Raw genomic sequence first — 144,179 nt, forward strand, 5'->3', positions numbered from 1 at the left:
AAAAATGCTGGGAGCTCCTGACACAGGAAGAAACAACAGTTTGCAAAGTAAAGCCAAGCAACTTTAAGTTAGTTAAAGATCCTGCACCTTGGACAGCGAGGGTGTAGCAGATCGGCTGCCCTTTGCCTCCAATTGTACATAACATGAATATAGAGCAAATGTGAAAACGTCCTAAGTCGCCTGTGCTCCCTCTTCTAAAGGAAACCAAACCCAGTCGCAGCATCTCTGGACCTTCTCACCCATTACAGAACTGGAGGAACACTTCGCCATGCATCGTGCTTTGCGATTTCACAGTCTCCTCCATTTATAACATGACTCGATTTGCAAAGCCCAGGTACTCACCCCAAAGTGCGCTGAAGGTCAAGAGCAAGCAGGAGAATGCAACCAAGTCTGGGGCCATTTCTCCAGCGGGCACCTGTTGCTTTCACCCGCAGAGGCAAAACTATGCAGAGTGAGACTGTCCTTTATCTTGTATGGGAGCTAAAGCAAACAGTTGTGGCAGAGCTCCGAAACACAATGCCTCCCCGGATATGAAAGAGTCACTGTGATGCTCTCTTTATACCCCAAGTATTGCTGGAGCTCAGAGCTTTTTCATACAACTTGAAATCTGTTGTGTGATCAAGGGCATGTTTACCTTGTGAGTATAGTATCAGTATGTGTGAGAACAACCCCCCAGAAATCCAGTGGTCAGGTCACACAAACTGGAGCTGTACACGCATACACATGTTAGGCAACATGGCCACTACATGTATCAAGGATCTGTGCCCTGTTAGTAGGACCCTACCAAGGGCCTTGGGCATCTTGTGCATGTCAAGTTTAAATCTCTGCATTTCTCTCTTGTTCTTTGTGCAAAGTTGGATCCTTGCTAAAGAGAAAGTATAACAGAGACATTTGCAATGTGAATTATCTACGTAAGGGTTTACATTCACGTTGCAAATGTATTTAAACAAAGAAGGAACAAAACTTTAGTGGGCAAAAGCGCTTGTATAGGATCTTGACTAAATGAAAACTGCTTGCACGATCATAGCTTTTCTAAAAAGCTGGTCTTCAGATCACAAGAACTTCAGAGCTTTGTTGGATCAGACTGATAGTCCATTTAGTCCAACGTCCAGGGACTAAATCTGGAAAGCCCGTGCCTTCCCTGTAACCATTCTTCAGTTGGGATCCAGGTTCAGAAATAGACTGCCTCTGAACTTGGTGGTTCTATTTTGAATACCGGTGCCCAGAGGCAGCATTAGGAGAAGGCCTTGGCCCTCTACACCCTGGTGTTGGCCCTGCATAGTAACTGGTTGGCCCCTGTGTGCAACAGGATGCTGAACTTGATCGACCATGGGTATAATCTAGCAGAGATCTTCTTATGTTCATCATAACTAATAGCCATTGCGGAACTTCTCCATGAATGTGTCTAATCACCATTTAAAGCTATCAAAGCTGCTGGCCATCATTACATCCTGCAGCTGTGAGTTCCACAAGTTAACTATGCATTATGTGAAGACTTACATTCTTTATGCTTTGCTTGTTCTGAACCTACAGCTCACTAACTACAGCAGATAACCCTCATTCTGAGAGAGGGAGGGGGGAAAGTTCTCACCCATTTTCCCCACCATGCACAGAGATGTGAGCTTCAAAGTAGTTAGGCACTAATATGCCTGTGATTTTTTTTTCCTTTTACAAAGAGATTTACAGGTCCTTTCCTTCACAAAGGAAATAAAAATCATACTGGTAATTAATTATTAACAGACCTGCCAAATGAATCCAGCAGCAACTACTCAATCCCCACCAGAACAAACAGCTTTCCCCAGATAAGTTGAGAACAGGACTGGGGACACCTTTGCTAAACAGTTTTTGCATACCCCATAGTATTTTTTGCAAACAGGTTACCTGTGCAGCCGATGGCCAGTTGTACAGCCGGCTGCAAGAAGAGCCCTGATAAATTTATGCCAAAGTAACATTGGTTATTAGCTTAGGATATTCATCCTCTGTACCTTAAAATACCAGAAGTGAACTTTTGCAGTTTGGTGTAGTGGTTAAGAGCGTGGGACTCTAATCTGGAGAACTGGGTTTGATTCCCCACTCCTCCACTTGAAGCCAGCTGGATGAGCTTGCGTCAGTCACAGCTTCTCGGAGCTCTCTCAGCCCCACCCACCTCACAGAGTGTTTGCTGTTGTGGGGATAATGATGACATACTTTGTAAACCACTCTGAGTGGGCATTAAGTTGTCCTGAAGGGTGGTATATAAATCGAATGTTGTTGTTGTTAGCACTCTAGTATGATCCTTAGTTAGAGAAGGCCAACGACTTAAATCTGAGATGCACCCCAGCCAAGCTTCTGAGGCCAGAGCTCTTGCAGTATCACCACCAGCCAGCTGTTAAGATCAGAGAATCTAGGCACCTGAGCTGTAGAATTTGCTGCAACTTGCCATTCTGCTCCCTGAGCATGTCCCACTCAGAAGAGCACCTGCCAGGGGAGAAGCAGCACCTTGCCTGGCCAGTGTGGTGTGGGGCAAGTGCTGAGGAAAACAGAGGCAGCATTTGTAGCCCAACACATGTAGTGCACCTCCTTTGTAGCCACTAGTAATGATGACTGCCTCTGCAAAATTATGTCATTTGTTATCTAAGCTTTCCTTTCTCCTGATTTTAAATCTGCCTTCCTATCCCTGAGATCTGATGTCAGTGATTAGAGTATGGGACTAGGAGACCGAGGTTGAAACATCTGCTGTGCCATGAAACTCATTGTCCTGTCTGTCTCTCACTGCCCAACCTACCTGCCAGAATTGTTTTTGAAAATAAAACAGAAAGGAAGGAAGGCAGAGGCAGGATGGGAATACATATAATTCACTTTGCTGTTGTTCATTGAGGTTTGTAACAATGCAGACAGGTGCATTTGTGCTGCTTCGAAAGCAAACCCTTGCACATATCTCCTCTGCAAACTAAAACTACTAAAACCAGGCCTGCTAGATCAAAGCAAAGCTTTGGTTGTTGTGGGTTTTCCGGGCTGTATTGCCATGGTCTTGGCATTGTAGTTCCTGATGTTTCGCCAGCAGCTGTGGCTGGCATCTTCAGAGGTGTAGCACCAAAAGACAGAGATCTCTCAGTGGACACTGAGAGATCTCTGTCTTTTGGTGCTACACCTCTGAAGATGCCAGCCACAGCTGCTGGCGAAACGTCAGGAACTACAATGCCAAGACCACGGCAATACAGCCCGGAAAACCCACAACAACCATCGTTCTCCGGCCGTGAAAGCCTTCGACAATACAAAGCAAAGCTTCTTAGGAGATAACCTTTGCTAAACCTCAGCTGCCTGATATATCACTTCTGTGGTTCTGCAACAAACTGTTTGCTCTTTTGCCAGCAAGCTAAGCTGGAGATGCTTAGGTTGGATTTATAAGGGTCGAAATGCTAGACTCGCACCTACAATAGCACAGCAATATAAAGTTCCTTTATTCCTTCTGCTTTTATCATATGTTCAGGGCTATTTTTAAAGTGAACATTATCTTTGTTTTCTTGGTTCTACTTTCAAAGATTGGCTGTTCAGTAGGAAGGAGGGTGGGAAACGTATAGATGAAATCGTTCCTACTGTTTTCTGTGGGATTTTTTTCATCAATAGGCAGATTTGCTGTTGGAGACAGGCTGGATGAAGCTGTGACTCTGCCAGGCAGTTCCATTGTGACGATAACCAAGAACTTACAGAAGGGAGGGAGCAGAACTTCTACCGAAAGGAATGATTGGCTGGAAGAAGTCATAGGGGAAAAAAGACTCTCATGACAGAGCCTGTAACTGCCAGGAAAACTTAGCCATGATTCTCTGTGTGCGCGGAAGGGAGTTCTCCAAGCTTTGGAAGTGTCAGTCCGGACTGTGGCAGTGTGGGTGATTCTCTGCTGCTCAAGTGGCCACTTTGAGAAATGCACTCCAGGATCCACTGTGGTGTCAGATTTGATCTCCTTCCATAGCCTGACCAAATTAAGTATGGCCTGACCAAATTAAGTATTTTACAATGTAATTTGTAAAGTAGAGAGGTAAAAAGATTATTGGTTCATATAGCTATCAGCCATGGTGGATACATAGAACCTCCATGTTCAATGAAAGTGTACCTCTGAATACTAGTGTGTAGAGGGGAACAGGGGAGAATTTTAACTTCCATGCTGTGCTTGAAGACTTACTTATTTGTCCAATGTTGGACTAAATCCAGCAGTCCCCCCCCCCCGTTCTTAAACACCAATATTTAGTTTCTTCATTCCCAATCCCAGAAACAACACACACATTTCCTCAATATCCGTTTCATATAAAAACAAATACTTTTAATGATAGTTTATGAAAAATACATTTGGAAACTGTACATAAAAATATTTCAGTGTCTTCCTACCTCCTCACGCAACAGAAAGGTCTTGTTGCCATTAAAAAAATTAGCCAGCATTAAAATGGTTAGTGGACTCTAGTCCAGCTTCACAGATTTGTTAATACCTTTAAGTATAAATTAGATACCATATATATATATGCATATAAAAAGAAGAAGAAAATTGAAGGTGTCCATCAAATAGACAAATGTTATAATTGCACAATATGTATTAAATTGCTGAAGGCGTCCTTAAGAATCTGTTAGGATATTTTGACAAAAGGTTTCTCGATAATGTTACATAGAGGATGCCTGCACAAGCTGAGCGCCATCTCATTATGAAAGATGTAAGTATACTGCAAATCCCCAAAGAAAAAGTCTGCGCAGGACTTTGGATGCAGTTCCAGTGGCCATCACCGGGGGGGCAGAAGACACACAACAAAAAAAGGTTGTGCCTTTCCAGGCACAACCTGGAAAGGCAGTGTGTAAGCACTCAACCCAAGTTGTAGCATGATATTCATTTTGAGAATTTGGGGGGCTGAGGCAGGCACAGAGGCCAAAAGGGATTTAATGTAGGGGCCAGTATATTCAGATGTTACTCAGAGCAAGTCAAGATGATGATGCTCGCTTAAAAGCAATTGCAAACAAATCCAGGTCGGCTTCCTGGGTAACAAGTAAGGGAACTGGAAAAAAATTAGGTCCAAATTTCTGCTCAGTCATGAAATTCATTGACACACATTCTTTGGGCATGTTTAACATCCGTCCCAGGTTAACATCTGCCCTAGATGGAACCCATTCAATAGGTGAATTGGAGATTGGAGCAAACAGAACAAGACACACATCATCCGATGGTCCATGAGAACAAAATCATGTTGACGCTGAACACTCCTTCTGTACTGTGAAGCAGCTGGACCAAAGGGGAAGTGTTGAGGAATCAAATTTGGTCTTGAAGAGTTGCAGCTTGATCGACGGAGATGGAGCATGAACAAAGACAGTAACCTTTACCTGCTGCCTAGCAACCCTTGGGTAGCATACCTAAACCACCCAGTTATGTGTGGTCTTCCATGCATGGCAGAAAGAATGGGGTACCCCAAACTTTCAGCATCGTAATAAGGCCTGTATTGTAACAATATGAACACTAAGCCACACAATCAGGCCACACAACCAGCTGCTTTCCAAATGGGCCCTACTGAAATACTGAAAGGTTTGTGATCCAGTGAAGACGGGCTTTCCTAGCAAATACCAATCAGCTTTACATAACCCAAAACATTCATATGTGGAATCCAGATTTGGAGTTCAAAAATGGAAGGAAAATATTTTGGCTCTCTGAAAATCGCGTTTTTACAGCAAAAGCCAATTGTCTCTATCAAAGTTCGCCTTGCAACCTCCCTTAGTGAAATTCAAGACATTCACCCATATTTGGTTTTGCAGGATTTCTTCATTCCTATCCGATGTCCCTGCCCATACACAAAGCATTCAGCATCAAACTACACAGATACATCACTAACAAGGCTAACAGCAAGTAAACAGCACCTAGAGTCGCAAAGACACAGCTTCCTCCCCACCCGTTCCAAATAGATCACATTTCATAACAGAAGATGAACTGCAAAAATCTATCTTGTCCATGGCTGTGTTTATTTTGTGCTAAGGGAATCTAAACTGATGAAGATCTGCAGGCATCATGCAAAAAGGAAGGAAATTTATTTCCCCCATTTGTATAATTGACTCTGCTAGTCAGGGGGAGAGGCAGTAAAGCTGACATTAAAGCCCCATCTCCTGCCCCTACTGACAAAATCCCTCTGATCTCCATATCAACTGGAGTTTATCAAATACTGATAATATACTTTAAAGTCAAAAGGACTAGAAACTTGCTTCCTTAATTTGCAGAATGTACTCAAGTGCTGCCCTTTGTCCCCTCCCTATGAACATCTGGAGCACTTCCATCCCTTGGCCTAGTTCAGGGAAAAGGCAGCTTGACCCACCTCCCAGCACTTCCTTCCTGAAATAGCCAATCCCAGCCCAGCTTTTTCTGCACCACAATAAAAAGGGAAAGAACGATACCGAAAGATCCTTCAGTTCAACAGAGTCTCTGCTTTGAAGAGTCCCCCAAGAGGCCTGGGACTCGTGTCGAGAGGGAGAGCGCATTTGGAAAAGTAACACGGAAAAGGGTTCGGAAGCTTCTTGCCAGAAGCTATCTCAGGAGTCCTTATTCAAGTCCCACTTATGGCAATCCCTTGCACACTTGCTCCTGTGCAGGAGATGTAAGCACAGGAGCCTGGAGGCAGGAAGGCAAGCAGGCACTGGCTGAGCATTTCCAGGGATAGGTAGAGCCGCTTGCCATGCGGGAGGGCCGCACGAGCCGTCGAGTCTTTACACCAAGGATCCTGCTTGGCTCTGGGCAGGCACCATGACAGGCACTGCCCCCATGCGGGTCAGGGTGGAGGACGTGAGCCCTGGAGGGAGGGTGGGCTCCTGGCGGGGGGCCTGGGGCTGAGCCCCGTTTGTCCTGTGCAGAGCGTTCCTATGGACTGGCACGTTGGCGTGGTGGCAGTGGGTCCCATTGACGGTCGGCGGGAAGTAGAGGGGCAAAGACTGGCTGGAGAGGCTGGGGGTGGGGGTGAGCGTTCCGCCACCAGGGTTGTTGTAGGGCGGCTTGTAGCCTACCGTGCTGCCGGTGGCAGTGGTGATGGAGGCTGTGTCCGAAGGAGGCTTGGAGGGATATAGTTTGTGGTCCTGAGTGGTATTCATCGAGGACAAGGTACCATTTTTGGAAACGATGTCCGAACCAGGACTTTTAGCCCAGGAAAGCGTCTTGGGAGCAACAGCATCTTCCCTGCAGAAGGAAGGGGAGAGAACAGTAAGAGAGAAGGCAAAAAAGGAGGGGGAATAGTGTCGAGAGGTTTTCTTTTTATATTTTATTCACAGTATAAAACAAATTGCAACAGCTATTATGAAGAAGAGCAACTGTAAAAATGGAAAGCAATGCCAGTTGTTCCATATCAAAAATCCCCAAAAAGTTGCCAATCTTTAAAGAAAAATGGTTCTGTCTGTCTTCCATCCCTTTAACATACAAATCCTATCAACCTTGGTCATTAAAGTGCCATGATTTAATTGTTATTGCATTAGAATTTTTCCAATTTTTAGCAAATAATTTCTCAGCTATATTCTTAATCCAGTTCCCCCTCCACAAACATAAGAATTTCTCTAAGGAGGAGGGGGTGGGATTCTCTCAGGGATAATGAGAACTAGTTTTATATACCAAAATAAGCACCAGCGTTATCCTATACCAACAGCTACACATACCATCTCACCCTGTCAACAGCACTGTCTCTATATCTGACTTAGCTACACAAAGGCTGCTTCCACACATGTTGGATAATGCACTTTAAATGCTCTTTAGTGATCATTTGGAATTGGGTTTTCGTGTGTGAAACAAAAAATCCACTTCCAAAGGATTTCTAAAGTGTATTGAAAGTGCATTATTCAACGTGTGTGGAAACGGCCAAAAAGACTGTGCATCTATCTAGATAAGGAAAGAAGAGAAGGCAAATGATTTTCAGTAGGACTGCTCATAGTCCATTTGCAGTCACTCTTTAGGCTAACAGTGTTCAGATTCCCTGAATCTCAAACCGTAATCAGGTTGTCAACTGTGAAATGCAAATGTTTGTTTTAAATTTTTTTAATGAAAAAAATGGTACCCAAAAAGTATGGGTACCCTGCCTTAAGAGTTCCATTTATCAAGCCAGATGTTCACAGTGAGTAAGGGTTCTCACTTGATCTCATTGGCCATTTCCTCTTGCCCATCTTTCTTCTTCCTTCTGTAGACGAACATCTGGAGAGCAAACAAGAGGATCAGGCCCAGTCCAATGAGGGCTCCCACGACTGCACCAGCCACCACCGCCGCATTGAAAGCTGCAGAGGAAAAGCGTTTTCATTTCTTTTAAAGAGAGGAAGGTGAACATTGCCAGGACCAGAGCAAATGAATAATCGGACCAGGTTCCAAAAGGCTGGACGTGCCGTTGCAACTTAAGTAGTTCATTCACACGTGCATGTCTATCACTCACTGAGTAACAACTGAACGTGTGAACCGATTCCATGACACAGCAAAGTGCATAACATTGATATTGGGTGATGCAAGGGCGGATCTCTGATAATTAATCACAGGCCCTATCTATGGTTCATTCATATTACAAGGCAATGCCTGATCATGCGACACAGCCAAGGAGTGGCGAATACGGATATATGAACCAGCTGTTAGAATCAGAGGGGATTTTCACAAATGAGGTTCAAAAGGCCTTTTTGCTTGAACCCAGGGATGTCTGATGGGTTAACGACACAGAAGAAAGTGGAGAAAAATGGATCCACCCTGGCCTTCTGTAGGGCTGATAACAGCAAAGTGCAGGGGAGATCAGGGAAATGACAGGGGGAGAGGAGGGGCGGAATAGATGCTCCCTGTCTAAGCAAAGTAGCAGTCCCACTTGGTTGCTCTAAAGTTAACCCTCTCCCAACACACACATAATAATTTCTAGTTGAACACTGAGCACTTATTTTATCATTCTAGTCTAAAATTTAAAAACACCAATTGCAGATCTTTCTTCTTTCACTTTCTGCAATTAGCAACCACCAACAATGTGTAGGAAATGTGTTGGGGGGCGGGGGGGCTCAGTGGCAGAACTCCTGCTTTGTGGACAGAAGGCCATGGGTTCATTCCCTGGGAATTGAAGGAGAAGGATCTAGGAAAAGCCCGTTTCTGCCCAAGATCCTGGAGAGCTAACACCCACTCCAAATACTGACCAACGGTCTTAACTTGATATGAAGCAGCTTCGTATTTATTTATTTGCTTTTTTATACCCTGCCTCTCTCCCTAGTGGAGACCCAAAGTGGTTTACATTGTTCACAACAACCCTGTGAGGTAAGTTTGGCTGAGAATGTGCGATGGGACCAAGATCACCCAGTCAGCTTTCCTGGCATAGTGGAGATTTGAACCTGGCTCTCCCAGTTTCTAGTCAGACACTCTAACCACTACACCACACTGACTCTAATCTGGACTGCGACATTACCAAGTATACTGGCATAAGATATATATTTTTCATTTTATTTTATTTACATTATTTATAGTCCGCCTTTCTCACTGAGGCTCAAGGTGGACTACATAGTATGAGTCGATACAATCCACATATTGTAGAACTATAATTATTTTTGGTTGTTGTGGGCTTTCCAGGCTGTATTGCCGTGGTCTTGGCATTGTAGTTCCTGACGTTTTGCCAGCAGCTGTGACTGGCATCTTCAGAGGTGAAACACCAAAAGACAGAGATCTCTCAGTGTCACAACATCTTCTCCACACTGTGACACTGAGAGATCTCTGTCTTTTGGTGCTACACCTCTGAAGATGCCAGCCACAGCTGCTGGCAAAACGTCAGGAACTACAATGCCAAGACCATGGCAATACAGCCCGGAAAACCCACAACAACCATCGTTCTCCGGCCGTGAAAGCCTTCGACAATATAATTATTTTTAATGGCTATTATAGAAAAAGGGTCTTCCTGGTCCAGGGAGCGTTTTTAGCTGGACCCTGGCCACAGTCCACCGCTCCAATCATTAAAGCAGCTTCCTTCATCCAAAGAACTAATATGATGTAGTGGTTAGGGTGTCTGACTAGGACCTGGGAGAACCAGGTTCAAATCCTGACTCTGCCATAAAGTTTGCTGAGTGACCTTCCTTCAAGGGTTCTCTCTTCTTCCATTTTATTCTAAGAACAAACCAGTGACTAGAGGGTCAAAGGGGGAAGCCACACATTCAAAATAATAAGCTTACACAGAGCCTGCTTTACTTTAGTAAAGAAAACAAGAGTGCTTTTATTTTAGGAACTCCAGTCAGGATAGGAAAGAGAAGAGACAGGGTCAAATCTGCTGTAGCATAGTGGTTAAGTGGCTGGGATGCGAATCAGCACTCTGCTGGTTTGACTCCCACCACTGCTGTGAGCTCAGCAGGTGGCCTTGGGCAAGCCACTCCTCTCAGCCCCAGCTCCCCAGCTGTATTGTGGGGATAACAACAACATTGACTTTGTACACTGCTCTGAGTGGGGCACTAATCTGCCTAGAAGAGCAGTATATAAGCACACTCGTTAGCTAGCTAGCTAAACTAGGATGCTGGTGAATGCAGGAAACATGCCTTGCCTCCATGGTGGCAAGATGCAGAAAAAGCAATGGAGGGGGAAGCAGGAAGGAAAGAAGTCCCTGAGAGTAGCAATCTACACATCAAAAGGATAGCTCCTGGACAGTAGAAAGGTGAGATGCACAGGCCTTGACCTCTCTAGCTCTCCGTCTCTACTGCAAGTCCCCGTCAGTAATCTGAGACAAGGGGCGGCATAAAGTCCTTCACTTCTTACACTCTTTTTACAGAGGGCTTCCCCTAGTCAGTGGGGTGAAGCTATGGAGCTCCAAGGGGGCACTGACCTGGATTCACCTCCAGGGTGATGGTGCAGTTGGAGTAGCCAGCCGAGTTGGAGGCGTTGCAGAGGTACGTTCCGGACATGTCCACGGTGAGATTTGTCAGTGTCAGAGTCCCCTTCCAGAGGTCTGCAAAAGTTGGCAAAAGCACTTGAAAGCTGCAGCTTCCTGGCCAACCAGCCTGCAGCCTTTGCATCAACAGCACCTTTGGGCATGCCCAGACTGCAGCCAAACTGGCTATCAATGAACCACCTTTTCTTCCATGCCAGTGTCCCAAGAAACTAGTTTCATTCACCAGTCCCTGAATTGACAGATCTGGGTGGTGTCTCTAGGCTAACAAACCCATTCTTCCAGCTTTCTACTAAATGGGAGTCTGGTGGCGCCTCGAAGACTAACGAGATTTTGTGAACCAGAGCTTGCTTAGCCAGATGTTGTTTCGGACGGACACTCGAATGCACCCGACGAAGTGAGCTCTGACTCAGTAAATCTTAAACCGAAATAAATTTTGCTCGTCTTTAAGGTGCCTCTAGACTCCTGTTTAATTTCACAATGATCTGGGACCCTGGAAACACCCATTTTTGCACTCGTATGTCCGCAAATATTCTCCCAGACCTACTCAGAAACAGGCCCCTCGAAAGGCAGGTGGCAGTGGTTCTTCTCACATGCTTTAAAAGGAAACTTATTCAAGTGTGAGAAGGTGCTTCCAGTTTTAATTGAGCATTAGTTTGGCTCAACTATCATGTTTTGGAAAGCACGCTCTAGCATTCCAGTTCCAATATCCTCTGATTCAAACTCCTTTCTTAATACATTTCAGCCCTCTTAGCTTAAATCCATGAATTCATCAGTGGACTTTGTATTTATATCAGGCAAGATTCCAGTCCAGTAGCACCTTAAGAGACCAAATAGATTCCCAGGGCATGAACTTTCAAAGCTCCCTCTGTAAGGTCACACACCCTGGAAATTTAGTTGGTCTCTTAGATACTACTGGGCCCAAATCTTGCTTTTTTACTACAGACCAGCATAGCTACCCACCTGAAACTATATCAGGCAGATTCATTTCCTACCTTGCACAGGTGCAAAGAACACCTGAAAAGTGGGGCCGGTGCGTCTCCAGTGGTACATTGGGCTGGGTTTGCCAGATGATGACTTGCAGCTCATGGTAATATTTCCTCCAACATGGGGGCTTCCCTGGATCTTACACTTTGGGGAGGATGGCGGGACTGCAAGACAAAGAAGAGGAGGTTATCGAAAGATTTATAGTTTCAGAATGAAACCGTGATAAATATTGGCAGCAGTGCCATCTAGTGGGCACATACACAACTACAGTTTGTTCCACAAATGAAAAATTGGTGATCATGTAAAATTGCATCCACTATACCAGCACCCTTCCGCTGAAATCATAATATTTTCCATTTGTAATGCCTCATTCCACATTGTATGTATTCTCTCTGAAGCTTTCCACATCTTAAATGTGCACAGTTTGAGAGCCAGTTTGGTGTAGTGGTCAAAAGCGTTAGGAGGAGTCTAATCTGGAGAACCGGGTTTGATTCGCCACTCCTCTGCTTGAAGCCAGCTGGGTGACCTTGGGCCAGTCACAGCTCTCTCAGAGCTCTCTCAGCCCCACCCACCTCACAGGGTGATTGTCAAGAGAATAATAACAACAAACCTTGTAAACCGCTCTGAGTGGGTGTTAAGTTGTCCTGCAGGGTGGTATATCTATTGTTGTTGTTGTTGTTACAGTACAGTCATACTGTTTCTTTGAGTAATTAATAGGCTATACTTTGGAAGTAATGATAGTTTTGTTTTGGAATAGAGGAACAAGTAGGCCACACAGAATGCAGTCAGAGGTGTATCTCTAGTCTCTGCCAAATTTTTCTGGGGTTTGTCTAATGACGATGTTATGGTATTTCAGCTATATCACAAGCAGCATTTGACCCACAAAATGTGGGATTACAGGGGCATGGTTAGAGGTTCAAGTACCTGGCTGGTATTGCCAGAAGCCGCAGGAGAAGTCAGAATTCAAGTGAGCAGATACATAAGTGGACAGGGCTGCTTCACTGTTAATAGCTGGGGATGGGGTTGGCTGACATAGCTTTTCTCACACCTGTGTGGCTAAGTATAAGAGCAACTTACTAGAATTAAATAGCCAAACTATGTCAATGTTCAGAGCGAGAGATTAACAAACCCAAATGTCTTGATTAATAATGCAAAAAAAAATATTCTATGGACCAAATACTGATTTGTTGAGAGCCCTTTATTAATAAGTGGCACAGATGAGATGTGAACCACTCACAATGATAATAAATATATGCAGAAACTCCCTGCACAACTGTTGTGGTGCACTGGCATAAATCTGTACGTGGTTTGCATTTGGATTCCTGGAAACTGTTCACCTCAATCTGGTTTGCTGCCAGATGGCCATAGGCATAGAGAGCTTTAAAGGGAGATTAGACAGATTCACGGAGGACAGATCGACCAGTGGCTACAAGCTACGGTGCTGTATGGGAACCTCCCCATTCAGAGGCAGTAAACCTCTGAATCCCAGCAGGAAGCAGCATTGGGGAAGGCCTTGGTCCTTATGCTCTGTTGTTGCCCCTCTGTAGTAACTGGCTGGCTACTGTGTGAGACAGGATGTTGGACTAGATGGACCACTGGTCTGATCCAGTAGGGCTCTTTTTAATATTATTCTACCATCCCATCAACCACCCCAATATAGCTTAAATATTTCATTTTCATTTTTAAAGAGCCATAGGTTGCAGGCACCTGGTCCTTCTGTTCCAGCATCCGATTTCACACAGTGGCCAACTTGATGCCTCCAGATGGCCTACAAGCAAGGCATTGCCTCTGAACATGGAAGTTCCATTTAGTTATGGTAGCTAATAGCTACTGATAATTTTCTTTTACGTGAACTTCTCTAAGCCCCTTTTAAAACCAACTAATCTAGCAGACTTTGCTACATTCTGTAGCAGTGATTTCCACTTTTGAGTGAAGAAGTACTTCCTCAGTCCACTGCCCATCGACTTCATTGGATGCCTGCAAGTTTGAGTAAAATAATAACTGTGCTTATATTGCGTCTTCTAGACAGATGAGTGGCGAACAAAGTCAGCGTTACCATTATCCCCACAATACAACTGGGGAGCTGGGGCTTACCCAAGGCCACCTACTGGGCTCATGGTGTTAGTGGGATTCAAACCAGCAGAGTGCTGATTCGCAACCTGACCACTTAAGCACTATGCTACAGCAGCTCCTGAAATCCCTTTTGCATAGCAGTTAAAGATATAGGAGCTTATCCTCTTCTGACTCTGGTTACTCTACCTATAACCCACTATGGTGGTGGTGGAGAGTGTCCTCAAGTCACAGTTGACTTATGGCAACCCTGCTAGGGCTTTCATGGCAAGAGACCAACAGAGGTGGTTTGCCATTGCCTGCCTCTGCAACCCTGGTCTTTGCTGGAGGTCTCCCATCCAATTACTAACCAAGGCCGACCCTGCTTAGCTTCTGAGATCTGATGAGATCAGGCTCACATGGGCTATCCCCCTGTAAAGCTGAACAAATACAACAAATGCATAGAACCAGGGTACCACACGGTAGGGTCCTCTGTCCTTCAGGAACAGCACTGATAGGGCATTTGGGAATGCAGTGGGAAGGGCGAGGTGAGAGATTCATGCTCCACAAGTGGAAATCATTCAGTCCACTGGAGCGCCACAGGAACAAGAAAGCTTCTTCATGTGGTGGGCAGATCATCTGCATTCAAACCTTGGCAACACTGCAGCAAACGCAGTGGTCTAGCTGAGCATCCCTGTGAAGTTGCAGGTGAAACTTTTCACCTTATTCCAGATCAAAATATGTTGGACTTCCCTGGTAAATTTCATGCTATACCTATTTAATAGGGAAAAGTCATCTCTGCTTGCTGAATGTTATCCTGTTGACCTATGAAGACTGACCAAAATTCAAAGTTCTCTTCCCAGCCCTTCTCCTTTTATATCAACTTTACACAAAAGTTAAATGCCAGAAATCAACTGATCGAGAGAAGCAGTTATCAGGGAAAAACCTAGATCCTCAAACCAGTGACAAACAAAGACTCAATTTACCCAAAACAGTAAGGTTGATGAGTCCGATGTTTCTCCCGTCTGCTGAGCTGTCATCTGCAACGTTGACTGTGCACATGTATTGCCCAGAGTCTTCTTCTTGGGTATTGTTAATTGCAATGGAGACGTTATATGACGGCATGGGATAGGCAAAGCCCACCCGATGCTTGAGGTACGTCTCCTCTGCTTTTGACTTTCCATCAATGTATGTCAGTACCTGAAAAACAGGTGTGGACTGAGTTGACCTCACCTCAACAACGAGAATTCACATTGGCCAAACGCAGAAAAAAACCTAAGCAAAGGTTCTGTGATGTGAAAAGGAGGGCAAGGTTGGAAGGTGGGCTAGTGACACAATTCCCTCATCACTGGAGATATCTGAGCACGTCTATACCACAGTGCCTGGAATGCCTAAGTGCTTTCCCCAGAGATCTGGAAGCTGCTGCAACTGGGAGCCTGAGTCCCATTAGCCTGGACATCAGTCTCTCTTTCTTCCCTTTTTGGGGAGCCGCATGAGGAGCACGTGTTGCTTAGCTCTTCCTCTACTTTGACAGCCCCAGCCTTTGACAGCACTTGATGCAGTGCTAAGTCTAGCACATCAGACGGATGATGCTAGGTTGCCATAGAAACGGCAATAAACACTTCAGATTTTCACACGCTGGGTGTGGGTGAGCTCCTTAGAAGCAAAGGTGCCTCTCAAGAAAGCAGGACAGGTGCGTGGTTGAGGTCACCACTTCAGCTGTTCATCCCAAGTCAAGGGAACCCAATCTGAAGTTGCAGCTGGGAGTTGGCTGGCCCTTGGCCCCCGGACAAAGTTTCCTTCCTTCCTTTCTAATTCCCCCTTTTGGCTGCTTTGAAGTAAAACACCCGGAGATCAGATCTCAACCCTGCTTCACATCCATTTGGTCCTACAGCAATGCAGCCTAGACACAGTCAACAGCCTCTGCAACCCATACGGCCAGACCACATGCAACTTGGGGGATCAACATTTAGATCATGCAACTTGTAATTGAGCTAAAAACGCAGCCACGAAGGGGCTTGGGTAGGATATAGAATGAAGCCATGGTATTGGGGAATGGAGGGGGTTGAGTTTCCTATGCCGTTTCTCACTGGAAGAACCCACATTGCGCCTCTCTCCTGGACCTTAAACCAGCTGGGGGTGGCATTTCTGATCTGAGAAATGCCACAAAGGAGGAGAGAGAGTCACCCCCCCCTTTCCCCAGCGCTATAGCCCTGATTTGTATCAGAGAATCCCACGGCTGCTGCTTTCTGCAGCTCATTTCCACGTCTGGAGATTCTTGTGTGGTTTGGTCCCGAGAACTAGGCCACTGAACTGGGGAGGGGGCATGGATAAGCATGCAGAAAGCACCACCGTCCTGCTCTCAGCTTGCAAGGCCTTTTCTCCGAACCCAGCACTCCTTTGGGGACACAGTTTCTGCCTCCAGGAACCTACCAGGAAATGGGATATGCTATTGTATCGTCCTAGCTAGATTTACACACCTAGGAGTGAAATTGCTCTCTAACAGAAGCTCCTTTGTATGTGTGGGAGAACTCCTTGGCACAGGGAAAGTAAGTGAAGCAGATGACAAAATTGCAACAGGCTTCCTTCTATTTTGGCTGCTCAACAACTTCAGCATAGGGTGCCTCAAAGTTCTTTCCTGTCTTCCTTACACAAATGCTTAAGCAGCCAATGTGATGCAGCGGTAAGAGTGTTTGATGAGGACCTGGGAGAGACAGATTCAAATCCCATTCAGCTATGAAGCTTACTGGGTGACGTGGACCGGTAGCTCTCTCTAGCAGCCGAACCTACCCCACAGGGTTGTTGTGAGGTTAAGTGGAGGAGGGGAGAACAATGCAAGCTATCTTGAGCTCCTTGGAAGCAAGGCAGAATAAAGAAAATGTACTAAATAAATATTTTACAGGGGCTACGCCTGTGCCCAGGCCAACATAAACTCATCAACGACTTGTGACCATCTAAGATGCAAAACTGACAAGATGAAGATCACAGATCTCCCTCAGTCTGGAAAAAGTAAATTGCACATGCGTGTAGGACCCATCCAGGCCAGGACCCATGCACAGGGAAGGGAACGGGAGAGGGGATTTAATCCTTCAACCACCCAGCAGGGTTAAATCCCTTCCCACATGGCCCTGATCTGAATTGTGGCTGTACGTCCAATTTACCTTTTACGTACTAATAAAATTCCATAATATTTGTTATGCCATTTTGGTCTGTGGCAAACTTCCTCCTCTGGACAGGAGCATGAACATCTCTCCCATCCTACAGTCACTCCATTGGCTACCTATCAGTTACCATGCTCAATTCAAGGTATTGGTTATTACATGCAAAGCTCTTCATGGCCCTGGCCCAGCATACCTACAGGAACACCTCCCTCCCTATGTCTCTCCACGGCTGCTTTGCTCATCTGAACAGGGTCTCCTGCAGGTGCCAGGCTGCACATGGGTGAAATCAACAGCACCCCATACATGGGCTTCCTCTGTGGTGGCCCCTACCCTGTGGAACAGCCTGCCTGAGGAGGTCAGAAGAGCCCCCATTCTCCAGGCTTTCTGCAAACAATGCAAAACCAAATGATTCAAAAAGGCGTTTTTCTCAGATAGGAGGGCAGTATTATAGGGTGGGGTCTCAGATGTTTTGTTAATGACTTAGGGACCATAGACTTCACCACTATGTTGCCTTGCATATTGTCTGTTGCTTTGAATATGTATTCCTATATACTACCTGTGCTTCATGTTATCTAATGTCAGTCTTAGAATTGATTATGTTCTGTTTCAGCAATTTTTCAACTCTGTATTGGGTCCTTGCTAATGCTATGTCTCTGTAAAATCCTATGACATTGTTTATGGAAATGTCCTTGACACTGTATAGAAATGTCCTTGATACTGATTATACTAATCTCACACTATGTAATCCGCCTTGAGTCTCAGTGAGAAAGGCGGACTATAAACAACACAAATAAATAAATACATACATACGTACGCACATACATACATACATACATAAAAATAGTAGAGGGTGCTTAATGCATCAGTTCCATTTTAGAAACAAGACCAGGGACTCTGAAACTCCAAAATTCATGGAGAGATTCAGAAGCAGCCCTAAAATATAAAGAGGCAATGGGGGTGAGAGGGAAATGTTGGGTAGAAAGATCTTTAGGCTTCATTTCTTGTGAAGATTCATAGAAATACAGAGCTGGATGGGAATCCCAAGAGTAATCTAATGCAGCCCCTTGCACAACACAGGAAATTCACAGCTATCCCCCCCACCTCCCTCAGTGCCCCCTGCTCTATGCCCAGAGGAAGGCAAAACACCTCCAGGATCCCTGGCCAATCTGGCCTGGAGGAAAATTCCTTCCTGACCCTGAAGTGGCAATCAGTATTACCCTGGGCACATAAGAAAGGGCCACGAGAGCCAAGCACAGGCTCATCCCTTCAAGTACTTTGTCTCTTGATTTGTGTACATTCATATCATTCATATCTAAAGAGATAACATCTTTTCCCATATCATGGAAATGTTATGGCTGGGGGGACAGGGTCATTCAGAGGAAATTTGGGACTTAGCTTTCCAAACGCCAGCAAAACTGTCGCTGCACCTTTACCTGGAAATGTTTTTTTGTAGGTCCATGTCTTTCAAGAAGCCATGAGACATAAGGCTTGTTGTTAGCAATGGATGTATACCAGACTGGCAGTATGGCCTGCTGCCCTTTGATGGAGACCACAGAGGTCCGTCCCACATGTACTTCCAATACTGCAGATGTAAGACCTGCAGAAACAGAGGGAGAGATCGATATAATAACTGCTGCACAAATCCACAACCTTTCCTGGAGGCATATAACAAGCTGGCTGCAACTCACACGATACCATAGAACATCATCACCACCACAAATAGAGCTGGATTAACCATTCAGTTTAGCATGTTATAGAATGTGCCCACAGGTGAAGAGTGAAGGCCTTCTCCAGACAAATACTTTTGAGTAACATACATACAGCTCTGTTACTTATTTACTACAGGTGATCCAGAAATTGTCCCTCAAAAAGGCATTTCTGTCTTGGTTACATCTTAAACAACAAAATACACAGACACCTATTGATATGTGCCCATGCCATCACCCATGACAATGACTCCATAGAACACATGACCAACTCACAAAACATGTCCAACCCATACTTATCTCAGTCAAATGTGGACCACTGATGGCACAACAGCAAAAAGAATCAGTCCTCTAAAATATGGAAGCTACTGCAGAAACCGCCTGTTGAGAGGTGGGGTATAATTTTTCTTAACTAACTGATTAAATCAATGAAGTATAATAGGAAGGAACAACCAAATGCACATGGTTTTTGATTGTTCAGATGAGTTAATTATATCCTGGAATCCTTACACCAGTTGTACTCACTCCACAGCTTGTAGAGAACCACATTTGCAATTACTTTCAACCAAAGAAGCCACGTTTACTTCCATCCCTATCAGTGACATCACTTACCTGATTCCGGTGGGAGGGTTCCCCCTTTCCTTGTCTCCTCCTACTGCTGGGAGAAAATGAGGAGGGAGAATGGGCCTCATACAATGTCACTTCCAGCCAAAAAAACCAGGTGATGTCACCGCATTGCAGTGACACAAATCTCAACAGTAAAGACATAGAGATTTCTTGGAATGCTAGAGCGCCACTGCAACCTAGTGACATCACTTTGAATTTTTTTGCTGGAAGTGATGTTGTGCACCACCATTTCTGCCACCCCCACCCCCCGCCCCCAGTATGGCTTCTGTCAGCGGCGAACCCATTATCAAGATAATCATGGCAATGATGCATGTTATCTAGCAGCTGTGTTGCCAAGGGCTCCGGCACCAATCTCCCCCACATTTAAATGTCTTTTTTACCTCTCTCAGCTCCCCACCCTCATAACCTAAAATTATAGCACTTCTATGAAAATCATTTTTTGGAAAATTACCAGCAAATCTTCACCGAAGAGAAATTTTATACATTTAGGATAGGAGAAAGAATGTAACTGCTGGAGCGGGAACATTTTGCATGCCTCCTGAACAGGTTGTGTGTACAGCCCTTCAAAACGGCAGAGAATGCCAGGTTTGAACCGTGAAATTATTCCATGCATGACTCTCATGTTCAGACACCCCGTGTTTGGAGAGAGAAGTGCTTCATTTAAAAAAAAATCAAATTCACTAAAGCTGCTGCCTTCTCTCATTAGTATTTCTATTTTGGGACTGAGAAAGCTGATTAATTCTAAAAAACATGCCAGAAGAGGGCAACGGTTCTCTGAACTCTGAGCACAAAACATTCTTGATGCCAAAGCGTTTTACATCAGTTATTTCCAAAGCAAAACCATTCCGATATCCCGTCGTCACAGACAGCAGCAAATATCGACCCAAGAAACATACTAACCTCGACAGCTAGGAGGGGGTCTGTACAAGCATCTCAAAATACACCACATGGTGCCCCTCTGCACTCTCGGTGCACCTTATGAGTAAAGGGCAATGTTTAAGAGGCCTCACTTCAGATCCAATGTGCATTTTAGGTCTTTGTCCTTGCCACCCCACCAAGGTTGATGGGGTCAAGATGGAATTCAAACACAAAAAGAAGAAAACTGTGCTCTGAACATGCGTACTAGACTTCGCCCCAGTCTCTCATACTGTTGAATCAAAACAGGGAGAGGGAGAAGAGAAAAATGCCTCTTTTTTGGTAAAACATTTTGACCCCTGTAAAAATAGACCTGTAAGAAGTGTTTATCTCATCTCTAGCACAATATGCAATGATTCCCTACCCTCACGCCAAGGAAAGGGAAGGACTGAGGGCCAAGCTACAAGTGACGAATGACACTTGAATGGCAAGTGAACAGACTCACGTGTATTCCTCCCTGTTCACTTGCGCTCCACTTGCGCTCCACTTGATCATGTAGTGATACGAGTGGAGCGCAAGTGAACAGGAAGGAATACACATGAGTCTGTTCACTTGCCGTTCAAGTGTCATTCGTCACTTGTAGCTTGGCCCTTTGTTCACCATATCACACTGAGGAAAACAAACAGCAGCCACTTCCCATACAAACATATGAAAGTGCCTAATACTGGGTCTGAAGTTTTGATTTGTCAAGTTTAGTGGCTTTCTGGGATCTCAGACTCTTTCTCATCCCCCGCTACCTGAGATTAGTTATGCTCACTCACTGGTTTGGCACGCATTTTGTTTACCAGGGAGCGGATTTTTCGGTAGCCTTGTTCACAGGTCACTTCAATTAACAGTCCAGAACAGTGCAATTGGTTTTTGCATATGACCCTTCTGACAAGCTCCTGCTAAAATGCCCATTGCTTTACCACGGCTTTGCTCAGGAGGCAACTGTTTAAATAAATAACTGAGTCACAAATCATATAAATCCATCATAAACAAACACTACTTTAAAAAATCCTCCAGTTTGGGCTTTGGCTAAGTCACCCTTAGATGTTAATGGCTGCTGTAAACATACTTTGTAAACCACTCTGTGTGGGCATTAAGTTGTCCTGAAGGGCGGTATATAAATCAAATTATTGTTGCTGCTGCTGCTGTTCTCTTTGGATCAGCAGAGTTTTTGTGTATGTGCAGTTTTCTGAGAAACCCAGGCGCAAGCCTGTTCAGCGAGGATTCGGGTTGTTCAGTGCCAAACCAAACACAAAAAAGTGATTTGCTCATGTCTGACCGACACAGTCGAACACAGCAAGTTCAGCTGTCTAGCACATTTGCTGTGAAATTTGCAGCATCTCAACCTGAGATTTATTAATTGTAGATGTCAGGGATAAAACCTGAGATCATTATCATTAAAAAAAAATCCTTTGCCACTGGGAGATGATCCCAGTGGCATACATGGAGTGCAATCTACCTCTTCTCTTTCTAAGTGGCAGCAAGGAGGATAGGATTAGGTTCTGACCTGCAGCAGACATTTTACAGGAAACAACTGCCTAAATGATATGGGAAACCCTCGCAAAGAAAGGGGGCAAATCACCTCCTTCAAAGCAGCTGCAACACCTTAGCAATATGTGGTCCTCAGCGGAAATCCCTCCTCTTCTCTTAAAGACTGTTTGCCAAAAGAAAGAGTGTGACAGACAGAGCCAAGTCCATCCCCTTTCACCTGCTCTGCCAGTCCTCCTTTTACCTTATTGGCAAGATAAAGAGAGAAACAGCTGATCAGGGCCTTTTGGAGGGAGGGAGAAAAGTGGAGGGAAAAAAAAGAGAGTTTAACTTTCTGTTGGGCAGACAGCGTGGAGACGTCCTTTAGGCAGTTTAGGGATTTAGCTCTATTTTGCAGTCCCTTCAGGTGCAAGTGCACTAGGTCGTGAGCGTGGGGACCTGGAATGGCACCCACTGGTATAAAGGTCACAGGCACAGACTTTCTGATATTAGGGGAAAGTATAGGGCAGGCTGAGATCTGTGGGTTTAAAAGTTCAAATGGAGTTTTAAGTAGCATAGGGAATGTGAGGGAAACAGGCAGACTTGTCATTCAGAAATCGCTCCGGCATTTCCAGGCTCACTCTCCACACTGAAATGTGTTTTGTGTGGAAACTATTTCCATATAGTACTCTCTCAGTAAGTTACGTTTGTGTATAGTTGATCACAAATACTCACAAATTCCCTCCTCATAAAAAATAAACATCTCTGTTTATCCCCTTTGTATTTAAGGCCAATAAGGTTATAACAACCAGGTCTCACCAAGGCAGGGGAGAGGGTGGCTCAGAAACACTATGATTGTTTTACCTCATGTGTGACAAACTTTAAAGAGTGGTAAGTATTTGCAACCCAATGCCAAAATATTTCTCTGGCATCTCTGTACACTGTGCTTGGTGTGTGTGTGTGTGTGAGCAAGTGTGGTGTAAGCAGAAGCAGTTGTCCTGTGAGGTGGGTGGGGCTGAGAGAGCTCTGAGAGAGCTGTGACTGACCCAAGGTCACTCAGCGGGCTTCAAGCAGAGGGGTGGGGAATCAAACCTGGTTCTCCAGATTAGAGTCCCGCGCTCTTAACCACTACACCAAACTGGCTCCAACTGGCCAGTTAATGGCTTCAACTGGCTTGAAAAGTGGAATCACACAAATTCATTGAGGACAGGTCTATCAATGATATTCATTTGGGAATGGCTGAAAGGGAAACTCCATGCTCAGGGAGCAGGGTACCTCTGAGTGCCAGCTGCTGAAGGGCAAAGCTACCGGCTTTTATGCCCTCTTTGTGGACTTTCCAGAAATATCTGGCTAGCTGCTGTAAGAAACAGGATGCCGGTCAAGGACAAAGTGGACTTTGTCAGCAATTACATTTTGTACTTTTTCTCAGAAGACCTGGGCAATACTCTTAGCAAAAGGGAGGGATGAGCTATTACCATCGTTGCAGGCAGGAAACAGCCAGAGATTCTCTGTAATGAACTCTTAATGATTTAATTGCAATGGCCCCAACCAGCATTTCAGATGAATGCTAACTGCTTTTGAAAGTGATGGGTTCGATTCTTACTGATCCGAATGGGAGGCGGAGGCTGCGGGGCGAAACATCAGCCAAGATTGGACACTCTGGGAGCATCCTACATCTTCCTGACATTGCGATACCATTGAATATGGCAGAGAGAAGAGAGAATTGCCCACAAGGTTAGGAGAATTACCATACACCCTTCAGACTTTGCCCACTGCCCATTCCTTGCCTAAATCCCATAAATAATATGACAGCAACCTTGGTTAGCATCAGAAATGTAGTCTATTAAATGTGAGGCTCTGTGTACAGGAACTAGCAACCAGAAACCAGTTGTCTAATGAATTTTATGCATCAGCTCCCTTGGATTCTCTGCAGAAATCTCAGTTTGGGTGGTGTACTGTTGTATCACTAATGAAGGAAGAGATAGGTAGGCTTTTGCTGACATTTGAGAGGGACTTTCCCATCTAATAGCTACATGTGCACAAGGGTACGTGCGTGCCTTTGATCCGCAAACTTGATTGGCAGCTGGATAAGGCCAAGTTCAGTGCCTGAGGTGACCCGAGGTAGTTAGTTCCTTTTTCAAGCAGCATTTGGGCTCAGAATGCAGCTGTGGGTTTTTCGTAAATTTATTTTTTATTTTTATTGTAGAAAAGTTAAAAGATAGAACAAGACAAAGTGGAATATAACAAGGAGACAACTACAAAGGGCGAAGAATGGCCTACAAATCAATCTACAAAGTAAAAACAGTAAGAAACATAATAGCAGGATTCATTTCGAGGGGGAACACGCAGGAATGCAGTTCTGGCAGTGCCTCAAAGAGGTCACATGTCAGGTGGCCCCGCCCACCTGACTCTCGGCCATTTGGGGCCCGTTTCAGCCTGGATTGGGGCTGAAATGGCCCGAATCGGGCCTCTGACGGGTGGTGGATCACTCTCAGAAGCAGCCCAATCCTGACCATTTTGGGTCCCTTTTCAGCCATTTTTAGCCCCTTTTTGCCATTTTGGGCCCAATTTCAGCCCTGAATGTCCAGGATAGGGTCCAAAACAACCAGGATAGGTGATGTCAGGGGGTGTGGCATATGCAAAACAGTTATGCTAATGACACACTTCTAGTGATGTCAAGGGGCATGGCATATGATAATGAGTTCCTCCAGTTCTTTTTCTACGAAATGACCCCTGCATAATAGGCATATTATTAATCCATTTTTTGGTGTGTGAGTGAATGAAAGCCAGACCCTTTTTTAGGATGAGGGGAATCATTCGAGGCATCACAGATGGAGGGGTCGGCATCCACATAGCACAATGTGAAAGTGTGTGAAACTATCAGATTCTTTTCCTTCCAAGGCAGTAACGGACATGCTCAGCGGAAAGGTAACTCCAGGACTGGGAAAGATTTCAGAACTTTTAGGTATGCCTCACACTCCACTTACAGGGTAACTAATTTGGGGCATGGACATCAGTAGAGGTCTGATCTCATTGTCCTGCAAGTTTAAACCACATATAGCTATTTCTTTCCTCACCATCTCTTCAACCGAACCTCCAGACAAACTAAGGCTGTTTCCATTTGGGGGTGTGAAAATATGCCTCCTGCCATGGATGCTGCAGCAAATGATGTGGGAACAGGCAGGAACGTTGTCCTCAAACCCTATCTGTCTATCTGTCTATCTGTCTATCTGTCTATCCATCCATCCATCCATCCATCCATCCACCCACCCACCCAATTTATGGTCCACCTTTCTCACTGAGACTCAAGAAGACGGATTACACAGTGTGAGAGTAGTACAGTCAGTATCAAGGACAATTTCATAGACAATGCCGTAGGGTAAATAAACACCAGTTTACAAAGACATAACATTAGCAAGAATCCAATACAGAGTTGAAGAAATGCTGAAACAGAACATAAGCAATTCTAGGGTTGACATAGAAGCACATATTTAAAGCAACAGAGAGTACGTAAGGCAACATAGTGGGGAAGTCTATGGTCCCTCTGTCATTAGCAGAGCATCTGAGACCCCTCCCTACAATGCAAAAGCCTTCTTGAATAATTCGGTAGCTCCACTTGTTGCTTTCCCTTCACCTATCCTGCTCCTTCCCTTCCGCCATCATGACAGCAGTCATGCCACACACACACACACACACACACACACACACACACACTGAGCTGTACAGTAATGCTACAGCTCAGCACGAAAAGGGGAGAAATCCCTACAAGGACTAGAAAAGCAGAGGGGAGGAGCAAGCCGCTCCCTTCCATTCTGAAAGTCAAGTTTAGCTCTGCCCCCTTCTGGTAGTGGTGAAGATGACCTGCAGCAATTCTACAGACTGCCACCACTTCCAAAAAACAGAGAAGAACAGAGTTATTTTTCTCTGGCTAAAGGGGAAAGCCCCTGGGGAAAGCATGGACATGATATCATGTGGAGTTTCCTGTTTTATCCACGTGCTTCCTGCTCCTTGTGTGGAAGGAGCTTAAGAGCTCAATGGGAGGAGGCAGTGGAGCCAGCCCCTGACCCCCCATGAGAGCAGCAAGGGAATAGCAGTTCAGCTAAAGAAAAGGAAAGGGGGGTCAACAGAAGACTCAACTACCTCCTCTGCAGCCTCTTAATGTTCAACCCCTTCCTCATAGTAAAATCCTATGTTGGATCAGACCCACGGTCAGTTAGTCCAGCATTATGCAGCTTTATGCAATAGCCAACCACAGTTGCCGTGAATGGCTAATAACCAGGACACAGGATTAGTCCAGCACATATCTTTAAGAAAAGAAGAGTCTGATAAAAATGTGTGGGTTACTATTTCCTTTAGTTATGTCCTTTTGCTAATAGCTGGAAATACTGCAGGGGGAGGCAGCCAGCAAAGTAGGGTCTGTGAACAAGCTAACTGGAATCAATGGCAGAGCTGGGTGCTGGAGAAGTATATAAAAGGGAATGGGTTGACCAGGGGTCATTTTGTAGAAAAAGAGCTGGAGGAACTCAGTAGCATAACTTATTAGCATATGCCACATGCCTTGCCATCGCCAGAAATGTGTCATTAGCATAACTGATTTGCATAAGCCACACCCCCTGACATCACGTATCCTGCCTGTTTTGGACCCAATCCTGGCCATTCAGGGCCAAAATTGGGCCCAAAATGCCAAAAAGGGGCTGAAAATGGCCAAAAAGGGGCCAAAAATGGACAGGATCGGGCCACTGCTCAGCGGTCCAGGCCGTTTCAGCCACAATCCAGGCCAAAATGGGCCGAAAATGGCTGAAAGCCAGGTGGGCAGGGCCACCTGTCATGTGACCTCTTTGCGGAACTGCTGGAACTGCATTCCTGCGCGTTCCCCCTCAAAATGAGCCCTTGGGTTGACTTTAAAGAAGGGGAGCAAATCATTCCCTATCTGTTGTTCCTGGTCTTTTGATCACTTTGTCCCCTCTGCTGGTGTCCATTTTCATCCAGAAACCAACTTTGCAAGTGCTAGTGTTTTAATCTTCTTTGGGCCTTTGAAGAACACAGTTTTAAGGGCACTGGATCAGGTTTTTAAGAACTCTTCTAAAGAGACATGGGATGTATTCTGGGACGACTCTTGTTTCTAGGGTTGCCAGCTCCAAGTTGGGAAATTCCTGGAGATCTGGGGGGTGAAACCTGGAGAAACCTGGAGAAAGTGGGGTTTGGGGAGGGAAAGGACCTTGGCATGGCATAATTCCATAGAGTCCACCCCCAAAAGTAGCCATTTTCTCCAGGTGAACTGATCTCTGTGGCCTGGAGACCAGTTGTAATTCCGGGAGATGTCCAGCTACTACCTGGAGGCTGGCAACCCTACTTGTTTCTTCTCCACCACCCCCCTGACTCGAGTACTGGAAAATTCAGGGAAGCCTTTGTGTTTTTGGAGAAGAGAACATTTGTTTCCATATATAACCCACTCCATCATAAGTCCATGTTCAATCCAAACATACTTTTCCTCTCTGGGGACGAGCCTCAAAATGGTTCTTCAAGTTGGCTGTAGGAACCAGCTGCACATAGCAGTGAATGGTTGTTCTTCCTGTCGTGTTACAAAAAAACTTCCTCCTCAGGCCCCCAACCTCCCCCCCCCAGTTCTGATAGCTAATGTACACCCAACTCCCCAAGAAAAGCTGGACACGCTCTCTACTCTTACACAAATAGCTTACTTTTTGGATCACGTAAGAAGGAAGGGAGGGTCTGTAGCTCAGTGGTAGCTTTGCATGCAGAAGGTCTGATTCTTGGCACTTCCCGTTAAAAAAGAATCAAGACATGGATGATGTACAAGACCTCTCTCTGAGGCCCTGACATCAATCTGAGTAGACACAGCGATCAAGTGAAAAGATCAGGTAATACGTGATATGAAAGACCTCATTTGAGGCCATGGCAGAATTGACAATAATAATCTCAACAGATCAAGGGTCTAACTCAGTACAAGGAACTTCACTTGTTTACGAGAATTAAAAACCCTCTACAGAGACACCATCCTCTGTGTGTTTATGTAAGTCACTGTACTAGGCACCTTTTTTCAGAGGGCAGGGAACACTAAAGGATCCGGTCACCCAGATGTAAAGACTTGTCCTGCTCCCCTAGTGGAAGCCGACTGGAAGGGGGCAAAACCAGAGCTGTGAGTCACGCTGCTTCCCACGCCAACAGGGACCTTGGGTCCATAGGAGCCTTTATTTCTTATGGCACGCTGGATTTGGCAACTAGTGATGCTGTTGTGGGTATTACCCTCCATTCTATTCAAGAGCTGGATGATCACACTGCTGAATTCCTGTATGCAAGCCCTCGAGCATATAAAGAAATATAGAGAAAGAAGCAATATGGATAAGGAACTGGCAGCCACCTCTGCAATCCCAACCACAGCAAGAACTGTAGCCCCGGCCACGGATGTGGTTTCTGACACGTACAAGCCTCACAGTACTGAAGACGGACCTTAAGCCTGGCCCAATACAGAGCAATTCCGCTCATATTCATAACTAAGAAGGCCCTAGAACAGAGATGAGCCACATTCTCTTGCACCTTTGGGCTTCTTAGACGTGCTAGAAGGATATGCCATCTGCCTTTGGACGGAAGTGATTTCCTGCCTCCCAGGGCCAAGCATTTAGAGAGGGGAAACAAGACAATGGCCTTAAGGTGGCCCCTCCTGCCTACAGGAACAACTCTCTGACATCAGGCCCAGCCATTTCCACCCAGCACTTTGGTCAAACAAAACCCTGGAAACGGCTGAGACAACAACAGGAAGCCGCACTTTTAACGTCTTGCTTGATAAGACGTCTCCATTTGTTTGAAGGGTCTTGCTCTTTCCTATCAGCTCCCTGCAGATTCAAACGGGGCCACAACTGCAGACCTTTCCAGTGTTCGCGCTGGCCTTTCCCACCCTCCAACGTGAGTCCCAATGACAGGGTTGCCAACTTCCAGGTGGGCCCTGGTGTTCTCCTAGAATTCCAACTGACCTCCAGACTACAGGGATCAGTTCCCCTGTAGGAAATGGCAGGTTTAGGGGGTGGAATGTATGGCATCGTGACTGTGGAGCTCCTTCCCTCCCCCAGCTCCTCCCCCAAATCTTCAGAAATTTCCCAACAGGGACTTGGCAATCATACCCAATGACTAAGCCGTAAAACATGGTCATTTTTAGTATAACTTCCAAGTAACATGCTTAGGACCTATTTATTTAAAAACACTTATACCCCACCTTCTCTCCCTAGACTCAAAGCATCTAACAGAGCAACAAGAAGTCAGAAGGACACACTCAGTCCATCAACGGATAAAGCAATACAGCCAGATCTGCCCAAACTATTTACATATCAACAAATGCCCTTGGAAATATATAAGTCTTCCTAAATGCAGCGTCTGAAGGTGCCCCTCCTGCATCCACTCTGGTATGCCGTTTTAAAGGACTGGAAATACCACAGAGAAAGCCTATAACGTTAATTGCTGCTGTGCTGTATGGACATTGCAGAGAGAGTTGAAATCTGATAGGAGAATGGAGCTGGCATGTGGGAGTACAGTTGGAAATGCAGTTTGATAAGTAGGCAAAGCCTAGTCTTTAAAAGTAATAACCAGCACACTGAAGTGGGCCCAAAAGCAAGGAGGTAACCAGCATAATTAATACAACACTGGAACTACATGTTCCAAGAGTGATCAATCCCACATGGGAATCGCTCTGCTGCGCCTTGTTCAAACTGAACCTTCTTCTAAAACATCTTCAAAGACAACCCTACACAGAATACAGAGATCAGATGGGACCATGGCTCAGTAGAAGAGCACCTGCTTTGCATGCAGAAGGTCCCCGGTTCAATCCTTACCATCTCCAGTTAAAATGACCAGCCAACAGGTGAAATGAAGGACGTCTACCTGAGATGCTGGAGAGCCGCTGCCAGTCTGAGTAGACAATACCGACCTTGATGGACCGTGGGTCTGATTCAGGATAGGGAGCTCCACGGAGCTGTTCCAAACCCCTTCAGCTTCTTACTACATCCAAAGAGTAAGAAATATACAGGCGGCCATGGTAATAGAAGGGCTGCTACATTCCTGAGGTCTGTTACCTTTTTGTTCCGAAATATAAACAGATATAGATAACAGAAGGGCTCCTCCGGAATCCAATAAGCTAGCAACAAATAGGGAAACCCACCGGAGATTTAACAAGAATATCTTTCAATTTGAAAAAAAAATTACATACACTATTTTAAAATTTTTATAATAATTTTTATAGTTTTTAAGGATTTTTAAGGAAGTGCAATGTGCTGGAAAGTCCACAAGATAATGAATACAATATAATAAATACAATAAATATGAATACAAATCTAAACTCTGTCCAAAATCCTTTCCATCAAAATATATATATATTCCATCAATATATATATATATATATTCCATCGATAGATAGATAGATAGATAGATAGATAGATAGATAGATAGATAGATAGATAGATAGATAGATAGATAGATAGATAGATAGATAGATAGATAGATAGATAGATCATATACAGTGATCAACACAACAGGCACAATGTCCACAAGTCCAACTGCCGAAGAGCTGTAACAAGCATCCGCAAGATAATAATTGCATTCTCATAATTTCTTTTTATATCTCTTTAGGTAGATCCTTTACTAAAAGAAGTTGATTCTTCAATATCAGTCTAGATGGTCACGTCAATGTTAGAATGCTGTTGGAAGGAGCATTTGTTTAGCAGCTTTGAGTGACAGAATGTTATTTCTTTATTTGCTTAGAGAATTGTTAACCGCAGTTCTTGAGGGAAAAGAAATGCTTGGATCCTACAACAGGTCCAGCACAAACACACAGACGCATAAACTTTTTAAATGAGGGAACAAAATTAAAGCCAGCAAGATAAAAATATGATACAACAATTTAGCGCAAAGTAGCTAAGAAACTCTAAGCATTCTAATAAAGATATCACATGAGGAAACAATGTCTGGAAAAATAATAAGGCTTTTATGGGTATCTAAAATTTATACAGGACTGCTTCGTGGGCCAAGGCAAAGAAACAGGCAAAGGTCATGCGGGGAATCCGTAGGTTCCAAACCTGAAGACGTGCAAGCAAAATTTTTTAAAAGCCCCATTCCCCTTCTTGTTCTCATTTAAAGTAATTTGCTGTTCTTTACAGGGCAATTTGCAAGAGGGCTCCCTGGTACACACTTCACTCCCATTTTAAATGATACTTTAACTCTGACGTGCAGATCTGCACTCGTTTCCTTGGAGATAGCCCAAAGCAAAAAGGCCACCTGTCACTGTAATGTTCATGGCAACAGCGAATGTGGGCACTGCCACCACCTCTCCCGGCAAATCTGAGGACACCAACCATAAGCAAGCCATCAGTAAATATTAACAGGTTCAAATACAGAGTGCCCGATTTGCCGGTTGTGAACTCCCAGCTGTGTCTTAGGGAGAATGCAGTTCTGCAGCAGGCAAGGGCAAGCTGGTTTAATTGCCGAAGTTACACAGCTAGAGAGATTATTTGGGGGCAGCATAAGAGAAGGATCAGTCGTGGAATTATCTAATGAAGATAGGTCAATGGGGCACAGTTGGAAGGGGAGAGGCAGAGAGCCCGTGACTGAGAGGTTATTGCCTCCACTTTCTTGAAGCACATGCGTGAATGAGAAAACCTGTCTCTCCATGGCAATGGCATTCCAAAAGGAAACACAAATTGAGAGAGACAGACAAAGAGACAGAGACAGATGGAGCCTGCTCACAAATGTCATTCTCAGCAAGTGCATGTCTGTCCAGCAAAGCAATGTGTGAGCCCATTAATTCTCTGTGATGTAGGTTACAACATAGAAGTGGCCTAGAACCAAAATCTCGCATGAAGCCACCTTATACAGGGTGATTATTGGTCTGTCCGGGTCAGTCTTGCACATTCTGACCGGCAGTAGTGCTTTGCAGTCCTAGGTGGAGGCAGACCCGGCGCATCCATGGAGGTGGTGCTGGCAGCTGCCTTGAGCGCTGAACTCTGAAGGAGGCACTGTGCTGGCCCCCGATGACCCCCCCGACCCGGAAGCGGGCTGCGTCCCTGCTCGCCTCTCCGTCCCTTCACTGCTGCCGCCTGCGATGCAGGTGCCCAGGTGATGCAGCAGCAAGCGGGGAAGCAAGCGGGGAAGCGGGCCGCCTCCCTGCCCCTTCACCGCTGCCGCCCGCCTCAGGTGAGGAGGACGCTCCTGCACGATGACGTCACAAGTGATGTCATCATGCAGGGCTGGAGCGCGTGCACACTTAATGCGCGCGCACGGGGCGAGAGTCACCACCTCCTGCCCTGGGAGCCGCATGACCACACTACACTGCTACCCCTCCCAAACACCAAGAATACTGAAAGCAGGCTGGAAAAGCTGGAAAAGGTATAATTTTGGAGATGTATTTAAAATTCATCATTTTTAAGCCTACAATATCAAGTTGGTTAGCGGGGGGGGGGGGGCGCAAGTAGGTATCTCACCTCAGGTGCCAGAAATCCTGGCGCCAGCCCTGGGTGGAGGTTTTTCACACCTGATCACTCTATGTGGATATGTTGGGAATTGCACCTGGAAAAGCAGAAGTTTTACCACTGAGCCACAAACTTCTTCCTAAATCAGGTTGGAGGATTTGAAAATCTCCTTTTCGCAACCCTCTCTAGTAATTATTATGATGGTCTTGTCCATTTCCCTTTACGCCACTGGCACTTTAAAAATCATGTGACTGCATGACAGTTATGGTGCGAGCACAGGAAGAAGAAAAAGGGATATCAGTAATGAGACAGTCAGGAGGAGAACTAGAGGATGGGGGTAGAAGGAAGCCCAGGAAGGAAATAGGGGGCAGATGCAAGATATTGCTATGCATGGGAGGTGCTTCAAAGGGAAGGGTCCTAAGCAGCATGCCTCCTCCCCCTTGAATGAAGGTCCTCCTTGCGCCCAATCTGCCTTACTGATAACTTTCACAGCCTTGAAGCTCCAAGGGGATCTCAGATGCTTCGCTATGAGTTAGGGACCATAGACATCACCACTATGTTGCCTTGCGTATTATTTGTTGCTTTGAATATGTACTCCTATATACTACCTGTGTTTCATATTATCTATGAGCAGAACCACAAGTGACAAAAGGCACAGATTGGACACTTATCTGCTTCCCTCAAGTTTTGATGGGAAATGTAGGCATCCTGGTCTCGCAGCTTGGCTCTCTGACTGCTGTCCAATGGACTTTTCAACTGTCACTTGTCCAACATTCCGCCAAGCTGCCTACATTTCCCATCAAAACTTGAGGGAAGCTGACAAGTGTCCAATCTGTGCCTTTTGTCACTTGTGGTTCTGCTCTATGTCAGTCCTAGAATTGATTATTTCTGTTGCAACAATTCTTCAACTTTGTATTGGCTCCTTGCTAATGCTATATCTTTGTAAAATCCTATGACATTGTTTATGGAAATGTCCTTATTACTGATTGTACTAATCTCACACTGTGTAATCCGCCTTGAGTCTCAGTGAGAAAGGTGAACTATAAATGTCATACATACATACATACATACATACATACATACATACATACATACATACATACATACATACATACATACATACATACGTTTCTATCTGATAATTTTCTAGAGATACCTTTGGGGAAATCTTTTGAGGGTTCCCTATATTTTAAGAGGCTGTCATGGAAAAAATGCAACTCCAGAAGCTCTTTTATTTAAAAAGTTAAACCAAGTAACTCTCCTTTTCCATTTTGTTGTTGTTGTTCATCCTGTATAACTATATGCCCAAGCAACAAAACATGTCCACCTGCAGGGATAAATCTGTAGCACTCGTGCCTGAATCAGTGGCACCCAGGGACCTTCACATGCTACAGGGGACATTTTTGGCTGCAGCTGACTACACTGCCGGTCCTTCGGTGGCTGCCCAAATGCCTAACACTGGAATGGGTGGCAAGGCTTTTTATCTTGCAAAAGAGAGAAGAGGGTTTGTGTACACCCTGCACACAGCGATGCACATTATGAACTTCCTGCAGGATCCCTGTCTATGAAGAACCAAACTACCTAATGCTAGGAGTGGAGGACAGAAGTAGCGATCATATCAGGGTGTTCAATGCAGAAGGTCCTAGTTCAAGCCCCTGGGATTTCCAATTGGGAATAAAACAGGCAGGTTGTAACCTGCAAGACATGTGTGCAGCCACCATCAGCCACAGCAGTTAATGGCAGACTAAATGGACCTATGTTCTGATTCAGCATCAAGGAAGTTGATGGGATGCATGGGGAGGCTGTGGCTCAGTGGTGGAGCATCTGCTCTGCATACAGAGGATTCAGTCCCTGGGGCCTCCAGATAAGGATTTCAGGTATTAGGAACTAGCCTGCCTCTGCCTGAGACCCTAGAGAACTGCTGCTAGACAGAGCGTACGACGCTGAGCCTCATAGGTCTGATTTGGCAAAAGGCAGTTTTATATGGTCACTCACAACACCTTGCACCCCCACTGTGTTGTGGTCTTCAAAGTGCAGTGAAGTATGGCAGCTTTGGAAACAACCATAGGGATAGAGGGTTCTTTTGCTTCGTGTCCTATCCACTGAGAATCCTGCCTGCATAGCTCTATCTCAGGTTCTGCGGTTTCTGCAACGGCATGCAGGGAAGCAGTTTTTATATCTATAGACTACACTATAGATTACCCAGGTTTACCCTGACAGTCCAGAGTATTTCACAATATCCCCCAGTGTAATTTATGCCCAGCTGAAAAAAAGTCAAAATTCTAGCCTTCTAAATGCAAGTATCGATTACCTGGCACCGATCCAAGATAACATTAATAGGGAATGCAGTGACAGCTCCATTATTTCATAGATCAAAGCACAAAGCATCAGAGCTGCCACTGACTATGTTACATCTGCACATTAACAAGAGTCCCCACCTCCACAATCATTATCTGCTCACGCCATCTCAGTGCCCTAAGGAGTTAAAGCAACCTGGTCTTTAGCTGCACGCATCAGCCTCCCTCCCACGAGACTGACAGCTTAAACTCTTAAGCATAAATCAAAGCAAAATGCCTCCCGGGCTCCATCCTGTAGAATTCTTTTCCTTCATACTAGAGGCAGGAGGTTGGGAAATTGACATGATGCACTTGAGGGCATCATGCACTTGATGCACTTGAGGGCATGATGTACTTGAGGGCAACGTCCAGCCAAATGGGACTTTCCAGGCAACCATAATATAGATTCAGTTACTCCTGCGGTCAGTCGCACTGGGACTGTTGTTACAAAACAAGCAAGTCTGCTAACCTTCAAAACCACTGAAACACACTACAAACCATGAGGAGTAGGTAAAACCGATGCTTTGCATGCAGAAGGTTGCAGGCTCAACCCCCAGCATCTCCAGTATAAGGCTCCAGGCACTGGAAAAGACCTTTTGCTATCTGAAACCCTGGAGAGCCAGACCCAGTGAGTGGACAACACTGACTTGACATATGATGCCATATATGGCAGTTTCATGCATGATCTGATGAAAACACTTCATCTTAAAGTGCAGGAGTGCCTTTACGACACACCAAAGAATCCCTTCAGTCTGGAATTCACTGGCAACGGAAAGATTTGCAAAAGGCATTTGTAGAACTATAATATCTACCTAATATCTATCACAGATCTTCAAGGTTCAGTGGGTTCCCAGGAAGTCATCTACTACTGGAGAGATCCAGAAGAAATAGTAGCTCTGGAAAAGTTACCAATAGCTCCCAGCAAATATCTATCACATCAAGGACCTCTATCTCATTGTCATCTCTTAGGCCCTGATTTCAGAAGTAAGGTGGGTGGCTATGATATATAACATCCTTTTCAGTGGTGGGATGCCCTACCCCTCTCCCTGCACCTGCCACCATCACTATTTTTAAAGACTGGCTCAGACTTCTTCATTCTAGCAAGTTTTTGACTGATGTCTCAAATCGTTCAAAGGTTGTTCTCATGAACTTGCATAAGTGGCCTTGAATGCCATATTGCGGCACAGACATTTTCAAAATATAAATACACATCCCAGGATAACACTGGTAATGGTAGGAAAGCTGTCTTTCAGGAAAGACTGACCAAGTTTTAAACCCGCACTCAAGTTGTGCATGTGGTACCATCAACATGTGTCAAAAGAGTCTGCACATACTAGTCCGCCCCACATAGGGCATCAGTTTCACACCAACATTGAGCCTGTGTGAAAACACTCTACATAGGCACACAATTAAGAATATGGCAAGTTCATGATAACATTGCAATACCCTACATGAAGGGGGCTGAACGCACATAGCAAGGGAATGGAACTAGATGAAGCAATCCCAGTTCTCCTTCTATTTGTGATGCTTATATATGCAGACACAAAAATGTGTACATGGCTGTTACCTTCTTTGATATATGTATTTGATGGAGTGTCCAAGATCTCCAGAAACAGCTTAAATGCAGTAACAGATCAATGCAACAACAACAAAAATCGACTTGCGCCTTTTAATAAACCATTGTGCAACAAGTATCCTGCAACAACCTGTATGTTACCATGCAAGATTTTTTTTTACACATTCTAAGAGAGCATTAACTTTTCAGAAAGGCTCAGATATTTTTAAACCTCTTATATGATATATGATTTGTTCTTTCTACCAACAGATGTTCGGTAACATTTCCTGACAGCTTCTTACAAACTTCTGGGCAGGAAGCTCTGCTCTTTGGTGATAACTACAGTTCTCAAGAAAGCACCCAGTTCCAAGAGCCCAGAGAGGCAGTTTGAACAATGCCAGCAGATCTCCTAAGCAGTGCACAGAATTAAAAGGTTGAACAATTCCAGTTTCCTGAAGCCCCTGCAAATTACAGGTCCTGGACAGGAAGCAATGGTAGGATTCACCCTTTTTCTGCTTGCAAACACAAGTGATTACCCTCACTGGACACTCACATGGATGACTCGTTGCCTAATAATAGCTAACTCCATTATAAGAACATAAGAACTTAAGAAGAAATCCATGCCAGAAGGGAAAGCTACTACACTAACAGTCCAGAGACTGTGAGGGGAATCGGGAAGGGAAGGAAAAGAACACCCAGCACCCATATCTGAGGGAAGTAGACACATATTTGAAGTTTTCCAAAAATCAATTATACTGGCAGAAATCATGGTTGGCTCTCCCCCACCCATAGCCCTTTCCTGAGAGCTAGTTTGGTGTAGTGGTTAAGAGTGCGGGACTCTAATCTGAAGAGCTGGGTTTGATTCCCCACTCCTCCACTTGAAGCCAGCTGGGTGACCTTGGGCTAGTCACAGCTCTCTGGAGCTCTCTCAGCCCCACCCACCTCCCAGGGTGTCTTGTTGTGGGCAGGGCTTTTTTTCAGGTGGAACGAAGGGCAATCTAAATTTCTCTCTGTCTGGAGATCAGGGGGTGGGGCCACCAGCCATGTGACCATTTTCGCCGAGGGCGATTTAAACTTTTAAAAACTCCCCCCCCATTGTTCCAGCTGACCCAAAGTGATATCATTAGCACTGGGAGCATGCGTGCACTTGTGTGCGCACATGTGGTATCAGGGGCACCACCTCCCACCAAGAGTTTCCCCCTGTGCTGGCAACCCACTGAGTTCCACCACCTCTTTTCCCAGAAAAAAAGCCCTGGTTGTGGGGATAATAATGACATACTTTGTAAACTGCTCTGAGTGGGCATTAAGTTGTCCTGAAGGGTGGTATATAAATCGATTGTTATTATTATAATTATTCCTTTTGCAAAGACTAAGCAAGGCAAAGATGAGCTACTTCAAACTTAGAGCCAAGCTACAAGTGATGCCTGACACAGGTTGGACACTTGTCAGCTTCCCTCAAGTTTTGATGGGAAATGTAGGCATCCTGGTCTTGCAGCTGTAATGGAGAGCCAAGCTGTAAAACCAGGACGCCTACACTTCCCATCAAAACTTGAGGTAAGCTGACAAGCGTCCAACCTGTGTAAGGCGTCACTTGTAGCTTGGCTCTCAGTGATAAAGGAACAGAGCTCAGGGCAGGGGGTTATACAGGGACTTGGATTCCTCTGACCGGGGACTTTATGTCTGTCTTTCTCCCAAAGGGTCTGGCCAAAGCTCAGTTCTCAGTAAGAGGTGCCAGTCTGCATCTAGGCAGTACTAATCCCAACAGCCGGTGAGGAACCATATAATGAAATGTGCCACTATTAAAATTCCCAGCACACAGAACATTTGGGAGAAAGACTCTGGCACAGCCGTCTCCCCAACATGCTAACTTTGTGTGCGTGAAAAACTGGAGTGTGAGGGGGTTCATCATGCGGCTCCACAACGGCCGTCTGAAGTAATATTCTCCACATACAGGTTTACTATCTCAGCAAGGGTCAAACTAAATGTTACATTTATTTATTTAATCAATTAATTGATTAATTAAAATGTGTATATCTTGCCTTTCCCCATGGTTCAAGGCAGATTACAATAATAAACATTTCCAACTGGAAACAACGCTGTAGCCTGGTAAGAGAGGCTTTTCCCATTATCATCTCCAGCTACTTCTTATAATAGACCTTAAATCATGGGTGGATATGGTCTCTCTGTGGGGATCCTGCCTGTGGAAGGGTGAACGTGTGAGTGAGTGAGTGAGTGAGTGAGTGAGTGAGAGAGAGAGAGAGAGAGAGAGAGAGAGAGAGAGAGAGAGCGAACTCTGAAGAGAAATCTTAAGAGAAAGCTCGTCATCGTCAATAATGCCACAAACTGGGCTCAGCCACTCTGTAGCCTGGGAAGAGAGGTTTTTCCCGTTATGGTTCCCAGCCTCTTTTTATTTATTTGTTCCTTCAGGAACCAAAGGAAAGCAGCTTCCCATTTACTGGCTAGGTTTCAAGTTAAATATTGAAACTCCCTAGCAGCTTGAGGCTGAAGTGACAGATCGCTACGCACAGGGAGACGGCAAAGCCCATCAGTTTCTGTAGCAGCTCCTTTGGGGAACAGGCACTGACCATGTGCTCCGGGGCCCACAGGGGGATCCTCGCCTACTTGACGTGGCCTCAACCTGCAGGCTTGAGGAAAGACTTGCCTGGGAAAAAGTTACTCACACGCACACACAAGACAGGGCCACATTTGCCAGCCTCTGACTTACAGGGAACAGGGCTTTTTTCTGGGAAAAGAGGTGGTAGAACTCAGTGGGTTGCCCTCAGAGAAAATGGTCACATGGCTGGTGGCCCCACCCCCTGATCTTCAGACAGAGGGGAGTTTAGATTGCCCTCCAAGCCGCTTGGCGGTGCAGAGGGCAATCTAAACTCCCCTCTGTCTGGAGATCAGGGGGCGGGGCCACTGGCCATGTGACCATTTTCAAGAGGTTCCGGAACGCCGTTCCACCGCGTACCAGCTGGAAAAAAGCCCTGACAGGGAACATTATGCATGGCCAACCTGGTTCACCACTAAGTGTGTGGTCGATGGGGAATGGCAGCCAAGCCTGGCTCCCTAGTGAGCACGTGCATTTATCATGCTGTGACTCAAACGGCATGCTAGAAGGAGTTAAGTGGGCTCTGTCAATCGGCATTTCCCTAATAATGTATTGCTAGAAAAATGCGTGCACGAAAAACAATGGATGCCATTGCATTGAAGTCCTCCTGCCACTTGCAGGGGGCAGGAAGCATTAATGCTACATCGCTTTTTCTTCTAACTACTTGTGGTATCTGCAGTCGTCGAGTGATGCAGATAAAGAAGCAATACAGGGAGGCACTATCACGACAAGTGGCAGCGACAAATCAGAGCAAGATAATGGGGAATCGCTAACATATGACTTAACTCCTCCAAAATGCATGCTACTTATGAGGCCACAAATTGGTAATTACCACATATGGTTGTGTAGGTATAGTTTACACCTTCACTGTTATTTTCCAGGAACTTATCTAGACCTATGAAGGGACTGGAGCTGGGATTTCAGGAACGTCAAGCAACACGTTGTACCATCACATGAGAGGGGTTAAGGACGGAATGGTTGGTGCTTTCACAAAAACCACCGTTCCCACAGTTCCTTGAGGGCAAGTTAATCATCTTAAAATATCATCTTAAGTTTGCAACAGTTGTGCACGTTTCCATGGAAATGGTTCTTTGGAAATTGTTCCAGGATAGCAAACATTGTGGACCTTCGTCAGTCAAATCAGGCTTAGCATTCTGCTCGCGTATCTGTTAAAATCGTTCAGTAGACCAAAAACAAAACATCAGAACAAAATTCTGGAACAAGTTGGAAAAACTTCTGTTGTGCCAGTGGAAGAATGCTCCTCTTCTGCATGAAGATCAGTGGAGAAGTGCATGCTTTGCAGACAGAGTCCCTGGTTCGATCCCCAGCATCTCTTGGGCAATAGGATTGGGAAAGTCCTCTTCCCAAGACGTGAGAAAGCAGCTGTTAATCAGGGTCAACAGCACACCGCTGTAAGTATGCCGTTGCTCCTCATCAGTTCTGGCCTATCTTATCCCTGCCCTGATACTAGGGATGCCATAAATTCTCTCTGTGGCTGTTTTAATTGTCTGCTCGAACATCTGCCTACTGAATGGAGCAGCAAGGATAAGGGGAGCAGAACTCAACTGGGCTATGTGAGAATGCACATGTGTAAAAAGCCAACTGCACTTGTACTGCGTTCTTAGGAAAGAATAGAGTGAAGCAACCTGCTGAACAGTCACAAAGGAGTCAGCAAAACAGGTCAAGAACTCAGTTCCCTGCTCCTCACTGACAAATGGAACGTGAGCCAAAGAAGCTGTGGGTGTTTGAACATTCCTAACTGATGTAGCCCCTTGCAACCCATCTACTTGAAAGAATGTTCTTGCTGATGTTCATTTGGGAGACCAGGACTCAATGAGTCCTCATTTATGAAGTTTCATTTCCTCTGTGCACTTAACCGCAACCATTCTTTTCTAATCCGCTTTGGTCCTAAATCAATCCTGAACATGTCCTAGAACTGCTCACAGTTCTTCAATCGTTATGAATAATCGACAAGGCATTGAAGGTCGGGAATGGATGGTCCAATGCATCTGCCATGCATTGACGGTCAGGAATGGATGGAGCTCTTTAGGTGCTCATCATGGATTCCTGAAGATCAGAAAACATCTACTGGTGGTCCCTGGCCCTAGGGAGGCTCGGCTGGCTTCTACCAGGGCCAGGGCCTTTTCAGTCCTGGCCCCAACCTAGTGGAAATCTCTGTCTGAGGACACTCGGGCCTGCCAGAATCTTGTATCATTTAGGTGGGCCTGTAAGACAGATGTTCTGCCAGTCATATGGTAGAGGCTAATTTTAGCCCATCATTGCCAAGCCTTCCACCGGTCTCCCTTTACAAGGGGTATGGAGAGTTTACTCCCTCTGGTTGCCCCGAAAGGGGCACAGTATTTTATCTGTTTTTATGATTGATTTTAAGTTGAATTTTAATCAATGTTGTGCCTCGCCCTGAGCCCACTTGTGGGGAGGGCGGGTTAAAAATAAATAAAAAATAAAAATAAACAGTGCCTCTCGTAGGACACCTTCCCACTATACTTGATCTTATCCTTCTGTTGTGCAGCCACAAAGGAGCATTGAGTGAGTTCTAGGACATATTCACAGCACACACAATGGGCAGGTATGGTGTGCATAGAGGAGGAGCAATGTCACTCCTGAGTCCCAACTATGACTGAGCAGGGCAACTCTGCCTCTCCCCACCTATATATATTTGCATCAGATAGGGACATTGCCTACACACATAAAATGAGTATGCACATAAGTTCCATCCTCATGATTGCAACTGTCTGAGATACAGCAATCCTGATCATGCTGATAGAGTCTGCACATGTAAGCGCTTGTCCCCATGTGAGTGAACATGTATGAATAAGGCCACTGTACTCAACTCCTGTTCCTCTTCTATGCACTTGGACATGCCACACTGTTCTGTCATGCATACAGGGCCAGTCTGTCCACTAGGTGGGCCTAAGCAATCACCAAGGGCACCAGAGGGCCACCAACCCTGTTGCTGCCCCACTTGCCTGGTTGGGGTCTACAAGCAACAGCCCTGGGAGGCATCCCTGTGCCCACTGGGCAGCCACGAGGAACCTGCTCCTTTCCTCCCTCTCCTGCCTCCCCTGCACATGGAACGGGACGAGGTGACCGTGCAGCGGCTTCCCCAGGGCACAAAGGAGAGTAGCTTTAGGGTGCCTAAAATCCTTGTGCTAGCCCAGCATGTGTACTATCATGCCAATGAGGACCAACAAGCTTGGCCACCACTGCTTGTGCATTCTCAAGGAGACTTAATATAAACAGAGCTCAAAGTAATATTGTCTGTTCAAGGGAACGGCCGTGGTTCTGTGGCAGATCATCTGCTTTGCCTGTAGAATGTCTGTCCCAGGTGCAACTCTGGGCAACTCCAGGGTTCAGGCAGCAACAGATGTGAAAGACCTCTACCAGAAACCCTGCAGAGCCACTGCCAGTCAGAATAGACAAGATTGACTTTGATAAACCGTGCATCTGACTCAGTAGTAGGCAGCTTATTGTGTTCAGTTGATGTGACAACTTGGCTTTGCAAATTTATTGACAGGTGTGAGTCAAAGGCTGGCTCAGTTGTCAGACACCTTCTTCCCAGATAATGCTTCAGGCAGATCGTTCACCTTTCATGGTTTTAAACACATTGCACAATGATCATTCATGTGTTTTTCTGTTGTTGCCTTATAAAACAGGAGCGTTTTTTAAAAAATGGAAGATTAGAGCAGCGTTTGAGGAGGTATTTTCTTGGAAGACCTCATCAGAAGAGGCCAGTCAGTCTGTACCATGCAGAGATTGCTCCCACAGAAAATCTGCGGAACTATTTTTTCCCCTGAGCTCACGCCTAGAGAGGGAGGAGTACATTTGGCTTTAACACAACGAGAGGACTTCCTGACTACTCTAAAAACAGGGTTACGTGTGGATTCTCCCCAACCTTCCAATCATCTTCTATAAAACAAGAGTTGTGCTACACCCAAGCAGAGGGGTTACAGGAGATATGTGAAAAACTAACATAAGATAAACACGATTCGAGTCTAGTAGTACCTTAAAGACCGACAGAGTATAAAGTTTTATGAGTCAGAGTGGAGCTTCGACTCTTGAAAGCTTGTACCCTAGAAATCTTGTTGGTCTTTAAGGCAATAGTGGGCTCAAACCTTGCTCTTCTACTGTAGACCGTCATTGCTCCCAACCTCATAAAATCATAGAGTTGGAAGGAGCCTTACAGACCATCTAATCCAATCCCCTGCCCAATACAGGAACAGCCTAAAGCATCCCTGACAAGTATTTGTCCAGTCACTCCTTGAAGACTGCCAATGAAACTATCTAACAGAAGGTAAGAAAGTGAACATGGAGTTGCCACTGAAAAGTGCAACCCTGTGTTTGAGTGTCCTTTCCTTAAACCAGTAATGCATAATTATGGAAATGTGCAATGGGATCATCATATAGTACATTACCCCATATTCTTGACAGCTGGAGTAGGTGCACATGATGTCATGTCCTACATATCCCTAAATTACACATTACAAGAGAAAGGAGGGGAACCTCAAACGCAAGCTTGCCATTTTCAGCAGCAACCCCGTGTTCATTCTCACATCTAGACCCAGCCATAAATTCTGTAAGTATGGGCTGTATTTTATGTTCAGTATAGCACCTGCTACCCTACTGGCAGAGAAAAAACGTTCCCTCCACCCAGCAACAAAAATACTATGTAGAGCTGCAAAATGGCAGTAATATAAGCGTCTGAGGAAGCTGAACTTTTTACTCAAAAAAAATTCTGTATTGGTGCCACATCATGGAATACACCAGTCCTATGGACTAGAAGTTTAACGTAACTGTGGTGTGCAATTTAAGAAAGGTGATCGTGAGACAGCAAAGAGTACGAGGAATGTTACCATTCCCAGAACACACTGTGCAATTTCCCCCCCCCCCCAGGCAAATGTTGTTTTGCAAGAAGCACAAACCCTACCTCCCTTCCTAAAGCCATAGATGGCAACAAGCATTTATGGGGGTTAGGGAGAGACTTCAAAACTCTTCATTCCATTCCCTTCTATTAGTGCAAGGAGACGGAATCTGATTTTTCTTACAACAAAACATCAGCCAAAAACAACTCTTCTTTAAAAAGCTGGCACCGAGGCTGTGGCAGGCTCTGACAGCCCAGCCTGGAAATATTCTTCGAACACAGATGCTGATATGCGTTGGCCTAGATAACGGCACTTTGCACATGATTTATTGATTTGCAACTCATCATGGGATGATAGGCCATCAGCTAGAGTTATTAAAAATGTCCTACTTGGTTGCCTCTCGATAGAAGGTAATGCAAAGGGAAGGACGGGTCCCAGGTGAGGCTGAGCAACCAGAATGTCATTCTCTCTCCCCTGCCCGCCTTGTCTCATCCAAAGCATCTACCAAACACTTGGAAAGGTCAGAACATTTCCACAGAGTGCAAAATTCTGGCTGGTGGAGTTTATTCAGGTCTGTGTTCATGCCATGCTTTAAAGGGAGCTGTGACAAAGTAAATTCTCAGATCCTTCTCGCACTATAGCTGTCTTGTGAACTAGATACATTTCTGACCACTGGCTCAAATGGTTTTAAAGGGGGATCACACACTTTCATGGAGTTCAGCTCTTACATGACATTATTGGCCATCATGGCTAAATGGGTTTAGAAGCAGCTTTGGAGAGGGGGGGACAGAGAGGACAGTTCTCTTTAAGGCCAAGCTAGAAGTGTAATTTGTCACTTCTAGCTTGGCCCTGAGATCTCTACTTGTGGGTTTCCTAGAGGCACCTGGCTATCCACTGAAAAGACTGGAAAGACTTTTGGTCTAATAAAAGAAGACTCTTTTGTGGTCTGCCAAGAAGAGCGGAATGCATATTTGAACATAGCCGCATTATTTATTCTGTTTCTGTTGGTCATAGAGGACAGAGAAGGGTAGCACATAGGGTCTGTCCCCTCAATCATTAGAATTTCTACAGAGACATGCTCTGCCTTCAGATACTTCCCAATATGTCCATACATTTTCAAGTGGCCATTTTGGGCCCTAACTGCATGTTCTCAGGAGGGTAAATAACATACTAATGCTAAGACCAAATGCCCCTCTTTCTGTACTTGACAAATTATTGACCAAACAGGACCTCGATAACGAGCCAGTAGGGACTGATGGAGAGTGCAACATGGACCCAGGTAAACAGTTTGAGAAGCAAGGCAGTTATAATGAAGGAAAACAATGAGGAATTTCAACCCCTTTAGCAGTTCGCTGATTTGGTTTAGTTATTTTTTTATTTTGTTTTATGCTGAATAGTTCAGGCGTGAATTGGGCTCACTAACATCCAGGGCCTAATTACAAATGCTGCTGGAATTCTATGACTTCAATTCCAGGTGTATAATTTGGCCCTACAAAAGCAGCCACAGGGGAATAGTAGGGATTCGGATTGCTGTTCCCCAGTGGGTGCAGGCAATCCCCCGGTCCCACCCTCTCCCACCCTCTGCCCTGTGCCACCACTCACCTGGCTGGTGGGGCAAGATAGTGGGTGAACAGGCCTCTCGGACATGATCCTGGACCTTGTGCAAGGATGTCACTTCTGGGAGTGACGTCATTGCACCACCTCGGGAGCGCTCCCAAGCTTCGCACAGGGCCAATTTGGGTTCCAAATAGGCTGAATCGGGCCTGTTTGTGGCCCAAATCAACCTGATGTGAAGCTCACACACACTCCTGGACTTGTGCAATGACATCACTTACTAGGAGTGATGTCCTCGCGCAGGTCCAGGAGCATGCATGCATTTGGCATGTGCCTGAAGGGAACAAAAAAGTTGAGTGTAGGGTCCCCCTTCTGCTGGGAGGGTAAGGGGAGCTGGCCATTTTATGCACAAAGAAAGCCCTACATAAAATCAGAAACCCACATCCAGGTGGAGTCTGGTTCTCCCAGAATTACAAATGATCTCCATACTACAGAAACCAGTTCCCCTTGAGAAAATGTCTGCTTTCAAGGGTGGAATCTATGGTCTTATACCTTGATGAGGTCCCTCCATTCCCTGCCCTCCCCAGCCTTCACCTCCAACTCTCCAGGAATTTCCCAACCCAGAGTTGACAACCCTAGAAATCCTGTTTCTTCAGGGTTTCTGCTAGTGCAGAGAAGGCCCTGCGCAGCAGTGCACACATATGCCTTGTTGTGTTATATTCTGACTTAAAAATGAATCCACAGAAGCTGGGAATGGGGGCAGCACACACAAACCTATTCTCTCCTACACACATTCACCAACACGCCAACAGCCTAACACAGTAAATCATATTCAGCCACTGATGATGAAGAAGGGGGGAAAGTTGGAATCTCTACCCCAGTGCAGTTAAAGATCCACAACCTCTCTTAATTCACCCACTCAGCCCAACGTGGAGCAGCGTAAGGGTAACTCCTGTTTAACTACTATGTTTTGAGATGCCTGTTGGTAGGTTTTGTGCAGAAGAACTGGGAACCCCACCTAAGTACGGAAGTGACTCGTTTACAGCATTGCAATGAGAGTGCTTTTCACTCTCTTTTAAATAAATAGGCTCTCTTCACAATAAGCAAAGGGAAAAAATCCTTACGAACAGGAAATGCCCGTTTCTGAAACACTCCCCCTATTCTTGGCAACATATAAGGCACAGTCAGAAATGCCAGGACTTGGTGACTATTGTAATAGCGAATGTGAACGTTGTAGGGCAAGATCCCCGCCCTTGATTCAGAGGAGTCTTGTTCAGTTACTAAGTATTTAAAGCCAGACACTTCCTGGTATCACCCACACATACATGAAGAATGCTAAGAAATCAACGTTTTAAAATGCATACAGGAAAAGAAATTTAAGATGAATGCCTTGCACCATTTTTCAAAGCTCTGGACAAGAAATGCCACAGACGAGAAGAGCCCCAAACAACAGAACCGAACACATAAAATGGGTTCTAGGGATAAATCAGCAGCCAAGCCACACTTTGAATTCACACAAATACATGAGCTACCTTCTACCAAGTTATACCTAGTCCGTCAAGGCCAACATTGGTTACTTTGATGGGTAGTGGCTCTTTGGGTTCTCAATAATAACATTTGATTTATATACCACCCTTCAGGACAACTTAATGTCACACTCAGAGTGGTTTACACAGTGCATTGTTGTTATCCTCACGACAATCACCCTGTGAGGTGGGTGGGGCTGAGAGAGCTCTGAGAGAGCTGTGACTGACCCAAGGTCACCCAGCTGGCTTCAAGCGGAGGAGTGGGGAATCAAACCCGGTCCTCCAGGTTAGAGTCCTGCCGCTCTAAACTACTACACCAAACTGGCTCTCAAACAAAAGTCTTTCACATCACTTATTACCTGAACTGGAGGTAGTGCCAAGGATTGAAGCTGGGACCTTCTGTATGCCAAGCAGATACCATTGAGCCATAGCCACTCCCTGGACAAAACAGTAAAAAAACTGGCAGCTTAAGGGTCATACTAGATGTGATGGCAAAGGATCCATGAACATGTCTACCAAACATATTTTTAAGTAGCTCTTGTGGTTTGGGTGTGCATGTAATATGTTTAACCCTCCTCTCCCAAGGACAGTTTCACTTGTCAGAACTGTTCCCCTCCTCACATGGTTATTAGCTTTGGATGGAGGGAGAGGTATAGGCACCTCCCCGTCTTGCCGCAGCAAGATCCTTACCTCAACTGACCACCCCTGCAGGACTGCCATGAGGGGGTTTACTAGGAGGAAAACCTTCTGGCTCCCTAATTCCCTGGGGGGCCATAATTGGCAAGGCACACGATTCATTTTTATACAAGGTTTGAGTTGAACCTGAGTGGGGTGAGAGGGGTCAAGGTGACCTGGTTGCTATGGAGCTACAGGCAACATCCTATCCTCGTGCTCCTGTCTGCTACTGCCACTCAGTGGAGATAGCGTTGCAGCAATATCACTTCCAGGTGAAGGCCCGGAAGTGACATCACCAGATTGAACGATGCTGGGGAATCTTAACAGTGTTGCTCAACATGGTGATGTTACTTTGGATCTTCACCTGGAAGTGACAAAATTACATTGTACGACACTCGCTCTCCCCATGCTCCACCCCCAAACCTCCAGGGTATGCTGGCAATCATACAGGGGGCCAAGAGGGGGTCTTTGTCCAGAGGTCCATGGTAGTTCTTGGCCATCTTGGGCCTGTGCAGCTGCTATTTCCATTTCAAAAATTCCAGGAAGATCCATTCACACATCTCCAGCGTTTCATCTTATTTGGTCCTATTTCTAGCTGAGTGGTACAATCCAGCATTGCTCCCCATAGACATTGCACACACAGCCCAGGAGGGCTGCCAAGTCACAATGCTTCGGGAAGGGAGAAGCAAGGCTGGGTGGAATTCTCTCTTCTATGCAACTCATGCAAAAGAAGATTTTTGTTGTGTGAGGTAGCTGACAGTCTCCATCTCATTCACAACATCATAAAAAAGCGTTATCCAGAAATTCCTCTCAAATTTATCTTCAAACACAATGTTGGAAGTTAACACATGCAGAGCGCTCATTTCTTATTATTGATGAATGCAAATATGAGTTCTAGCAAAAATAAGTATGAGGTTCAAAATAAAGTCTAGAAAATTGAAGATAACTAAAGTAAGAACTGGGATGCGTGTGCAAGGGGAGAAAACATAGCGAGAATGAACATCACTTGAAAGACCAATGACTGGGGCCCCTGTTTGGATCCCATTATAAGGACTAGCTAGTCTTGTGCTGCCACATGGGAGGGGTTAGGGTGACCTGCTCAACAATATGTGGCAACTGTCTGGGCTCTCTGCCATCCCTACCTTCACAAAGTTGCCTTCATAGACTGGGCAACTACCAGGCTGGGCAATCAACAGTGTAGCCAATAACATCCCATTCCTCATTCAGATTAAAAGGGGATGAAACAACATCTCTGGCTGTATTGGCCACAAATGAACTCGTGCCAAATTTAGTCATGGAAAGTTCCTCCCTCCCCGCCATGGTCCTATCTGTAGAAAGTAATCCTTGCCCTCCCCCAATTCCATCAAATAGATCTAACGAACCAAAAAAAATGCAATAATCCCAACAACATCAAGTGCCGAAGATTAGACAAACTCCTCTGCTCCCAGAAAGCTTCGCCATTGGCCCTAAGTATTCTCTACCATCCTCCTCCTCTCCATTCATGGCACCCCCAAACTGGACACAGCATTCCAGGGGTCAACAGTATTGCCTGAATGAACGAAATACAAAATGGGGGAGGGGGTCCTAACCGGTATGCTTTTGCATATGAGAACTGCAGCTGGCGTAGACTCCTTATAACTTAAGAGTTGCAAATTTAGCTACAAGTGCCAAGTTTGGATTTCAACACAGGGGCCCCCTGGGTAGGAATGAGGGAGGAAAAATCAAAGTCAGCAAAATCTGGACATGATCCAGAGGGCACATCAGGGCAGAGGCAGGAGGCCAGTAATTTGATAGGTAAAGCCTGCCAGAGCCTGGAACTTGTTGACTTATCAGACCCCAGCAATGGGTACGGGTCAAGCTAGTAAAATTCTGATCAGCTGATAACTCTGTGCCCAGCCAAACCAATACTACATACAATTTACTTCTAGATTTTTTCTCTCACCTTTCCTTTGAGGAGTTCAGGTAAGGGAATATTTTTTCCTTTATCCTCGCAACAACCATGCGAGGAAGGTTCTGCTGAGAAGGAAAGAGAATAAGAATGGCCTAGATCCTAGTGAAATTTCCTAGATCCTAGCATAACACATTAACTACTGTTCCACACTGGGTCTCTTGAGCTGTGACCCTGCAGAGCCATTTTTGACTTTTCTCAGCGGGGAGTGGCTTGACTTGCCCATGCCGGACCTCTAGAACTATTGCATCTACATTAGGAGAAGTGGTTTTCTCACATTCCGTTCTGTGATTGTTACAGAATCCCACTCCATTGCTGTTGAACTGATAGAATGTCTAAAACTAATATCAGGACTGGAATAACTGCCACACCTCTAAGTTCCTTTGCATTTCTCATCTAGGTTACAGGTGCCCGCATGAGCATTAATGAATCACAGTAACACAGAGACATAGATATCCCTTTGGTATGAATGAGCATACATTTGCATCAAGAGCACATGGTCTCCTGTCATGGAAAAGGCCACCACACAAAGAATCTTGATACAACCATATATACCATCGCCAAAAGAACTGTCAACCTCTTCAAAAAATCTTGATGCAATCTCATAACCACATGAAGACTGGAGGTTTGGGTTTTTGTTTTGCAGTATGACATCAATGCACAAAGGCAAATGGGGAGAATACCATTCATTCACTGAGGAGCTTATTAGCCTAGTGCCAGATGGAAGATCAGCTAGCAGGGAGAGAAGACCTGTTTTGCACTTGGAAATCTCTCCCCCGCCTTCTTTTTTTTTCTTTCTTTCTGTATTTTTAGCAGCTTTGGTTTCCCATTGGGGAGAATAGCGGGATATAAATATACAAACCATAAATCAATTCACATTGCTGCATACAAAATCCAGAGAATAAGATATAGAGGATTTCCCAACACATCAGTTCCACTATGGAAACAAGACTCCCGGCCCCAAACAGTGAATGGCTAGGACAGGAGGAAGTGCCCCCCCCCCACACACATACTTTTTGCCACCCCTGTGAGATTCAGGACATACTCCAAAGCTGGTCTTAACCAGAGTGGTGATGGCAATGAAAGGAACAGCTTTCCCGGCCATTCATACAGCTGCTGCCCTGCATGTGGCCAGAGCACCTTAACAGGCAGTTGCAAACCTCTGCCTTCTTTTTTCCTTTGATGCTCGCAGCTGCTCTCAACGTTCCTGCCATCCTAAAGCATTCCCAGTCCTCCTCGGCCCACTTTTCAGAGTCTCTCTTGGGGGGTTATTTTACAAAGCCATATTTAGGAGACAGCCCCCTCCCCTCCCTCGCCCCATACCTGTGTGTATGGTGGAGTCAGAGTCCCATTGGATGTCTGTCATCATTTGCTCAGGGATCAGTCAGTTTAGTATTAGATGTTTCTGTGATGGGGGAGGGGGCATGTACCTGCTAAAGCAGAAAACCAGTTGGTCGGGAATTATTTGCAGCACACGGGAGCACTAACTCTACAACGGCTCCCATCGCAGCAAGACAAGCCAGCCGGAGACCCAAGACGGGAGCCATCTCCCATCCTGTCTCATCCTTGAAGCTACTGTCTGGTTCTGCGCATGACAACCTACTGCTGAGAATTAATGTTTCTCTCCAGAGAGGAGATTAAGTTTAACATCATCTAATAGTTTAAATGTGCAATCTGATTCAATGTGATTAACTTCAGGCCCATGCTGGTATGCACCGTGAATAAAAAACACATCGGGAAGGAAAAGCATTTAAGGGGTGGCATTTGCCAGACTAATTCTGAAGGACTATTCATTTTGCAGCAGGAAAAGTCCTCCCCCCTCCTCCTCTTCTTTGCTAAAAAGCATCTTCCTCACCTGTTTTAAAAACATCTCGACCACATTTTGCAGTGACAGAACTGTATTTTTTTCACAAATAGAAAAATCTGTAACTAAATTTCTTGGTGTCTCCACTTCAAAGCAGGCACTGAACAAAGCATGTCAGAAGACCAGTGGCTTGCTTTTGGCTTCTCCCATTCTAGAAATCTGGAAACAGAGTTTTACAGTGGAAGCCTGCATACATACTTGTGCTTCCCCCCATTTTCTAATACCCACTAGTCCATATCCACTGTCTCCCCTGACCAAAGAACATTTTGGGGATGCTTTTAAAGACATGTGCTAGTGCAAGATACATTAACTTCAATGCTTTGGCTTCCAAATTCTGCCCCAGGATCTCTGTAATTTAGATCTCCAAGTCGGGGTGCAGATATCTTGTCTAGTGTAAACACATGAACATTAAGGTACTATTACAGGTGATGAGGCTCATTTTGAACTATTAATATTATAACTTGGTGTGTCTGTGTTAGCACATCTTTAACCAAAACAATGAAGCATTTCATCATTTAGGTAAGTGCAGAACATGTAACTGTGGGGCGAGTGAACAAGTGGGGAACAGCCTGAAGCAATATGTGATAGCAATGAATCAAACAATAGGTGATGCCAAACCCTGGTTCAACCTGATCACATCACTGTTTACTATTTAGGTTTGAAGAGCAAGTGCAAGCCATACTTGTCACACTTAGGTCAACAACAAACCACGCTTTGCCATGAAACAGGAAATCAGGGAGAGAACTGGCACAGAGGGAGTGTTTGAAGTACAGATTCATTCATATAGCGCTTAAAGTACAACCCTAAGTACACTTTCCTGGGAGTAGATGCAGGCGGCAGACTGGACAATGCCCCACACCCACCCCGGCCCAAACAAAGGAGGAAGGGAAGGAGACAGGGAGAAAGTGCCAGCCAGCCTCACCCCTCACGCAGCTTAGCTGGACACCTTTCACAACTTTGCCAGGCCCAGATGCATCCAGCCCTGCTGGGTACATTTGCCTGCTGGTCGCCCCGGCTAGGGTGCCACCTTTCCCACCACATTTTCTGGTGCTTCTACTGAGCGTTCATAAGGCGCATCTTTGAATGTAATGATCCATACAACTATTTCCATTACCTATCATTTAGTATAGTCTTTTCTGGCTTTCGGTTCGACAAACATTATATACAACGTGTTATGTTTTAGATGCTTTTAGTGTTATGTTTTAGATGCTTTTTAAAAAGTTGTGTTCCATCACACATATTTTCAGTGAAATAATATATTAGTAACAGTAGGGTATTTTACTCAGAGAGATCCCCCAAGAAGCTTACAATCTAAATAATGTCATTTCCAGGACTGTGAGTGATCGGTCTTGCTTCGAGAGAGCAGAGACCCCTTGCCTATACTGAAGAGAAGACATTCTTCAGTGTTTCAACCTCCTTTCCAACCCATGTTTACTTCTAGTCCTTACCCCCAAATATCCTGCAGACCCAGCTGCTGCTATTGTTCTCTTTACTACCACTAGAAGTCAATAAGGAGCAAGGGCACCAGTCTGTATAGCGGTTAAGAGTGGCAGGACTCTAATCTGGAGAACCGTGTTTGATTCTCCACTCTTCCGCCTGAAGCCAACTGGGTGATCTTGGGTCAGTCACAGCTCTTCTAGAGCTCTCTCAGCCCCACCCACCTCACAGGGTGATTGTTGTGGGGATAATAACAACATACTTTGTAAACTGCTCTGAGTGGGTGTCAAGTTGCCCTGAAGGGCGGTATATAAATCAAATATGGTTGTTGTTATTCACTTATGCCTGGTTGCTGCTGACTGCCATCTCTGGCTCCATCCTATCCTAACTGCAGCAAAGAGGCTTTGGGAGAACAGTTGACATTTCCATACATTTGTCAGATCTAATATTACACAAGCTGTTAAGAAACTTCCCTATTGTTATGGTCAGGGTTTTCTCTTTTACTACCCAGGTTTACCCTTTCAGGGTTAGATTTGCAATTCTCTTGATACCCAGGTATCTTCTGTTGGATTTACATGCACAAGAACCCAAGCAAGCAAGTACTTTCCCCAAAGTTCAATAGTTTGCTCAAGAGGGGTAGCCGCATTAGTCTGACTGTAGCAGCAGAAAAGAGCTAGAGTCCATAAGCACCTATTAGACTAACAAAATTTGTGGTAGGGCTTGCCAGTGGTAGGGCTTGCATGAGTCTAACAGTTTACTTCTTCGGACTCCCTTCTTCAGTTTCACAAAAGCTCATACCCTACCACAAATTTGGTTAGTCTTATAGGTGCTACTGGACTCTTGCTAGTTTGCTCAAGTTAGGGACATCCTTATTTTCAGCAAAACGGACACAACAGCAACAGGTTTAGGTAAAAGCAAGTCAGGAGCATTTGGTTCCTATTGTAATACGTCCGAAGGGATCGCCACTGTAGTCTTAAAGGTGCCTTAAGGCTCCTGTTTATTTTTCCTGCTGCTATGGACTAACAAAAAGTTATTCTAGCACAAAGTTTCATAAATTAAAGCTCACTTCATATGAAACTGAAAAACATACTTTCCATAAAAGATGCCGACATAGCAGGGTCCACCCGCAATATCCAAGAAAGTGGCCTCTCGTCTGCGAAAGCTTCTGCTGGAATAAAATCATTAGTCTTTGTAACGCAAAGCTCCTGGGGTTTGTTTTCTTTACGGTTCCCATTTGTAACTCTTGTTGATAACCTATATTCACACATCGCACAGCCACCCAAAGTGTTTTTGTGTTTGTTGATTACAAGTTTATTCTGCTCAATTACAACTCTCCCAGAGAAAACCTTATCTGCTGTTGAATTCATCCATTTGGTAAATAATGACTCAGAAAGGAAGCATTAGCAACTGTTTTTTAATAATTATTTTGGGAAACCTTTTATCATATTCTGAATTGGTCTACTTAGCCAATGCTGATTATGTTCTTATGCAGCTTGCTAAAGCTATAATTAAACTAATAATTTGGGGACTTGATTGCAGTGCAGTGGCAGAGCATCTGCTTGGCGTGCGGAAGGTCTCAGGTCCAATCCTCGGCATCTCCAGTTAAAATGATTGGGTAATAGGTGATGTGAAAGTCCCTGGAGAGTTGTTGCCACTGCCCTTAAAAGACCAAGGGTCTGGCTTGGTCTAAGGCAGCTTCATGTATCCGTTTGCATGGAAGACAGAAGAAAGCCAAGCTACAAGTGACGCCCTACACAGGTTGGACACTTGTCAGCTTCCCTCAAGTTTTGATGGGAAATGTAGGCATCCTGGTTTTACAGCTTGGCTCTCCATTACAGCTGCAAGACGAGGAAGCCTACATTATCAACATTAACAGGAGCAGAGTCCCTCGCTACCATGAACAGTATATCCATTTTCAAACAGTCACCTCAAGAAAAACTCCCTTCTCTGCCTCTACAAGCAGGCAAGACCTACTCAGTGTACAGTTTCTTGCAAATATGGGGGTGGGGCACAGAGAAAAATATCCCTCAGCCCAGTTTCGGAGATCAGCTGTGTAGTGTACTGGGAGCTTCAAGCAAAAAGGCTTTTGTAGCAAGGGTCCGTACAGCTGCATTCTGATTGGCCGTGTTGTTGAGTCGGCCAATCAAGAAGGATTCCCCTACAGACTAATGAACTAGCGAATAGGGTTTCTGGATACCGGGTGTTTGCTATTGGTTGAGTTTAATTGTGGGCACGTTCTGGAGGGAGTTGAGTGTTCTATAACTGCTGTTTTGATGTTTGTGCTTTGAGTGGTGATGTTCCTGTTAATAAAAGTTATTGGAAATCACTTGAACTGTTGTACCCACTACTTAAGAAGCTGAACTAAGGTGGGCCTCGCCCACTCACCTAGAGTTAATCACCTAATCCCATTTACACCCTGAGGTGTGATTGGTATTTGTTCATTTATTTTCCAATCCCATTAAGGGGATTCGAGGCAGGGGACAGAAAGGTGTGTATCACCTGGATGTGGTGGGAGAGAAGCCCTTAGAAACTCTGGGCCGATTCCAGACGGCCCTCCCCATCCCAAAACGTCGTGCGTCGTCACGCAGAAAACGCGAAATATCACGTTTTCTCGCGCGAGTTTTGTGCGACGTCGCGCAAAACTCGCGCGAGAAAACGTGATATTTCGCGTTTTCTGCGCGACGACACACGACGTTTCGGGATGGGGAGGGCCGTCTGGAATCGACCCTGGTTATGTTTCTGAATTTATTTAAACCTGGGCAGCTTATCGAAGGGCTTTCAGAAAGCCTAGCAAATGAAGCCTGACACGTATATTCTGAGCAAATGCAAGCCCCCTCTGCTCTTGTCCAAAACCATTGTTGTTTGGACTCACCTAGTCTTGGCTCTCCAAGGGCATATGTGACATCTTGCAACAATTTTGCCTGAAGCAATCCCCATCACTAAAATCAGAGACTGTAGGCATGCATTTTATAGGCTACAGAAAGAAGAAAGGGGAAGACTATACAATAGGGTTGCCAACTCTGACTTGGAACATTCCAAGAGATTTGGAGACACTATCTGGAGTGGGCAGAGTTTGTAAGGGGAGGGAACTCAGCTGGGATGTGATGTCACTCTAGGACTTCCATTTCTCTTACTCTAGAGTCCAACCTTGTAAACTGTCATTGCCTCCTGAGGAACTAATTTCTATAGTATGGAAATCGGCTGTAATTCCAGAAGATCTCCAGGGCCGACCTGACCCAGTTAACCCAAATCCACATGCATAAAGGCCCACTTCAGAATTGTAAATTCCTTTCTCCTTCACTCACAAATACACTCCCTTTCTTTACCTTATCCTTACACTCAGGGCTTTTTTTCAGGGGGAACGCGGGGGAACGGAGTTCCGGAACCTCTTGAAAATGGTCACATGGCTGGTGGCCCCACTCCCTGATCTTCAGACAGAGGGGAGTTTAGATTGCCCTCCGCGCCACTAGGCAGTGCAGAGGGCAATCTCAACTCCCCTCTGTCTGGAGATCAGGGGGTGGGGCCACCAGCCATGAGACCATTTTCTTTGAGGGCAACCCACTGAGTTCCACCACCTCTTTTCCCAGAAAAAAAAGCCCTGCTTACACTAAAATCCCAAACTAGAAGAACAGGAAGTTCCCAAGATGACATGCTTGCACCAGATATTCTACCCCATGATGTCACAGGAAATGATGGTGCTAGTGCAGTCCCCACCCTGGTGATGTAGCAGCTGAGGTTATTTCTATTTCGAGGTTTTGTCACAGTGAAATCAGGCCATTTCACACGTAACACTCCAATGGATCGCTGAAATCAGAAGTCAGCTCTGCAAACCTTAGGCAATTTATCTTGCAAGTCCTATCTGCAAAACGGGCATCACTCAACATTTCCATAGAGGCTTTTGGCAGTATAGAAGCTGCCCACCTACCCCAAAAACATCAGATGGGCCACATTATCTAAGAGAATAAAAGTTCTCATTATTAAAAAAGCAGTCTAGAAGAAAAGAGCAGGGAGCCATACTCATACAACCACCAGATACTTTAAACAAATATAAAGGTCCCAAACACGAAATAGCTGTATTTCATTAAACCTAAAGGGAATGAAAGGTGCCTTTTCAGTTCTGGCCACTGAAGCCACGTGTCAACATAGCTCAGACAGGCAGCTCTGCTGAAAAATACCCACCAACTGAAACGTCTACAGCCACTTCAGTCAGCTAGTTCGCTGAACACAGCTTCAGTTCTCCAACCCCAATGGCCACATTGCAAACCTGCTTGGCTTTTAGCAAACCTCTGCCAAGTCTAGTAGCACTCGGTCAAACCACTACAATGATTGACAGCTGACGTGGTCCAACTGTATGAGGTGAAGGATGAGAAGGAGGCAAGATGAGGACTAAAAATTGTCATTTTGTTCCTCTACAGACTGGATTTAATGACCTCAATTCAGGGATTTACATCCCTGCGGCCCACAGATGAGTTTGATCTGTTCAGAGGGATTAAGTTCTGGGATTCAACCACTGCCATTTCCAGTATCCCTCACAATCACCGTTCATTTCTGCCATCTCAAGGGTGTTTAAAGAAGCACATAAGCATTTGGGCTCCTAGAAGACTTTAATGAGATGAATAATCAACAACTTAAGTTCATTTTTCACAACCAAACAATTATGACAAGTATGGTCTGGGCTGAGTCCAAAAAGAAAGATGTGTGGTCATGTGAGAGCTTCACAAGGAGGGTGGAAGGAGCTGTCCATCTCATTGACCTGAATCTCAGGGTTTCAACTGGATGGACCACTCATTGGATCTACACACTAAGTAGTTATTGCTCACAGCAATTAAAAGGACATGTGAATTATGATATACACATACTCACATTCTAAAGTGGCAAACACCTTCTCTCTTTCCTCCCTCTTTCTAAACAAAGAAGAAAGTAAATGACCATCCGGTCATTTAGGTGAAGAAGTGGGCTTTAGGTTTCATGAGGCAGATAATAGCATTTATTGTGCACAGTGCATTGCAGAGCACAAGACAAGGGCCGTTTCCACCCGACTTACTGTCCTCCATAGCGTTGTGCAAAACACATGGAAGATAGTGTCTTCTCGCACGAAATCGAGTCATGAAGACGCTATCATCTGGAAGTTTTGTGCAACATCGCATCTTCCTGGCGCAATTTTGCACGAGAAGACGCTATTTTCTGCATGTTTTGTGCAACGCTACGGAGGCTGGTAAGTTGTGTGGAAACGGCCAAGTTCTTGCCCCCAAAAGAACCTTATAATCTCAAAACGTTTTTAGAGCTACTCTTTTGGCAACTGAACAAGAATATGATTCTAGGTCCCCAAAGCAAATGAGGAGAATCTCAAAAAGGTTCTAGAAAAATGGTTTTTGTTCATTTGCAGAATCAATTCAAATTACACCGTCACAGGATGCTGGCTATCCTCTTTCACTTGCCTCCTTAGTGTTCTCTCAAAGGGAAAAAGGGACCCCTTGGTCAGCAGCACCTCTCATTCCTGATGAGGAGTATGCTGCACCAAACAGAAACCCCATCGCTGTGACTCTAACCTGGCATGCTGTGGGGGTGGACCGGGGCGGGGGGGGGTAGTCATTATTTCCTTGCAACTTCTGAGGTTTAATTCACTGTCGGTCAAGATTACTCTTGTAATTATGCATTCCGTTACACGGGTCAGTCTTTGCAGAGCATTCAGAGACTGTTCCTAGTCCAAACTTCCATGATCAACTTGCTCTTTGGGCAAACCATTGGGAACTTGCAAATATAATTTTGCTTCATCTGCACTGACCCAGAAACTAATCGGAAACCTACGTGTTGATTGTGACATTGAAAGCCCCAAATGCCTACAGTTATCTCAAGCGTTACCTTCTCCCGCACTGACCTGCCTGGGCACTGGGGTCCTCTTCAGAGGTCTTTATCCATTTATTCTACCCCTCCTCTGAAGTCCAGTGGTGGGCTACAACAGAGGCCTTCTCAACAGCAGAACCACAACCTTGGAACACCCTACAAGGGAAGTCTCTCACGGCCCCATCTCCACAGGAGTTCTGTCAAACTCTGAAGTCAGTGCCCTTTGAGTTCAGTGGCACCTTAGAGACCAACAAGATATTCAGGGTGTAAGCTTTTGAGAGTTAGAGCTCCCTTCTTTAGACACCTCTCAAATGCCTGTATCATTGGTCTCTAAGGTGCCACTGGACTCAAATCCTACTGTTCTACTATAGACCAACACAGCCACCTGCCTAAAACTCTAAGAGTTGGACATTGACTGTTAGGTAGTTTTAGCTGGAGTTACACTACAAAAAGAGCCAGTTTGGTGTAATGGTTAAGAGCCGTAGGACTCTACTCTGGAGAACTGGGTTTGATTCCCCACTCCTCCACTTGAAGCCAGCTGGGTGAACTTGGGCCAGTCACAGCTCTCTCAGAGCTCTCTCAGCCCCACCTACCTCACAGGGTGATTGTTGTGAGGATCATAAGTGGGCATTAAGTTGTCCTGAAGGGCAGTATATACATAAAATGTTATTTACTGTTATTATTATTCTTTATTATGATGATGATTTCACACACACCCAAACTGATGCTCAGCTTCCCTCAACATTCCATCCCTTCTAGAGAATATTTATTCCTCAACAGTCTGGTTTTTGAGGGTTTTCTTTAGGTTAATTGACAGTCATTTTTCTGCATACTGGGAAATTCTCCAGAGAAGGTTAAAGCTCCCATCATTTCTGCAGGTGGCATGGCTCTGCAATATTCATCATCCAGAGAAGGACCAGCCAGTTGATGCTTTAAATAGTATAAATAAGATTGATGTTGCTGTCCTCCTCTTGAATCTTGTCCTCAATGGGATTCTTCCTGTATTAACCTTTTCCAAAACCCTGTGGGATACAACTGACTTCTCTGTAGCTCTAGCTTGCCCTCCAACTCAGGAGGAAGAGGAACAGGAGTCGGAGACCAACCATACAAGGCAGTTAAGTAATTTTATCCTCCCGCAAAAAAGAGAGGTTACTTGACAAAATCAGATGATTTGTGGGCAGATCTGCTTTCTCACACACACTTGCATCCACAGAGTGATTACCGTGCTGTCCCAAAACAAACCTACAGCAGACCATCGTCAGCTTTTCCCCACTCACCACCCCCACTGCCAGAGTTACACACAACGGCCCTCTCAACTGTTGGCATTTGCTCATGGTTTAGCAGATTTTAAATAGTTAGGCAGCTAATGCTCTAATCGGCTCTAAAAATTAATCCATTACAGACATGCTTATACAAAAATATGTCAAGCCTTCAAGCCAGCGAAATAATAAACACAGGATGGTATAAGAATTACAACTTGTTAATTATAGATGGCATCAAAGACAACCAAGTTAGCGACTGACGCAAGAAAGCGTGGAGACCTTTGCTGCTTTTTTGTTTTACTAAAAACATGCTGCCTTCCACCCTTTGTTTGATATCTGCTTCAGGTGCTCTGGCTATCGTGCCCAGTTCTGCATATTCCACTCTCACCCACCTGATACCCCAAGAAATCACGAGGAAAAGGAGACCTCCTTCTTCCTCTCTCATAACACTAGAATCAAATGAAGATATACTTTGCATAATTAACTTAAACTTGTGGTCACAAGCTTAGTTAATTTTTTTTAAGAAAGAGGGGTAGATAAATTCAGCATGGATACTTCTATCAAGGCTCAGTGGAACTTCCATGTTCAGAGGCAGTATACCTCTTCGTAGCAGATACTGATGGAAAGAAGACAGCTTCACATCCAGCACAGAAGTGACCAGAAGCACCCGTCTGAATGTTGCTAGGAAAAGAATTCTGGTCTAGATGGGCCTTGTTCTGACAATCCAGAAAAGTAATTTCTATGTTTTTATGCAATGCTACAACAGAAAAGCCCCGGGAAAGCAGTGGGACTGCTAAGTATCCCAGGGACTGAAAGAGACTGGGGGATCCTGAACCAATCCATGCAAAAATGGAAAGACCTGCCTTCAGCAGCTAACCTCTTAGCTTGCGAGTTATTGAATTACGCATAGTGAAAATTGTTACTCAATGAGACACAAAGGCAACGAAGCAGGCGTCCACATTTTCTCTGAACCAGACATCAGGGCACATCCAGGTGTTTCGAAAAGGATAAATGCCAGGCTTGGACATTTGTGTCCATGAAACAAGATGCCACTGCTATTCCACAGAAATGGAAATTGAGGCAAAACGGTGCTGCTTTCCCATACTCCGGACCCAGAGCCCTGAAAGTGGGCGCTGAATACACATCCGAGCTTTTAAAACATACAAAGCTGCCTTATACAGAGTTAAATCATTGGTCTATCCTGCTCAGGACCGTCTGCTCTGACAGGTCATGTACCTGCCCAAGATCCTGGCATCAACATTATTTCCCAACACCTGCTACCAAGATCCCAGGGGCATGAAAAGCATATGTTATACCTCTGAGCCACACACCTTCCCCAGCGGAGCTCGTACTGTATTGATTCCCACATAATCAGCCACTGCCTACGTAGCATAAAAGGGATGTTCGCAAGATGACGGTCTGCAGCACCAGCGTATAGTGTCAGTGCAGAGAACCAACATCAGTTAAAAGCCACAATCCCCACACCTTTTGGAGCAGCCCTTAGATGACTGGACACCAATATCAATATACAAAATGTATATGACATTCATTAGGCAGGAACAAAATTACAAGTCCCCTATAACAACAACAACAACATTTGATTTATATACCACCATTCAGGACAACTTAATGCCCACTCAAAGCGGTATACAAAGTGTGCTATTATTATCCTCACGACAATCACACTGTGGGGTGGGTGGGCCTGAGAGAGCTCTGAGAGAGCTGTGACTGACCCCAAGGTCACCCAGCTGGCTTCAAGCAGAGGAGTGGGGAATCAAACCCAGCTCTCCAGATCAGAGTCCTGCCGCTCTTAACCACTGCCCCAAACCACTACACCAAACAAGTCAATTACTCATTTGCTACTGCAGTAGTCTTCAACGTAGCACCCGCTGATACGTTAAGAAAGAGTTTTGAGACTTTTCTCCACTTCTTAGGAATAGCTGGTGCTTTAGAAGAGCCCATGAAACATTCTCTCAGTACCTGCAGATAATACCAATTTGAAAAAAATAGTTTCCATTGCAGAACTTCTCAATCTTTGATTGGACCTAGCTCCCAGCCCCCAATATCCATTCTCAAAATTCCAAAAAATCCCCATGTTTTGGCAAGGTTGGGAACATCCATACTAGTGGCTATGAGAATGAGATACAAAGCAGCAAGTCCCTCCATCTCTGTGAACATCCCCGGAGGGAGGCATATTAGGGAGAACAGTTCTAGTCTAGCTCTCTGGCTGCAGCACCCTGCAGGGAAGGGGCGTTTGATACAACTTTTTGGCTCAAATCAAGTTGCCAGTTTTAGCTAACAAATGTCCAGAATGCCAGTATCTTTCAGACCAAGCAAAAGCAGAATTGGGAGTGCAATTCATCAGTAGTAAAGAGTCTCGTAGCACCTTTAAGACTAACCAAATTTATTGCAGCATAAGCTTTCGGAAACCACACTTTTTTTCATCAGATGCATGGCCTCCATGCATCTGACGAAGAGAAGTGTGGTTCTCGAAAGAGTATGCTACAATAAAGTTGGTTAAACTTAAAGGTGCTACTGGACTCTTTCCTATTTTGCAACTACAGACTAACACGGCTAACTCCTCTGGATCTATTCTTCATGAGGGGGCTGTTGCCATAAACTAGCCTTTTGCTTCAGCTTCTTCTTGAAGGATGGGGTGATCTTGACTCATGTACGTGTTGGAAGTTTGCTGACGCACGTCTTTCCCCTTGGCCTCTGCAACTGCCTCTCCCCCCTCCCCCTCCAATCGCTTTTGAAGAAACAGAATAGAATATTTCACAACTAATATAATGCAGCTGACATCTTAAGAAATAAACTCATATAACCTGTGCAATCTATACCTGGTTCAGGTGTGGACAAGAGCTGAGTGAATGTCAGAATGAATGAGAAACTCACCCCGTTCTCCTAGTACTTGCCACATCCTGAAAACCTTCACATACACACATTCCAAATAAAACACACCAAACACATGTGTATAGACTCCCCCGTATCAGCTTCAACAGGAATCCCGTACTGGAGTCCCTGAAACTGAACAAACTTGCAAATGCCAAGGCCACACACCCCAATGTCTTTCAAGTGGATAACTATTACTCAGTTGAACAACTGCATTATTTCTTTAATATTTTATTGATTTTAAACTGTTCACCGCCCAGAGCCCCTGAGGATGGGCGGTATATAAATTGAAATATAAATAAAATAAATTTTCTCAGCTCCCTACAAAAACCAAAAGTTTTCATTTCCCCTTGTGAAAGGTTTGTTTCTTTTAAACTTGATTTTAGAAAATCGTATCAGGAGGTTAGGGTCCTCTAGGACAGCAATTCTTCAAAACTACGGCAGTACCCACAGGCTCAGCTAGGGTGGGGACCCCTGATCCAACAGTTTCCTTTATCACAATTTCAAAGGCCCTGGAGCACATCACCTCCTGTCAAGCCTCCTGCTGAATTCTGAGCAGTTTCTTTCTTTCTTTCTTTCTTTCTTTCTTTCTTTCTTTCTTTCTTTCTTTCTTTCTTTCTTTCTTTCTTTCTCTTTCCTTCCTTCCTTCCTTCCTTCCTTCCTTCCTTCCTTCCTTCCTTCCTTCCTTCCTTCCTTCCTTCCTTCCTTCCTTCCTTCCTTCCTATGAAGGTCAAGATGACACACAGGTTTGATTGGATGCCTGACATATATAGGCCATCCCTCTAGCTGGCCCAAGGCACTCTTTGACCAGAGGGTGGCCTTGCCAGGCACAATTGTTGTGCCTAGCATCTGACACTGAACTAGAGCCATTTGCAAGCTGGAAGCACATATCCAAAAGTAAACAGCTTTAAGTAGCAGTGGAAAAGAGCAAGAGTCCAGTAGCGCCTATAAGACTAACAAAATTAGTGGTAGGGTATGAGTTTTCATGAGCCACAGCTTACTTCTTTAGATACCTGACTAAGAGAGCTGTGGTCCTCGAAAGCTTATGCTACAATAAAGTTGGTTAGTCTTAAAGGTGCTACTGGACTCTTTACTATTTTGCAATCTGAGAAAAGAGCCCATAAAGAAGAAAGCCGAATACAGCTGGGGAGGAGACAAGGTTTAACTCCACAGTCTGTATTTTATTTTATTTATTCTGCTATTTAGGGCCTACAAAGCATGACAATATAAGAAGTGAAGCTGATAATATCTATTACATCATTTTAACAAAATGGGTACCCATTTTACATAGGAAGCAGGTCACCCAGTTAAAGACATCTGACAGCATAACAGTCTCGCCTAGTTTATTTGGGGAATGAAAATAGTTGTGAAGAATAAAGGCAGATGCACGTTCATGCTACAGCAGTCATTGCCTGAAAAGAGGCATTCTCCCAAGTAAGGGATTAATGGGAATGCATCTTCCAAAGGGTGACGGCCACCTAGTTTTCTAAGTTTTTAAAAATTTTATTGACCATTTACGCAGAACATTTCTCCCCAATGGAGACTCAAGACGACTTACAACGTTCTCCCCTTCTCCACTGTATCTTCACAACTACCCAGTGAAGTAGGTTAGGCTGACACAGTGCAACTAGCTCAAGGTCACTCAGCAAGGTCTTCTATTAAAATAAGCATTGTTTAAAAAAGAAAACTAGAGCCCAAATAATCATGGATACCCTTTCAGTGAATCACTGTGACTTAATCCACTAATATAACTGAGCAAAATCAAATCTAAGCAAGCAAAGTACAAAGGGGATGGTGAAATAAGTAAGTAAATCTCCCCCAAAAAGCACTCCAAATCTTTAAGGTGTAGTACAAGCACACTACAAATATCATTTTGCTAGAAGTGTGCAGCTTAAACAACAGTTCCACTAGCAAGATGGCGAATTAAGAATAAGTCTTTAAATTGATCACTTGGTCCAGTAAAGACTTCCCAATCTAATCCTAGGCATTATTCACTGCATAGCTACTGCATAGGACTGATTAATTTTATTATTTTATTTATTTATCTATCTATTTATGTCATTTATAGTCTGCCTTTGTCACTGAGATTCAAGGCGAATTACACAGTATGAGCTTAGTACAATCAGTATCAAGTACATTTCCATACAGTATAGCAAGTACATTTCCATATAGTGTCAAGGTGGATATTTCCATAAACAATGCCATAGGGTAAATATAAACAAGTTTACAAAGACATACCATTAGCAAGGATCCAATACAGAGTAGAAGAAATGCTGAAACAGAACATAATGAATTCTAGGACTGATAAAAGATAATATAAAGCTGAAATGGAACATAATCAATTCTAGGACTAACATTTGACAACATGAAGCACAGTAGTGCATAGGGGTACATATTTAAAGCAGCAGATAGTATGTAAGGCAACAGGGTGAAGTCTATGGTCCCTAACTTATTAGTGAAGCATCTGAGACTTCATCCCTACAATACAGCCCTCCTATCTGAGTAAAAAGCCTTTTTGAATAAGGGCAAGTTTTGGGTGGAGCCAAGATTAAAAAGTGATTTAACAGTGACATTTAATTTTTAAAGCTATCTTGACTTTGGAACCTTTCCCTAGAGGAAAAGAGAGCGGATTAAAAGTGGCCTTGCTTTACAGCAACAAATGGAAGCTGTTTTTAAAACAATAGTTCCAACGGTTCAATCAGGTAGTGTGAGTACAATGTCAGTTTAAAATGACATGTTCCCTTACGATCATAAAAGGTAGTCATATGCAGTCTAAACCCAAATGTTTAATCAAATTAAGCAATATCTTGGTAGTTTCCACCAGTTAGTGAGAACTTCTACTTGAATATTTTTCCAAACAAAGAATCTAAACGCAGTCTACATGAAATTCCCCCACACCTGTTCCCCAAGAACTGGAGGCGGACAGCCAGTATGCTCACGTTCTAGTGAATAACACAGATTTAGCCAGATGTGTGGGCTTAAGCACCTGGCTCAGATATGGGGGAATCTTATCAGCTGTGCCTCATTTGTCACCAAGAACAGAGAGAGAATGCACAGGAGCTCAAGATTTTAACTCTCCTCGGAGTGTTTCTTTTTTATGATTATTTTTAAACCTTTCTTCAGCTTCAGGATTAGAATTGCCTACCCTTGACACCCATGGCTCGCAAATTAGAAAGGAAAGCAGGTATGTGAGATTAATTGGTTGGGAAGCAGAAGCTGTTGAGCAGGTCATATGTCTCCCCCCCACCCCCCGGAGGTATGTTGCATGGCTGTGATCTCTGACGTTTTAAAGCAAGATTAAAAAATCTCCAAATTTAAAAAAAAACATTTAACATCCATCCATCCATTCACTCACTCCGGCCTTCAGAACAGCAATAGCATGGCAGGAACACAACCTCACAACTCCCCCAACACGTAGCTCCAATTTCTGTTGTTCTTTCCAAAAATATGTGGTAATGTACATATTACAATCACATCTCTTTCCAGAAAAGGAGTGTTGCCTGCCACTGTGCCTTGCTGGACACAGTAAGAACGTCTTAGCCTCAGTTAGCCACCCTGACCTGACTGAGTCTTTTCTAGTGACAGGTGAAGCCCAGATGGACTCTTTATCCTTGGGAAGGAAACAGACAGGAGAGTCTGGCTTTACCTTAATGGGGCCACCTAAGCTGCTCAAGATAAATCATGCTTGCTTCTCTCAATCCAGTGGTAATGCTAAAACCCACCCTGTCTTCAGGACTTTCTCCTATCTTATTCTGGTACTTAAGTTAGGGTTTCACTCCAAGGAGGCATGTCAGAAGAATTGTGTGTGTGTGTGTGTTATGTGCTGTCAAGTCGCCTCTGACTTATGGCAACCCTGTGAATGAAAGACCTCCAAAACATCCTATCATTAACAGGCTTGCTCCGATCTTGCAAACTGGAGGACATGGTTTCTTTTATTGAATCCAGCCATCTCATTTTAGGTCTTCCTCTTTTCCTACTGCCTTCCACTTTTCCTAGCATTATTGACTTTTCCAGAGAATCTTGTCTTCTCATGATGTGACCAAAGTTCGATAGTCTCAGTTTTGTCATTTTAGCTTCTAGGGAGAATTCAGGGTTGATTTGATCTAGTACCCACTTATTTGTCTTTGGTCAAACTCTCCTTAGTGGCCTTTGTTTGGAAAACCTGCTACAGCCAATTTTTACCCCTGGCCTGGAAGCAAAACCCTCCTTAGGGGGCCATTCACATACAAAATAACAGCAAACCCTGATTTGTCACTGGAAGAATGTTTCACGGGTTCAAGGATTTCCACCCATGGACTACAATTTTCCTGCCTTTCCCCATCCCACAGCAGCCTGAAATGCTCCCTGAAATCCTGTAACCAGGGCTTTTTTTCAGCAGGAACGTGGTGGAACGGAGTTCTGGCACCTCTTGAAAATGGTCACATGGCCGGTGGCCCCACCCCCTGATCTCCAGACAGAGGGGAGTTTAGATTGCCCTCCGTGCTGCTGCACGGAGGGCAAGCTAAACTCCCCTCTGTCTGGAGATCAGGGGGCGGGGCCACTGGCCATGTGACTATTTTTGCCAAGGGTGATTTAAAGTTTAAAAAACTCCCCCCTTGTTCCACCCAAAGTGATGTCATTATGCGGTTCTGAGTTCCACCACTGAGTTCCACCACCTCTTTTCCCAGAAAAAAAGCCCTGCCTGTAACTGGTGGTCCCCCTACGAACAGGATTTCAGGGAGCACTTTGGGCTGCCATGGCGGGGGGATGAGGTGGGAAGATTGTGCTCTGTGCGCAGAAATCCATGCACTTGCAGACACATCTAGTCTAGATCTCTGGCTGTTGGGTACATGTGCCTGCATGTATTCCACATATTCATGTGATATCTGTTTGCTTTTTGTTCTCATACACCTAATGTATGAACTGCTTGTAAGAAGCATTACTCAGGTCCAACCTAGGACATGCTGGAAAAGAAGCCAAGCACCCAAAGGAGTCATTGTAGAACAGGGATGCAGGCTGCAGCAGCACCAAGGGTGTTTAAGCTCTAAATGAGTGTGCCAGCAACAGCCTCCAGGGGGTGCTATACTAGAACAATCCTCCCCCCCCCCCGCCATGGTGCCTATGAACAGTTTCAGCAGAATTAATACTGGGTAATTCTTATATAGCCTGACCTGGATAGCCCAGGTGAGCCTGATCTTGTCAGATCTCAGCAGCTAAGCAGGGTTGGCCTTGGTTAGTAATTGGATGGGAAACCTCCAAGGAAGACCAGGGTTGCAGAGGTAGGCAATGGCAAACCACCTCTGTTAGTCTCTTGCCATGAAAACCCCACCAGGGGTTGCCATATGTTAGCTGTGACTTGAGGGCACTCTCCACACACACTCTACAATTCTTATATGCCCTTACTTGGATGCCCCAGGATGGCCCAATCTCATTAGCTCTTGGAATGGGAGACCACTGAGAAAATCCAGAGTTGCTATGCAGAGGTAGGCAATGGCAAACCACCTCTGTTCACCTCTGGCTTTGAGAACCGTAGGAGGCTGCCATAACGTGAGTTGTGTTGGCTGTGACTTGGCACCACTTCCTACCACCAATGTTTATATATGTGGAAGAAACTTGGGCTGAATCCACATTACCTCGGCGCATCCCAGTGTTGCACTAAATGTTCGCTAAACACCCGGAAGTATAGCGTCTTTTAAGCACGATTTCTGAATCGCGCTAGAAAGATACTATACTTCCGGGTGTTTAGCGAACATTTAGTGCAACACCGGGACACGCTGAGGTAATGTGGATTCAGCCTACAAGAAAAGATTATACAGGGAAAGAAACAAAATAACCAGTGGCTTGTAACCAGCCTTTAACCGGCATAGGCATGTGGTTTGATCATTGGGTTTCTACAAATGTCTTGAAAATCTCTATTTCTTTAAATAATTTAATACAATTTAATTTTTTTTTAAAAAAATGCAGTTGGACCTGACCTGATCAAATTCAAAATTCACAGAGACAAGATGGATAGCATGTCGCAGTGCAGCTGTAAATTCTTGACCATAGTTCTCCAATCAGATTTCCACCCTATAAGCTATTAAACATTTGGGAATTAAAGGATGAAGGCAGATTTCATTTGATGACCTCTGCCTATGAGATCAAGATGATTACGCCATGTGAAACCAAGACAGAAATTAAACTGAGGGAGAAGCACTCTGCTCCCAGCATCGGTATTAGTGGGACAAACCTCGGCTGGTATTGAGAGCGAGGTTCGCTACTGAATGAGCACATAATGGGAAGCCACTTGGCATTTAGAGAAAGGGTACCTTTCTTTGTTTCTCTGGAGCTGCTAAGTGCATTATTAGCTTTTCTAGCAAGAATAGGAATTTCTCATTCTTGACTTGGAGGGGAAAAAATTGTTTGTGAGCAGGGAGGACTATTTATAAAATTAACAGATATGAGCTGGCCTTAAGCACGATGCTTGGTTGAGAAAGTCCCCAGCTGCATTTCTCACGACCCCAGGGCAAGAGGAACTTTAAGACTCAAGAGAGTCAAACTCATGAAAAATTTGACTTCTCCGCCATACATTGGAGCAGGCTGGTTGGCTTTTAACTCTCCCCGTGCCGCAAGGGAAAGACTCGTTTGTTTTAAAGAGTTCTTCTTTGAGGTAACTGAAATGCAAAGCAGAATGAGACACAAAATGATCTGAGTAGCTTAGCTCCCATCTGCTCAAGCGCTCACTCTGGACTTCAGAGAAAGTCCCCAACAGATTGGGAGAAACCTCACACACACGCCCCCTTTTTTTACAGATGGTTCAAGTTATGAGCTTGAGGTATTGCCAAAATATTATTTCTATTCCTGATTTTTTTGCCTCAGATCAGACTGACCAAAATCTACAGATACATCATTCCTCAAAGTAAACTGCACCCATAAAGTATTGGATATTGTTTTGACCTGATTGCTTTTTCAAACATCGCCCTCGCACCCCCACCCCAATATACCCAGCTTTGAGTATAAATTAGGGTTGCCAGGTCCAGATTGGGAAATTCCTGGAGATTTGGGGGATGTAGCCTGAAGAGGGGAGAGTTTGGGGAGGGGAGAGGCCTCAATGGGGTATAATTCCATAGAGTCACCCTTCAAAGCAGCTATTTTCTCCAGGGGGACTGATCTCTGTTGCCTGGAGACCAGTTGTAATTCCAGGAGATCTCCAGCTATCACCTGGAGGCTGGCAAGCCTAGTATAAACACATCGGCCGCTTCCACACACATTGGATAATCCACCTTCAATACTCTTTAGTGAACATTTGGAACTGCTTTTCCATGTGTGGAACAAAAAATCCACTTCCAAAGGATTGCTAAAGTGCACTGAAAGTGCATTATTCAATGTGTGTGGAAATGGCCATCTTCTAATGATTAAACACTTCATGCATCTGATGACGTGATCACCATTACCACCTGCTCTGACACAGGAAAAAATTGTGTTAGCCTTTCAGGTGCCCCCCCGACTCCTGTTTTATTCAGCTACTACAGACTAACATGTTACCGCTCTGGAATTTAGAGCCATGAATTAATGATGCATTATCATACAAATATGAACACACACAATGCTGAACCAACAGTAGTCCATTATTAGGGTTACCAGCCTCCAAGTGGTAGCTGGAGATCTCCAAGAATTACAACTGATCCCCAGGCAACAGAGATCAGTCCCCCTGGAGAAAATGGCTGCTTTGGAAGGTAGACTCTATGGCATTACACCCCGGTTGAAGTTCCTCCACTCTCCAAAATCTGCTCTCCCCTGGCTCCACCCCCCCCCCAAATTTCCAGGTATTTCCCAACCCAAAGTCAGCAACCCTAAGTCAGTATTGTCTCTACTCAGACTGGCCGCTGCTCGCCAGACTCTTTCACATCCATGCATGGATCTCACACCTGGTGCTCTGAGGTGTAGAACAAAAACCACAAAGGATCCCCAATTCCATTCAGGGCCATAGCATGAGGTGGGGAGTTTCTCTCCCTATGTCATTTTCTAGACCCTGGGGAGGGAAGGATTGGGAGGGTAAAATATAGAGGTACTTGAATATTTTTCCACAGAGCAAACAATAGCTCTAAGCATCACTGAAATCAGGGAAATGCTGCAGGGGAAAGGTTAAACTCAGGAGGTGGACTGGCTGTTCAACTTCCTCTGAAATTTCCTTGTGGCACACTGCCCTGGAGGGTCACAAGTAGCCAGGAGCTGAACCAAATACCTCCTCCAGTGGTGCTGGGACTTCTTGGCCCAGCTGTCTGAGTCTGTTCCCAGTTAAGCTACCCTCCGGTATTGTAGCCCAATCCAAATTAAACTCCCTCCCTTTCTTATGCCATTTATACTTTTGGGGACGGGGAGTGAGAGACCCATTTGCAGATCTAAGTTACCTTCAAGATGAGTGAAATTTACAAGTAAACTTACCTAAAAGGGCATCCCTGGGGGTGGGGGGGACTGAGCATAAATTAACAGGATCTGAGGCACTGGGACAGCAGAGGATCGTTCGTGGGAAATGGCTCATCCCCTCAGTCCATGCTAAGGTGTCCTTCTTGCAAACCTGCAGTGCAAGCCTATAGGCACTTTCCTGTGAGTAAGCCCAAGTGAATAGATCGGAATGGGATTCTGAATAGATTTGGAGAAGGACTGCACTGCTACATGCTGAAAAGGGGGCTGTAAATGCCACATTCACCCCATCAACGGGCATCGTATTGCAATTAAAACCTGAAATAGAACCAAGCAGAAATTAGGAGAGGGTAGGAAGTCTGAAACAGCGGGCTCTTTCCAAAAGGACACCATCCCACCCAAATAATCCAAAGAGAGAAGGGAATCATGTTATGAAGCCTGCCTCTTGTGTGTGTGTGTGTGTGTGTGTTTAACCTCCAAAGAAACATGCATTTAAGTCTTGTCAACATGGAACTTTTCTACAATGATCTCTCTCCCTTATGCTCAATAGCTCTGGGCTCAGTACAGAATGTTTCAACGGGATTCTGGATATCAGGGCTAGAAATAAAACAAAGGCCCACCCAGCCCATTCCCTTGGGAGGAATGCAAAAACTGTTCCCAACATCATGTTTTAGAGTCATCGTTTCCATCTCCTTTTAAAGCTATCAGGCAAATGCCACTTCCTTTATAGAGAAGCAATTCCAGAGTCTCCCCAAGCTCACGCTTCCAATGTCCTGTGTCACGTAACTCTAAAGGCTGGGGAAGGTTGAGAAACTTAAGGGAAAACAGGCAGGGGAGGGGAGTGGATCTCAGCTTCGATGCCTTTCAAGGTCAGTCCCCCCACCATTAACTTTTTATAACATGGACAGCAATGTGCTCAAACCACAGTTGGATTGCCAGTTGTATGCAGCACCCACAGACGATTTTAATAATAGTAACTGTGCTTATATCCCTCTCTTCTAGATATATCAGTGCCCCACTCAGAGTGGTGAACAAACTCAGTGCATTATTATCCCCAAAACGTAGTTGTGGGGCTAGGGTGGAGAGGAGTGGCTTACCAAAGACCACCTACTGAGATCATGGTAGCGGTGGGATTCAAACCAGCAGAATGCTGATGTGCAGTCCTACCATTTAACCAGCAATCAAGCTCACTTTTATTTGGTGTAATGGTTAGAGTGTTCTGACCTATATAGCTCAGGCTAGCCTGACCTCAACAGGTCTCGGAAGCTAAGCAGGGCCAGCCCTTATCAGTACTTGGATGGGAGACCTCCAAGGAAGTCCAGGGTTGCTACGCAGAGGCAGGCGATGGCAAACCACCTCTGAATATCTCTTGCCTTGAATACCCTAGGAGGTTGCCATAAAAAGAGAGGTTAGAGTGCTAGACCAGGATCTGGGAAACCCAGGTTTGAATCCCCACTCTGCCATGAAAGCTCACTGGGTAACTTTAGTCCAATCACACACTCTCCATCTAACCTACCTCACAGGGTTGTTAGGAAGATAAAATGGAGGAGAGGAGAATGAAGTTGCATATTGGTTTTGGTCTGGATTGGGGAGAAAGCAAGGTATAACATCTATGTAAATAATAAATTGTGCATATAAGTTCTAATGCTGCCTCATTGGGAACTGTAGCTTATGCATGAAGGAAGATGTTATGTTGCCGAGGTATGCACCACCAAAATGGGTGCCACCACAAGCAGGTACCAAAAAGCAGCACACATTCTCCAAACTGCACATTTTAAAATTTTTATTTTCTTTATTCGAGCTATTTATAATATGCCATTTTGCTCTGAAACTCAAGGCGGATTTTCAAATCAGGCATGACCTGACTATGATTCTAGGGCACAGGTGACTTTGCCAGGGACAGCTGCCTACTGCAACACTGATTGTGGCCAACTGCACATCTGCAAAGGCAGCCTGCACCACAGATATGCCACTCCTTTTAAATGACAATCACTACCCTTGCTAAAGCACTCCAGCTTTGCAAAGTGACTAATGGTATGCCTAGAGACACTGGACCCTCAAGAACAGCCCAAATGCACAGTGCCAATCTTGGCATTTCTCTGGTGCAGATGTTGTAGGAGACAGTCCAAAAAACATTAAAGCTCAAGCAGCCCCCTTAGAGTTGATAAGATCAGACCACTCTTTCTCGCCCAGGATGGCTTGCACAGTTGCTGTTACAGACTAACAAGCGGCTGACGTTGCAAAAGATTAGTACTCTCACCGATTTGACACAAGTCATTTGTGGGAATATTTGCAGAAGGCCACAGACATTTACACAACGTTTTACAGACAGATTATCAGCTGCCCTCTGGTCTCAGTTTGACTGCAAACTTTCCATCAAAGAGAAACAAACAAGAGAGCAGTGCAGCAAAGGGCAGAATGATGGGGGAAACAACACCGATAAAGCACGCGCCATCTCCTGACTCTCTTAACCACAAAGAGAGCCCAGCACAGAAATCTGGGTATACAGGCAGGTCATGATAGCCCTGGTGAGTGCCCGTACACACACCCCATCATCGCCTTGTGATCGTGATAGCCACCTTAATAAGGAATGTACCTTTTTAACGGCTTTTAAGGAAGATCTAAATGCTGCAACCGGTGTAAGTGATGCACTTTACATGGGCTTGCTTTACAATGGCTTACTTTGCATAATTTATTCCGCTGAACAAAGTTGCCGCAGAGGGTTCTGCAATCCCACCTTTGATCACTGGCTATTGGGATCAGTGATTTCACACACCAAACAGCCTTTGCAACAGAGTAGTAATACCTTCACACTGCAGATTCACGGCTTTGAGCACTAGGACCAGGGCTTTTTTTCAGCTGGAACGCGGTGGAACGGAGTTCCGGAACCTCTTGAAAATGGTCACATGGCTGGTGGCCCCGCCCCCTGATCTCCAGACAGAGGGGAGTTTAGATTGCCCTCCGCGCCACTGGTGCGGCCACTGGTGCGCCAGCCCTTAACGAGGGCTTTGGATTCCACACTCAGGATATGTGCCAATATATACCTTTCTAATTGGACCAGCATTTCTTGTTTTCATCCGGCTCTTTCCTAGATCAGATTTATGTTAATCCTACTTTACCTAATCTATCAACAGTTGATTGTGGTCTTCACCCGCTCTGAGTAGATTAATTACTCTCTTGACTGGAGCTTATTTTAAACTGGCCTCTCTTTGTAACATTTCCCTCTTCCGTTATTCATAACTTTGAGTATATATGCATCTGCCTAAAGAATGTACTCTCTAATGCGTCTGATGAAGTGAGCTCTGGGTCACAAAAGCTTATGCTGTAATAAATTTCATTCAAGTGCCGACTAACCCATCTGGAATTACAAGATTCGGGTCCAATAGATTACAATATCTGTTACAATATTGTAATTCCATCTGGAATTACAATAGATTCGGGTCCTTAAAGACCAACTAGATTTTCAGGGTTTAAGCTTTCAAGAGTCAAAGTTCCCTTCTTCAGATACAATCAGAAGTGACTCTTGAAAGCTCATACCCTGAAAATCTACTTGATGTCTAAGGTTCTACTGGACCCAAATCTTGCTCTTCTACTACAGACCAACATAGCTACCCACCTGAAACCATGTTTGAAATTAACTTTTTGGAGCCTCTGTGAACCCAACAGAGCAACAAAGGGTCTGCTTTCACATTTTAACCATATATACCTTTCCTCCCTTTCTCTTCATGCTAGAGCACCCCCTTGCCCCAGTTTGAGTGCAAATGTTACCACTTGAAACCAGTGTCCTAAGATGTCCCTGTTGTATCATTCAGGCAGGATCCATGAATGATTGATGGACAATGAATGGCAAGTGAACTGACCAGATCAACAGGAGGTTTATAACAGATTCTCTGATCTGATCACACACACCATGAGTCACCCTGCCTATAGGAGCGAGCTCTGGCTGGTCCGACTCAGCAAAACTCTCAGGATCCAGGGAAGACTCTCAAACTGGAGCAGAGCTGGGCCCTGATGGATGGATCCCCTTTTCCATCAGCAGGGTAACCAGAGTTTTCAGTCTCTTTTGAGCACAGTTTTTGATATTTCAAGGTGTTTTTTTTAAAAAGACCATTTTAAAAACCATTGTTAACTTTTACCGATTTGGTGGGGGGAGGGAAGGTTTGCGCTGGCTGTCCCGAGCTGTCGGAAAGGTGGCCACTAAACGTAGCGAAGAGATTAAAGACAGGGTTGGATTAGGGCAGCCGCGGGGAGGCGAACTGGACGGGAGAGATTAGCCGCCTCCAACTTGCTGTAACCAGGCAGCAGAGAAAGGGGGGGCGTCCAGACTAGGCGAGGGGGTGTTAACACCCGAATAGCCTTCATTGGTTCTCGTTATCAGAGACCGTCTTTACTGCACAGAACCTTCCTCTCCTCAACCAAACAACAACCCTGCAAAGTCGATCACCACCGTTATTAATGGGGGGGGGCAGGGGGCTGAGCAAACTGACCACCCAATAAGCCCACGAAAAACCAGAGATGATGTTCTTACAGCCCCCACTGGTGATGTCGCCTTTCAATGCCACTTTGCTGCAACATCATCCGATAAAGGTTTGTGAAATGCTACGGCAAGCTTCAGGCTCTGCCCCCCCCCCCCGCCTTAGGGTTACATTCCGCATCCACACGATTCCCGGTTCCTGGAATAACGAACCCAGGCAGATGCTTCCAAGTGAGGATCTCTGTTTCACTCCTAAACAGCGGAGAGGGAGGCGGGGACTTCAAACCCGGATCGCACAAGAGTCCGATTCGAACGCTGCTGCGCGGCAACTTAATCCGCATTAGCCTGCCTCGCCGGGAGCCTGCCGCTCCTTGGCCCCGCAAGCCTGGGCTTCGTCTTTCACACACACACACACACCCCATCCAGCCTGCCATTTCCTTTAAACTCTGCATCCCGCTTCCTCGAGGGGAGCCGCCCCCAAGGGAGCCCCGCGCCCCTGCCCCCCTCGGGCTCGCCACAAGTTCTCCTCCCCACCCTCCCGCTCCAGGGCCTTGCTGGGGCCGGGGAGGGGGGAGTGACTCTCCGTTGGCCATCTCCAGCGGGAAACGCCGGGGTAAGGCGCAAGCGGAGGGCGCCGGGAGCGTCTCTCTCCCCGCTTGCCAGTTGCGCAGAGGCAGCCCGAGAGCATCCACTGCCTGCCCCCGTCGGGGCTGCCAAGTCCAGCTTCCCTTCCCTTCCCTTCCCTCCCCTGCCCGGCCCGCTCGCTCACCCAGCAGCGCCGCCAGTCCCAGCGCCAAGGGCAGAGGCTCCACCATCGCGCGCGTTCCCAGCGGAGGCGCCTGGCGCGCCGCGCTCATCCCACTGTGCTCCGCAGGCGCCAAAGCGGCAGGTGCAGCGGCCAAGCCAAACCGGCGGGGCGGGGCGGGCTGCGAGGGGGCGTGTGCTATGATGGGGCGGGGCGAGCAGGTAGGGGCGGGCGGGGCGGAGCCCCAGGGCAGGGAAAGAGACCTATCAGGGGGCAAGGGGCGGGGCGCGCAGGTGGTGGGCGGAGCAGCGGGAAAGCCTGCCGGGAACCCAGTCCGTTCTAGGGTTGCCAATCTCCTGGGGGTGTTTGGCGATCTCCTGGAATTTCAGCTGATCTCCAGGCCACAGATGCCAACTCTCCAGGAAAAAACGCTTTCAGGTGGGTAGCCGGATCTGTCTGTAGTAGAAGAGCATGATTTGGGCCTTAGAGCCCAACTATATTTCCAGGGAAGAACTTTCGTGAGTTTGCAGGGTGGGCCCTTCGGCATGGTATCCTACTGAGGTCTCTGCCCTCCCTAAATCTCCAGGAATTTCTCACTCTGGAGCCGGCAACTGTACTTGATCCTCGCTGGGAAGTGAGCCAGGCAGCGGGGCTTGCGAGTCCGATCCACCACGTGCGAGCCCACTGGAGCTCCCGAGGGTGCGAGTGTAGAGTCGCAGCTTTCAGTCGCGGTCAGGCTGGGATGGTCACGGCTCTGCGTGCCCCGAAAGCGATGGCAAATACCTCTGCCAAGCCGGTGAAGAATGGAGCGTTGGATGGCTGAGGCTAGCCCGATCCCTTCTCCGAAGCTAAACCGGGTCGGCCCTGGCAAATACTTGAGTGAGGGATCACCAAGGAAACCCAAGATCACGCGCAGAGGCCGGCGATGGCAGACCTCCTCTGTTCGGGGTCACCGTGACTTGGCTGCACGGTACACACACAGTCCTCCTATGCAGTTATTCCAGTCTGAGCCACTGGAGTAACCCTGCTTAGCCTTGCTCTGGATTTCTTTTTTTGGTTTTTACTGATCAGTTCAAAAACACCTTTGAAATAAGGCTGGATTTCAAATGCAGCAATGTAAGGAAACAGGCAGGTCTGCAAAAATCTTACCTTTCAAACAGGGGTTAAATCTGTTGACCTGGCAGCTCCTAAGGCGCTTCTCCTGATCAACAGCAGGATTTAAGTCCAGTGGCACCTCAGACACCAACAAGATTTTCAGGGTATCAACTTTTGAGAGTGAAAGCTTCCTTCCTCAGCTATATATCATCTAAAGACCTTAGAGCTCAATCCTGCTGTTGTACGTCTACCTAACTGAAACCATCTCTTGTACAAGTAGTGGATAGCTGTTGGATGAAAGCTGAGGCGGCCTCTCTCTCTCAGCCTAGCCTACCTCACAGGATGGTTGTGAGAGTAAAATCGAGAAGGGGGACTCATATAAATTACTCTTAGCTCCTTAGGAATTCAGAATGAAAATGTGATCAATAGGCAAAAAAGATAGAGCTGGAGTTCGTTAGCAGCCTGCCTCTTTGACTCCAAGAGAGAGCCATCCAAAGCAGGTCTGCTCAGAACTTTTATTTATATTTTATTTTACATCATTTACTTCCCACTTTTCTCCCCAAGGTGACTTACAACATTCTCCTCTCCTCCATCTTATCCTCACAACAACCCTGTGACGTTGGTTAGGCTGAGAGTGCGTGACGGCTACAGTCACCCGGCAAGATTCCATGGACAACTGGGGAATTGAACTTGGGTCTCCCAGCTCCTACTCTAACCAGTACATCCTGCTCTCATTCCTCATTCCTAGCATGCAGAGGCAGCCAGGCACTGCAAAATGGGAAGCAGGTGAGCGTGTAGGAGAAAGGGCTGGAAGAGACGGAAGCGTCTCTCAAGGGTGCTTTAGCAGCTATCAGAAGCAACAGCTGCTACAGTCCCTGGTGGCAGAAAGGGCCAACAAGTCATCGCTGACTTATGGCGACCGCTGGTGCAGTTTTCAAGGCAAGAGACTAACAGAGGTGGTTTCCCATTGCCTGTCTCTGCAACCCTGGTTTCCTATGGAGGAATCCCATCCATCTACTAACCAAGGCTGACCCTGCTTAGCTTCCCAGATGAGACTTGCCTGAGCTATCCAGGTCTGGGCACTACAGTCTCTATAAAGCATTTTTATATGGAGGCCCCAGCGTGAGATCTGACCGGTGGTATTGGAGCAGCGATTCTCATATATTTGCCCTCATCTGAGCTGTACTTACTAAGTAATGACCATGCATGTGTGAACTGCCTCCACATAGTTTAAAGAAAAGCATTTTCTGGAGTGGAATGAGCTGCTTGACGTCTCTTAGCACGGTGCCCATGCGGTCTTCCAGGAATAGGGCTTGCAGGGAGTGCAAACAGTCCAATAGTGCCAGTCCAATAGTGGCATTCTACCCCTTTTCTCTTTGCAAAAAGCAGGTTAGTTTCTGTGTCAACACCCTGTAGTGTAAATTCCAAAAGTGAAAGCCAACCCACCCCTGCTTTCCTGTTTGCAGAGAGTTGCTGTTCTGGTGGCATGTTCTCAGTCTGGCAAGTTCAGTTCTAAAATAAAGAGGGAAGAAAGAACAGGGAGGGGGGAAGCGTCACTCCAGTATGAGATGCACAGGAGTTTACACGTTATAATGTGAAGCCCAAATTAACACTGTGCCAGGTAGCTGTTCTGTTTACATCCAAGAGCTGACAACATCCAAGTGCTAACTAAGTTCATTGGCCCTCGATTGTTCTTCCGAATACATCGAGTAGCAAAGGGGTTGAGCTAAGGTTTTCTTTTTCTTCTTGTTTTCTGAAATGGTGAGCAAGTGCTGCAGGAACACGGCCAGACTTTGGGAAATGCTGGATCTTCATAAGGGAGGTCAGCTCAAAACTACATGGCCCATGGCCCACAGATAATAGCAGTCGTTCATGCTGGGGTTCAGGGCAAACGACACTAAATGCAAAAAAAACTGTGATCGTTGCTCCCTAACCAGTGCTGCTTCTCCAATCTAATGAAGATCTGCTACAGGGAGGGGATCTCCACTCCTTTAAAGATTTAAAGTAAAGATTAAAGACATTGGGGAAAAATAGATTTCCCATCTGATCTAGCGTCATTTAGCCCAATTCTTCACCTGCCTTTCTTACTGCTTTTCCCAGGTTCAGGAGACTAAGAGCCAAATGGGTGGAGAAAGACCAGGTGATGTGCCCTTACTAGGGAAAGCCGCCTCTCTTGCCCAGAGAGGACACACAACAGGGTCTCTTATGGAATGCACAAAACCCAGCAAGCCCTATGACCAGGGTTTTTTTTTCTGGGAAAAGAGGTGGGGGAACTCTCAAGAGGGAAATGAGGAAAACACACGGGATTCTTTGATATCATATTATTTTCAAGCACTATTGCTGAGTGTTTTCAAGAGGTGCTGGAACTCCGTTCCCCTGCATTCCCCCTGAAAAAAAGCCCTGCCTATGACTATTCCTTGATGCACTTTGCACTCACATAAGTTTCAGTCTCATTGAAAAAAGGGCCAGTAGCAAAGGTGGACTTGATTCAGAGGGTGCCATTGAAGGGTAACCTTCTTCCTTATCAAGCTGTCTGGGCATGAAAACTGATGGGTGAAAACCTCCAATGGGAGCCAGAAGTGGGAACTTTTAGTTGCCACACCCAGCTGTGGAACTCCCTCCTACCCCAGAGGGTGAGGTGAGGTTAATACCATCTGTGTGGGCTTTCTGCAGGACATTGAAGACGTCTCTGTTATGGAAAGCCCAATTCTGTTTAGCGTAGTAGTGAAGAGCAGCAGGACTCTAATCTGGAGAACTGGGTTTAATTTCCCGCTCCTCTGCTTGAAGCCAGCTGGGTGACCTTGGGTCAGTCACAGCTTCTCGGAGCTCTCTCAGTCCCACCTACCTCACAGAGTGATTGTCATGAGGATAATAATATCACACTTTGTAAACCGCTCTGAGTGGGTGTTAAGTTATCCTGAAGGGCAGTATATAAATTGTATGTTGTTATTATTCATTGATGTGATGGCACTGGTTATTTAAGTAGATCTAACATTTATCTACACCCTGGCTTTCTCTGCAAACACCCAGATACAGATTTTAATTGATGTACATTGTTTTTGTTTGTTTGGATATTTAATCATCTGTATTAATCTTTCCTCTCTTTTTTTGGTCAGTTGCCTTGGGTGTAAGGATACCAGGCAACTCTCAAAAGACTTCACTTCAGGAGTTAAAGTTCTTTATTGATAAGATGCCAGTTTCATGCACTTACGCCATCCTTGCAAGGAGGCTGCAGACAAGCCTAAAGCAGATAAAGGTTCCCCATGGCTACTCCTAATCCCCCCCCTCCTAACAGTCCTCGAACTCTGCCAGCAGGAAAACAGGCTGTGGGACTTCTATAGACTTCTCCTTCTATAGACTTCTCAAGGCCAGAGAGGTTCCCAGACTTGGGAGAGATTACGGCAGAAATCAACAACCACTTCCCATTTCCAGTTTTCCCCCACAGTGACAGAAACACAGACAGCATCACTACAACAGCGCCAGCTTCAGCTGCAGGGGTATTAAATATGACAGGGTGATCCTGAGCACCTGACATTGGGTACCTTTTGAGGTTGGAAAGGGGCCTACAAGTTGGTTTTCAAAAAATGCTTTGGAAGTACCTGGTGTAAAATAGCATATCATGTTCTTCCTGGTCTTCGCAATGTGAAGTAAGCTGTGATTGTTCCCATTTTGGAGGTGGACAGTTGAGCCCACACCATACATCTGTGGCTAGGCAGGAATTTGAGCTCAGGTCCAAGTCCCAGATTGGCTCTTATCCAAAACACCCAAAGGAGTCTCAAGTAGGTCATTGTGTTGGTCTACAGTGGAACAGCAGGATTTGAATCCAATGGCTCCTTGGAGATTCCAAGGGTGTAAAAGTTCCAGAGTCAGAGCTCCCTTCTTCAGATACGCAAAGGAGTCTGTGGCCTCTAAGCCCGATTGCTGCATGGACGGACAATGGAGTTCCAAAAGTGGGTATTTCCTGCAAGACTTTAAGCTTCTGGCAGTCTGTCGTCCAATCCGTGGCAACTGTTAGGGCTATACTATGTAGGAACATGCGCGGTCTTGCTGTTCAGCACATTTACTGTGAGGTGCATGCCTGAGGCTGGTGGGTGTTGTCACCACCCACCCATCCATCTCTGAGGAGCAGAAGCCGCCTGCCTCTCTCTCGGTGGAGCCACCTGTGCGGCCAGCAGGAGGGAGGTCATATGGAGTGACAGTCAAGCCGAGAAGCATTCGGACCCAGCCTTACGCTAAGAGGTCACCCGGCTGCACCCACTGCCCTTCCTGCCCATCAGTACTTCAAGCCTCCACCCACATGAGGGCCCATAGATGCAGAAGTCAGAGCCTCCTGAATCTTCCCCTGGAAAAAATGGCGAGGGAAGAGAATGTGTCAGTTGGGTGCCTGTGAGGAACAACAGTCCTCAGTTTCTCTGAAGTATGTGGTGGAGAAAGGGGTCCTCTCCCTTCTCTAAGAGGATTCTTAACCAAGTAGAATGGAGGACTGGGAACTGAGAGACTCAGGTTCGAATCCCCACTCTGCCGTGGAAGCTCAGTGAGTGATCTTGGGCCCCCTCTCTGCCTAATCTACCTCCCAGGGAATGCTTTCCCACACGGACAATTCCCCATTTTACTCTAACTGCAAGTGCAAAAGCCTTCACAATCACAACCGTGCTTCCACACAGAGATTTAATCAGTGATTTCCCCTCCCTCTTAGCATTCCCCCCCACCCCAGGCACGAGTGGGCTTTTTGCTTTAAAAAAATTATCAGTACTCAGTAAATTGCAATAGTGGGTTAACGGTATAGCAATCTACTAATAAAAAACCAGCAGCAAGTGCTGTAGAAATCTCGAAGACCCTCTTTCTCCAGGGTGACACAATGCAGGCAACAAAACAGAAACACTCAAAAGTATAAAGGCATGGGACAGCTCCAGCAGCCAGCAAACTAAATGACACTCATTGACAGACAGCTGCCCAGGAGTCCGAAGTGACTGTGATACCATCAAGTGGCATTTACAAGCTTGGACTTAATAGCCCTTGGGAGAATACAAGCAGGATGGGGCCTGTCTTAGTTCACCAGGCAGACTGTCCTACAGGGTTGGGGCAGCTGCCGAGAAAGCCCGTGACCGGGGGCAGGCACCAGTGCAGGGGTCAGAGTGATCCACAAGTGTTGCTGTACTGAACGCAATTTCTGCATAGGCTTCTACCTGGAGAAGGGGTCCAGGTAGAAGTGTTGTGAAGGACTTTAAAGGCTAAGTGCCAGAGCCGTGAAGCGGATTTGGAACTACATGGGCAATCCGTGCAACGCTTGTAATAAACGGGCGGCTGCATTATTTATTATGATTTTTTAAATGCCGCTTCACATCAGGATGCTTCTTAAAAGAACTGCACCATATGGGGCCCAAACTGGTCCCACACAAAGCGCTAGAGCACTCCCGGGGCCTGCGTGATGACATCACTTCTGGGAGTGATGTTGTCGCACTACACCAAGAGCCCCATTTCCTGGCCTTTTCCCCTCGCCAGCCAGGTAAGTGGTGGGAGGGAGGGGTTCCCCACCCCCACGGAAGGACCAGCAACCCTAGGTGACCTGCCAGGCACAGAGGCCTAGTGGTTATCTCAGAGGCCAGTGGCAGGGGCTAGTTGCAAGCCCTGGCAGGACAGCCTCTGGCATTGCTGGGATGTGGCCAGCAGGCGCCTCTGCAGCATCAGAGCCCCTCCCTGACCCCGCTGATCTTCCCGAGTCTAGCTCCTCAGGGTCTCCTTCTGAGCCCTTCAGGTTAGAGTCACTTGAACAATCTGAGGGGGTCGTGACACTGCCGGAGGAATGAGTAAGCTGTGAGCCTTCCTGAAGTGCAGGCCTCATGCTGGGGATGGAAGTAATTCTGGCTCTTTTGGTTGATGTTAATTGCTAATGTGGCTCTCTACAAGCTATGAAGTAAGTACCACAAAAACAGGCTGATGCCATTAAAACACGACAGGTAGTAACCATTTTTTGCACCTATTGTAGTTTCCAACTAGTCTTCAAGGGCAGATCTACATAACATAGGATATAACAATCAAGCTTTGAGCTTTCTGGTGCATGGATCAGTGTGGTTTAAGCTTAGCAGTCTCCAGAGGGGGGAAGCTGATGACTGTTGTGAGCAATTTTTTGGAACAAACCAGTTAAACAAACGAACAAAAATGAACTGAGGCGAGACAAAGGAAACCTTGCTAAGACTCAATTTCTCCTCAGGCAAAGTGGCACATGGAGGATTACTGAATACTTCATTTAGCCACTTGTTCTCGGTATGGGGAACAGTAATAAATTCACTTTTCGATAATTACTAGCTGGGGAAATGAACTTTCAAATGAACATGAATGATGCCTGTTTGATGCTTCAATCAGATTAGGATGGGAGAGTAACAACTTTAACATGTTCTCAGATCTAATCAGGATTTAACCAAATCTCTGAATATGAACAGATTAGTTGTAGGTGGCCCAGATGTGCGTTAATCTATTGGACTCTTGGAGAAACGTATTCTCCATGACTGCAAAACTATCAGGGCTAGAGCTCAGATGAACGTGATAATTCAGAATAAAAACGGGCAAGCCAGTTAGACTCCTGATGCTGTTCGTTAGTCCTTGCTATAGCATTTTTGCGTGGGATGTCAAACTCAGGGAAGACCCCGTTTAGATGGAGCAATGGTTGGGACAGTATCCCTTTTCACATTGTGGAAAATAACTGTATCTCACAGAACAAGCTTGGCAATGCAGAAGTTCGCAGGTTCACTCCCTGGCATTTCTAGTTCAAGGATTTCAGGTGTTAGGAAAGATGTATCTCTGCCTGAGATCCTGGAAAGCTGCTGCCAGTCCGAGTGCCGAGTTAAGCTGAACAATGATCCGACTTGGTATGAAGCAGCAGGGCCAGCATGGCGTAGCATCAAGCTTGGATGGGGAGGTTGAAAGCCCTACTTGCTTATGAAGCCGTATGGGCAAGTCACTCTCCCAGCTTAACCTACCTTAGAGGATTGTTGTGAGAATAAAATGGAGGAATGAGAACCATGCGTCCTAATACAAACTTAGGAGATTGGTTAAAATATTTGGGGGAGGGGGTACCAATCTGCAATATAAGCTTCCTTCCCTAACCCCAACCCATATATAGTTTGGTGAGTCTTGAAGCAAAAATGTGTGTTTCTGAAATGTCACAAGCAGACAAGCCACAGGTCTGTCCCCACACAATACTATGATACAGACCCATATTACAAATGACATAAGATGTTAAGTAAACGTGAATCATTTTAAATGTTCAAGTTCTATCTGAGTAGCATCAGGGCTACTGCCGAACCACCACCCCTCTCCAAATGTATGTGCATCTCGTCTCTTCCCAGAAAATTCCCAAACAAAGGAAGACTTTTGCCACTGGCCAGTACGGAGGTTATTAATTACCGGCATCGCTTTTGGTTTGCAGGAAAAGCCCTCTCCGTATCTGCTCTAGCTACTGCTGCACTTAGCTGAGTTGGGTACCAGTGTGGTGTCGCAGCTGGACTACGTCTGAGGAGACCAAGGAAGAGTGAAAATGTGAACCTGAAAGTTCACTGGGTGATCTTAGGCCAGGCGTTCTCAGCATAGTCTACCTCACAGGGCTGATATGACGAGATAGAGGGAGAAGTGTGTTTTGTCATTTTTAGATCCTTGAAAGGAGGATAGGGTAAAAATATGACAGCCTGAAAAGGAATGGTGGGAATTGCACTGCTTTGGTAGCGTTAAAATAAGCTGAGCATTTAGCATCTGGAAAAAGTTAACTGAAATGATCTCCGCTCAACTGTATCACATGGTCCTTGAAGTGTTGGCAAACCACTGCATTCTTTACAACAGGGCTCCCTCTGCTGGCCAGAATAGGAACCATCAAGAGCCTTCCAAAATCTCGCACACATCTTCAACCAGAAAAACTAGTCCTGAGGAGTGAAAGTGTGATTAGGGGAACATGGATTCCGTTATACCCATTTACAAACACCTTATAGAAGGTATTTATGGAATGATTGGTTGATGTTTAAAAGTGTATCTTCTCTGTGGTACAGAATGGCTTAAGGAAAAAAATAATTGGTTCTGGCTAGACCACGTCCTGCCTGCATTAGAACAACTTCACTGGCTTCCTGCTTGCTTCTGGGCCCAATTCAAAGTACTGTCTTCAATGTCTTCAATGACTGGGGTCAAGGATATCTACAGGAGTATCTTCCCCACAGTGTGCTGTCCATCCATTAAGGTCTTCAGCAGAGGCCTTGCTGTGTGTCTCCCTTCTTTTTTGGGGAGACAGATGGCAGCAAGGAATACGGCCTTTCCACCAGTGGCGCCCAGCTTTAGAAGGCCCTCCATCTAGAGAGCCTAGAGGTTCTCTTTCTTCTGGACTCTCAGCCTTTCCAGTGCAGTAAAGGCCTATTAATCACCCAGTTTTGGAACAGCATCTTTTTTTTTTAATAAATTACTGCTTAAATTGTTGGTTTGATAAATTGCCTGCTTTTATTCTGTTTTATGCTTTCTTTGCAGCTTCATGTTTTTGAATTGGGTTTCAAGATACCTAATTGTTATTATTTTGTTGCTAGCTACCTCTAGAACCAGTTTTCTGGCTGTTGGGTACAATACAAATGATTAAAATAAAATTTTAAAAATTCAACAGGTTCTATATTGGCATCCTCTATTTAAGAGTGAACGGATATTCTGAACAAAGATACAGTGCCAAGGAACAGTTGTACGTTCAGCTTGCCTCTTGTGATGCTGTGACCCCTTCATTGCATCTCCACACTCCTCCCTCCAAACAATCAACAGAAGACATACAATATTCTTTTTGCACAATATGTGGACACTGCATCGCATCATCACTTTCCCATCACACAACAGTACAAGAAAAAAAAACCCTGCTATGCTTTATCCATTAAATGTTGGATGCAGGGATCAAACATTCACTGAATATATCTTAGCAAATTAGGTGCAGAGATTCTCAGGGAAGTTCTTCTGACATCTGGACCACCTTATGTTTTAAAATATGTAGGTGGGATCTTCTTCAATTGGAAGTATCATTCAAAGTCAGCCTGGCTATATTTGCTTATGGAACTTTTCCCCAAATCGAACTTGACAGGCTTGCTCTATTATAAACTTGAGGACATTAGGGAAAACATACAGTACAATCCCCTAAGCAGAATCACACACTTCTAAGACCACTGAATTATATGTATTTAGAACGGTGCAGGATTTGTTTAGGATTGCACAGTTGTCTTAGTAAGCATATGGAAATTATTTGCCAATCCAGAATTTATTGCTGCTTCATTAGATAATGTCATATAGATTAAGATGATAATTTGGTGGGTTTTGTCTAAATCACTTTGTAAGCCACTTTGAAGGGTTTTTTTCCCCTTTCTTGAAACGCTGTCAGCAAGATACACATTTCAAAATAAGACTTCTTTCAAAAAAGCTGGTGAAGAACCTTTCCACATCCAGGGTGGTATCAGTGAGCAAGCAACACATCTCTGAAAATCCACATTTGTTTTTATTTGGACTGACACATTCATTGTATGTCACAACTTCCACTGATCAAATGAGTTTTTTAAAAAAAAGAAAGTAAAAAAAGCCAGCAATAGCCAGCAGCGAAATGGGGCTTATATAGCAACATCTCAATGAGGCATTAAAAATGTTTAGTCCCCTGGTCCACAGCTTCCCCCTCTCCTCCCCCCCAACCCCCCCCTCACAGCTTTGATTGTTTGATAAAGCATGGGTTTGCCGAAATGCTTCCCCGCAGCGGAGTTACTTTCACTGCCACGCAAAAGAAGCTAACTTTTTTTTAAAAAAAAAATTTTTTGTAAAGGCCAGAGATTACTTTAACATAAAAAAACAAAAATAAAAAAAAACTGTTGATATGGCAATACTACTAGTAAAGTGGGATACATCACAGGAACAGAAGTTTTTGCAGGCAACACTGGTTGGAATAGCAAAACACATGATAGGTGAAAAAACATGAAAATGCTAAATTATATACAAGAGGAGCTAAGGGTGGCACTGAAAAACAGTCTCATGTGACTCCAAGTTCAAACTCGCCATTATCTATTGCTTATTTATTACATAATTGTAATAACACTTATATAGAGACAGATGTGTAAAAATGAGACATTGTGGAAAACAGCTTTTTCATATGAAACGTAAAGTGTATGTTTGTCCAATGTGGAATGTACCAACAGTCAATTTTATTTACAAGGCTCTCTTTCAGAGTCTTCTCTTTACAAAACTAGCCAAGTGGCCCAAGCAAGTAAGGTGTATATTTTACTCATTTGGGACAAACTTTTTGTAAATCACTTGCATGTGTGTGCGTGCATGCCTGTGTGTGGGCCCCCTTCTTTAGAGTTCGATTTCCAACAGAAAGGCTTGCTTCGCCCAGTCCGACACTGCAAGATTCCATAAAGTGTCCAAATGCCACGAGAGGCAAAGCCCCGATGATCCTTATGAAGGATGACATTTCAGTTGTTAAATTTCAAGGGGTATCCGATGGCTTTTTCCAGGCACTCTACCAAAGACCCAGCGGAAAGGAAGTCCCTCTCCACTTCCACAAATTTGATGTAGATAGATTTGGGCGAAACCCCAGGCTCCACAATGCAGTTTTGAGATAAAAACCCATTGATTCCAACCCACTCTTTACTGAAGGTTTTGGTGTTTGCCTGAAAATGCAGAAACAGACACTGCTGGAGAGTTCTGACCTCAGCAATACCGAGGTAACAATATATGATTCGGGTGGACTCCATCTCCACTTTGAGAGATGCTTGAGACAAAGGCATTTCTGCCTCCACCAGAATCTCATTCTCAGGGTCTTGGCTGCTGCCCTCGTGATCAGGAGACTGTGGTTTCTCATGACAATCTTCATAACCAATGGCATACAGACCGGGGCTTTTAGGAATTCCTCCCGGTAATAAATACTGGACGATATTCCCACCAGTTGGCTTGGAGTGTGCAATAGGTATCCAGTCAATCTCCATGTGCAGCTCCAGGCACCTTGCTTCACTAATTGTGATCTCTAGGAATTTGTAGTAAACATTCTTCCAGTTCATTTTCTGTACCCTGGTCATGATGATCCGACCCTCTGGTTTCTCTGAGTTGAAGTATTCTCGGAGCCGCTTGCCAAGAGGAACTTGGGAACTGATCTCAGCGTAGTGGTAACGGATATCCTCCTTCCACCGCGTGTTATAGCCAATGCCAAAAATGGCCAGTTTGTTCGAAAGATGTAGCCTAGAGAAGTCTGTCCAGCTCTGAAACAGCTCCCATTTTAACTGGACGGATTCCAAGATCTGTACAATATTCTGCATCATGTCACGTTTCCTTAAAAAAGTGAAAACAAAAATACAAACATAATGTAAGGTTTACAAGAAAAATATGAGCCTTGAACACCAATTTTCATAAGCAGGATCATCTGCCACTCTACATGAATGCAAAGATTGTAAACTATTGTAGCAAAAGGATGTTTTGGGCCTTGTTAAACTTAGTTTAGCCTAGCAATTTGTTCTAGAAGCTTGTTACCTTTCCACCCCACTCCAAATAGCAGCATCTCTCCAAATGATCAATTATGACAATGCACACATGACCCTTCCATATACTGAATCAGACCACTGGTCCATCAAGGTCTGTATGGTCTACTCAGACTAGCAGCAGCACTCCAGAGTCTCTTTCACATCACCTATAATCCTTTTAACTGGAGATGCCAGGGACTGAACTTGGGACCTTCTGCACACAAAGCAGAGGCTCTATCATTGACCTACAGGACCTCCACCCGATGGCTCAAATTACGCCATTTAAAATTGGTCCAAGCATTATCTAGCATAATATGTTCTCTAGATTATTTTGATGGGTGGAATAAGAAAATACACAGTGCAACTGCTCTAAAAGAGTAAGAGATTATCTTGGTTTTTAAGTTTAATTTGTCAATCTCTAACCTTTCTCTACAGGGGCTTGTTACAAGCACAAAATTGGGGACATTTTGGTTTTCAGCCGAAGCATTAATTTTGGCCTTGGGGCACCAAGGAGGAAAAAAGCACAACTTTTCTGTTCATGGACAGGTCCTAATTTGATCAGTGGCAAGGTAGTTCCCCATTTCCACCTTGCCAGGCCCTTCCCCACCTTTTGGTACTCTTTGCTGCGGATCATCAGGGAAGAAGCTAAGGTGCAAGAGAAAAAAAGCCATGTAAATCATGTATGTATGTGGAAGAAGTCTAAAACAACTGCTGCTGGATACTCCTTGCTACCAAGACTGTCGGGCTGCACGTGGTGGAAGCAATCAGAAGACAAGAGAATACGGGACTGAATCCACTCAGTCTCGTCTAGCGCCTCTCCATATTACAGCCTCCATCCCACATGGTTTTGTACATGCAAGTTCCATGATTCTCAGCAGAGCCTTTCTGTGCAGTCCCAAAGAGGACACTGTTATCAGAACTGCTATTTATGGGGAAATTAGCATGCAGTCTGGGTTTAAATTAGTACGGATCTTAACCAGCTATACCAGAGTCCGTCTTCCAGATTACTCATGCAATAAAGAGGCAAGACTAATAAAGATAAAACGTGTTTTACTAATAGTGTTGCGTATGCCTACAATAACACACACAAGCAAGGTACATACAAGAACTAGGAAATAAAGAGTAGGAAAAATAGAGCCGTTTGCATTAGCAGGAGAACCCACTTGAGATCGATGAATAGGGGTAATACGCACCTGGTCACGGCGAAGAATAAAGATGTAGCAGCGAAGCAGGGTGATATCTAATGCCTGCACTAGACACGCAGAGTGACAGTCGGGGTTGAGGAAAGGAATGGCACGTGCACCTCATGGCAGGGAAAGCCTGCTTAAGTACCCAAAAACGTACCCTGAGGCGGGTGCCTTCCATGTGGTTCTCAAAAGGGGAACAAAGGCTTAATGGGTCTACAACTATCCTTAATGGGCCACTTTAGTATCTGAATATATAATTGTGACACCTCGGGAAGAGGGGACAAAGGAGGGGAGGGGAGTGCCAGGCAGGTTGATTGAATCTGCCAGGAAGCTGGAGTTGTCTTGATGGCATAAGCTCTGGAATGTGGTGGTTGTATTGAGATGCGTTCATTAGATGTTCTGGACAGCCGGCACGTAGCTTCCATTCTGGGGCAGCTTCCAAGATATGCATAGCAGGGCGAGGCTGGCCGCTGTGGACGTGACAGGCACGTGTTCGTGAAATGGCAGCCTCAGAGTAAACTGTCCAGGTTGGTTCTTTGCTGCCTGGGAACATGGTTTCTTCCTTGGCACAGCTTGGGCTTTCTAGCAGGCTGCCTAGTGGTGAGGGCAGATCCAGTGGCCATCCTGCAAGGGGCTCTCCGCAGGAACTGACCAGGGGGTGCCTGGCCAGGCTTGTGGAGATTCCCTCCAGCTGGCACTGTGCTGCTAGTGACATGGCTCTGGGCCCAGGTGAGGTAGGTGTCCAAGGAGGCAGGAAACAGGCATAGGTGGCATGGTCCATTGCAGCAGAGAGATCAGGAAACAGGCATGGGCAATGCCACCCTAAAACAGAGTATCTGGTGGAGCCTTAGCAACACAGGAAACTGACACAGTTCATGGCAGGCCCCATAACAGGAGGAGAGGGAGGGGACCCTGGCAACAATTTCCCCCCCTCGAAGGCCTCGTGATGTCAGGAGCGTGGCCTTCGCACTTTGCTTCAAAGGTCAGGTGGGCGGAAACATCTGGCGGTCGAGCTCCAAGAGGGGACAGACCAGGAAAAGGGAGGGAGAGGGGAGGTGTCACTTAGAACTATGTTCCGAGAACCACTTCTCTTAATAAAAATTTTGGAATTGCCAATGGGCTGCAGATATTTGATTCCACACCGGGAGAGGTAAACCTTATGCAACACTCAATAGAACATTAATGATTAAGGATAGCAATCAATAATCAATAAGCAGTAGAAAGCCATGGAAATCAGCAAGCAACAGAATACACCATCAGATAGGCAATAATCAATAGGAACATACCATCAATAGGCAGTGATCAATCAATATAAATCAACAGGCAACAATAGCACAAGCAGTGATCAGTGAGCAATTACTTAAGAACAGGTACAGACAAGTATATAGTGTTCAAAGAGGAACTGCAAAGATCGCAGGTGGCACAGTTTACAGTACAGCTGTCAAACCGGGTTACATATTTACAAGAACAAGCATACTTAGTCCATGTGCACAGAAACATACTTCCACCCCCCCTTGCTGTCGCATCAATCCGCAGTGCAGGGTTGGTGGGTGGCGGGAAGAAGCTCCAGGCACACAGTTCCTAGTCCTCATGGAGTAGAGCCGCTGGCAGCTGTCTGGAGACGGGCCGTGCGTCGGGAGGTGAAGGAATGCATGTACGTCCCCCCCTAGTCTATGAGAGGGCTCCAAAGCGGTTCCTGGCAGGCAAGGCATCCATGGGGGCCGGTTCTGAGTCCATACAAATTCATACATACAATACTGGTAGGGTCCATAAACAACAAAGCATGCATAAGAGAAAGAACCAACAAAAGCACACCGAGGAGGGCTCAAAACTTCTAGCAGGAACCTGTTGAAATTCCCCTGTGCCTGGGGCAGTGTCCCCATAGTGCAGGGCATGGAGGAAAGTTAAGGCAGAAGAAGGTCTGGAGTGTAGCGGTCCAGACGGTGCACCGTCCAGAGGTGCTGGAGCTGTCGGTGGCTCCAACATCCCAGGTAAATCAGGGTTGCACACAGGATGACCTGGAATGCCAAAATTACAATGATGGGGTGCATGGCCAAATTAAAGATTCCGGTGGCGGTGGGGCTCCAGCCAAAAAGGGTTTCCCACCATAAGTGCTCTCCAGTGGTCTTGATCTGCTGGGCTAGATCCAAGATCTCCTTGCCGTTGTGGGACACAATCAGAGCGGTGGTGTCCCCATCCCTTTGGATTGTCTGTAAGGTGTGTCGGAGCTGGGGGTGGGCTAGGAGCTCGTGGAACAATTGCAGACCGATGCCCAGGGAGACAGGCTTAACATGCTGGTAGATGGAGGGCGCCAGGAGGATCTTTTCCTGGGTCCAGACCGGTACCGAGTAGGAGAAATCGCAGGCTGCCACCGAAGACAGGTTGCAGAAGTGGCGGTTCACTCCGGGGATCATGGGCTTGACCTGGAACAAGTTCAGAATCATGAAGTCCCAGGCTGTCCTCACACAGGCGCATCCCTTCCCGAGGTAGACCACTGTGGAGCTGTTTTCGCGGGCTACCTTGAAGGGGCACTCGTTCGCGATGTCCACTTACGGAGCTACACAGGGATGATGTGGCGCAAAGGCTCGGTCCTGGCAGATGAAGCCGGTCTGGTCCTGATGTTTGCACCCTAGCAGGTTGATGAGCTGCCATCCGGCCGGAGTGAAGCGGGCCCAATGGTTGGGGTGTCGGGCGTAGAGGACTTTGGTGTCGCTGACTTGTAATCCCAAAGGCACCACAGGATACACATGGAAAGACTCGTGGGCGCTGGCCATTAGTAAAAATAATTTGAGCTCCTGAGTGGTTGGCGTGAAAGATGAATTTATGAGGGACCCCCAGGATTCGAGTTCCAATTCAAGGGGTGACGATTTAGAGGTGATCAATCGTTTAATTTCCAGGGGCAAGTGCCCATCAGTGGTTTGCCGAATTAGCCCCATGGCCACAGCCTGATTCAATTGTTGGGCTTGCATACATGCCATAGCAATGGACACGCTGCATTTAAAAGACTGTGTTCCCTTTAAGAGCAGAGGAAAATCCCTTTCAATTTGGCTTTTCCAATTGACTAAAATGGAACTAATTTCATGTTGCCCATTTGAAATAGAATTTAGGGACTGCACCACCGGTTTGCCTAGGTCGGAGATGCTAGTCGTGGCGTGGGCAAATTTATTGGCCAGGGTTTCTATGTTGACCGAATCCATAATCGCTAAGCCTCCAGCTGCAGGAGCAGTCCAGTCGGCAATGCTTCGTCTGGCACGCGAGAGAGAGGAGGGGGAATCAATCCATACCTGCAGCCATGCGTTCCAGCCTTTGCTGCTGGCCTCCAGAGAGGGGTCGCACTGCGGCAGCTTCTGGGTAATGTTGAGCTCGGCCAGGTCTATCCTAATTTCCTTCAAAGACATTTGAGGGCAGACTAGAGCTCTCTCTCGAATGTCAGTCTTTAATATGTGGGAGCCCACTATGTGTGTGCCGCCTTGGCTTAGCTGTTCGCTATCAGCAATTAAAGGGTTGATTTGGATGGTGTGGGTCTCCTTGGTCCGAATTAGCAATGAGTAATTGCCTGGTTCATGGGTCAAATTCACAAAGAGTAGCCCGAGCTGGTGGAACTTTTCTACCAGCGGCTTGGTTTGGCATTCAGGCGTTTGTTGAACCAGTGTCCAATCAGGGGCGCCGTGTTTGGCTAATTCTTCCTCCTTTACAATCCAAGTCAGGTTCTCCCAGCGCTCTATAGCGGCCGAGTGAACTGTGCCTGAAGGGGACGTGATGGTGACCGATGCAGACTCGGTCGTAGTGGTGCCCAGCATTATGGTTACTCTAAAGGGGTCTCCTGCCTTCCATACTGCGGCCGACACCAAGATAACTTCACAGTATGGCTCGAAAGTCTCAGCAGAAAAGAGGGAGGTTTCAGGATTGGCAGAGGTGGTATACTTGTCTACCACCGGGACTGGGGTGGGGGCTGGCCTAATGCAGGGGAAGTGTAGGCACGGAATTGGTGTGATAGGAGTGTCGGGGCTGTTGGCAGCATGGGTGGCTGCTCCTGCTTCTCCCAGCCCAAGAGGGCCTGCATCAGAGCGGACATGGGCATTCCATGGAATAGCTCCATGTTCGCTTTGAGGTCCTTGAGTCGCATCCAGAGTTCCCAACGGAGGGGGTCCTTGGCTGGCGGCGCAGCACCGCGGTCAGAGGAGCCCTCATGGTCTCTCTGCTGTGTTCCCCAGGAGTTGGCCTGACTTGGTGGTTGTATGGGTGCTGTGCCTGAGGGGGCGGGGGCACCAAGGGCAGTGCAGGTCTCTGGGGCTCAGGAGGTCCCTGTGGGGAGGAAGGGTAGTGACTTGGGGTTGGCACAAAGGTTACTCCCGGGCAGGAGTCCCTCATGCCGCGGCCCCGAGTGAAGCTACCACTTCTCCCGCACAAGATGTCACCTCTAGGCTCCGGGTACGAGTTCTGCCCTGGGGGCCAGTAATGGGAGTGGGGACCGTGGTTTGCGTAGGTGACTGCCTGAATGGTCTCACTCTCCTTCCTACGAGGGGCCAGGGACCTTACTGTGCGGATGGCTCTGGTTTCTCGCAAAAGGCCGGCAATGCTCCTAATGCAAGTTTCCAGTTCCGACCAAGTAATGCTCCCGGGTTCTATGCCAGCTAAGGCCATTTGGGTGGTTCCACTGAGTCTGTCAATGACGGCTGCTCCGAAGTCCTGGTCATCAAAATCTGCCACATCGTGGTCATCTATGGCCACTTCCTTGGCCAACTCGGCTAAGAGCTGCTTCCTAGCTAAATAGGCTTTGAGGTCCTCTCTGGGCTTCTGAGTCTCCACAATGTAAAGGGCTTTGAGGCTTTTGGTGGGACAGAGGAATGAGCATAGCTCCTTCATACATCCGTACTGGCTGCGGGAAGCTAGCTTCCTATTTGAAATATACGCGTTGAGGCTAGAGGCTAAGTCGCGGGTAGCGCAATGGCTGGCCAGCTGCGGGCTGTGAGGTGGCCATGGTAGTGAACCACTGAATGGTGGTCTCGCGGTTATGGCCCTGAGTTCGTCAAGTCTCCAGCTACGGGCTTCCTTAATGACCTGATCTACGGTCTTGCCCTTCTCATCCATGGAACTAACAGCTTTGGTATTCACGGGGTTAATGGGCTGTGAAGTCTCTTCAGGCTGGTGCGAGTGGGGCACCCAGCTGCTATCACTCTCCTCTGGGAGGGCTAAAAGGGCGGCGGGGTGCATGGCGGAAATCACGGCTTGCTGCATCCCCAGTTGCTGTTTTAACGCTTCCGCCTCTCTTTTGCATGCAGAGTGGTCCGCTGCGGCGGTTTTGGTGTGGTTGTGCTCCACCATAAACTGGGCGGCGTGGGTGAGTTGGGCGATTTTCTCCTGGCCCTTGGTCAAGGCTCGCTCGGCTGTCTCAGCGCGAGTGGTGGCAGTTTCAGCCTTGTACTGAGCGTCTTGGAGGGCAGCAGCGAGTCCCTGCTTCTCCAAGATAAAGTTAACGCGCTCTGCACGCCGCTCGGCAACTCTCTCCTCATGACTTCTCTCCTGCTCTATAATCTTGGCTCTTAGGTGCTGTACCTCGGAGCATAAGTTTTCCTGCTCTCGCTCCATCTTCTCCTCTCGTTCCCTTGTCTCCTTCTCATGAGCAGCTCTCAGCTTTTCCAGCTGCTGCTCACTATCCTCCTGTGCTACCTGTAGCTTTTGAGTTAGTTGAGCTATCCTGTAGGGTGGTGAAGAGTGCCCAGGTTCCATATCGGTCCCTTTTGGATGAGCTAGGCTTCTTCTTCTCACAAAAGTCCTGGAAGACATCCCTGACTATTTAGAGTGGGTCAGGTCCCTTGAAGGAACCTGCTTCCCAGGGGCAATCTCCTTTCTTCACTATCCGCTTTCCAGGCAGGGTACTTTGGGGTTTGCCCGGTACATTTTTCCGAAGCTGATCTGGGGGGTTTCTGGGGTAGACCAGTGACAACAAGGGTAGGGCGATTGGGGCTTTCAAGGGGTCCTACACTGGTTTTCTCCACTGGGGGAGAAAGAAAATTCCTATTCCCATTCTCAAACTCGGTTGCGAGCCATGGGACCAGGAGAGTCCGGACTAGCAGCGGCGCTGCCCTGTCTTTTAATTCAAAGGTGCTCTCAAGCTCTCTGCCCAAGAACTAAACGCTCAGGTGCTCCCAAGCCACGTGCTCAGGAACTAAACACAATTGTCTCCAAGCCTTGTGCTCAAAGATTTCCACAATGTGTCCAAGCCTTCTCCTCAAAGACTGATTCAAGAGTACCGCCCCTGCGAAAAGACGTGCCTTGCTTTACTGTGGAGCCTGACCCACTGGGAATTCATTATAGGTGGCTCTCGCACAGTTGTGACTGGCACACGTTCGTGAGATGGCAGCCTCAGAGTAAACTGTCCAGGTTGGTTCTTTGCTGCCTGGGAACATGGCTTCTTCCTTGGCACGGCTTGGGCCTGCTAGCAGGCTGTCTAGTGGTGAGGGCAGACCCAGTGACCGTCCTGCAAGGGGCTCTCCGCGGGAACTGACCAGGGGGTGCCTGGCCAGGCTCGTGGAGATTCCCTCCGGCTGGCACTGTGCTGCTAGTGGCATGGCTTTGGGCCCAGGTGAGGTAGGTATCCAAGGAGGCAGGAAACAGGCATAGGTGGCACGGTCCATTGCAGCAGAGAGAGCAGGAAACAGGCATGGGCAATGCTGCCCTAAAACAGAGTCTCTGGTGGAGCCTTAAAACAGCAACACAGGAAACTGACACAGTTCATGGCAGGCCCCATAACAGGAGGAGGGGGGTCCCTGGCCACAACACCCCTTCCCCTTTTCAGCAACAAAAAAATCTTAAACCCATGAAAAAGACTCCTGTCAGTCTTCAATCTAAAAAAGTGGAACACTGCTAATTTACACAACAGACATATTAGAGAAACATGTAGATACCTACAGTGAGGATGTGACGGGAGTTTCATCATAACGTAACTCATAAGCCTACTGTATAGAAACCAGGTGCAGTTATTATTAAGATATGGCAGGATTCAAATGGCAGTGGTAGAAGTGGTACATTTCACAATAACATCTCCAACCGCTGCCAAACCTTTTCAAATGAGGCCCAGACCAAAATAGATTAATTTAGGGTTGTGCTTCCTATGGCTCCGATCGCAAACCATTCCTTTTGTGATATCTGAATTTGAAACATTTTGGGGGGGGAAAGTGAAAGGAAGGGTGGGCTCTGAGTGCAGTGTTGATGCTCAAAGTCTGGAGGTCATTCAGCAGCATAGTCCAATTTCTACTGTTTCTTATGCAGAAAGGGGCAAGTTAACATCACTAGCAGTTTCCCGTCTTTGTATCTCAAGGGGTTTGTGGGGAATGGGGACAGCTCTTTGCTTACTAGAAATGATTTAAACAACTAAGATGAGACTGTTCTGTGTGGCAACCTATCTGTGCAAGTTTGTGGTAGCCTGGTGGAAACTAGAGTTGTATTCAATGCGGTCACCAGGCAGCCACATGAACACATGCATTACTATTCAGAGTATAAAATGGGAGGCTCTGGGCCATCTTAGGAGGATAAGTGGCAGTCTTGTATCTTCCTAAGGAACAAGGAGAAAGTGTTGGAGGAGGTACTAAGCAGAGGAATTGTGTTCCCTTTGTGACCTCCCTTGACCTCGCCAAGATACCATTCCATCAAAAGAACAGTCAGGACAGCTTGGGTCACTCACCTAGTGGGGTGCCAGCTTGGCTCCACACCAGCCTCCTGACAGTGAAAAGGGAAACTGGATGGGAGATTAATGTTAACTTCAAATTATAAAAACAGTGCCAGAATTGGAGCCTGCAACTTGCATCTGATAGACAGCAAACATTACAGATTAAAAGCCTGTTTTATTACAGTTTTGTTGTGATAATGTACAGCTTGAATGATTCTTCAAATGTCTTCCTTCTGTAGGCTACACCTAAAAATCTCAATTCTCATGCAAGGGACTCATGATGAGCTACTTACTGTGATTCTTCAGAAGATTCCTGCTTTATCTTCAACGATTTCTTTGTAGCTGGCATTTCGTCTAAAAATAAGGCACAAATAAGACTTTTAAGCAAGATTAAGCCTTGTTACTTTAACATGCAACTGTAAACTATCTACAAGCATTCCCAATCTGAATTTGAATCTGAATTCAAATCTGAATGATGCTGCACCCCACAAATTTTGTACCATAAAAGGCAGATTTCTTTAGTATTTTTAAAGTGCGTCCTTTACTGAATTGTAGCCAGATTCCTCTTGTGCAACTTTGCTTAAGGCTACTATATTTGAAGAATGATTCTTGCAGAGAGGGAAACTCTGCCAATGTGGCGACCAGACCAGATGCATAACCAGGAGCTCTGTGGGTTTTATCTCAGTATATTCCTATCCTACTATTTTATTGTCTTAATTGAGTCTCCTGGGTATACAAGTCTGGCTGCTTGTTCTTGGGAGCTAATTTGGACAGCTGACAGGACAGCTGTGTGCGGACTTTGAATTTTATGTTGGTTGTTTAGGAGTTATGCAGACTGCTAGATTTTAAAGGCCTTCTAAGACATTCTAAACAACACTTGTATCTGAAGGGTGTTATTCAGTGTTCCAAAGAATTCCGGGGCTTAATGGCTTTGGGCAAACGGCCAAGAGATACGGGGGAGTCACTCCTCCTGCCTATTAACAAACAGATGAAGATAGGAGACTATTTCCCTCTTCAAAACAAATTTGAGCTGGCTTATCCTGAATTTACCATTGAAACATCTAACAGCTTTTCTCCTTTGGGAAGAGATCCCCCCCTCACCGAAGGAGATGGGGACCCAATATGTTCATTTGATAAGGGGAATATAGAAGGCACTGAGCCCTCAACAGGGGCGGGGTTCTTAAAGATACAGCAAAACCAGCAGCCGAATGATTCAAATGAAGAGGCATCTCCATCTGCTGAACATTTCCTTCTTGACTTAATTGCCAGTACAGTTGGACGTCTCTTTAAGAATAAGGGAAGTATGGTAGGGAAGATCAATGACCGTACCTCAGAAATAAAGCTGCTATCGACGAGGCTAGTTAAGCTGCAACAGGCTCAGTGGGGGAATGCTCCAGTGGAACGGCCTGCAAGCCTGCAACAGGCTCGCACTCCTAGTGGTAAGACTCTAAAGCCTTTGTGGGAGTATTCGGGCCCCGGGGGTGTGGCTATGCACAAGAAGAATGTCCGACACATGGTCCTCCAATCAAATAAGGTATGCCTGACAATCTGCCCTTATAGAGGGAGACAGATAAGTTGGGGAACCAAATATCTGGCAAAAATGCATCTTAAAGAGCTCCTACATTTAAAATACCAAAAATAATAATAATAATACCATGATTCTTACAGAGAGTCACTTTCTGAATGACTTTTTTGTTCATTGCTGCTATTCTGTATTTCAATATATTTAAAGAACAGTTTCATAAAACAAACGTCTTTATAGCAGATTAAGGTTTCCCATGTCAAATCTTATTCCACCTAGTACTGAACACAAAATGCATGCACTCAAATGCAGCTGCTGTTATAGTTACTGTAACAATAACAGTAAGATGCCTCAATCAATTTCATGGTTAAAATAGCAGAATTTAAGTCAATCCTCTGAATCTTCCAACATTGTAATTTCAGGTGGGCTATTTTACAACAGTTACTTCCTCTCCAAATATAAGCGTACATAGCATCAGTCATCAAATTGCAGGAATTCTTCTCTGTGCTGCTGCCATATTCCCAGTAGCATAGTGGTTAAGTGACTGGACTTCGAATCAGCACTCTGCTAGTTCAACTCCCACTACTGCCATGAGCTCTGCAGGTGGCCTTGGGCAAGCCACTCCTCTCAGCCCCACCTCCCCAGCTGTATTACGAGGATATCAACAACACTGACGTTGTTCACTGCTCTGAGTGTGGCACTAATCTATCCAGATGGGCAATATATAAGCACACTGTTGTTGTTATTTACGAGATACCTAAATGTCATCATCAAGGTACACAGCAACCCTGTTCACAAATTACAGTGAACACATGTACAACTCATGTAGAGCATACACTTGATTTTTTTTTCATACACTTGATGTTTTTTTCATACGTGCATTCTCATGCTACATTCAATGCATGTACAGCTGAACATGTGATTTAAACTTCACATTTATCCAAGTACTGGTCCCTGACTCCATTTGTAAAATGAATGCACACTGCCCCTTTCTTACAAACAACATAATCATCGTGGTGTTAAAGTGCATGGGTAGGAATTCAGTTAGAATAAAATCTCAGTAAAAAATGTTCATATCGTAAAGGTCCAGGGATGCATTCAACTTTAACAAGATCAACAGAGGCTGGTTTACTTTAAGTTATAACTAATGCACAAGTCTAGAGATTTTAGTATTGGAATAATTTTATCTTATTAGATTTTATTCACCTTTTGCTACCTATTTTGTGCTATGTATATTTTATTGGGATATTTTATCTTGAATGTTTTATTCTGCTTGGGATTGGATGTTTTAACGATTTTATTATGGCTTAAATTTTAATTGATGTAACTATGTAATTCTCTTAAGCCCTATGGTCAATCAAGCTTGTAAATAAAAGGAAAAGGGTGCCTTACAAACAGGTGAACGCACATACATGCGGGCTGTATGTGCGCTCAGTCTTGTGTGAACAGGACTTGCGGCAACATTCCAGGACCAGGACGATTATTCCACATCTGCACATGGTTTTGTGTGCTACAAGCAACTGGTATTAGCAATGACACAAATAGATCAACAAGCAAGTAAAATGCAAGTGTTTGGACAAGGCTTGATGCCTCTTACCCAACTCCGGATCTCCCGACTGGTAGCAGTGGAGATCCTGACTGTGGTTCCCCCATTCGTCTTGCGAGTACTCCTCCATCGTGCTGCCGTCTGACTCCAGCTCCTGATACAGGCCACTACTGTTGATAAGCACAGGTTGGCAGGGTTGAGAGTCCCATCCTCCTTGACCAAACACCTGTTCCAACTGTTCAAAAGTGTAACTGCTTTTTCTTTTGCCAACTCCATGCTCTTTCACTCGGCTGTAACACCTGCGAAGGGTCTAACACACAAAAGGCGTGCGTTAAGTTTATACTGCTGCAGTGTTTGTTACATTTCCTATACTTTATGATTACTCCCCCCCCCGACCTTCTGTACTCTGTAATCTGCCTTGAGTCTTTGTGACTAACTACATACTCTCCCATCAAGGCTGCTAAATATGATATGCATTTATTTCTGATTTCATATGAGCAATGCTTCATCATGCATACTTGGACCATTTTAGCTCCAAAACAGGATACTATCAAGTAGCCTTAAAGCCAGATTGCACTTTCACAGTCACTTACAGGCTGATTCCGCACACGTTGGATAATGCACTTTCAATGCACTTTATCAATCGTTTGAGGTGGATTTTTTGTTCCGCACACAAAAAAATCGGTTCCAAATGATCTATAAAGAGGATTGGAAGTGCATTATCCAACGTGTGCGGAATCACTTACAGCTGCAACATACACCGCTTTTACTTGTATATTTACTACAAGAGGACAAGACATTGATGAGAGCATTGGTTTAAAGCACTGGTTGTATCTGTTGTTCTTTACAACTAAGGACCTTCAACCACCCCCAAATTAGCTGTAATAGATGCAGAACTAAATCCCGGTCAGATACCAACAAGCCCATAAGATGTACACCTTTAACAAAGGGAGGAGCAAAGAATAGCTACTGTTTTGCCCATAGTTTTGGAGAAGTTTAGGGGAAGGAGGGGGGAGAGACAGAAATAGAAAGTCACCAAAAGGAGATAGTTGGATCATCCCTTAGTCCAGAAAGAAAACATTAAGAAGTTTTTCTTTAAAAAAAATGGTTGCCTAAACTCTTTAGCTAGTAAAATATATTACTTACATATTTTGCATCCTTACTAACTCACTCTGTCTCTTGGGAAGCTGCTGAAATTTGAAAGAGGTGAAATCAATAATGCTCTGAATTCCCAAGCTTAAATATTAACACACAGTACTAAGATGGTCAGGCCTAATAATTAAACATTAAGCCTAAATGTCCAGCCTAGAGTCTGAGTTGTATACATTCAGCCTAAATCGAGGTTTTGGCCACTTTCATTCTTGTTCTGATATCTCATGGTGTTGCCAGTATCATACATTACACAGTATTAAGCATAAAGCTCAGAAAATACATTGCTCACGACCTATGCTATCCCCCCCCTCCACTTCAGTAACATGGAATTAGATTTCTACAAAAAAAGCACTGAAAGTTACACTTGTCCATCTCCCCATCTGCTGCTGCTCATATCTTGCCCACTCCCTGCATAATAAGAATTAACTAGTACCCTTCCTGGTATTTAGAATCCCAAGAAAGGGAACAAAGGTATTAACTATAGTTAATTACATGGTGCTGCTTTGGAGAAGTGAAGAAAGCAAAAAAAGGGAAGAACAAGAATCATTTGCTAGCTGCAAAGTAAATGTTTTGTCAGTTCTGCAATTCTGGGATGCAGACAGAAATTGCTGGTCCCTAAATTCACCATCACGTAACAAACAAAACTGGAAATAGCAGAACTACTACTAAAAATGCCAGCTCTGAGACAGAACATCGGCACATAGTGCAGAGGAATGGAGTATTATGCACACATGCACCTCATTTATAGAGAGTACAAACAAGTAAATTATCAGAACCAACTTCTGTCACCTAACTCCAGTTCATCCTGTTCAACAAAATCTTCTGATGATGTTTTGCAAACATCTAGCAGGCCTTTCAGCAAAGTGCTCTTGTAATAACCATGTCCTGCGTAGCTTAACATGTCAGATGTAATGTTTATGCTTTCTTTAGATGACAACTCCGCCACAAAATTCTACAATTCCTAGTCCTGTTACACTGTTTATTAGATATACCATCGTACTGATATTAGATATACTATCAGTGAAAAAAGTGGACTATAAATAACATAAATAAAACAAAAAACTAAATTATTAACCAACTTTTCCTTTCAAGAATCACAAGTTCTCTACTCAATAGGAAAAAAGAAAAGAATGCATTCAAGTCCACTTTAAACAGAAGGGCCAAAATCAGGTCGCCCTTTAATATGTTCTGAATAAAACTGACGATCTTACTTGGTCTTTCACACTGTACTGTACCGCACACATTTTTCATCAAATTACTAAAAGTTAAAAATATGTACACGCACTTGTGATAAACATTCAAAATGTTTTAAGTAAAAATAGGTTTCATGCCTTTACTCTCTTTCTGATATGTTTCAGCATAGGACACAATCAACTTACTGCAAAGAGTTAGACTACATGAATAGTGAGAGTTAAACCTAATAATATTGCAGCCATTAATGCAAGTTCATTAGAGAGGGTAAATGCTTTTATTAGCAGCCAAGATAAAACAAACAATATCTCTAGCATAATTAGCCAAGAAATCTTCTTAATGTACACTGATGAGAGTCTCCTGAGAGTTTCGTTTGCAAATACCTCTACAAAGGCTTGGGAGTCAATTTAGCATTTGATGGTATATCCTCTTACTACCTGCTAGTGTTACAAAAAGAATGTGACTGACTTCAGACACCCCTCCCCATCTGATTAAAAAGGGAGAAGGCAGCAAAATTCCCCTCTCTCGTGTCAGTAGAGCTAGTGCTTGTAGAAGACAATGGGGGGGGTGTTTATGTCCCCTTCCTTGTGTGGCAAACGTGGGTCTCTAAACTTGGGGGAAATTCCCTGGGGTGGGAAAGGTAATGAGGGAAAGATCCTTGCATGAGTAGATCACTGGATTCAACCTCCCATAATTTATTCAACCATGGAAGGCTACACGTCCCTGCAGGTGATAACAAGCTTTTTTCCAGCTGTTACAAAGTGTAGACGTGTAAAAATAAACTAAAGGTTTTGCCATGTGCTTCTCAATGAGAACACATCTACAAGATTCCCCTTAAGTTATAGGTAAGGTTAGGAAAGGCCAAGACACTCATTTATCTTGAAATCTGAAATATTTTCCAGCAATAATGGTAAGAATGGCTGTATTAAGTCAAACAAACAGCACCCCAGTGCTACCCTGTCTTTAACAGAAAGCTACTCTAAATGTTTCAAGGAACAAATACAACAACATAGGCCAAATGCTGTCTAACTTTGGTACTACAAGCAGACATCCCCAAATTTGAGGAACATTCATAAGCGCAGTGATACAGTTTAGCACAAATGGAGTCCCAGGTGCAGCCTCTGGCATGTCCAATTAAAAGGATCTTCAATACCAGAACAACTCCTGAGACACTGGAGAGCTACTGCAAGTCAAAGCAGGTAATACTGTACTGGGCTAGACAGACCCATCTATGAGGATACTTCATATGTTCAATTTGTAAACAGATCTGAGATAAAACAAAAGTTAACTTGCATGTTACCAGTCGCTCTTGTCCTTGGCTGAGGTGGTGGGGAAATCAAAAGAGGAGAGCGGGTACAAGGCCGCTTGAGCCAACCCGATTCCTTACGGTAATGTTTCTCAAACTTGTGGTTTGCTCCCACAAGCCTCCCTGTCCCCTTCTGAACTTTCTTGCCCTCATGGTTTTCTTAACACTATCCTGGACTGCACAGGTGAGTGTGTTAAGATTCCCATACACAGTTTTGCGCAGCCAGCTTCTGCATGTAAGTTGGGGTACTAATCAAGCACTGTTATTAGAAAAGGAACAGAACAGCATATCTATGACTCACTCCTAAATCGCACAAAGAGAAGACCATCCTTAGAACAAAACAGCAACTTTTCCTGGGTTCTTTCCTGGCTCAGGTTAAAGCAATGGGGACAGCTGCAATACAATCCCACAAATCCAGTGAGGACTACTGAAGGGACAATCAACCATCTGCTTCAAGGCCCCGTTTCCCCTGCAATTTCTCACTCCTGACTTCAAGGGTCTTCCCATGCTCCAGGAAGGTTGGCACTGACATGCTGTTTGAGAATCACTGCCTTCAGGTGATTGAAAAAGTGATCCTGAGGAAGCATAAAGATTGCAAATGACAGACATTCCCCACCCAATGAGTCCACCCCCAAACATTGATAAGCGAAACACACAGCCCTGAATATAGTTGCCTGCTCTACATTTACAGTGTGGGAGAAAGGAAGGCTGTGCAGACTCTGAGGTCAATCGAGACACATACAAGGAAGTCCTAAAAGTCTCCCTCCATGAGACTCTCCTAGAAATTGTCTACAGAGACTAATCTCACATGCTTAGAGTCCCCGGCACAGGGAACAAAAGACATACAATCATCTGTTGCTGAGCTTCTGGCTGTCTAGATACAGCCTCATCTAGATAATACCTGCTAATGAAACAAGTATGGTATTTCTTTAAAAAGAGTTTATTGCTGACCCGCGCCTCCATTATTTCCAAACCTTCCAAATGATTAATGGAAGGCTTAATATTCCTTTCAGCATCCTGCTGAAAATAAGATTAGTGTTGATGCTGCCCCCCTCACTGCTTCATTCTTCTTTCCTCCTAAGCATCTTTGGTAGCGGCAAGCATATTCAACTTTCCTAACAGAAAATATTTTGTCATTTTTCAGCCCGGCCCTCAGAATGTTTACAGGGAAGTAAGTCCCCTTGATTTCAAGGGCACTTACTTCAAATATCTTTACAGCCTAAGGTCCGCTAGAGACCTGATTAGAAACACTCTGAGCCCCAAGTCCCAGCCAATACACTGAAAACACTCCTCTGGATGGATCAAAGGAATCTGTAATTTTATGTGTATTTTCTATGAGGACTCTACAGAGCACCTAAGTGGGAGTAACTAGCAGTTTCATTCAAAAACTTCCCTGAGGAAATGGGCACAAAGAAGGAAACGGGAGCCTTTGTGAGCAACCTTGTCTGATACCTGCTGAAGAAGTCACGCGATTATCTGCTTACCCAAGAGTAACTTAAGACAGGGATCTGGCAGTTCCAAAGCACTGATTCTGCATATGCTTGGAAGCAAGACAAACCAAAACGAAATCAAATATCCCACAGTACAGCTGTATGCCAAGCCCATGGTACCGATTGGTTCCTTAGAAAATTAAAATTCTTCCAGGCAAAAGAAAAGGAAGTTATATTAAGGAAGGCAAATGATGAACATTAAATTATCTACAGTAAATCATGTTTCAGATGAGAAGATCAACATGTTATCACTGCATAAAGCGTGGCACTGGCAACCTTGTTCTGTGAAACAGACTTATCAAAGGCTTATCAAGGATACTGCCTTAGGCCAAGATTAATGCTGAATATATGTCAGATAATAGCTGTCCAATGTAAGTGGAAAAGATTCTGTTAGATAATGTTTTATTCAAAGGAACAAGATGTTTGTAGACAGTGAATATATACATTTTAAGGAAGGACAGACCTGACCATTGCTTTGACTTTGCATATCCTTCAGTGGTTTTCTTCTCTGTATTACTCAAGGTATTGCTTGATTAAAACATATTTTTGGTAACACAACTGCTTTAAAGACTGTAAATGATAAAAAATTAGCGTTCAATAGCAAAATCAAAATTAGAAGGTGAATCTTACTTTTCCCTTGAAAGTATGCCTATTTCTAAGCTCAACCTCTTCACTGCATAAGGAAACATCACTTTCCTTATATCTCTTGTTACTTTTTTCATTCAAAAAACAGTTACTGCACAAAAATTATAACATTTTTGGTTATGACTTCATATCTACACAGGGTTAGGAACAATTTGCTAGTTCTACTCAGACTCTTATAAAAATGATTTCTGTCAAGGAACTTCCTCTCCTTGATCTTAAAGTCAGGCTAACACTTGCTCAAGATTCTTCAGTCATGAGGGCTGAATTCTCATGCAAGTGTTCAAGGGCCATATAAGCTATCCTAAAGAAAACTGCAGAAATGCAGCCCCTAATCCTATGCCCATTTACTCAGAAGACAGACCCTCTCTATGTTTAATACAGCTCATTTTGAGGCAAGCTTGCACATGCTCTTTTAATGCCACTTTCTAAGGGAAGTCACAGGGTCCACTTAAAAATCCAAACACAAATACTGTGTAACACCTTTTATTAAGATGAGTTGAAATAATTCAACACAAGCTTCTCAGGTCTCTAACATTCTTCATGAGTCTGGAAGCTGGAGGGGGGAGGACAGGAAGAAGAGGAAAGAAAGATGTCCCATAACATGACATCAAGGCCTGTGGCATCTTTTGCAAGATGTGCTGCAGACCAAATCAAACTAAGTAGTGCTGCTTGTACCTATGCTTTGCTGGGAACAAAAGAAGGGGGGAAATGGTATCTTCCATTGAAGAATATAAAAACCAGGAGGTAATAAAATTTTCTCCAGCACTAGTGGCATGTGTAGGTCCCTTAAAAGGCTGCAGGGGAAACATGGTAGTCCCTACGTTTAAAAAAAAAATTGGACAGAAGTTTGCATGCCAAGAGCCAGCAAAATTGCACAACTATACCTCGTGAGTGGAGGCAGGACAACAAACCCTCATAAGCAAAATTTCATACATCATTTTTCTACAATGGAAAAATCCCTCCAGGAGCTAATGAAGGCCTTTTAATCAGAATCACCTACATTTTTCTGTTATTAAAGCATATGAGTTGTGTACATGAAGTGCACATATAAGTCATATGAAAGTGGTTTTAAAATATGGTCATCACTGTATTACTCTTCACCTATAATGATAACTAATACTAATGATATTGCAATACAGTATCCCCTTAAACATCTTGTATTATTTGGCTGCAGACATATACAGAAACACGTAATTTAAATCCACTAAAATCTGGATCTTTGTAAATGCATACTATTGAACTACTGTTAGGTTTAAATGCAGTATTTATGCATACAATAATCAATGGCTAAATCTCCTGAACAGAGAAACAGACCAAAGCATTTAAACCGTTAGCATGTGCACAGAACCTGGCTGAAGAGATGTTAGCGTACGGAGCTATACCATGTATTTCGCAAGATTTCTCTGATAAATTAATCTGGAAATATCTCACACTAAGTCTACAAATTGATTAAGACAACACCATTAGCGCAGCAACTGGGCCTGTAGAAAGTTTTTGAATGTCCTCATAAGCAACTTAAGAGAACTGTTTACACAGACATATGTAGTATACCGATGCCTGCTACTGGATCTTGAAACTAGGTCTTCCAAGTCCAATGTACCGTCCCGTGGAATATGACTTGCTATATTATTCTTAGTATCTGGCAACAAACCGGACCAGGATACAAACACCCTATGGAGCCCAATCTCTTAATGGCAGCTTTGGAATCCAGCAAAGATATTAAGAACTTGCAAGCAACACTATAGGAAACAATTAAATTATGCCAATTAAGAACGGTTGTAGACATATACTAAGGACTATTAGAATGATAAAACAAACAGGATGGAGAAAGTCCAGCTGTGAAAATAAAACCCCCCTGAGAATTAGCTCCAAACCAATCATCTAGATTGGTAAAAAGATGCAATGTGGACATTGACATGTAGTGATACTAGAGTTAGGTAGAACAGTAGAAGCTCTTGGTTTGATCTCCAAGTTACAGCTCATCACCACCTCAAACTTGGGAGACAAAAAGCTTGCATCATCAGATGCTCTATTTAGATCTGTCTTCATACTAAGTTTGAGGATAGGAGATCTTCATCTGCAATGATGCTACTAATAAATCTGGCATATAAAGTTGTAACTAAAACAACATCACAATTCCTCAGACTCTTTCATTCCCCATAGTTCCATCCCATAGCAGTAATAACCTTGTTATATTTACTCCTAACAAATGCTTCTGTCCGGAACACTGCCTCTTTGAAAGACTGGAAACAGATACTCAAAGGGCTTTGTGTTTGAATAATCAAAGTCTGGCTGAAATAATTAAACCGGTATAGAGCAGCTGTTTGTTAAACAAGAGGATAACCAACTTGGAATAACTGCAACGACTGAAGTCAGGTTTAAAACCTTTGCTTCAAGTAAACTCTTTAAGATCATGGTTCTCAAACTTTTTGGAAAAAATATACATTTCTAATCTGACTGAAGTTTCTGAGTCTTACACACAAAGTAACTCCATGCTACTTCCCCGCTCTGCAAATTAAAATGCAGGAATCCACAAACACCGGATTATAACAAAGTTTATAATTTAATCGTTATAAATGTATAGCACCACTGAGCACACATTATGCAGAGACAAACTCAGATATGCCATTGACAATCTCAGAACCTCCTTTTCCAGCTTGGTCTCACAACTCATGTTGTGAAGACCAAGAGAACTGTGATCCACTTTTGGGTTCCAGCCCACAGTGTGAAAGCTCTGCTTTAAAGAGAAAGCTGTTCAGGACACATAACAGAGACTAACACCTCCTGAGAAGACAACTCATTTCTACCTATGGATCAGCTCAGCTCAGCTGCTAGAGGCTGCTGGAAAGGGGGAGCCACCTAACTAATAATCTGGGTGCCTATCTGATACTTCTGCACCACTCCAACTAAGTTACAGATGATATGTCCTGTCAGCAATCTTGACAAGATAGGGGAGAAAGCACATGCCAGATTCCATCCAAGTGTGCCCTTTCCCTGCTTTTTACATTAATTATATAAAAAAGAAATTACCCTTACTGGCAATGACTAGGTTAGCAAATACAGAAATACTGCATGCTAGAAGAATAAAAAAGAAATATTAGGAAATTTGGGCATAAGAGTATCTTTATATACATACATGTTACCTCCACAAGTTCCCATTTAATTAAGAGAACTATCAACTAAACAAAGTGACAGATCTCCCCCCAGTGACTAATCTCACTCTGAAACAATGACTCCCAAATGGAAAAACAAGGAAAACTATTGCCATTGTGATGATTAACACAGTTTTATCAGTCGTGATATCCCCTGAGAGAAGATCAGCATGGAGAACATAACCATTAGCCAACAGATTTACATTTACTCCATAAGGCATTTTTACCTTAATGAGAAGACTAAATCATGTTGCCAGTAAGAACCACGTAGCATTTTTGTTCCGTTCAACCAAGAATTAAAGATGCAATCTGTGCTTTTCCAGGACTATTCAATGTCCCTGTAATTTGGCAGAAAACCCAAGCAGATGACTAACTTTCACAAGATCCTTCATTATCCAGAAGTTCAGGTTATTGACAGATGTTTCCAAAAGCTCTGAGATCTTGTCTCAGGCCACATGAACTCATCACCCCCACATCTAAAATTATTTGACACATCCCACTACCATATCCTTGGCACTGCTCTTTTACAGGAAGGCAAAAGCCCACAAACCCAAGCTCACCACTGTGAACTGCTTAAATAGACTACTTGGGCTAAAAACATTTGTCATGCTACATAAGAGCAACATGTTGCTCATTACCTTTAGATGATAGCCACAGAACGTCTTGATTTTGTCCTATCCCTCCCACCTTGCCTCACCCCCTCCTAGGGCTATCCCTCCCCCGAAAAAAGTCTAGCATCCAATATGAATTCTCTGCTCATCAAGCTGTGCTCACTTCTGTTACAGCTGTACATCATATGGCCAACCAAGTTTAAAGCATCAGACCAGTCTAGAGAAAAACCAAAGCATAAACATCTATGACACAATTGAGAATCTTTTCAGTTATGAAAACTTTTAGATTCTATGGCCCAAATTAAAAATAAAGAAATGATCACCCTGTGACCCCAAACTGGGATTTAACCAAGTGGCAGGTCGCTATAGTTGGCTGCAAGAGACTACAGGAGATTTAACGGGCTGTTTTTGCAGATACTGAATAACGCACTTTCAATGCATTTCAGCGATTTGTTTGCAAACGACTTTTCCCGTTTCACACAGTAAAATCCAGCTGTAGAGTACATCGGAAGTGGATTGAAAGTGCATTACTCAACGCGTGTGCAAGCAGAAGAGGCATCAGAGAACCTAAGAAGATGGGTTTGCCGGCAAGCACAGGATTCTCGGCGCATCCCCGGAAGGCTTGCAAGGGAATCTCGGAGAGGGACCGGCAGCTTTTCTTTTTCAGCGGGCAGGGGGCAAAGGCTAACACGGGCAGGCGGAGCGAGGAGCCCGCCCGCCCAGCGCATCTCCTCCGCCCGGAGCATCCCCGGCTCACGTACCTTGATGCGCTCCCGGCACTGGGAGGGCGTCCGCTCGTAGCCCAGCTCGGCCAGGGCCCGGGAGACGCGCTCGTACATGGCGGGGCCAGGGGCCTTGCTGCCGAAGACGGTGCCGGCGCCCTCCAACTGCTGGTAGCGCGCCTCCACCAGCCGCTCGTTGCCCCACACGGCGATCAGCGCGTTGGTCTCGGCCGGCGTCCACGACATGCCTCGGCAGGCGGCGGCCGTGGCGGTGCCGCCGGGCGAGAAGGAGACGGACGGCGAGGCCCCGCCGCGGCCCGAGGCCCCGCCGCCGCCGCCCCCCGAGCCGGCCCCGACCCCCGTCGCAGCCGCCGCGGCCACCGAGCCCGGCCCGGCGGGGCCGAGCGGGGAGGCGCCGCTGGGCGTGGACGGGTCGGAGAGGCTGGGGTTGCCGTCGCTGAGCGCCCCGGGCGAGCCGGGGGACATCACCTCCATCTTGGGGATCTTCAGCGGCGACTCGGCGGCCGGGAGCTGTGAGGAGCCACAGGGCGCCGCCATATTGGAGCTGCCGAGGCGAGCGGGCGGAAGTGACGGAGGGGGCTCGGCGGGCGGGGCTTCCGCCAGGAGTGAAGCGGGAGAATAGGAAAGGGGCAGAAGCCGCGCCGGCGGTGGGTGGGAGTGGCGGTTGGGTGCTAGGCTGAGGTAAACGCCTTCTCGCAACTAGCTTCAGGTGGGCGGCTGGGTGGGTTGGTCTGTAGTAGAAGAGTAGGATTTGGGTCCAGTGGCTCCCTACAGGTCAACTATGTTTCTAGGGTGTGAGCTTTAATAGAAGTTCCCTTCTTCAGATACATTCAGAAGTGGAAACGTGCAGGGTTTTATCCAGCCAGAAAGTGAGAGGGTATTTCAAGTAGGGTATAATCAGACTGAAATTCGCTTGATAGAGTTTGGGCGGAAAGAGTAGAAAATCCGCATTTGTAGTAAGAGAAAGAATCCTGTGTCTCTATTAAGCCCTCGCGGGGGGGGGGGGGTCCATTGTTCCGAATTTGCAAATAAACTCAATTTCAAAGTCTGGCTTTGTAATTTTCCTTTGAATTTGCTCTGCTTGAGAACTGCTGCTCTTAGGTCAGCAGCGGAAAGCCCATGGAGATTAAAACGTTCTCCTGCTGGGTTTTGAATGTTGTCATTTTTAAAATACCAGATTTCTAACTGTTTAGTCTTTGGTGAAGGGGTTGACCTGTTTGTCTAGTGTAGAGAGTAGAAAGACATTGCTGACACTTGCAGTGCAGTCCGAAGGAAAGTTACTCTAGTTTAAGCCCATTGAAGTCAATGGGCTTCGACTGGAGTAACTCTCCTTAGGATTGCATTTTAGATGATGTACATAAGGCTGGAAGATGTTGTAAGTCTCCTTGAGGCCCTAAGGTGACAAATAAATAAGATGAGCCTGAAATGGTATTGCTGGTGGTGTTAGGTCCAGGGAGTATGTTGTTAGAGCGAATAGAGGGACAGTTTCTCACAGATTTGTTATCAGGAGACATTCCAAAGTTTTATGTTTTTTTCCTCTGGGTTGTTCTATTGCCTGAACGAGGCATTCCTACCTTTGGTATTAGTAATGAGTCAGATAACAGGGGGAGGCACCATGAAAGAGCAGCAGACTGTCCCCTGGTTGACCTCAGTGTCCCATCCTGGCTTAAAAGAACATGGTTAATAATGTTTACTGGGTTGGAGCTTTTAGTTGTAGTTCTCTGTAGGAAATGTATTAGTTTGAATATGTAGCTCGTATGAGCGGAAGTTGAATGGCTGCCTCTTGAATGGATGCATCTCCAAGCACCATGACTAGTTGAAAGACCCAGACGAAGGGGTGTCTCTTTAATAAGGAAGAGTTGCAGCTGACTCAGGGCAACCCCTTCCATGTGCCATTCCCCCCAGATGGTCAGAGATGGGTTTTGCCAGTGCCTTCTTCTGCAATGCTTTCTCAGTCTTTCTTGGTGGTCTCCCATCCAAGTACTAACCCATGGACAACCCTGCTTATCTTCCAAACCCTGATGAGCGCAGGCCAAACTCGTCTAATCAGCCTGCTGTATGTTGACTAGGCTGGCATAATATGGGAGGCCTAGACCTGGATACCCCAGGCTAAGGGTTGACCTGGATTAATAATTGGATGGGAGACCAGCATAGAAGACCAGGGTCATTATGCAGAGACAGGCAATGGCAAACCACCTATGGTAGTCTCTTTGCCTTGAAAACTCCAGCAGGGGGTTGCCATAAGTCAGCTATGACTTGACAGCTGTTTCCACCATGTAATATGCAATAATGTCTGCATGGAGGGTTATAGGCAGCGGGGGAGGGGGGAATGGATATCTGAAGCTGCTGTATAATGAGAGACTGCTGATTTGTCGAGGTCAGTCTTGTCTATTTTGACTGGTAGCAAATCTCCAGAGTCTCTCTTCCTGATTCTTTTAAAACTGGAGATACTGGGGACTGAACTTTTTGTAGCAAAACAAATGCTGTACCACTGAGCTACTGCCTCTCCATGCAGAAATTTAGCTGTAGCTTAACTTGCTTCAATGCCCATATTTTTTGGTACATAGAATGAGCTTGTGAAGCGGCTTAATTCTGTGGGTCGTCGTGTCATTCCTACAATTCTTATCTTAACCAAAGCTTTTTTGGTCCTTGAATATAAATACCTTTTGTAGATACATTTTTGAGGATAATAATTTAGTAATTATGTACTATGGCACAGCAATGGTTCTTCTTCCTTATATGCTGTTCAGTTTCCCCTTTGCTCGTTGTACAACTGTTCAGAGTGAATTGCATCCACTCTAGGTGGATCATTTTCTCACTACAGAGTGGATCAACTGAGTGGAATGCTGAGCTAACTCGATCTTATTTTCACTTGTTCTTTGCAATGTAATGCAACACATCTTGTCCTGGGAAACTGGGCCTTTTCTCTTTGTAATAGCGGTTCCCTTCTGCTGTTTGCAGTGATCTATGTGTACATGCATGTGCGCACACACAAATATACAATTTTTCTGTCAACTAAGTTTGCTGTAGCCAGTTTATTGTAGTGGTTATGAGCGGCAGGATTCTAATCTGGAGAGCAGGTTTGATTCCCACTCCTCCGCTTGAACCAAGCTGGGTGACCTTGGGTCAGTCACAGCTCTTCCAGATCTCTCTTAGCCTCACCTACCTCACAGGGTAATTGTCGTGAAGATAATAATAACACACTTTATGAACTGCTCTGAGTGTGGCATTAAGTTGACCAGAAGGGTGGTATATAAATCGAATGTTGTTAATACTTCATGTATCCACCAAAGGGCTGCCTCTCCCCATATATCCCTATGTGCCAGCTGTGGTCGTCAGCTTGCCGCATTCTGGATATTCTGTAACTAGAGGTGATCCACCTGACGTCAGTGAGGGCCTATGCTGTCCTCCACTTTATATGACTACATTACTGCCAAGAGAATCAACAAGCCAGGGTATGTACTGAGGTGATAAAAACCCTTTTTGCAAGACCAAATTCATATATATAGCTTTAACCGCATATAGGTTTTTGTTTGTTTTTAAACTTTATAAATAAAGTTTGTAAGCTACTTTGACCATCAATCTGGGTAGAAAAGCAAGGTATAAATACTCTTAAATAAATAATAAATACAGCCGTTAATGTGCATTACTGAAAAATAGAAAGACAGTTTTGAATGCATGAGTAGCAGGTTTTCTGATTCATGAAAGCCCATTTTTAGATGATCTCCAGTGTGTGTGTGTGTGGGGGGGTTCATTATTGATGACCCTGCAGGAAGGTGGGTTTACAGTGTATTTCAAGTTTTATATAGTTTACAGTGCACAAGCAATTTCAATCATTAGTTTCTGGGTCTGTTTAAAAGGGCCAAGAGGATCAAAATCTGGCAAATTTATATTGGAATTAGGGAGAAGGGCTTAGGGTGGCCTCCAATTTTTCCTCTTTAATTCAGTGGGGCTTCTCCAGAAGCAAGAATAAAATCAAGATATGAATGATTTTAAGACTCACTTGAAATAATAGTATAGAGCAGCATTGGGTAGTAGCTTTATCTAGTATAATAAGCACCAGAACTTGCTTGATGATGGATTATAACAAAAACAATGACAACACACAAAAGATAGGATGTCTGGATCTGTACAGTCATGATAATTAACAATTCACCTGAGGTACCAAAAAAAATCTATTTTGATACATACCTTGCTGCTGGAGCTTATAAAATCATCTTCTCAGTTATACAGTAGTTGTTATTGAATAGGAGATACTCAAATTTTTGATTGATTAGACCAGAAAGTAATTTTAACCAGTAATTGCCACAGGTGTTGGAGTCATAAATAAATAGGAAAATACAATAAATAGTGAGGCAAATCTTCTACTACATTCCCTTTACAAATATAACATCTAAAATTAAATTGAGAGTCTCTTCAACAATAACCGCTGAGTGCATATATTTGTAAAAATGTTCAAAACCATTAGTCACTTTAAAAAATGTCTCTCTGTGAGTTATTTAGATTTTCTGCTTTGGGTATCAAAATAGCTTTTGCATCAGAGGGGGATGTGAGCCAGCAGGCCCCTCTTTATTGGTTTGCCTTGAACCTGCTGCCATTTGGCTCAGCCCTCCTAGAACTGTCCTTTGCAATTCATTTATGTGACTTCATTCACATTGTGAATGAGATGGCTCCTTCAATTTGCTCCCCCTCTTCCCAACTTTTGTATTTGTATCTTGTCTCCTTGCCATTACTTCAAATTCTAAAGAGCCTGGAGTGCTTTGGCAAAAGGCAATATATAAATGTACTTAAAAAACCAATAAAACATGTCAATGCAAGCTGCTTTCAAAATGTATCTTGTTTTCCTTTTTAATCTGTATTTATCTTGGATCCTATAACTTCCTTCAGTTATGTGCATAAGCTTGCTCCACTGGAATAAGGCTCCTCGTGTAGCAGAAGGTGGTTGTAGGACCTAGTCCAAAGTTTTCATTGTAAGTCCCTTAAGTCAAGATTCTAAGTCCATTGAAGTCAATTGGGTCAAGGGTGTAGCTCTGCTATGGCTGGCCCTGTTAGACAAAATGGTTTGTCACTACGTTAGCAGCCCTATCAGGTCCTTGCACTCCCTCCTCTCCTCACATGCTGTGAAATAATCAGTTTCTTGCAGGTTTGTAGCAAGCTACAGTTAGTGCTTACCCTTCATAGCAGAATTCCAAGCAGTGATTCCTGTTTGCAATGCTGCTAGCAGGGCCCAATATAGTTTGACAGTTTGGACATCATGGCAAACTGGCTTGCCACAAACCTGAAGATAACTTAGATGTGTGTGAAGGAAGGAGACAGCACAGGAGCCTGAGGATCCCAAAGTTAGTACATGGTCAACCATTATATCTGAACCCAGTTGAAATGTAATGACTTTGTTTCTTCAGGTATCTCACTTCAGGAAGAAGTGAGCTATGGTTCAGAAAGCTCATACCCTACCACAAATTTTGTTAGTCTTATAGGTGCTACTGGACTCTTGCTCTTTTTTTGTGTTTCAACAGTTTTCAAGCTTTCTCTCTGGAGGGCTGTTCACCCTTGGTATTGATTTGCATAGTTAACAGGCAACAAGATATAAGGGCTGAAAATATGAATGATCAATTATGTGAAAGAAAGGGTGTTTAAAGGGATAAAAATCATGAAGCTCCTAGGCCACCTTACTCAGCAACATCTTTTTTAAAAAATGCATTTTATTGACAGAAGTGACATTTCTGGACCTGAAAATGAAGATTCATTTACCTTCTGGGAAGACCACTGGAGAATACATCCTCATTTCATCTGGGACAGTTTCAAGGGCCAGTGCCTTATCCAGAGGCCAGGGAATGGAGGGCTGTGCTGAAAGGGCAGAGCAGAATGAGCAAGCATCCTTATTGGCTCTGGTGCTTTCTGTCCTCCATTAGGTGAGTCCCTCTCAGTTTCAAAGGGCCAATTTATGGGTTTATTGAAGATTTATCATATTCCATCACATGCTCACTATTTAGTTCTTCACTTCTCAGATCCACTATACAGAAAATAAATAGGAAAATAATTCAGCAAAGAGAGTGAGTGGGTGTCCAGTAGGGAGAGTCCTGGTAAGGTTAGTCACACAGAAAGAGAAAGTCAAGTAGTACCAGTGTAGTAAAATATGCCATGCAGCTACTTTCTACTATGGGAGTTGTGGAATTTAGACCCGTGGCATAGTGCCAGGTTTCAAGATGCTAGACCTCACTGAGGAGTTCTCTCCAGTTTTATTACATTCCTCCCCGCTGCCCCTACACATCTAGGTTTTATTTTCAGTGCCTCCAGGCATAGGTATGTTTGTCTGCTGATCTGCAACCAGATCCTCTCTTCCATTCTCTCAAGTGAGACTTCTCCAAATTCAGAAATGCTTTCCTACTCCAAACAACCACATAAAATCTTGGAAATTTCAGAATTGTTCAGAGCTAAGCAAGCATCTACCTACCTTTTAAAAAATAATACTTTTTATTTTATCGATAAGATTAAAAGCACAATAAAAAGGAAATAAAAATGAGAGTGTAAAGAAAAAGGAGTACAGAAAGAAAAAGAGAACAAAAAGAAAAAAATACATATTTCATTTTCCATTTTTCTCTACAACACCTATCATATCTTTACAAACATTATACTTGCAGTTTTGATACCTCCAAAATTTACCTTTTCAATACTGCCCACCTTCTATCGTAAAATTAGATCCACAAATCATACGTTCATTTTTTCTCCTCTCACGCAGAAAGTCAAGGAGGAGTTTCCAATTAACCATAAAGGTAGACAATGTTTTATCTCTGTTCAGAGCTGTAAGTTCAGCCATCTCCGCATGTACCTACCTTTGACTACCTGAAGAGGTAGTTTTAGCTTAGCAGCTGAGCATTCACCATACAAACTTGTAGATTTTTACACAGATAGTTCGGGTAAATTGACATCTCACCAGATACCAACATCCTGGAATTTTCAGAAGCAGCAAGAGTGAAAACTCTAAGGAATCAGGTGACAGCTGAACACATACATTGCAGTTATGATTGCTTTTGAAGTACAGGAAACATTTCATAGCACTTATATGCCTGTTATAACTCCATCTATCAGTGAATGGAATCACATACCAACTTATTGGGTGCCTGTGTATCTTTTAGGAGAACCCACAGCTCAATCAAGAATTCAAATCATAGGGGTTCCCACCCCACTATGTTTTAACTAGATTTGCCTTGTAGCGGGTTGAGTTCCCGGAGCAGGGGTCAAAGTCTGTGGCTCATTGAGGAGCTTTCTTGGTCCTTGATTCTGGTCCTGAGAGAGCGCGCATGTGTTTTTTTGAAGAGCCCAGATTTCTGGAGGATTCAATAGCCATTCTGGATCTATAGCCATTAATGATGGACGAATTGTGTCTTGGGCGGTGGCTGTTTCCTGGTCTCTGATCCTGGTTGGTATCTTGAAGGGATATATAAAAGATGCCCAATGAGAGTTCAAGCAGTCTTACAGGAAGCTATTTGTAATGAGGAAGAGCAGCATTTGGCTCCTCCTTTCCTGGCTGTCAGGACATTAAAGATCTCTTGTCCTGGCAGGAAAGGCTATAGCATTTGCTGAGCAGTGGGGAGTAATATATTGGGGAGGGGGAAGAAATAGTCAATGCCTTTTTAAACCATGAGCTTCTTGTTAAGAAGTGAGAGATTAATAAACGTCTACAAATTAGCATTGGTAGACTGGAAATTAGAAAGCTGCTTTCAGTTATAACTGAAGTTCAAAAACTGCCCATAAGAATAAAGAACTTCACTAGGATCCCTGCATTGGGGCTTGTAGTGTTCAAGAAGCTTTTCAACCTTTTCTATGGTTAAACATACTGATTTCCTTATACTAGTTAAGATTTCTGCTTTAGCTTTGCCCCTATGTAACTGGATTTGGTTTCACCCACCCAAATTATGTCCAGTAATAGTCTGGCTTCCAAACCGGGCTGCAGGGATCTCTTGAGAAACTTAACATTTATCTTACTGCAGAAGTTTATCCCTGCTTTGGGGGAGCAAGTCTATGCAGGTCTACTTGGGAGTAAGTCCTGTTTTATTTATTAGATCTTACTCCCAGGAGAGTGTTCTTAGGACTACAGTCTTGGTCTGGCTTTTGAATGTACCTGCTTTTTTACTGTTCTGGATTTTCCCCTTGTTTTACTCTGTTTCCTAATTGCCCTTTTAAACACCCTACAATTAGCATCAAACCAATTCCCTTGTCTGGCCATAATAGTTCTTAACCTGCCCATGAGATGTATATAGCTGCGGAAACAGCTTTAATAGGTCACCCAATACACAAAGGTTCCTCTCAGAAATGGAATGAGATGAGATTAGAGGTTTAAGATGACTAACTTCAGGACATTAGCCTTTTCCACTTCCTTCACAATATAATTATTCTATCTTACTGGTCTAAGGCTATCATGATTCTAACTTAGTTTAAAAGGTAAAGCTAATGGAAGAAAACTGTTTCCTAAGTGTGACATCTCTCCCATCAGAGTCCCATTTTGCAAATGCTCTATATAAACAGTTTTTGTAGTTTTGCTCATGTCTTATGTACAGAAAACTTGTACATAAGGGAGAAATGTCCCAACCTCTTTATTTGCTTGCTGTGCTGGCTTTCTATTTGCAGGGAGTTTTGAACACAGAAGAGCATACTAATATGCAAACCTCCACCTGTCCATTCTATTACCTCATTATCCTTCATTGTGAACCAGGCTTAATATATACAGGATGAAATACTAACATTCAGCTTCAGTTCAACGAGATTAGCAGAATCAGTTTTGGCTAAAAAATGTAGGGGAAAGAATAAGAAAAAAACCCCCAAAGATAAGAGATTTAAAATGCAATTGCATAAAGAAATGTGTGACATATTGGGACAGAATGCCCAAATTTTCTGTTTGCATAGCAGGTTTTTATTTAAAGAAATACTCAAGATGGAATCCACCACATGCCATTTGAAGTAGCATAGTCTTATTCTAACATCACATGGCTCTGTCACCTCACTCTTTTGTACATGTGAACCATGGCTCAGGTACAGTGTTTTTGTTGATGTACAAATTCCATTTATTATCCCTGAGCACGAGTGAGTATAGTAGAGTGAGTAGAGCATATAATTTTTCTTGTCCCCTTCAGCTTTTATGGGTTTAAAATCAGAGTGTGTTTGCAAAGACCGTATCTTGCCAGAATGTGGAAACTCCCATATTGCGGTACTTAACAATTACAGTGGGATCAGGTGTGTCAAGCCCTTTCCCAATGTAGTTAGTTAGCACTTGATTGGTCTAAAGAGCTATGCTATTTACGAACAGCAGAGGGAACTCTTGCCCCCCTATAAAACTGGCAGCTTTAGGGACTTGCTTTGTGAAACTGCTGGACTGTCACCATTATCCTCCTTCGGGCTGCCTTGTGGATTGCAAAAAACAAAGCATTCTGGCACAGTTGTTTCCATTAAGCCTCTGTGCTAAAAGGACTGTGTCTGGCTTATGTCCACATACACAGCTGATCACATCTCTCCACTAAAGTGTAATCACCTAACTGCATCAGGATTTGACTATCCACATATGAGGTCTATGAGTAGAATGCCAAATTTCTTTTGGATCGGGCCCTATAGATGGATTTCTTACTAGAAAAGTTATATGGATACTAGTTCTGACATGACTTATGTATGTGTGCTCACAAACATTTTTTAAAAAATAACTCCATAGACTCAAAATGGAATTACCGTTAATTTAGAACCCTGTGTGATAACACTAGAGGGCGACACTGATCAGCAAACAAGACTAACAGCTCATTCCACCCATCTGCCAAAGTTAACGTCCATCCCTTTTGAACTTGTTCCCTATTTTTCAGGTGGATGAGGAAAGTGCTTGTGTTTGGTCTAGGGTGACATGACTCTTTTATTTTAATGATTTATTGCTTTTTGTTGATATATTTTTGTGCACAGCCTAAGTACATAGGGCATGTCTTTCGGTTCACTTCCCCTCACATTCTATTTTGCATTTCACCACTGCAGCCAAGCATGGAATGATTTTCTCTTGTCCCAGCAATTTCAATTTCATTTTAATATCTTGCAGCTAATTCACACTTTCCATTGCTTTCCTTGGACTGAAGTGCTTAGGTTAGGGAGTTCCTCTCTGCACTGCAGTGGCTTGAATGATTCCATTTACATTAAAGGTTACTGAATAGTCCCGGAGCTCGGTGTTGCAGCATAGTTGAGCACAGTTTTGCCGCAGGACCTGCAGGGTTTGCTGCACATAATCTATGTTTAATGTGTGCTGCATTTACAAGGTGCCCTGACTTCAGATTAAATTATGAGCTTCCAGACCTGCCTTGTAAATTTCCTTGCAGTTATTTCTTACAGAAAGGATTCTAAAGTTGAAATAGGAGACATGTGCCTGCATGTGAAGACAGAACAAGAATCTAGGTCCTTCAGAGATCCCTGAATTGGACAATGTTTCCTCTTGCTATGTCATTTAATGTTTTACTGCAGACAGTAAATGACCTGAGAACTTCACAGCGTAAAGAGGAACTGCACAAAGGATACATTCATTAAAAAGTGATAGTCTTTATTTCCATGTCTCTTCCTTCTCTAACTCCATACACTTTGGCATGAGTCTTCATATAAATCTTAGACATGGATTAGCAAATGTATAACAGGTAAGGGTGAGCCGCAGAAGAGCAGCAAGGAAGACATGCCTGAAAATACCTGGAAGATAAAGAAGACTTATAAGGCAGCAGTAATTTGAAAACTGAGGAGACAGAGATTGTGGACTGAGGCCCTTTCCGCACAGTCACTTTCCAGCATTTCAGAATCTATTCTGCTTCCCATGATCTCCAGGGTTCCGCATGTGCAAGGGAGTCATGGGAAGCAGAAATGGGTTTGGTCTGTTTTTTCCCCCATTTTTTCCCCCTGCACACATTCCGTGATTTTTTGAAGCCGCTGCCCAGTCACTCCTGGTGCATGTTATGTCCATGCAGAATCATAAAATCCTGCCCTGCTTCTCATGTCCCCCTCTTCCTTTCCCCCAGGAACTGATTGGTCTGTCAGCAGTAACCACTCCCACCCTCCTCAGCTCTCTGAACTCCTTTTTTGCCATTTTTATCAGTAAAACAAGGATTATAAGGCTGCTTCTTCATTAGGTTCCTTCCTCCCGGGTATGCATGTGATCTCTCTCTCTCTTTTTTTTTTCAAAGCCAGGAACGAGTCTTAACTTTGCTGCTTATTACTTGCTGGCTTTAAAAACCAGGAAAGGGTTAAATAACTGCCTTTCCCCCTTCCTCCCTCAGGGGTATGTGCACACTCTCATTTTTTTTTTTCAAAGCCAGGAACAAATAGTAACTTTGCTGCTCATTCCTTCTGGCTTTAAAAGCCAGGAAAGGGTTAAATGGCTGCTTTCCCCTCCCTCCGGGCTGTTTGAGACTTCTCCTAATGGCAAAGAGGGGGAAAAAACCAAGTGTTTTGTACAGCCTTTTGCAAAACAAAGCGGCAGGGAAACTGCAGAAGGGAATGAAGCAGCAACATTTTAACTCTTTCCTGGCTTGGCTTTTAAACAAAATGAGAGTGGAACAAGCACGAAAAGTACATGATTCCCCCAGAACTCCAGCACCAATTGCCTTTCTAGTGGAAATGGAACAGCCCAATCAGCAAATACAGGGAGGTAGGGGGATGGGCTCCAACATTGCAACATTACAATGCATGTGAAAAAAATGGCGTCTGCTTCAGCCCCCACAAAATGCTGCTCCAAACAGACACGTGTCAACTCGTCAGCAGACACCAAATCACTTCAAGGGCCTGCAGTACAGAATGATGAGACCCCAAGCCATTTCAGCACCGATCGGTGTGAGTGCTCAGCATTGCCGGTTTACAGTGTGCCATGTGGAATGGGCTTGAGAGTAACTGACAATCTGTAATTTACTAAGGGGTGCTGCCTGCTGGGGCTTAACTATAAGATTGAGGATGACTGGTCCAAGTGCTGGACACCAATTTTATCTGCCTTTTATTGGAGAAGGTGGCAAATACTGTGGCAAATACTTTTGGCAAAAATAGCCAGTTGCCAGAGGGTGTGAAAATAGCTTCTTGGTTGTGAAAAGAGATTACAAGAGGGGGACCTGCAAGGACGTGCAGGGGCCCTGTTGATCCTATAGAAATCACATTTGATAATTTCCCCTCTTCCTTGGCAGCACCTGCAGATTCTCCCCCAAGCCTACCTTCTCTCTCTCCCCCATATCCAGTCTTCCTTCTGCAGACAGCCCTTCTCTCTTACCACCCACCCTCCTTTTCTGTTCTCCTTGGGCTTCAGCATTCCCTTTTATCTCTTCCACCCTCTCCTTTTTTTTTTTTTTTTTTTGCTTTTAGCCTTTGCTGACCAGGTTTGGGATCCTTTGGAAAAGTTGTTTGTAGGTTGCCTAGCTGTCCCAAAAATGGCTGCTAAGATCTCACAACATAATCTTGTGAGATCTTATTGGCATACTTTTAAAAGCAGACATTGATGCTGTGATAAATGGGGTATTATTTTTTTACCCCGTTTTTTTTATTTTTGAATTTTGTATTTTTCAGCTAACTTGGGGCTTCCCCCAGGCTTGTACAAAGATCCACCTTATCTGTTCCTGGCCCCTTTGTATGGATTTTTTTTTGATCTAAACTCTACAGCTTGGTTCAGAATAAGATTTAATGATGGAAGATACTGTGCAGAGGTTTAATTTCTGTGCTGCAGAGCTGTATAATCTTGGCTTTAGCGTCACTGTGGTCAGAGTTGCAGCTCTCAAGAGATTTTGGCTTTTGCATATAGTTGGATAGCGTGTACTCTGAATCTCCCGTTATCCAAGGCTAATAATTCTGTGGTCATAGATGCAGAGGAGTTAGCCGTGTAGCATAAGAAAGCTTATGCTACAATAAAATTATTTAGTCTTAAAGGTGCTACTGGACTCTTTTTAATAATTCTGTAACTCCTAGAAGTTTTTCTTCTTTCCCTTGCTTTCCTGTATCGCTTACTTACTTTGTTTCAAATCTTCGATTAATACTGCTTCTTCCTGCTGATTTTACTCAGTTTTATCTTTACAGACTGTCCTTTCTTCATCCGATGTATCTTATTACTATGCTTCCTTCTCAGTCAATGTAACTCTACTCTTACATTCCTTCTCTTTTACTGTCTACAATGAAGTGCCATTGGCACAATGGTCACCACATATTCACCCATAATTATGCTTACTACATCGTTGCTGTTACCAGCTCGGACTTGATCAGTTTCTAACAACATTCACTCTGTTTCTTACCTTCTCAAGCAAGCTTTGCCTATGAATGAATCTAGAAAGGGATGATCCCGGCTATTTGGACTGAAGCCTCTATGAGAATAGAGTGACTGCTGCCAGGATCTGATACTCTTTTTTGGAATGCATGGGTACCTGGGACGGTGGTTAGGAAGGAAAGAGTGTCTCTGGTTTTGAAATGATTTTTTTAAAATCTCAGGGTCCATTCTATTTTATAGCAAGATTCGGGGCCAACAAATGGGATCTTTATTGTGTCTTTTATTCTTTGACTGTGTCAGTAAAACTTCATAACAAAGGGCCTATTGGGTAGGCTTATAAATTAAGTGCTGCAGTGCTGCAATTCATCATCCTGCTTTCCATACACTCAGTGGTGCTATTTGAGCTATCCTATGGCTTGCGGTAGCAGGCCTTTCCTATTGTAATTACCATGGTAGATAAGGGAAGGAAGATATGTAGGGAGTTCTATTGCATCTCACATGAATGTTAAACTCATATGAAACTTGGACAGATCCTCAAAGACTTCCTCCTGGCAGAGCCCAAACAAAGCTGAGTCTCTCAGCGGTCACTTTGCTGGCAGCTCATTTGAAGAGCATCTGTTTTAAATTTATCGTTCTCTGTTGTCATGCTTCAGTGTAACAGATTCTGGTTCTTGTTTCTTCCCTCTGCAGACCCTTTTACCAACTGCAACCCCAGCTGAGCCTTCTCCCAGGGGCCTCAGTAACACCTTAGGCCAGCCTGCCCCAAAGGAACAGAAGAGCAGGTGCTAAGCGGGATATAGACAGTGGAGTAATTCTCTACCGCATCCCAGAACACACACATGGGCATGCAGGGTGCCACACACAGCTTTCCCATTTCACAGCCTCTCATTAGTTTGATGTCTGTGGGGTGATTGTAATGAGAGGTTTATGGTGTCTACAATGGAAGATCTTTCAATAATAACATTAATATTAGAAAAGGGGGGAGGGAACTGTCATAAGCAAGGTCCGTCATGACCTCACCATTGCTACAGTCAAAGTGTTTAAAAAAGGAACTTTATATTTTCTCAAAAGTATTTATGAGTTGAACTGTGTCTGTCCCAAATCTTCCAATGGTTTTGCCACCATTTCCTGTCTTGAGAATGATGGCAAATCTGATCAGTTCAGAAAACTGCTCTGTCATACGTAATGTGTTTGTCTTACTTTTGTTACTACTGACTGCCACTTCTACAGAACAGGATCTTGTAAAAATCAAACACTGATTTTCACCCTCTTGAGAGCAAGACAGTGTGATTGCTATTTAGAGGTTTACCAGCACTGGACTATAAGTTTTTCTTAACTGGGAATAATTAGGGCTTAAACAATTTCTCCTGATTAGGAAGGTTCACTAACAGTTTAAAAACCTCTGACTAATATTTACTGCTTAGAGAAAACAGTGACTTTATATTGTACAAATGCTTTTATGTTATAGTCAGGGCTTTTTTTCAGCAGGAACACGGTGGAACGGAGTTCCGGCACCTCTTGAAAATGGTCACATGGCCAGTGGCCCCGCCGCCTGATCTCCAGATAGAGGGGAGTTTATATTGCCCTCCGTGCCACTGGCGCGGAGGGCAATCTAAACTCCCCTCTGTCTGGAGATCAGGGGAGCAGGGCCACCAGCCATGTGACCATTTTTGCCGAGGGCGATTTAAACTTTAAAAAACTCCCCCTTGTTCCAGCTGACCCAAAGTGACATCATTGTGCAGTCCTGAGTTCCACCACCCTTTTTCCCAGAAAAAAAGCCCTGGTTATGGTATAGAGTGGAATACTGAGCTATGATATATATTAAATTTCATAAGAAATAGTACTGAGAAACATATCCAGCTGTACCTTTATCTTTTATCACTATCCAGCCTTACTTTCTTATATCTATTGCCTCTCTCTACCAGGCCATGTTAACTACCTCTGCTCTCTTTTCTGATTCTGTTTAGCACCTACCTCAAATACTGTAATCTTCCAGCTGGATTCAATGCTAGTGCAGTCTGAAGTAATGTAGTAGTGTGTAGTATAAATGTTGAGTGCTTCACTCCTTGTATGTCAGGCTAGGCTAGGGGGTGATGTAATCAGAATGGACGATGAAATAAGAACAAGACCTCTCATAACCATGGTTAACGTCAGCGCCAGTGTAGCATTCTGCTGTACTTAAGAACTGCTGCTGGTGGAATTCACACTCTAGAAAGGCCAGATTGTGTGTGGGAGAGCATACAAGTGAAAATCCACTCAGGTTCCATAAACATGATGAGTCCTGCTGTGTTTTTAGATATCAGCTGTGATTCCCACCCACCCCCCTCACATCTTCCCCATCTCTCCACAAGAACTGGTTTCCTGATTTGGGACTCTGTGATACTGTACACTGTTAAGAAAGAGAAAGCAGAGCAGAACAAGTAGCAGGATGCCCATTTATTTCATTTATGCCTTTCTTGCTGAGACTCAAGGTAGATTACAAAATTCAAAAGAATGCAATAAAAGCAGTATGACGTACAATAAACAATGGCATAAAACGGTGTAAAATGTTCAGACATTAAAATAACAACCATATTTCCTTTAACAACGTTCTCTGGAATAAGTCCATTGTACAAAATGATTAAAATGTGGGAGCCTTCCTGACCTTGGTTCTCACTGACTGTTCTGGCAAGTTTTCTGTTTCTATGGTGACTTCCACACAGCGGGAAGACCCTCAGAGTTCCTCAGTGGAAGCGACTGGCACCAGGATTTTCAGTTTCTGGCTTGCCCCACATTATCCCTTCTCCCCAGATATTTGAGGCAATAATTTCTCTCCCCCTGCCCTACTGAGTGAGGGCTTTTTAAAGGATTTTTAAAATTGTTAGTTGACAATTGTCAGTTTGATTTGTCAATTATAGATTTTTTTAAAAAATCAAAAACCTTGACAACCCCACCCCCCAATCTAGTGGTAGAGCAGGAGGATGGCCACCGTGGGGGACTGGGACAGAGAAAACAGCACTGATGTGGGCAGGACTGGGAAAGATCTGACTTTCCCCTCCAGGGCTGGCATGAGGCTTTGGGGCTCTCTAGGCTAGGGCAGGGAAACTGTCATTCACCCTCCTTGCCCAGCAGTGCAGGGAGGTGAGAGGCAACCGCATGCCCTCCTCACCCACCCTCATGGTGCAAGGAGGTGAAAATCTACTGCAAGCCCTGCTTGCCCAGTGCCACACTGGTGGGACCTTGAAGAGGGCCCACCCCTGCCCCCACAACAGAGAGAGGAGGACAGGCTCCCCATGGGCCACTCACTGGGAGAAGGGGCACCTCCCAAGGCTGCTCACCACTGCGACTCCTGTTGCTGCTGGCAGGCAGGAAAGTGACTAGGCTGGCTTGTGTCCCTCCACTTATGGTACCCCGAGTAATCGCCTAGTGTACAGGCCAGCCTTGGTAGCCACTCGTTGTTGTGATCTTTCCAAAACTATCATAGTAGAGCACATTTTCAAAAGATCATAGGTGCACAAGAACATCATAACGTTGCATGGAACCAGGAAAAAAATATTAGTGTTGGAGCTGGACCAAACATCCATTGTAGAAGTTACTTATATTTCCCAAGCCCTCTTCCACCCAAAGATGTAGCCCGTAAAGTGGGTCAGCCTATTACTACCAGCATTCAGACAGAGGGGTTTGGCGTCTGGACACACAGCCATACTTACTAGTCTCTCTACTTTGTTTCTCTTCACTGTAGTGTCTCTTCTAATGAAAGTATACAGGCTTTTGTTCTTGAATTGATATACAGTCGGATGAAAGGAACAGATCATATTTTCAGACCATTTTAATGATTGGAGGAATTACAGTGTCAAAAAGAAATAGGATAGACAATGGAGAAATTTGCAGCTAAGCCTGTCTGCCAAATCTCAAAAATTCTCTCATATCCCACAGCTTTCTGACCATGGTTAAAGAGGATAAAAAGCAGACCTGACTACAGTTTGACTCCATTTTGTGGTGAGATTTTTTTGGAGTGTAGCAGGTGTGCCTCTGGCTGCTGTGGTGTGTCAGTGCTTTGGATTAATTCTGCTGTCTGTCTTGGAAGTCCCTCTTGTTTCCCCCCCAAAATGGTTTGCACTTTATTTTCAGGAGTCTTTGGACTCTCAAGTTCACACCAGGGATTTAGAGGTTCCTGGTGGAATTAGAGAAGCTGGGCAGTGGCAGCCCTTCTCTGGTTTCTCAAGAGTTCATTGGGCCTTCTTAGAAGATGATCATTCTGAGTAGGCAGCCCTTTTGTGTTGCTGAGGATGTCAGGTCCTGCAGGCTGCTCCAAGATGCCTGTCCCTGGTACACGATCACTGCTTGCACCATGCTAAGCAGCACTGTGGTGCCAGGGAGCATGTGAAGGCACTAGGGTTGCCAGTCCCTCTTAACCTCCCGGCGGGGGACTGGCTCCCTGCACTTACCTCTTGTGATGATGTCACTTCCGGAAAGTGATGTCATCACGCAGCCCCCTGGAGCACGGCCATGCTCCGCAAGGGCTTGGATTGGGGCCATTGTGGAGTGTGGGAGCACTCCTGCACTCTGCAGCAGCCCAAAATGGGCCCATTTCGGCCCAACTCGGGCTCGTTTGGGGTCCATTTTGGCATGGATCGGGGCCATTTTGGGCTGCTGCAGAGCATAGGAGTGCTGCCACGCTCTGCTGCAGCCCCGATCTGAGCCAAAATGGGCCCGATCTGCACCAAAATGGGCCCAAAACTAGCTCGATTTGGGCCAAAACAGGCCTGTTTTGGGCTGCTGCAGAGCGCAGGAGCACTCCCATGCTCCGCAGCAGCCCCAATCTGGGCCAAAATGGGCCCGATTCAGGCAGCTGCTGTGCACAGGAGCACGCAGCACAGCAGGGGAGCGAGCACAGAAGGTGCACGCCCCCTCACTGGCCAGGTAAATGGGGGCAGGGGATGGGGGGCAGGGGATCCCCTGCCCCTGCCGGGGGTCTGGCATCCCTAGAAGGCACACTTGTACCATGCTTATGGGAGAACTCTGCACTTCACATCTGACATTTGGACCTTCCTTCAGGCACAGCATGTGTACCTCTTGCTGCCTGTGCACTGGTGGCAACCAGAGGATGTTCTGGGTGAGAAAGATCAGGGATGGTGTTGTCAAGTGTCCCTTACTCTGGCTTCCAGCAGGCTGGCAGCTAGAGTCCATAATTTTAAGTATTTGCAGGATTATCTCCTCCTGTAAACATGCATCCTTCTAGTGAAGGGGTTAAGGGAGCCCCATTTGTAAGCATTAGCCCCAAGCTAGTATGACTTTACCAGTCGCTAGGTGCTGCTACTACTGGGAGGCTGTGACCAACAAGTTAAATGATATTAAAGGGAAGAGGAAGTGATGGAGTTTTGGCTTCCTTGGAGGCCAGTGCTGCCAGGAAATCAGGTCAGGAACATGCCTATTGCTGTAGGAAGCCTCCAGTGACCCCAAAAGGGGATGTAAGAAGCTGTTTTGGAGTGCATTCTGAATTGTCTTGCCTCCTTGATCAGCAGCTTTGTGTCAAAAAATTAATTACAACTGCTTTGTGTTGAGAAAGATATCTTGCTACCTGGTTTCTTTGACTTGCCAAATCTCTTAAAGAACCATTGCCTGAGACAAAGCAGTCTGTGGCAGAACAGGCCAGGCAACCAGCACTAGGCAAGGTGAGAGGGGCTGCTGGACTGGCTATTACTGGGCTTTGCTCCATGCCGAGATACTGGACAAGGTACACATGGTGGCCAACATCTCTGCAACTATTGAGGAGCATTGAGTGGCATGAGTAGACAGAGATGTCTCCATGGACTATGTGATGGTAGATGGTAGTACAAATATTACCAGGGATGTAGCTTGGTGTATAGCCATTGAGCTTAGGAAAAGACGTCTTTCATGCCATGTCAACTGTTGCAAAAATTTCTTGCAAGAACCTATCAAGCAAATGTACTTAACTTCCGAAAACTCAATTGTAAACCCAAGAGATTTAACTTTTCTTTTCAAAAGTGAGAAGAGATGGCAGAGAAAACTCCATCAAGGATATTTATCAAACACACAATGAAAACACCTTTCTCTCTAGTTGGTAGGGTTTTCAGCATCCTGGAGAAAAACTATCCTTCCCCTTTAATAGGGGTTTAATGTGTGGAAATTAACAGTTGAAGCTTTTTATGGCATGTAGGTAAATAACAATCTCTTAAAGAGGCATGAATTTTTTTCCTCCAAGCAGTTGGCAATGGCAACCCTCTGTTGTCCTGGCTTCACGAAACAAATTGGAACAGCTTAACTTGCAAATTTCTATGTGGTGCTTTAAAGAAGTTCCCTAGAATTCTGCCCAAATGAGAATGTTGTGAATTGGTTAGAGGTGTCACTTCACTTTTTTGGGTGCCCCTTATCTAAAATAGACAATCACACCTGCTTTGTAAGCATTCATTGCATAAAGGGATATGGGTTGCAGATACAGATGTTTCCATTCATGGCTGATGTTGTCAAATATGAATTTTTTGCTGCTTGCTTTATTATGTTGCTGCTGAGTCCAGTCTCCTGTTTTGTTTTTTGAAGTGAGGTCCCCAAATGCACTTGGGTAGATAAGAAGATAGGAGTGGAGATGCAATAACTAATTGACTTTCCCTCATCTGTCTGCTTGGGTACTTCAGTTCTATGAAAAGGCACATGTACTTGTCAAGTGGACACAAAAAAGAGGTCAAGATGTCTATTTTACTATGGCCAGGTCATGACCTCAGCCTCTGGCCGGCATCTTCAAATCCCCATAAGATAGCGGGCCTGTGGTGTGCCTGTGTGTGTGTGTAAGAAACCCTCCCACTGAGAATGTAATTAAAGCAGCTTGGAAACAGAGGGGAAAACTGTGCCTTCTCTGGGGCTCATTTTATTCCAGTTTTGATTAATGAGGTTGGGTGGAGTTAATGAACAGAGAGTTTAAAAGAGTGTGCAGCCCAAGCTGATACATCTCCCTTCTCTTGGGAACTTGCTATGGGTTATGGGCAACAACAATGATCCAGCGATGGGGGTTCGGGGGATCAGGTGTTGCCCCTATTTGCTTAGATCATTTATGCGAAGAATTATCTCCAATGGTATTTCTCCTCTTCCTCTGGACTGGGACATAAGTGACTTAACCTCCCTGGGTTTGTAGCTAGAATAGCCAGTGGGAGCTCCTTGACCAAACCAAGCCATGTCAAGCACTTAGCTTTGCTCTTGGTTCCCCAAGAGGTTTCATTGCCTATATATATAAAACTTCTCTTTCACTTATATAGCTAGAGAATGTCAGAAGCTCTTTTTAGCTTGAGCCATAAAAGAGCAGTCCAAGCAAGGACCTGCCGGATCTGTCACTGCAGGTATCACCAGCAAAGGAAAAAGATACTGGCCAGAGCTCATGAACATCACCAGAGATCTAGGGAGTAAACAAAATCCTTCAACAAAGTATGCAAAACAGACTGGTCCCATAATATCCCAAATAAATAGTTGAAATAATGCTGTGAACTTTTAGTTCAGGGTGGATATTTTCTCCTTTATTTTTCTGATCATGGGCTCCTCCTAGAATCTCAAGTGTCTTAAGCACGTTATAAATTTCTTCCTGAGAATGCAGTCTTAAAATGTGCTTGATTTCTGAAATATTTGTTTCTTAAGATTTACATCTTTAATGTAATTTTTAAAATGGGGGAATAAGACCCATAGATTTTACCAAAGAAAGTTGTTTTTCTGTTTATCTCTGTGTGTGAATTTCACTGACAAGTTTTCTGTCTCTTTTTTGTGTTCTTAGGCTTGTTTGTGTTTGAATTTATTACTCCCTTAGCAAGCACATTTAAAAACATGCATTCGTTTTCTGTTACGAAGTCATTGGCTGTGCTCTGCATTCTAGTGCCTTCTGCAGAATCCAGATAATCTCAGTTTTCATTAAAAGAAAAAGTTTCTGAACGTTGTGGCTGGAGAGAAATGCCTGGAAATGTGGACAGTTTCTATTACAAAGATTTGAAATGTGAGAGTTGCCATTAGACGGGAAATGTTATTATTTGGGTTTTGGAAAGGACATAAATACTGGTATTTAATATTTGCATCTCCAGTACTGTTTTGGGGTTCAAGCTTTTCCAGGATTAATTCGGGCTCCGTTATTCCCTATGAAGGACAGTTTCTAGGGAGGAGGGGATAGAATGGCTATTTTTCAACCAAATGACACCAAAGTTGTGGGGAAGTTAGTGCTGCCTGTCCACTGAAGACTCCCAAGTTCCAAGCAAATTGGACCAAGGGGGTCCAGGTCTATGGCCCCCTGAACAAGGTTCCCCTTAGCCATCCTACTTTCAGAGTTGTGGATCAGGAGGGAAAATGGCTTTGAAATGGACAGTGTCTCCACAAAGGATGAAGGGAGAGGAAGCCAATTAGACCCCCAGCACTCCCCAGACTGGGCGAGACTTGTGCCAGCCAGGAGCCACCCTTCCTAGGTCAGGCAAGACTCACATCAGCCAGAAGCCACTTTCCCAGTTGCTCAGGAAACCTGTTAAAGAGGAAAAAACAGGCCCCGGATTTATAAAATACTGGCTCTAGATATTCCTGAGTAGTTTTGGAAATATATGGGACCCAGCTATCAGTATTCCGGGGAACCCGAATACTGCTCCAAATACCCAAATATTCCAGAAAATACTGAAATTTTTCAGGTATATTTTCTGATCAGATATATCTGAATGCACAACCTCCTTCACTGTGCCCTTCATTTTCTTTGACTTAATACAGGTGATTATAAACGTAAGACCATCTGTACTTTATAATAAAAGGATCAGGAAAATATGCAATATATGAACAAGGCACTGGCAATGAAACAAGGGCAAGCCTATATGTTACATCTTTTTATACTTCTTGTATGGGGCAAGAACTTTGTGAGCCTCTTCTAACTCATACCTGTGGAGAAAGAGAAATTGCATAATGAATAAAGAGTGGGAGTGGAAGGGACAAGTCAGTTGTATAGGAAAAGGGCACAAGTGGGTAGAAGCCAACCTGTCCCTTCCATTTGGCAGTCACTGAATGAGAGGCCTGGTGAAGGGGTGGGAAGGAGGTTGTTCACAAGAAGAATTGGCATTGCATTAAGGTCTGTTAGTTGCTTGTATGTATAATGCTGACAGTTTAAATTTAGCTTCAGTTCTGTCTGTGCAAAAGCTGAATTGCCAAGGCCTTTAGCAAAGACAGTTATTGGGCTGGCCTATAATCATACAGAGTTCTAATCTTCTTTTAGCAACTGAAATCTCTCTGAGGAGCTAGATTAACAAAAAGACACTCTCAGTGAATGAGGAAGCAAATCCTGTGGTGCTAAACCAGTGCAAGTGACTCTCTTCAAGAACAAGAAGGAAAACACACAAGGAGAGAGATACTAGCAGGTCCAGGGGGAGTGGGGAGTCAGGGACAGCCTGTCTTGGAGTGGTATCTGATCTAATTTGATAAGCAACAGGTGTGCATAGGACCAGTAGGCACTGTATAAAATGCAATTAAAGTGAGTCACAACACGTTTAAAGTTATTGAGACTAGGAAGAATTGGTTTTGCCCTTGTATCTCATTCACATGTGAGTTCCTAGCCTTTTAATATGAAAATAAAAATCATTCTATCTTTTCAGGGGTTTGAAATGTTAGAATGTACACAGTGGAGGTTGGCATGTGCTGATTAAGAGGTAGGCTACTAAGAATGCTGCCTCAAATATCTGCATACAACTTGAAAGGAGATTAACTTTTGTATCCCCCCCCCCCATTGCTTTGCCTCTCTGTGCCTTTAACACCATTTCCCTCACCTGCCTGTCTACGTTGAGTCATCTCAAGTAGTCAGGGGTAAATGTAATAAACATTCTTATGTCATTTATGCTATTGGATGTGATCACAAGTTCACTTAACAAAACGAATTCAGATTGAGAGCCCTGAACGCGGCCTTCTCTTGAAATAGGTTTATGAACAGAGCCATGATACAAAAACACCCAAGCCTGACAGGGGGAATATTTTTAAAACAACACCTCCCTTATTTTGGCTCCTCCCAAAGGACCATATTACACAGCATTTTTCCTTCATAAATAGCAAGTTAAATTTATCTCAGTCAGTGACTTAAATTACCAAGCCAAACTGTTTATTATTTTGATATGTCCTAAATAAATTGCATGCTAAGTGATTGTTACAATTCTAAACGTGTATTGATTTAAAACTGAATCGAGCCTTAATTCAAACTCAGAAAGTACGCTGTGTGTTTATTAAATATTTAATATCAGTATATCACTAGCAAAGGGCTGATTTCCCCCCCCCCCCCCACCCAACATGGATATTTAATTCTGCTCAACAGGGACTAACCAAATCATGATTCAAGCCTCTGCGAACCTCACACCTCGCCCCAGCTGAAGCTTCCAAACCATCTTCAAAGGTATTTTCTACATAAAATACATTGCAGTAGTCCAACCTAGCTGTGATTATTAGAGCATGGGCTGCTGTGGCCAGATCCTGTTCCTCTAAAAGAGACCTCACTGGGTGTACTGGCTAAAGCCTGTTCAAGTTGCTCTGCTGTACAGCAGGGGTCCCCAGTGTTGTTGAGCTAGAAGGCACCTTTGGAATTTTGAAAGCATTGAGTGGGTGCCACCAGAGTTGGCCCCCAAATGGCTCTCGTGGAGTGTGTGGCCAGTTACCAAATACTGGGAAGTTCAAAGCCAAAGTGCCCTCCTCTGATTAAAAATAGCTGTTTCTTTATGGGTGGCTCCCTGCAGAAAGAGATGTGATACTTCCTAGACTCTTCTGAAGTACCTGCTGCTCCAAAGCCAGGACTAGTTCTGCTTTGGGAAAAGTTTTATTATTCATTTTTATATATTTTACATCATTTATATTCTACTTTTCTCCCCAATGGGGGCCCAACGCAGCTTACATCTTCTCTCCTCTATTTTATCCTCACAACATCCCTGTGAAGTCCCAGTGAGCTTCCATGGCAGTCGAACCTGGGTCTCCCATATCCTAGTCCAATACTCTAACCACTATGCAAGACTGACTCTCATGTGAATAAATGTAAATAATAATGAACAATGTGCAAACATTGTTGGTCTGTTGGTTGCTCATTTTTATTGGGAGAAGGAATCGATCATATAGTAGCGATTAATGTATTTGGTAAAGGAAAAACTGATGCCAAATGGTGCCCAAGTCTCTTCTAACTGATTTTTAGCCCCTGTGAATTGTGCTTCATGGTTGGGAAAGCTCCATGTTTATTCTTGCCTGCTTAATTCCAGTTGCCTTTGTTATGGGTATTCCATTTCTTACATTAACCAAAATGCTTTAATTACAGAGCCATTTGTACCAATGATGGTTAAACAAATCAGTGTTTGGAGAAAGCAGAAGTCTTCCTGCAGAACAGATTTCCTCAGCTGGGTGGGAAGGGCTTGAGGAAAAAAAAACCTTCCAGAAAGTAATATGGAGTCTAAGCAATCGCAGCTGTGTGGACTCCAGGATGGGAGCAATCAGATACGTGATTATACAATTCTAATTACAGGGATTACAGAGATCGTGGCATTACAAATTACATGAGCTGGGGGCATTAGAATACATTAAATGCTTACTCGCTGGCAAAATAAAAGCAGGTGATTAAGCCAAGGATGCTGTGATCTTTGTAAAGAATGACATGCAAGACTCTGTATTTTGCAGGCTTGTAGAACAGAGGCAGAATTCAGCCTTCTGTGGCTCCCAGACTTTCTTTAAAGGGCGGAGGGGGGCAAGCTGGGAAGCCTTTAAATCTGTAAAGATGGACTTGAAAATCTGGGGGGGCAGTGTAGGTTGAATCTCAGAAGCCACAGAATGAGCTAAACAGGCATTTCACAAGTCTAGGTGTTGAGTTTAAGAGCTCCACATAGCTCCTTCTTCCATGACTTCCAAAAGAAAATAAATATATAAATAAAATCCAAATACAGAATCTTTCTTTCTCTTGGAACAGTGTTTATTTTGTATAGAACATACTGAGGTAGGGGAGCAACAAAGGGAACTATGTTAGTAAGAGTGAAATTACACGACTTCCCTGTGAATCTGTCTGTGATTTTTGTGCTAGTATCACATATAAATGCCCACTTTGCCTAACATCACATATAAATGCTTCTGGTTAATATTTGTTAAAGTCTTTATTTTAACACTTACATTTAAAGTACTTGATTATCCTGTGTATGCTTTATAAATAAGGTTATCACAGTTAAACAGTTGTCTAAAACAGAAGCCATACTTTGTGGTCAGTGACTGTCAATGCACACTGATTTGTGTGGTCATTTTGTGTGGTCATAATAAAAGGCATTATGTGGATTGTCCTTTTTTATTTGGCTTTCAAGGACTAAATGCTAGTGTACTAGGGCTTGCCGGGGTCAAACAGAATCCAGCTATGTACATTACTGATGACCTGGGTCTCTGGTCATGAGAAGTGCTCATAAACCATGACAACTCTTACCTTACAGATACATCCACAAGGCTTCCATATTGTCTGCGAAGCTGCAAGTTCTCAGTTCAAAGCTCCTGCTAACTATTTTTAGTAAATGGAGAACGGTATCGCCCCTAAGATCTTCCCAAATTCATCTCCACTGAAAGCCACTTTGGGGCCTGTTCTGGAAAATCCCATATCCCAGAATATTTAAGTGTTTCAGAATATGACCCTGGCATCAGGATGTTGGAAGCTTTTGTCATCCTTTAGTAGAGCTGGCTTTTAAAAAATTTGAAGCAGGCATTTCTGAATTTGAAATCCATTCAGTCATGACTGCCTGGTACTGGTTGATGCTAGATTCTGATATCTCACCGTGCTAGGTATTCAGTTTATTAGCTCTATTCCTGCAGCAAACTGGCTATAATCAAAGCACAGTGGGACAGCAAGATTTCTCATTTCATCTGGACAAGGTGTTACTTCATACATCCATCAGTAGATAATATGAAAGACCTCGACCATTGCCAGATGGCTTACCTGAAGCTGCTCCATGCTGCAATGTTGTGGATTGTGCTGGGGAAAACGCAAAATACCGCGTTTTCTCGCACGAGTTTTGCGCAATGTTGCGCAAAACTTGCGCGAGAAAACGCGATATTTCGCGTTTTCCCCGGCACGATCCACAACATTGCGGCATGGAGCGGCTTCAGGTAAGCCATCTGGAAACGGCCCTCCACCGAAGACCCTGGAGAGCTGCTGTCAGTCTGAGTAGACAATACTGCTCTTGAGGGATCCATGGTCTGATTCAGTATAAAGCAGCTTCATGCTGGTGATGTGGCCCTTGTTACTCGATATCATGCACCTGCTTCCCTATGGCCACTGTGGAACTTCTAAGTGCAGCAACTGGAACAGCATCTAGGGACTAAGGAGAGGATAGCCAACACCTTTGCCTTCCCAGTGCCTTCATCAGTCATTGCTGACTTTTAAAGCAAACATCTTATCATCCTTATTGTGTTATAGTGAGCTGTTTTTGAGATCCTTTGTCTGGCAGAAAAGTGGCATTTTGGATGAATAAATATAGGTGTGCTGGCAATGTGTGAAGATAAAACAGGTATTCCTCTAGCCTTTCACTGCACATCTGTCCCCACAGGCCCCCACAATTCTCTCTTTCACTACTGCAAATTTTAACAGGGATGAAAAACTGCACAAGTTTTGCCTTTCAGATGAAAGTACTTCAAGGCCTGATCAGAAAGGCAGGAACTAATTCCAGTTTGAAGAAGGGCCCAGGAAACAGTTCATCTTCCTGTCTTCCACAGACTTTGTGGGTAGCACAGGATATGTTCTATCTCAGATCTAAAGATACTGCTACATATTCTCTGAGATGTGCTGTCACAGGAATCATAGATATTTGTTGTAATCACAGCTGAGATACAAATGTGATTATAAAATTGGCATCCTAAAGGGTTAGATATGATTGACAATACTACACAATTTACACTTGCTGTCCACAGGTAATGCTAAAGGTAGTTGTGTATAAATTGCAAGTCCCCAGAACTTTACAGATGAATTATTACGGTATTGTGGGGCTAATTATAAAACTGAAACTCTGCATGTGTGCATGAGAGATCAAAAATAACCACATAGCCAATGCTCACTGCTATTTAAATGTATTTAAAATGTAAATTAAATTAAGCTATTTAAATTTACTGTGCCTCCTCCTATGAGAGGACTCCTCCAGGTACCCTGGCCTCAAACTTTGTAAGGCATGATTTGGCCACTGTGGTACATGTTCTGATAACATGAAACTTCTTCTCAGACTATTGTTTTTAACACTACTTTTCCCTAAAAGCCAGGAAATACTTCTGTGAAAGAATATGTTTGTAAATTGAGAGTCCCATGGTGTCTTCAATGCATTAAGCTAAATAGGTGTCCCAGCAAAATGCATTTAACCCTGGAAGGTTTCTGAAAACCACCTCTCCTCCCATTTGCAATGAGTGCTTGTTTGCCTCTTGCACTTGTCAGTTCCCTGAGCAGCCCTAGAGATGATGAGTAGCAGGCTCATTACCCAAAATACAATTTGCAATTCTAATACAGATGTTATCCAAAGGTGCCTCTTGCGCTTTTATAGATTTCTCCACTGTAACCCACAGCAGGAGACATTATTTGTCTTACACTGGATTTCCATCCTCTTACTGTACCAGACTTGGCTTATCTGATGTGATATATACACTTTATCTCTAATGTATGAAGGATGCAGAAGTCAGACATTAAAATGTGACCCATTAATCTGTGGACTCCATTTTTTGGTATTTTTTTTTTAAAAAAACTAAAGTATCTGAATGCATATCATTCCTGACCCAACTGTTCATTTTAAACCCCAAAGTCACCCTTATTTGCAATGTTTGCTGATCTGAAACTGAGAAATGTCAATTCAGGAAGGAGTTGAAAGGCCGGGGGGGCGGGGGTAGGCAACATTATTGCAGAGTAGAATGAGAAGAAAAATAGTCAATGAAATTCTATAATAATCTTCTGTACATAATATTAAGCCTCACTGTAGCAAAAGCAAAGACTGAATTCTGATAATGTTGTATAAGCTGCCATATACCGTTTGTTTCCTAGCTCATAAGATTGTCTAATCTTGAAAAGTGTACATTGATGGTGTATATATTAATAGTTAAGTACCATTTTAGCAATAAATGAGACTGAATGGCTTTTAAAATTAAACAATTCATAGTTGTGCAAATCAAATCAAATAAATACATGGTTGAAAGATGTGGTTAATCGTGGATGAATGAATAGTTTGCTCAGCAGTTCTGCGATACCAACAACAAATGTTTTTCACATAAAACTGCTGAATGATCTATTCGTCAATCCATTTTAAAAAATACATTTCATACATAAGGATCCTCTGAACACCTTGCTTATCTGTAAGCCGTGGTGAGGTTTAGGTGATGCAGCCTATTTGTGCAACTTGTTCTTTATAAAGCATGACTCGCAAAAATAAAGGTATATATTTAAAGCTGGAGTGATTAGGCTGTAATGCTCAGCCTTGATACATGCTCAGTCCATCTCTTCTGCAGGCTGTTCAACTGTTACACATCTCACATGCAGTTGGCTAAAAAGGCGGGGGTGGGGAGCTGGGACATCTTTGATAACTTTATCAGTTGATAGTCTGCAGATTCCAGCAGGACCAGGAACGGGCATTCCTGTGCTTCATGGTAAATTAGGCAACACTCCATTCCAGCTGATGGAACTGTATGACAAAGACTGGCCAGACTATAACTGCAGACAAAACATGCTTATCGAGTTCAGGTACAGCACAACTTTTGCAGAGCCTCTGTTCCCTTGAAGTTGTATGTTCTTGTGACAGGACTTTCAATCCAAATGATCAGTGCGCTAGTGTTGACCTAGGGTTGCATCTTGGAAGCCATCTCTGGCTCTGTGGCTTTTCTGTGTCATTCTTTTTCACCCATCTGCTCAGACATAAAATAAGTCTGCTCCCTAGGAAGGGAAGATGGGTAAAAGGTCAGGGCAAATATGATTGCAGTCAGTTCCCCTTTCACAGCCTTGGTGCTTTTAAAAATCATCTCTAGCATGCAACCTGGCAGTCACATGCTGACCTCATGTCAGGATCCTAGTGGCCCATCTGGCATATGCTGCTCACTGCTTCACTGAAAGTCACAAGCCATATTTCTGCTTTCCGAGTACACTTATTGCCTCTTACGTCAAATCCTGTCTTTCCAGTTTCTATTTGTGGATTCTTTGATGTTTTCTACAAGTTCAAGCTTTCGTTTTCTGTTTTCTCAAGGCGTTCCTCCAAAAAGACAATCCATGTGATACCTTTTTATTAGCACCAACTGAATGACATGTAATAGTGTGCAAGATTTCTAGTTCATCAGATCTCTTCTTCAGGCTGGATGTTACAAAAATGGTTTTTAAAGGGTTTGGAGGAAGAAGAATACTTCTGGACTTATGTTCTAGTAAGCCTGTATTATGTGTTAGATACAGCGCAGATTGAAATAGAGCTGGTTTCTAGTTACTCCAAGCAAGAGGAAATGCTATAGAGTTTGTTTTATAGCAGAACAAGTCCAACAGAGCTCTCTCTCCCTCTCAAACAGCAGGACTCTAAATTGGATGAGAGGCTAGAAATCATTGTATTAACTCAAGGAGACGAATTTAAGGTGTTGCACAAGACATAGAGTCAGTTGAAGCCAAATTAGGTGCTTTTTACCTTGTATGACATTCCCATAGTTACACTCTTTTGTTAGAAGAGCAAGATTTGGGTCCAATAGCACATACCAACTAGATTTTCACAGTATAGGCTTTCGAGAGTCGAAGCTCCCTTAATCAGATAGGAAGCTTTAACTCTTGAAAGCTCATACGCTGGAAATCTAGTTGGTCTTTAAGGTGCTACGGGACCTAAATCTTCTTTTCCTACTATAGACCAACACAGCTACCCACCTGAAACTCTTTTGTTAGTCACATTCGTTTCCAAATGAGAGGTACCTCTCTTTATTGGCTGAATTCAGTTACCATAAAAGTAGGGGAAAGGTGGTTTAAAGTTGTGTCGCTCCAAAAGTAAAATTTTTAAAAAATCAAACGCGCACAGTCTCTTATTCCTTTTATTAGGACCAACTCAATGGTACGTAACAGTGTGCAAGCCTCTTCTCATGCCACCCACCTGTGACCTCCTTGTTCTATGCTAGATGGTATAGAATTGGTCTCAATTCTGGACTAGGGTGATGGCTTATAAAAAAGAATAATTACTTCCTCAGACTTGCCTCTATTGTGACCTATAATTTTGGATTACTTGGGCAGGGATTTAAAATCAAGTCTATTTACTCCTTCCTGTACTATTCTGCTTCTGTTTTGTTGGCTTCACAGTACTTTTAAATAGAAAAAAAATACTGTACCAAATATTCTTTTAAAAGTCCGGTTACTTCTGCCAGAAGTACAGCATTACACAGCAAAAACAATCTAAATTGGAATTAATTCCTTTCTTTTTGTAATTCAAGACAATAGAGAAAATTTGCTCCTGAGCTAAATATAATGTGTGTCTACCTCTCTTCTCATCCCCTTTAAGTCCTGTACACATCAAAATGTAATTCCATCCTGCCTATTGCTAGAAATGTTTGCTTTGAGGAAGATTCATGCTTCCCAAAGCCTCCTGTTTGCCTTATGACAATCTCCCTGTTAGGGAGATAATAAGAACAAAATTAGAAGGACTCTTGATAATCCAAGCAGTCCAAAGTGAATGAGGAATGCAAATCAGGCGAATGGTTAATTACTTTTTGAAAAATTCATTATTTGTCTAGAGCAGCTGATTGAAAAGCAGCGTTGCAATTTAAATTAGGACTATTTGTTCATTTTCAGAATGAAATAGTGTAATTTCACTTGTAATCTGTTACAGTTTGGATGAGTAATAGTGATCTGAGAGCCAGGGCAGCTTTTGCCAATTGAATAACAAAGCCTTCTGATGAAGCAGGTAGAGGTGAAGTATGGGACTTCATCTTCTGATTTTCCTTACACACAATCTAGCAATTAATTGTTGCCTCTGTTTGAAACACACTAGTGCTTTTTGTCCTAACCCACTTGAATTTGCATATCACATATCATTCTTTGTGTTGCCCTGGGACATGATTATGATTGGTTGGGACATAATATACAATGATTCGTCTTGCACTTGCTGCACTTACTTCCCTTTCATCAAGTTATAGGCTTTGCATATGTGTGTATTTTTTTCCTAATCTTAATATCACCAGTGGCAGGGCTCCTGGCGCTTTGGAATCAAGAAAAGCTGAGGTCTGTATAACTGCATAGTAGCTGAAGGAGAGTGAGCTAAAACTGAATTCAGACAAGGCAGAAGTGATGCTGGTGGAATCTTTGGCAGAAATTGCCCTACCAATTTTGGAAGGAGTGTGGTTGAGTTGGACTACCACTGTAAAGACTTGAGGGGTATTACTTGAATCTTGCACTTTCAATAGATCAGGTAAACACACTGGCAAAGAAGGCATTCGGTATCAATTGGTATGGAAATAATCTCCCTTCCCTTTCTTGTGCTCCATGGGCCTAGCCTCAGTGATCCATGTTTCTGTAACCTCAGGGCTAGATTACTGCAACATGGTTATCTGAGCCTGCCCTAGAAGGCTATCCAGAAGCTAAAATCGGTGTGGAATAGAGTGGCTTATCTATTGATTGACCCATCTATACTCCTGTTTAGTGGCAGTTACGTTGGCTACCAATATGCTTCCAGGTTCCATTCAAGGTGCTGGTTTTGATCTTTAAAGCACTACACAAACTGGAGCCAGCATATTGTGTCTCCCATTTGTGCTTTTTCACCATCTCATATCTCCAGGGCCTCCTCCCAGCTGAGCCCTCCCTCCAAACTCTCGGATCATCCAGAGGTCAAACCCACTCTTCTTCAGTGGCTGCTCCACTATTATGGAACACCTTCTCCAATAAGAGATGTAGAGGTCTCTGCCACTTTCTGCCTTCTATAAGGAATGTAAGGCTATTCTTTTTGGCAGGTATTTGGCAGTTATTGTGTAAGAAGGTTATGTAAGAGTTGTGTAAGAATTGTGTAAGAAGGTTATTAATATTATCTGGAAGGAAGTTTTATAGCAGTGTTATTCCCATGATCAGCAGAGCAGGTGGTATATAAATATGTTCACAAATAAATATAAATTCACAACTTCCCAGATCCAACTTTTTCTCTGTTTTAGCGTAAGGAATTCTAGATATCTGCCAAAATGCAAACTGTTGCTGGTTAGAAAATAGGTGGCCAAGGAGTTTGTACATTCTGGCTATTAAACAGGACCTCTTTGAAGCAAGTATACAAAGCTGGGAACCTGTGCACATTTTTCTGGAAGTAAATCCCATTGAACTCAATGGGGCTCATGACTGAAAACATGTGCTTAGCATTGCACTGCTAGTGTTACAATCAGACACTGGAAACTGTTTGGACTATGAGGAACGGTACCAAAATTGCAACAAAACTTTTAGTACGGACATAATTCCAAAGATAGGGAGGCCTCTTCTCAAGACTCTCCGTTATTTAATTTCCAGTAAAATTACCATTAATAGGAAGAAACCCTTTTGTTTTTTTTACTAAGGGGTTTTCCCCCTATATAGAATGTGGCGGGAATGTGTGTTTGCAGCCCTGTGTGGAAGCAGGCCATATCTTTCAAAATATCATGGAAAATCGGTATTCCCTGGAAGAAGCAGCTTCTATCACTATTCTTGCATTTTCTCCAAACATCTTTCTGATGGGAAGCTAACTACTGCACTGAGCACCTACTTCCCTCCACCCCCTCCGGCGAATGTTATGCGTTCTGTTGCACTGCATGCAAAATTAGAGCATTTCTGTTCCATCATAGTTTGCTGCCTTCCAGGAGTTAGGAATATGGGGATGCTGATTAAAATGAATACTTGTCAGCTTAGCCCAAAGCTCATCCGGTCTGGCAATAGGGTTGCTCTGAATCATGTTAATCAACATTTACTGTGTGGAAGGCTTAGAGGAAGATAACCTCACCTGGAAGAG

At 44.5% G+C, this 144,179-nt stretch overlaps 2 protein-coding genes and 1 long non-coding RNA gene across 3 annotated transcripts; 1 reads left to right on the plus strand and 2 right to left on the minus strand.

The window, feature by feature from the left end:
• Nucleotides 1-4,273: 4,273 nt before the first annotated feature.
• On the minus strand, nucleotides 4,274-76,309 carry ESAM (endothelial cell adhesion molecule). The gene is given in 9 exon segments (XM_054998379.1): nucleotides 4,274-6,751; nucleotides 6,754-6,805; nucleotides 6,808-7,165; nucleotides 8,106-8,244; nucleotides 10,788-10,910; nucleotides 11,846-12,001; nucleotides 14,873-15,086; nucleotides 18,481-18,644; nucleotides 76,229-76,309. Coding segments are annotated over 9 exon segments (1,461 nt in total). The 5' UTR covers nucleotides 76,275-76,309; the 3' UTR covers nucleotides 4,274-6,542.
• A 239-nt stretch (nucleotides 76,310-76,548) lies between these two features.
• LOC129342252 (uncharacterized) lies at nucleotides 76,549-90,083 on the plus strand. Its single transcript, XR_008598213.1, has 3 exons — nucleotides 76,549-76,642; nucleotides 85,133-85,281; nucleotides 89,236-90,083. It is a non-coding gene; the product is annotated as an uncharacterized LOC129342252 (long non-coding RNA).
• MSANTD2 (Myb/SANT DNA binding domain containing 2) lies at nucleotides 87,333-111,551 on the minus strand. Its single transcript, XM_054997924.1, has 4 exons — nucleotides 111,033-111,551; nucleotides 100,776-101,034; nucleotides 97,950-98,010; nucleotides 87,333-88,612 (listed from the first exon to the last, which is right to left on the minus strand). The coding sequence occupies exons 1-4, from the start codon at nucleotides 111,549-111,551 to the stop codon at nucleotides 87,760-87,762; spliced, it is 1,692 nt and encodes a 563-aa protein (XP_054853899.1). The 3' UTR covers nucleotides 87,333-87,759.
• Nucleotides 111,552-144,179: the final 32,628 nt, after the last annotated feature.

This window comes from Eublepharis macularius, chromosome 14 (genome assembly GCF_028583425.1).
Source record: "Eublepharis macularius isolate TG4126 chromosome 14, MPM_Emac_v1.0, whole genome shotgun sequence".
Lineage (NCBI taxonomy): Eukaryota > Metazoa > Chordata > Lepidosauria > Squamata > Eublepharidae > Eublepharis > Eublepharis macularius.

What these genes read in the sequence shown, in the direction of transcription:
- MSANTD2 (XM_054997924.1), bottom strand. Translation starts at nt 111,551, where the DNA reads ATGGCGGCGCCCTGTGGCTCCTCACAGCTCCCGGCCGCCGAGTCGCCG. An exon ending in GTCGGGAGATCCGGAGTTGG is followed by an intron (nt 98,011 to 100,775) that starts GTAAGAGGCATC and finishes CCTTATTTTTAG; the next exon opens with ACGAAATGCCAGCTACAAAG. An exon ending in GAATCTTCTGAAGAATCACA is followed by an intron (nt 88,613 to 97,949) that starts GTAAGTAGCTCA and finishes CACTTTTTTAAG; the next exon opens with GAAACGTGACATGATGCAGA.